This window comes from Euphorbia lathyris, chromosome 3, assembly GCF_963576675.1.
Source record: "Euphorbia lathyris chromosome 3, ddEupLath1.1, whole genome shotgun sequence".
NCBI classification, from domain to species: Eukaryota; Viridiplantae; Streptophyta; class Magnoliopsida; order Malpighiales; family Euphorbiaceae; genus Euphorbia; species Euphorbia lathyris.
Genome location: NC_088912.1, coordinates 32,973,451 through 33,095,043, shown reverse-complemented (window position 1 = coordinate 33,095,043; position 121,593 = coordinate 32,973,451). Strand labels below are relative to the sequence as shown.

The 121,593-nt window shown below is 36.2% G+C and overlaps 4 protein-coding genes, 3 long non-coding RNA genes and 2 other non-coding genes across 10 annotated transcripts; 2 read left to right on the top strand and 7 right to left on the bottom strand.

Moving 5' to 3' along the window:
• The first annotated feature begins 338 nt into the window (after window positions 1-338).
• On the top strand, window positions 339-3,854 carry LOC136221813 (monofunctional riboflavin biosynthesis protein RIBA 3, chloroplastic). Its single transcript, XM_066009245.1, has 5 exons — window positions 339-478; window positions 563-824; window positions 919-1,140; window positions 1,235-1,560; window positions 3,130-3,854. Exons 1-5 carry the CDS (start codon window positions 423-425, stop codon window positions 3,761-3,763), a joined length of 1,500 nt encoding a protein of 499 aa, XP_065865317.1. The 5' UTR covers window positions 339-422; the 3' UTR covers window positions 3,764-3,854.
• A 1,685-nt stretch (window positions 3,855-5,539) lies between these two features.
• LOC136222278 (uncharacterized) lies at window positions 5,540-6,255 on the bottom strand. Its single transcript, XR_010685583.1, has 3 exons — window positions 6,018-6,255; window positions 5,836-5,932; window positions 5,540-5,653 (listed from the first exon to the last, which is right to left on the bottom strand). It is a non-coding gene; the product is annotated as an uncharacterized lncRNA (long non-coding RNA).
• A 12,173-nt stretch (window positions 6,256-18,428) lies between these two features.
• Window positions 18,429-18,959, bottom strand: LOC136222437 (uncharacterized). Its single transcript, XR_010685643.1, has 3 exons — window positions 18,914-18,959; window positions 18,646-18,828; window positions 18,429-18,566 (listed from the first exon to the last, which is right to left on the bottom strand). It is a non-coding gene; the product is annotated as an uncharacterized lncRNA (long non-coding RNA).
• A 7,987-nt stretch (window positions 18,960-26,946) lies between these two features.
• On the bottom strand, window positions 26,947-30,996 carry LOC136224631 (uncharacterized). The gene is made up of 5 exons (XM_066013015.1): window positions 30,848-30,996; window positions 29,417-29,566; window positions 28,222-28,347; window positions 27,541-28,137; window positions 26,947-27,297 (listed from the first exon to the last, which is right to left on the bottom strand). Exons 4-5 carry the CDS (start codon window positions 28,056-28,058, stop codon window positions 27,273-27,275), a joined length of 543 nt encoding a protein of 180 aa, XP_065869087.1. The 5' UTR covers window positions 28,059-28,137; window positions 28,222-28,347; window positions 29,417-29,566; window positions 30,848-30,996; the 3' UTR covers window positions 26,947-27,272.
• Window positions 30,997-32,657: 1,661 nt separating this feature from the next.
• Window positions 32,658-33,343, bottom strand: LOC136222218 (uncharacterized). The gene is made up of 3 exons (XR_010685542.1): window positions 33,215-33,343; window positions 32,910-32,984; window positions 32,658-32,774 (listed from the first exon to the last, which is right to left on the bottom strand). It is a non-coding gene; the product is annotated as an uncharacterized lncRNA (long non-coding RNA).
• Window positions 33,344-39,580: 6,237 nt separating this feature from the next.
• LOC136224270 (large ribosomal subunit protein uL23) lies at window positions 39,581-42,372 on the top strand. 2 transcript variants are annotated; one of them, XM_066012548.1, is made up of 4 exons: window positions 39,581-39,667; window positions 39,776-39,843; window positions 41,434-41,797; window positions 42,125-42,372. In XM_066012548.1, exons 2-4 carry the CDS (start codon window positions 39,828-39,830, stop codon window positions 42,207-42,209), a joined length of 465 nt encoding a protein of 154 aa, XP_065868620.1. In that variant the 5' UTR covers window positions 39,581-39,667; window positions 39,776-39,827; the 3' UTR covers window positions 42,210-42,372. The 2 variants fall into 2 exon arrangements, with proteins under 2 accessions (XP_065868620.1, XP_065868621.1); XM_066012549.1 differs by having other exon boundaries at window positions 39,614-39,667; window positions 39,784-39,843.
• A 35,690-nt stretch (window positions 42,373-78,062) lies between these two features.
• Window positions 78,063-78,169, bottom strand: LOC136225104 (small nucleolar RNA R71). Its single transcript, XR_010686839.1, has one exon. It is a non-coding gene; the product is annotated as a small nucleolar RNA R71 (small nucleolar RNA).
• Window positions 78,170-90,302: 12,133 nt separating this feature from the next.
• LOC136225165 (small nucleolar RNA R71) lies at window positions 90,303-90,409 on the bottom strand. The gene has a single exon (XR_010686896.1). It is a non-coding gene; the product is annotated as a small nucleolar RNA R71 (small nucleolar RNA).
• Window positions 90,410-102,080: 11,671 nt separating this feature from the next.
• LOC136224165 (uncharacterized) lies at window positions 102,081-103,105 on the bottom strand. Its single transcript, XM_066012428.1, has 2 exons — window positions 102,968-103,105; window positions 102,081-102,895 (listed from the first exon to the last, which is right to left on the bottom strand). The coding sequence occupies exons 1-2, from the start codon at window positions 103,016-103,018 to the stop codon at window positions 102,275-102,277; spliced, it is 672 nt and encodes a 223-aa protein (XP_065868500.1). The 5' UTR covers window positions 103,019-103,105; the 3' UTR covers window positions 102,081-102,274.
• Between the last annotated feature and the right edge of the window lie 18,488 nt (window positions 103,106-121,593).

The following is a 121,593-nucleotide window of genomic DNA, read 5'->3' as shown; positions in this document are numbered from 1 at the left end:
GAGTCCGGATTTTAAAAGATATGGGTCAAATTGGACTTAGACAACATATTTTAATATGTAACCAGTTGAATCCGTCCGGTCCAATCCATGGACAGATCTACCTAAATATTATCAACACTAAAATGCTAACAAATTACTAAAACGATCGAACTTAAGAAAAATCTAACAATAAAGAACAAAACGAATGCCTTTCTCTCTTAGTTCAATTAATATTGCTTAACAAGTTAACAAAATAATTAAAATTTATTAATAACATAACAAAGACAAGGTAGTTGATAGTGAATGAGTTAAAATAAAAGTTATGGATAAAGTTTCCATTCATTAACATTACAGGAAAGAAAAAAACAAAAACAAAAACAAAATCTCTTACATAACACAATCCAAAACTAGAGGTGTGTTTTTCTTCAACCATTGTTCTTTCCATGGACTCTTGCTTGTTTCCTCACCTTTCTTCTTCCCATATCTTCATCAATTCAAGGTTTCATTTTTCATTTGTTCTTCACCATACGTAACACTGAATTTGATTTTGTGTTTCTAAAAGATAATTGTTTTTCTGTTTCAGATTTCACCGGGTTTTTACAGCTCCCCATGGTTCAGGAATTGGGTTATTGAGACAAAAGCTGTTGATTTCAAGTTCAACATGTTTGGCAATGAGAGTCACTGGAAATATGTTTGATCAAAATGGTTCATTTGGGAGTGTTGATGCTGAAATTAATAGTGAAACTATTGATTTCTTTGTTAGTGATGCTGAAGGTGATCCTGATTGCCCATCTCCTGGCTACTCTTCAATTGATCAGGCTCTCAGTACTCTACGCCAAGGAAAGGTTAATTAACACTTTCCAAATTCAACTTTGATCTTTTAATTTGGTGTATTTCAATTCAAAATTGTGTAATTAAATTGGGGATGAAATGGTACAGTTTGTGATAGTTGTAGATGATGAAAATGGAGAAATAGAAGGAAATCTAGTAATGGCAGCATCTCTAACAAGTACAAAGCATGTTGCATTTATGATTAAACATGGATCAGGCATTGTTTCTGTTGGAATGAAAGATGAACATCTTACAAGGCTAAAGCTTCCATTAATGTCACCAGAGACTGAAGATGAAGACTCTTCAGCCCCAACATTTACCATCACTGTGGTACTCAATTCTCAAACTAGTACTACTCTTTTAATCAGTCCATTCGATATACGCTCGATAATAGCTTTTATTATAATCTCTGACACGCAGTTAGGATGCGAAGAGTGGGACATCAACGGGAGTATCGGCAGCGGACAGGGCGAAGACTGTGGTTAGTCTGGCGAGTGGGGAAGCGAAGGCCGAAGATTTTAGAAGGCCAGGGCATGTTTTTCCACTGAAGTATCGGAAGGGTGGGGTTTTGAGGAGAGCTGGACATACTGAAGCTTCTGTTGATTTGGTAATGTTGGCTGGTTTGCCACCATTTTCTATGCTTTCTGCTGTGGTTGATCCGGAGGATGGTTCTATGGCTTCTCTTCCTGCTTTGAGAAAGTTGGGATTGGATCATACCATACCACTTGTCTCAATAACTGATTTGATCAGGTAAACATGTCCTTCAAGTTTAATTGAGTTGACATTTTTATTTTCTTCACAAATTGCAAATTCTGGTCATTTTCATTTGGCTCAATATGTCAATTTCATATCTAAACTTCAAGTATCTCACATTCAATCACTATAATAGGACGAAGAGCCGAGAAATTATACTGTACCCTCGGTGTATTACACTCGGCCAATCAAAATAGTTCACTTGTAGATGTTTATTTTTTTAACACCAATCATCTTCTATGAATTAATATTCATCTTTCTTTTGATTGGTCGAATGTATTACACCCGAACAGTAGAAGTTTTCTGAAGAGCTAATTTGGTGAACTTTAAATTTGGCACTTTTTTAACATTATATTTTGGAGAAATTTTAGGACAATGACGGGATAATATATCAAATCAATGAAAATTGTTTTACATACCACTATATGTGAGATGATAGGTGTAAAAAAAAAATTATACGTGTGGTATTAATTGATTGATCGGACGTATTTCTTCCAGACTACCCTAAATCTTTTTTATATTTTGACGTGTCTCAAAATCCACCAATCATAAATTGGCATGCATTACTTTCTTTTGATAAATTTGAAAAAAAAAACTAACTTGTAAACTAAATTAATAGCTGAAATTCATTTTAGACCAAATTAATCTTAAGAACAAAGTTTGCAAACAAAATTGATTTTTTTTATCAATTTAATTAGAGGACAAAGTTTAAATTTATCCATAATGTTTCGTAAGAAGTAAAAATATACTCTTAATGAAAAAAAAACAGTAAAGTTTTCTCTTTAACGTTTTCAATTTGGAGTAATTTTGGGTCCAAATAACGATATATTATACAATTTTAGACTCGTGTAATAAAACGCTTAAAACAAAACTCTTACTTCGACCTAGGGATGGAAGCATGAGGCACAAGGTTGGCAATGTACTTCTAATTGTCGGGACTATCTTTTATAGTTGTGGTTTCCGTCCTTGCCAAGTGCCCACTCTCCTGTCTTCATTTACGAGATACTAAATGTCCGTTTGTTTTCATTTTTTGAAACTAATTTTTGCCTTTTAATTCTAAACAGAAGATAAAAAAATGTTTGATAAAATTTTAAAACAGCTACATTTAGTAGAATCAACTAAATATCTACTATCTATCTATTATCAACAACAAACCATGAACAGTTAATACTAACAACAAACAGGACCTAATTGTACCAAAAAAAACATTTTTTTTTCTTTCTTTTTGTCCCAAGGGGAAAAATGGACTGTTTTGTTTTGGGTAGAGGAAATTTTTCTTCAGCCCAACCAATATATGTTTACTTTTTGAATTGGCTAACAAAAATATTCTAGAAACATAACCGGAAAATATTTTATATAATTTATCTTATTATTCATTTCAATGTTCATTAGCGTATTCTTTTCCAATTAAATTTTCTACCTACGCTAAGGCTCAAACATAAAAACTTTTAGTTTAAACGATCCAAGATTCTTAATCACTCAAGCTAACCATAATTAGTTCAGTTTTGTACATTTAGCTCTTATATTTGGTGCAGTTTATTAATTTGGTTGCATTGCACATTTAAGATACCGGAGAAAGAGGGAAACATTAGTAGAAAGAAGAGCAGTATCCCGTCTACCAACAACAAAATGGGGCGACTTCGAAGCATACTGCTACACTTCAAAACTGGACGGAACAGAGCACATAGCAGTAGTAAAGGGGGAAATCGGAGACGGAGAAGACGTACTAGTAAGAGTACATTCAGAATGTTTAACAGGAGACATATTCGGGTCAGGCCGATGCGATTGCGGCAACCAATTAGATCTAGCAATGGAATTGATAAATAAAAAAGGAAGAGGAGTAGTAGTTTATCTGAGAGGACATGAAGGAAGAGGAATAGGACTCGGACATAAACTTAGAGCATATAATTTACAGGATGAAGGTCATGATACTGTTGATGCTAATATTGAACTCGGTTTAGCTGTTGATGCTCGTGAGTATGGGATTGGTGCACAGATTTTGAGGGACATTGGGGTACGGACTATGAGGCTGATGACGAATAATCCGGCGAAGTTTACTGGGTTGAAAGGGTATGGATTGGCTGTGATTGGAAGAGTTCCGGTTTTGACAGCAATTACTGAAGAAAATAAGAGGTATTTGGAAACTAAACGTGTTAAAATGGGTCATATTTATGCTTCTGATATTCAGAAGAATCAATGACTTGTTGTTTCTTGTACATTTCAGGTCACAAATGTATATCGTATACCAAATGAACAGATATTAATACCCAATAAGTTATTTTTTATTTATTTATTCAAGATTTCAAGGTGTACATAGATTTGTACAAAATTAAGGAAAAAAGCCTTCCCCGTTCTCAATCAAAGATAATTGAAATAAAAACTTTAGATGAAACAACTAATAATAGAAGGAAAGCTAATATTTTAAAGTTTGCAAGGATAGTAAATTAGTAATGGTCTAATCCATAAAGCTTACATAACTTTAGATCAACAATAAAGAAAGAAATTAAAGTTGTAAACAACACATCCAACATATAACTTTATTTAGCCGCATGGAATGCTAGTGTCCTGGTGTAACCTATAAAGAGGAAAAAAAATAAAGTTAATATAGATACATTGTTATATGAAATGAAGGAAATTATATATTAAGATGAAAGGAACGAAAAATAAGTTACCGTTATAGTCGAGACACAAAAGGGAGGTCGGTTGTTGTTTAGGTTTGTTTGGATAAGGAAGAGGATGCTCTGCAAAAGTGGAGAAAACAAACATTTAAGAAGAAGTGCATGAGCAAAAGAAGAAAATGAGTATTGTGAGAAAAAACCCTACTTGGTGCGTTTCTTTTTCTTAGGTGGCTCGAGATCTGACTCGCTTTCCTTAGTTGCAGCTTCTTTAAACTCAATTACCCTACGAACAGGTTGTGAAGCAGAGCGCGAAGATATGGGTGACGTTAAATGTGTTGAAGATGCTGAAATGGGACTTATAGGCTCTTTTTTGGGAGTTAAGAAGCTATCTTTGAAAATGTAGACCACTTTAAATGTAATATTGGACGAGTCTTGGACCATGCTGCTGACTTGCACCTGAAAGATTCTTTCCATACCATAAAGCTTACTAATTGAAAGTGGGATTTCATGTCTTTCTTTAAAAGCGGCGGCCAAGGAACTTGCAGGTATGCCAATTAGATCAGCTGCCATGTGACCGAAGAGCACGAAAGATGCATTACCCGTAACGTCTTCAACAATTAGCCTGACCCTATACCTGAAAGGAAAAAAAACATATTTTTTTTCTTTCTCTAAACTATATATTTGTTTGCTAGGGTAAGAAGCGTGCCATGTCAATGGAAGTTCATTGATAAATCTACAATTCTTGCACCAAATTTTGTCTTCGAAATTTTATACGCTACTTTTGCACCGAGGATAGGCTCGGTACCACCAAACTTCAAAAGGGTCAATTTCTTTGATTGTTGCTTTGTAAGTAAATTTCATGTCCTATATAAACACCAAATAATATAAGTTGCTATATAACCCCTTCTGACTACTAATACAGTAAAATATTTGGGAAAAAACATTAGAATAGGAAGCAAACCCTATCAGTATAGATATCAACTTGCAAGAGTTCTGAAATGGTTTTCCTATTCACGTCTTTCTTTGTTTCAATATCAACAACTGCAAGGGATTTGTTTTCATGTTTCCTAAGTTGAGGAAAAGGCGCATGCAACCTGAGAAGTAAGACTTGCATGTGTTAGTGTACCCCTTAAGAAAATTGTACAGGTTTGTTTTACAAAAATAAAAACCCAGTAAAAATACCCTTGAGAAAAAGCTTCAATTTCTCGAATTTGCGGATTCACATAGAATTTGGTGCTGAAGTACTGTTATGTGTAAAAGCATCTACAAAGCATGATAATGTTAGTTTTAGTTATACTCTGCGAGCAACGGAATAATGTAAAGCCAAAGTACATTTAGTACCATCAAAAGGCTTGGAAATCATTGCGACAAAAGCTATAATAATGGGACCATCCTTGGCGAGTGAAATTAGCTCATCTTCAGGAAAATGTAAAGCTATTCCTTCCCAAAATGTGAGTTTCAGCTCTTGTCCACTAAGGAAAAAAACAAACAGCAAAAAAAAAATTATGGTGTAGTTGTTTGACTGTTGTTGAATAATAAACGTGATTTCAAGCGAGGAAAAAAATGAAATGAATTATCTATATCCAGGTGTGTATTTGTTTAACATGGTAATTATAGCTAACATGTAGATGGAAAGTAGAATATATATGCATACTTGCTATTTTGTAGAACCGCATCACGTTTCTTCTTTATTTGATCGAGAGCTCGAACTTGTTCAAGAGGTCCAACGTCGATAACCAGCCCAAAAGTGTCTGACAATTATGGAATTTGATAATTAGAATAAAGAAAAAAATCAACTTATAAAAAAATTATCTAGTCTAGAGCTAAGAAGAGTACCGCATAGATAGTCAATTAGACCAACTCGTTCCTCGATAGAATCAAAGGTTAAGAACTTAAACTTGTCATATGGAATTGTAGAGTCCTGGTCTTCTAATTTCTTAATGTACGTGTTGCATGGAAGTCTCAGACGAAAAGGATGGCCTGTGGGTTTGTAACTACTTTGAGCGGGGATCACACTAAATCCAGATATATGGTAGATAGTGCCTTCAACCAATAATTCACGAAACCTCGCAGATATTTCATTAGAAATTGTTCCTTGTATCATGTCGCCCTAAGAAAATTCTATAAATTAGTTTTATATGCATAAATAATTAGAAAGAAAAAATTATAGCAGAAAACCTGTGCATCGATGAGGAGTAGATCAAAGCTGAAAATTTGGCCACCCTTTCTTGGGTTGACAAAGTCCCAACATCTTGTGAGCCGCACCTTGATCCGAATGTTTTTGCTGTCTTTATTGATGCTTGAAATTGACGTGTAAGACATTGCCAAAGCTGGGGAAAAAACAACACGAAGAATTAGACTAACAACATATATGTAGTGGTTGCTCGAGTAAATATACGTTTAAAGAAAAGTGCAAGTACTATAAGAAGAGCAAGTTGAAGAAAGCAATTGAGGCTAAGACAAAAACTTAAACAACAGTTAATTATTAGAAAATTTCACGATAAATAACGTTTTTCATTAAGCCAAACAAACTTTCATTTTGTTTCGCGGAAGAATTTTCAATAACAACCCGAATTCCAGCTAAGTTTGTCACCCTAGATAAGGCGACGTACAACTGCCCATGTGTGAAGACAGGTTCATTTAAAAAGAGTCCAATCCGATGAAGAGTTTGTCCTTGGCTTTTATTAATAGTCATACAGTAGCATATTCTAACAGGGAACTGTCGGCGCTGCAAAGTAAAAGGAAATTTTTTCTCGATGTAGTTAAGTGTTATTCTAGGAATGAAGACTCTTTCACCAATAGAAGAACCTGCTAAAATTTGAGCTTCAATAATTCTACTCCTTAATTTTATTACGACCAACCTTGTCCCATTACAAAGACCATTTGATGGGTTAATATTGCGTAAAAGCATGATTAGAGTGTTAATTTTCAGACAGAGTTCATGCTTCGGAAAACCATATGGGTTAATAGAATTAAGAAAATCGACAGGGTATAATGTCTGCAACTCGTCGATATTTGCAGTTGTCTTGCATATTGAATCTCTAGCTACTATAGTAAGTTTGATTTGGACTAGGAACTAAATTAAGAATGAAATCATTTATTTTGTTTGCAATTTCATTTCTTGGAGTTACTATTGCTCTTTCTTTTAAGTAAGTAAAATCCTGTGGATATGTTTCTTCGATTATAGTTAACATAGGATCCTGGGTCGGCATAACTAATAGTTCATATGGGATGTCGATCCAATCAAGTTCATTGTCTATGGGTTCGTTTTTTTCCATTACTCTCGCCGTTGCCTAATGCAAATAGCCATTCTCCAAAGTTTGTATAACCGGCATAGGAAAAATTAGTCTGATTCCCTCGTAATCTCATATTAGTTTTCAATGTAAATATTTGAAAGATTTTCCAGAAATAAGAGTTTGTTATAGACGCATTTAAAATATCTTCTTTTGAACCGTTAGGTATCACCGGTAATATCTGCCTGAAATCACCGCCCAATATAATGGTTTCCCCCCCAAATAATAAGTCTTCTTTGGTTGCTGCATCAGTAGATAAAATGTCTTTCAATGATCTGTCCACAGCTTCGAAGCAAAATCGATGGTTCATTGGAGCCTCGTCCCAAATAATAAGTGAACATTGTTGAATTAGTTCAGCAAGCTTTGTTCCTTTTTTTTTATATTATATGTAGAGAAAGCTGTAAGTTCAAGTGGTATTTTGAACCTCGAATGGGCAGTTCTACCTCCTAGCAGGAATAATGCTGAAATACCCGAAGAAGCCACTACCAAAACAATCTTATACTCGGATCTAAGCTTTGCAATTATTATTTCGTATATGTATGTTTTTCCAGTTCCACCATGACCGTATAAGAAAATTTGCTATCCTTCTACTTTAGCAGCAGAGGCTACAACTATATCATAAACATGTTTTTGTTCGTTATTAAGGCTTGAGGCCATTTGTTCATGTTGTTCTTTCAATTGGTGCACGTCGTAGCTTAATTTTTCATGTAATAAGCGATTCTGGAGTGAATTGTCAGTTTCTGTAGAAGGCATAGGCAAATTATAATCTGACATCGAATATCCATTTCGATTAAATAGTTTCTCAAGCTCCAGTAAAACACAATTTTTCACATTTGAACTTGTTGGAAAAGAAGTTGGCAATTGGAGGCGTTGTCGAAGTTCATATTCTATGTCTTCGCTGAAGTTTTCAAGAAAGTGATCGAACAATTTAGTTGGATCGGCTACATCACAAAAAAGTACAATGACCACAAATAAACGACGCATTTGTTTTTAAGAGCTTGTAAAAGCACATTCGTTCAAAGCATCAAACCATTCTTGATCATTTCCTAATAAACCTGGTGCCTGACATGTAGATTGAAATGTGTCATATGTGACATCATTGAGAGTTCTAATTGCTTTAAAACTTGTAGGACCCCTAACAATATTAAGAAGCATCCTTAGGTAGTATAGTTCGCCTGAATTTGGATGCACGTAAGGCATTCTTCCCAACGACAAACCCTTTTTACGAATTCTCTAAACTTTACTTCTCGAATCCCATATCCATTTTGTAAGAAACTCAACATATGTAAGGGTACGTGCATGAATGTTGTTGTTGTTTGTAACCATCCATTCAGTAAGCATCATTTTGTGCACTTCAGAATAATGAAGTATCATGTCTAGTGTATTATACTCATTGTATAGTACAACATTATTATTAGGCAGATGAACAACCAAACGTTCTATAGATGGTTCTCTCTGATGTATAGGGAACTCAAATAATCGCCAACATGCTTCGCAAGAAGATATGTAATGACAATCTAAGTACGTTTTAATTTCGTTTCGAGAAGGAGCTTCAAAATTGGATTCACTGTTTACGTTTGTGTCAGTTTGTTCAACAGCAACACGGACTCTAGCAGTCCCTTTGTTAATGTATTTGAATAAATATTTAACCATAGTAGAGTAACAACATGATTCTACATTCAAGTGAGCCTGGTACCGAACAATCAAATCTCTATTATGCGGAACAACAAAACGATTATCTATACACATTCCATTCTTTTCAAAAGAACGTTGTCTCTTCGTTTGTAAGAAGCAAATCCATTCTCATCTATCACTGTAGTGGCCTGAAACTTTTTAGGGTAAAATTTTGAACATTTATTGTCACGCATGCAAGGGCTTCGAGTATTTAGCGCGCTGCATGGTCCGTTTATCATGAACTTTGAATCCTAAAGGATTGCTTCTTGGGCATGGTAATTCAGCACTAATGAAAGAATCAATTTCATTTGTTGTTAAATGCTTGTTTTTCCTCTCAAGCCATACCAAAAAATGTATATGAGGTAAACCTCTCTTTTGGAATTCGACTGTGTATAATAAAGCAATTGTTTTTCCAAAAAATTCCTTATTTCTAAGGTCTTCTATGAGGCTATCAACTTTCATTTTGAAGACTCGAACAACTATATCGGGTCTGTCTTCTGGCCGTTGGCTGTAGGAGAGGCGCAAGGTTTCAGTTATTTCTAACCATAATGGGTTGCAAGTAAAAGTTAGAAACAAATTTGGGTTGCCATAAAATTTACATATAGCCATAGTGTCGTGGTAATGTTCTAACATATATCTAGGGCCTCCTGTATATATAGGTTGAAGGTAATATAATATTTTTACACAAGTTTGAGCCGTCAGCATCACCCTTGAAAAAAGCATCGTGTAAATCTGAATATAATTCAGACCTAAGAGATGTCTGATTTCGACGTATAAAATCTAATCTTTCTTGTTCTACACATGTGTAAGAATCGACAACGAATTTTTGAAATAAACGACCGCCTCTAAATAAAGTTGAATTCTCTGCAGGTCGAGGATACAGGTGATCAGCATAATATTCATGCATGGTGACATGTTTTGTTTTCAGAGTTTTATTGCTTACAGATTCAACATAATTGATATCAGGAGTATAACCATCCTCACCATGTGGAAATAAGAGCGGGTATTGCATGGACATCAAACTTGGATGCAATATACTTATTCGTTTTAAAGAGTTATCTTATTGTTGGACAATTATATCTCTGCTCATGTCATAATAATCAAAACCACCAACAACTAAACTAGCTATTTCAGGTGCTTGAGGTGCCGCATATTGCTTGCTATCAGAAGGGCGTTTAGCAACCAAACGTAATTTTAAAGGTTGCATGTTTTCTTCATTGAATTTATCCCGAATCATCCTAAAGGCCTTAGTAAGTTGATTATGTTCATCAAACATCTCAATAAGTTTTTGAATGACGTCTTGATCGATAGTCTTTTCTGATGCATTATCAATAAAAGAAGATATTCTATTAAGAATTTCATTTGTGGTGTCGTAGACATAAAGCTGGGCAAATTTAGGCTTTTGAGTTGGGGGAGGTAATAATGAGCCAATCAGATGATGGTTTTGACCGGAAATTCTGAAAACATACGGGCCAGATGTTTTATTTATGCTATGATCAATTTTAGCACCGAGGGATGTGAAAGCAAACATCGAGTTATATATGCGGATGTTTTCCATGAATTTTATTTTTTTGTAGTTTCCATTTTGATGCAAAAGATCATCAAGAACTTTAGGTGTGGATCTTGATAAGTGGGTAATTTATAATGCCTTTTTTGCAGCAACGATTATATTTAGGATTTAGGTGACATGTTGTGGATTTAATATCTTCTTCCCTCTAAAACAATACTCCACGAAATGGGCAAGTGCATTTGGGGGAACCCATGTTTGATATTTCAACATCTGGTGTGTGAAGAAAGGTATATGTTAGAAAAGGTAAGATCAACAAATTTACAAAGGCTAAATGATGGCAAAAAAAATCAGGATATGAACACTAACTTCTCACACCGTTTGTAGCCATGTAATGATTTGATAACATCCGCTATGAAACATGAAGGACTAAGCTGGAGATATTCCCCAGCGAAGAGGGCTTAAAGGGAGAAAAAGTCCGCCTCCAAGATATATGGCGTACAGATAAAGATACGGTGTCGTCTTGAACATTCCTTCTTACGATCTGCCACATAGCACATAACATGAATACGATGTCATCTCGTAGAGCTCCACTTATGATCCGCCTTAGTTGGAAATACGGTGTCGTGCCAGGGATACTTACAAAGATCCGTCCAAGAGGGGCAAAAAGGGGATTCGCCTCATATGGCAATCCCCCTCTAGAAGAAGCAGAGGATTATACCGCGTAACTCACTATCATTTAACTAGCATTAATGATAGCTCAGAACCTGCCAAAACTCGGAGGTTAAAGGATGGAGTTAAACTACATTGAAAGAGCATTACTCTTCATTAAAGGGACATTAAAGAGAAGGTTATTACAGTTATCACTCAAACTTGTATAAATACCCTTCTAACATGACAACAGAGGTACACTTACACACTCTTCTTAGCTCTGCTTTGTCATTACAGTTTATTCTCTTAAGAAGTTTACTGACTTAGGCATCAGAGTGCCCCCGGCCGATCCCAACGGTGCCTCCCAAGGACGCTTTACGGTGCTGCTAAATCTACATAATATCAATTGGTGCGGTGATCGTGGAATCCTAATATTAATAGGGTTACATGACGAACATTCAAACATGTCTTCAAATAATCCCACTGGGAATGTCCCTACCAACGAGGACCTCAATGATAGTCCCCTGGAACAAATTGTACCACATCCTGACGGCACGGTGCAACCTTCACATGAATGGTCTCCCGAGTCATTTCTTGACCAGATGGTGGAATCTATTCGGTGGGAACTAGGCAACGAATCGGCTGATAAGGCGCGCGATATCCTCAATAGAAACGATGTAACAGAGTGGGCTAGAAGGGTGCTTGCGCAACAACAACCCTAAGGAGGCGCCGCTAATACAGGTCCAGCAATGAATAATTCTGAACCAAGGGATAAATTGAGATCACGTCACAAACGTTCGCCCAGACCACAAGAAAACAACAATAAGGGTCGAGATGGCGGATCCCTTTCTCCAGACAGGTTTACGACGGCGGTAGAGGCGCGATTCCAAGAGGAATCCCGAAAGCAAAAACAGAATGAAGAACGATATGCCCATCAAGTAAATAGGCATTCGCCTTTCACCACCTATATTATGGGATTCAAAACAGATGGACGCTACAAAACCTCCAACTTGCCACAGTACAAGAAAGCAGAAAACCCTAAAGCGCACGTAAGAAAATACAGGGAACTGATGGACCTAGGGGGAGCAAATGAAGGGATCCTTTGTAGAATGTTTTCTACAATATTGAGCGGATCAGCCTATGGATGGTTCGAATCCCTAGTGGCTGGATCCATAAATAGCTGGGAAGAATTAAGCCGAGAATTTTGTGCGAAATTTGCAGGTAGTATCCCCTGCAAGGTGTCTAGCAGAACACTATATGATCTAAAGCATAAGGAAGGCGAACCATTGAGAACCTACATCAATCGATTCAATGACTTGTGTACGGATATAACAGACGTTGGTGTAAATATGGCGGTAGAGGCCATAATAAAAAAACACGAGGTGTAAACGATTGCAGGAAAAATTGGTTATCCATAAACCAAAAACAATGGTGGAATTAGTTGAACGCTGCAAAAGATTTATGGAGATTGATGACATCAACAGAAACAATGAATCGTCAGGCCATAATTCACCAGAAAGGAGAGACCATGGCGGATCTAGCAGGTGCGAGAACAGATGGGCGGATGCCAGGCCCAGTAGACGTGATAACAGATGGGTTGATAGCAAGTGGATGGATCAAAGAAGCAAGCGTCCCTCCAAAGGTGGATCTTATTTCACGCCTCTTAACGCTCCTAAGAATGAGGTCTTATTATGGCTAGAGAAGAGTAGATTCAAAAGAGACATCACATACCCTGATTTCAAAGGCGAACAGCACATCTCGATGGGAAAAAACACAAAGGCATATTGCAAATTCCATAGGAGGCAGGGCCATGACACTAATAGATGCCTCGCGCTGGATAAAGAGATTGAGAAATTAATTGAATGAGGAGTGCTTGACAGGTTCGTTCAAAATGAACAAAATGAAGGAAAAGAAAAAGAAGGTGGCAAAGGCAAAGGCAAAGGCAAGGGAGTGATCAACGTTATTGCAGGTGGACTCGGATATCAACCACTTGCTAAAAAAGCAAGGATGCAGGATTCTGATAAGGTGGCTCTCAATAAACCTTTCACCGAAGTTGGATCCACTAATGGTCCTCACGTCGATGCATTAGTAATCATGATGAACATTGAAGGATGGGATACAAAGCGTGTCATGATTGACACCGGGAGCTCGTGCAATGTGATCACAAGAAGCGCATTCGCCAAGTTGAAAATAGATCCAATGCAGGTTGAAGCTACTATTGTGGACATCCTAGGGGTGACCGGGCACACTGTCCAAACCAAGGGACAGGTAATGCTGGAATGTGAGATCACGGACGGAAACCAGACTTGGAAGGGAGAGCAAGAATTCACCATCCTAGATGGCCGGCTGGCGTATAATGTTATCTTAGGAAGACCTTTCCTCTCAGAAGCTGCCGCCCTAATATCGGTACGCCATTTAACTATGTACGTGCCAACTGAAAAAGGCGGGATAATGGTCAAAGGGAGCCAAAAAACGGCTCAAGAAACCTATATGGCGTCTCTAACCATACGCCCACAAGAAGATAACGATGAACAAGAAGAAGAGGAGAATATGAACACAGCCGCTCTAGGAGAGACAGAGACATGCCTTATCTCCGAAGGAAAAAGAGTGAAAATTGCAAAGGGGCTGCACCTAGAGATCAAAGAGGCAATTATGCAAACACTCATTGAATGCCAGGAGGTTTTTGCCGGTGATAGTGAAATACTAAGAGGAGTAAGCCCAGACCTCATTACTCACAAACTCAATACAATGGATGAAGTTACACCGGTCACACAAAAAAGAAGAAATCATGGGCCAGAGAGACAGAAGGCGATAGAGGAAGAGATCGCAAAACTCAAAAAGGCGGATGCGATAGAAGAAGTAATTTATACTGAATGGCTGGCGAATGTGGTTCTAGTTAAGAAAGCTGGCAGAGCATACAGAATGTGTGTCGACTTCACGGACTTAAACAAGGCGTGCCCGAAGGACAATTATCCTCTACCATGTATTGACATCTTGGCGGATGGAACGGCAGGGCACGAGGTCTACTCTTTCACAGATGTGAAATGCAACTATCACCAAATACCTATACATCCTGAGGACAGAATCAAGACATCATTTATCACACATCAGGCGACATATTGTTTTAAGGTGATGCCTTTTGGCTTAAAAAATGCAGGGGCCACATATCAGCGCATGATGAACAAGATCTTCGAGGATAAGAAGGGTGATAACTTCTCCATATACATTGATGACATGATCATCAAAAGCAAAACCATGAAGGAACATGCGACGGACATCAAAGAGGTACTTGATGTATTAAAAATTCATAATATTAAGCTTAACCCGGAAAAATGTACGTTTGGTGCCACATCTGGCAAATTTCTGGGCTATATCATTAATCGCCAAGGAGTCACGGCCAACCCTGAAAAAGTAAAGGCGGTGTTAGAAGCCACCAAAGAACCTTCGAGAGGTGCAGCGCCTGAACGGGCGGATCATTGCTCTGGGAAGATTCATATCTTGCTCCGCTAGGCGATGCCTCCCCTTCTATGAAGTGATCAAGAAGCAAAAATCCTTCGAATGGAATGATGATCGCCAACAAGCCTTCAAAGGAATAAAGGAGTTCCTGTCTAAACCACCGCTGATGAGTAGACCAACTAAAGGTGAGGACCTTTATTTATACTCCTCGGTTACAGAGAAAGCGATATGTACGGTCATAATCAGGGAGGAAGAAGGACAACAATATCCTATATATTATGTGAGCAAGGTGTTGAAAGATGCTGAGACAAGATATTCAAAGCTAGACAAAATGGCATTGGCGGTAGTAGTCACTTCCATCCGCCTGCGTCCGTATTTTCAAGCACACACCATCATAGTACGAACAAGTATACCAATGAGGAAGGTGTTGCAGTGGCCAGAAACATCTGGCAGGTTGATGGAGTGGTCCATACGGCTAGGTGAGTTTGACATTCGGTACGAGGGAAGGGTAGCATTGAAAAGCCAGGTTTTGGCGGATTTTGTTAACGAATTCACCGAGGAATTCACAAGCTCGCCAAAAGTCAGAAAAGAGGAATGGACAATGCATACAGATGGAGCCTCTTCAGAAGAAGGAGCAGGAGCGGGAATAGTAATAAAGGGGTTAGAATATGTCTGAATCTGCTATGCAGCCAAATTAGATTTCACCACAACTAACAACGCGGCAGAGTACGAAGCCCTAATCCTCGGATTACAACTGTTGAAGGAAGTTGTGCCAGAGCATATAGTAATATACAGCGATTCAAAACTGATGGTGAACCAGGTAACAAAGAATTTCCATGTCAAAGATGAAACCTTGGTAAAATATGTGGAGGAAGCAAAGCGAATCCTATCTATACTGGAGGGCAAAGATGTAAAGTGGGAAATAGTACATATCCCGCAAGAATCAAATACGGAGGCGGATCACCTAGCCAAAGCAGCCTCCACCAAAAGTCAGTGGCAAGACCTCACATGTCTGTTTTCAATCAAAACGAGACCGGCATTTGATAAAGAAGAAGTGGCGATCATCCAGTTGGCTCAGAATGATTGGAGAACCGCCATAGTGAAATACCTGGAGGAAGGAATTCTGCCTGAAGACAAAAATCAAGCCAGGAAGGTGGTCAAGAAGGCCGCTTATCATGCTATTATGGAGGATCAGTTATACAAAAAATCCTTTAGCCAGCCTTGGTTAAAATGTATAACTACAGAAGAGGGACAAGATGTTCTCTGGGAATTGCACGAAGGAATATGTGGAGCACACGAGGCGTATGCTACGATCTTTAGAAAAACAAGGTTAGTAGGATATTATTGGCCCACATCGGAGAAAGATGCTAAGAAAATGGTGGAAGAATGCCACAATTGTCAAATTCCCGCAAATGAGACACATGTATACAAGGCGCTTCAAAGACCAATCGTAGAAGGCTGGCCATTCGCCACCTAGGGCATTGATATAGTAGGACCCTTCCCGCCTACTAAGAGACAATACAAGTTCGTGATAGTAGTGGTAGATCATTTCACCAAATGGGCGGAGCCCGAACCCGTTTCAATTATCACTGTCAGACGAATGATAGATTTCCTCCATGACAACATTATTGGAAGATTTGGCGTAACTCATACAATTGTCACAGATAATGGGACGCAGTTCAATTGTGAAGAATTCAAGAAATACTGCTCAGATTGGGGAATCACCAACAACTTCACCTCCGTTTATTATCCGCAATCAAACGGGATGACCGAGGTTGCAAATCATACGCTTGTCAATGGGATTAAGAAAAGATTAGGAGAAAAGAATAAATGATGGGTGGATGAGTTAATGTCAGTCTTATGGGCGTACCGTACAACCCCCAGGGTGGCGACCAGAGAAACTCCGTTCTCCCTTACTTATAGAGTCGAGGCAGTTCTCCCCATTGAAATAAAAAATCCTAGTGGGCGAGTCTCCTTTTATTGCGAGCAACAGAATGAAGAAAGGCTTAGACAAAGCCTGGATGATCTTGAAATGAAGAGGGATAAATCTTCTACTAGAATTTCTGCCTATAAACAGCGAATCGCCTTCTACCACAACAAAAACGCTCGCCTAATGGAGCTAAATAAAGGGGATTTAGTCTTGAAGAAGGCGGATAAAATCCAGTCGGCAGATAGAAAAGGCAAGCTAGGCGTAACCTGGATGGGACCGTACCATGTAGCGGTTAAAATTGGAGCCGCCACCTTCAAGCTTGAGGAGATGGATGGAATAGAGATACCAAGAACTTGGAACATCCAGAATCTCCGCAAATACTTTCAGAAGTAGAAGGAAAAGGGCCTTGAGTACTCTTTTTCCTTAGAATAAGATTTTTTCCCAATGGGTTTTTTCTTGTTATAAGGTTTTAATGAGGCTCATAAGAGAGGCTATTCATCATTGTAATAAAGGCAAGCCATTTCTTGCTCAATAAATGAATTGTTATTGAAATTGATTTTTTTTTTTTGCTCGTACGTTTCTTTTTAGCACATAATACATAAATGTCTTCTAACTAAGAGGGAAGGCATAGATTCTCCACTTATGATCACCATTGTATCTCTTGTGAAGAGACTTTTTAGGCAAGTTCTCCCTTCGCAACGGGGCAGATTCTCCATTGTTTCTCCCGTGAGGAGATTTTTACAAAGTCCCTCCATATCAGGGCAGATTCTCTTCCCCGTGAAAGAATCTTTTAAAAGTCCCTTCATAGTGCGGATCCAAAATTATAAATGTCCCGCAACGGATAGACACTTTTGTTAAAGTGGTCATTTAGATATCCTATTAATGGGCGGATTCATCTTGCACAAAGGAAATCCTTAAAAGCTTATCGCAAGCTTACTAGGGGACGGCTGACCACCTACCCCGGAATATGGTGGAAAAGTTTAAGTACTTGAAAGATTGATATGGTGAAACAAGTTTGAAATACTTAAAGAAGCAGTTCAGAGAATAAGTCTAGACACTTATGTCTCTCCCGAAAAGCATATAACTAAGTGAATGCTTAAAGTAAAAGGCATGCATCCAAAGGCAAAAAACTCCTTAGAGAGGAGCAAAATAAATATTGAGAAATGTGCAAAATGATATTGTAGCATTTTTACATCAAAAAAAAGACCTTAAACAGTAAGGTCATCAACATTTTCATCAGGAGGAGAGGCGCCCAGGTTAGCTTCAATGGGCTTCGGCGTAAGTTCAGGACCAAGGGTATGTGGACCTTCCACTGATTCACCCGCCTTAGGGAGATCCTCACCAGGTGCAGCATCACCATCCTCCAAGGCATCCTCCGTGTCCTGAACAACGTCTTCCAGGTCGATGATCTCTCCACTCTTCTTTGGTATGGTGGGAGGGGCAAAAGCTTCTTTAAAAATGACCGCCCTGGCATCCTCTAAAGAAGCATAGTAAACTGCTTCATTCTCGGAAGGCACTTCCACTTGGGGATCGTCGATGCCAGCGTCTGGAAAATCTTTCAGAAGAGCCGCCAGGATACGTTCGCCATAATAGTAGGCACGGAGTCCGCAAGCTCCCTCTAGCCGATCCCAATCCTTCTCTCGCCTCTCTTGCTCCGCCTTCAACTCCTTAGACAAATTGGTAGCCTCTAAGGTCTTCACCTCTAGCTTCTTCTCCAGATCAGCAAGCTTCTCCTTTAAGCCATTCGCTAAAGCATTTGCCACCTGAGCATTAGACTTGGCAAAGGAGACTTCATCTTCCAGCTCCTAAAGACAGGCTTCCTTCACTGCGTTCCTAGCGATGTCCGCCTCCACAGCATTACAGTGATCAATGGTCTAAAACAAATAGTAAAAAAAAGGGAGTGAGTTAGGGAAGGAAAGTATGAAAGATACCAGGAGCAAAAATGTCACATACCGCTAAAGATCGCCGCTTGATCATCTTAAGGTGGGTTAGGGTCTTGTACTTGGCCCTCGTCTCCAAAACAACAGGAAGCTTGCCGATAGCTTCCTCAATGTCATGCATTATATGCTCCGAAGCCAAGACCAACCCAAGACCATGCTTGGATAACCAGTAACCCCTAAGGTCGGGCTTTGAAGACTGAAAATTTGAACGAAAAGCAAAGCTAAGACAAAGGTAAATCCTAAATATTCTTTACAAAAACACATCAAAAATAAAGGCATACCTGAGAAAAGGAAGAGGAGAATAAGGAGACCTTAGAAGTCTTCGCCGGAATCATTTGTTGATCCGATTTGCCGGCTTGTGAAACTTGCTCCTGAGGAGGACCGTCCGCCCTAGCCTTTTTCGAAGAAAGAGGGGTTTGGGCACCAGAGGTCGCAGGATGCTTCCCGTCCTTCTTGCTAAGCATAGCGTTCACCTTCTCCTAGGCGACCAGAGCTGCCTGAAGTTTCCGCCTCTCTGCAATAACATCCTTGGCATTAATTTTCCCCCTGCAAGAAGGGGCGAAGGACAAAAACAGGTTAATAAGGTGAATCAGAAAAAAGGCAAAAGATACCTTCAAAAGCGTAGAAATTATTGTATCGGATCTCTCCGTCCCGTATCGTCGCCAGGGGTTCGCCAGACTTCATAATGGTCAAAGCTTGGTCATACGTCCAAAAGTCGTGCTTGAGAGACTGAAGAATCCGTAGAGTATTCTTCTCCTCCTGGGTAAGGTAAAACTTCTGATTCGCCTTCTCTTTTGGTTTATAGTTCCATCTGGCAGGAAACCCGAGAGGTACGCCTTCCACTATCTTCACAAAGAAAAATCTTTGCTCCCAACGATGGACGTTCGACATCTTACTATAAAAAGATGAATACCCTTTCAATTTGGAAAAGGTAATGTGTCTTTCCACCCCACGCTTGGACATGGTGTGAAGAGTTCGGAAAATGCGAGGGCTCAGAATTAAGCCCAGATTTGCCGCCAAGTAAGTATCTAATATTAAGTCTAACCAACCGTTTGGATGCAATTGGCAAATAGGGATATAGAAAAATTCAAGAATATCCCCAACCATCTTGGGAACCGGATAACTAAAGCCCCTTTCAACGTGGCTTTGATAGACTGCGAAATAACCCCTAGGAGGGGACGCAGGTCTCTGATAAGGTGTAGGAACCAAGCAAGAAGCTGCTCGGAGCCAAGGATATAGAAATTGAAGAGTTATCAGGAGGGTAAAGCTAAAACTAGAAGAGGTCACCTCCATTTTAGGGGGGTTTTCCCCTTTCTTTTTAGGGGCAGAAGAACTTGCTTCTTCTCCAGAGGTAGGGTTTTGGGCCTTCATGGTCGCAATAGGAATACGAAATGAAGAAGGCACCAAGGAAGAGTTTAAGTTCAAACTCGAAGTTCTCTCGGAAGAAGAAGTAGAAGATGAAAGAAGCATTCAATAAACAAAAACTCAGGAAAGAATGGAAAGATTACAGTAGAAAGATGAACTTACATAAAAAAATCGAAAGGTAGAGAGAGATCAAACTTTTGTAGATAATTGAAGAAAATCGTAGAGAGCAAAAACGAAGATGAAAGAAGTTGAAAGGAAAGCCTTTTCTATTTAGTGAAATGATTAAATAGTTTCGAAATCCGTGTCGAGAACTGCCACCTGTAAAAACGTCATTGGCCTAGATAAAGGTGCCTGTCAGGTGCAATAAATGCTAATAGCATGCGAGGAAGCTGAGAAGTCCTAAAGAACTTAAAAGACCATTTAGGGGAGGCTTCTGATAACATCCGCTATGAAACATGAAGGACTAAGCTGGAGATATTCCCCAGTGAAGAGGGCTTAAAGGGAGAAAAAGCCCGCCTCCAAGATATATGGCGTATAGATAAAGATACGGTGTCGTCTTGAACATTCCTTCTTACGATCCGCCACATAGCACATAACAGGAATACGATGTTGTCTCGTAGAGCTCCACTTATGATCCGCCTTAGTTGGAAATACGGTGTCGTACCAGGGATACTTACAAAGATCCGTCCAAGAGGGGCAAAAAGGGGATTCGCCTCATATAGCAATCCCCCTCTAGAAGAAGCAGAGGATTATACGGCGTAACTCAATATCATTTAACTAGCATTAATGATAGCTCAGAACCTGCCAAAACTCGGAGGTTAAAGGATGGAGTTAAACTACATTGAAAGAGCATTACTCTTCATTAAAGGGACATTAAAGAGAAGGTTATTACATTTATCACTCAAACTTGTATAAATGCCCTTGTAACATGACAACAGAGATACTCTTACACACTCTTCTTAGCTCTGCTTTGTCATTACAGTTTATTCTCTTAAGAAGTTTACTGACTTAGGCATCGGAGTGCCCCCGGCCGATCCCAACGGCGCCTTCCAGGGACGCTTTACGGTGCTGCTAAATCTACACAATATCATGATTATAGACTGTATAATCTATGCCAATTGGAGTTTTGATGAATGTGCCTATAAGGGGTTCATTATTTTTATTGGTAGGAGAAAAAGAAGAGGCATCTGGGAATGAGGCCGGAGCTGGCCGGGCAGTATTTTTTATTGGACTGTATGAGGAACATGATTTTTTGCTTGTTTTTCCATTGCAAAATAGTAAATGTGATATCAGGGCTTCTTCAGTGTTTTCTGAACAACAAAAGGAATTAGCATACTATGCAATAAAAATGAACTGGAACATATATTAAGGAAATCGATAGGTCCTGTATGCATTACCGAAATCAAGTTGGATAGGAATGTCAACTAAATAAGCGTCATTGTTGGCCGAATCGGAAGGGGAAGCCATTAAGAGAATAACTAATAGCACGCTAAACAAAAGCAGAAAAAGCAGTAAAAAATCATACGGCAATGAGAAAACTGTAAAAGATATTATAAGCAATTGTCTAAAGTGCTGACTGCAATTCTAAGGAAAGATACATTTGAGTACAAAAAACACAGGGATACCATATCTGAATTAACTACACACGGTTGAGAAGTTTATTGATTTTAGGAACAATGCCTTGAAGACGGGTCTATAAGCGAACAACTATATTGAATCGTTTTTTTAAAGACTGATAATCAGAAAGCAACTTTTCTTGTAGATCCACTATGGTGTTCTTATAATTTTGTAGCTGTTTAAGATATGATTTTTGAAGGGAGGCAGCCTTTTCGTAGTTGAAATCAGCAATTTCGAAATGGTATAAAATCTGGAGCGATTTAAGAACACTAAAGCATGCTTTTTGTTATGCTTCAAAGATACTGTCAGAACTAGAGCCAAGATAATCAAATGGATGCTCATGGTTACATGCATCCCTGTATATGTAGGAAACATGACAGACATAATTCCCATGTTCAGATGAGTCCATTTCAATGTTTGGAGGAGGTAGATTAAGTTGAGTGAGTGTGTAACGGAGTATCGCCTCGAAAGAGAGTACGAACGTATGAATCTGAGGCAAAAGAAAACGAATTAAACATCTAAGCAATAGTAAGAAATTTTCGAGTGCACTAACTATGGGCCAATACAGAATGGAAGTGAATTTTTAGGAAAAGTCAGGAGGAAGCACCCATTGAGTAATAGGAACAAAGGAGTTTGACAATAATGGTTAAACTTATTTGAAAGTACAACATGAGGCTGTGGATATATGTCTTAGTAAAAAAGCTGAACCTTTAACAAATACTTGTTTTTTTTTTTTTTAATGACCTTTGTCTTCCTTTATATGGATACCTTAATTTTTTATTTTCATTGATTTATTATTTATTATTATGGCCCAATTTTTTTCTTTTGCTATAAAACAAAATATATTATTTTTTTGTTACAATGGCTCAAATATTATGTTATCAGGTGTATACTTTTATGTTGTTGGATATAAGAAGAACTAAAATCTATTTTATATTGTATATTAAATAAAATTAATTATTTTTATACTTAATTAATTGGACTGTGAGCATAATTTAATTAATTAAGGAATATATATAAGACATTTTGACTCCCGCCACAGTTTATATTAGTAAGGTTCAAACAACAACAAAACTAAGACCCATTTATAAGGTCTGTGAAATCAAAAGTGCTAAACACATTACTAACACTTTGGAGAGCGCTTGTAACAGAAGCGTACATTTGTTTTAGGTGGTTATGTTTGCATATTAAACTTGTAAATGATTCTGAACCAGCAGACTATGCCACTGACATCAGCTGCAAATTTGAAGCGATTTCAGTTATGTCCTCAGAGCTGAAATCAGAAACTTCAAGGTCGTAATAAGGTTTAAGGTATTCAAACATCCTAAATGTGGCCAAGTTTCTAACAGTTTCGTAATCGTCCGGACTATAGCCATATATATCAATTGGAGGAAAGATACTGCCACGAAATGTTCGGCTGGGCAGCGAAAGACAGCAATAAAATAAGCCGGTTTCTTCAGCCCGAGTTATTTTTTCATTATATGGAAATATTTCCAGGTGTGCCAGAAATTCAGAAAGTTATAACAATCATTTGTAAGGTATGTAGGTAAATTAAGAAGCCAGTGGCTAATAAGTTTAACTCGTGGTCGAAAAAAACACTAACTTACAGTATGAAGCTTGAATGAGTTGGAAGATTTCTGTTCAAGCAACAAAAAAATGTATCAGTCATATTAGTAAAGTAGAAAATAGTGAAAAGAACAAATGGAAGTGTATACTAATAAATATAGGGGCTGCAAGATCAAATGATATTTTTAAAGAGATGGAAAATCATTAGTTGTATACCTAGACTCTAGCAAGATGTGATTGTAACCGAAAAGAATAAGGAAAAAAATGTGTTATTAAAAGTGCAAAAAGAGCATAAATGTTTAAAAACAAAACTGCATATTGTGAAAAACTCACCACGGACTCAAGACCGATGGATGGTGTCTGGTTTTTGAGCTATGTATTTATAGAATGATTTTGATAGTTGGAATTGCTAAATGGGAATGTTCAAGAGCAGATATGAAGTTATTGCATGTGAGCATGGAAGAAATGGAAATGTAGAAAAAAGAATCTTTAAGATTTGGTGAGTTGTTGATTTCGAGGCTCAATTCCAATATGTGAGAATTTGTGAGGTACAAATGTGGAACTTGAATTCATGGAGGCACCATTTTCTAGGAAAGAAATTGTTTGAGGTTCTATTTTTTGTTTAGAAAGCACACTTTTCAAGAAAATAAGTGTGGGAGCTGTAAGCTCAATTTTATGTAATGAAAGTGAATTTTTTGTTTTTGTTTTGTATTTTGAGAGACTGCACATAAGTTATTTACTGGTTTGAGAGAGACAGAAAAATTAAGAGCAATAAATGTAGTAGATTCAGTGGAGAGCTTTGAGATACCATGAACTTGAACATTCAATTACTTAGGATAAAGAGCCAAGTAGTTTATATGAAGTTTATGAAAATTTGTCAGAAAAGATATAAGAATGGTAAATTCTCAGGAGCAAATAAATGTCTTGGAATAGGTGCAAAGTTTAGGGATAGTATTTTTATTGGTGGTTTTGAGATGCAGGAGAAAAAAATTTACTGCTGATTTTTTTTTTTGTATTTGTGGGCTTAGGAGTGAAAAAAAATAGACAACTCTGTTAACTGTTTTTTATAAGTTCTTTTAACATTTACACTGAAAATAGTAAATAGTGGGTTTTAATTTTAAGCATTAAAAAATTTAATTTATATGAAATGTCTGCTCTTGAAAGAGAATTACATCTACATTATAAAAGAAAAAAATAAAAATAAAAAAGAGAAGCATATCTACCATTAAAATAAGGGATATGGTACCTATCGTTTTTGGGAAAGTATCAATTTAGACTCCACGTACAAAATAGCACTAATATGAGCTTAACAATTAAAAAAGGCAAAACGCATCCTGAGGTCCCTGATCTGTCATTGTTTGGTGCATTAAGCCCTCGGTCTTTCATTTAGACACATTGAGCCCTTGATCTTTCATATATGGGTGTACTAGGCCCTTCCATAAATCAATTCATATATGGGTGTATTAAAGGCCTGTTTGATTCAACATTTAGCTAATAGATGTTGCTGTTGATGTTAGTTGTTTGCGGTTGTAGTAAACTGTATGTTGTTGTTGTTGAATGTTTGTTATTAGCTGTTTAATTATTAGTGTTTGCTAAAATTATATTGAAATGTTGCTATTAGTATTTAAAATTATATTGAAATGTTGCTGTTAGTATCTAATATGGACATGTTTTAAATTAATCAACAAATAAATTATAAAATGAAAAATGTATTATACAAATCAGTAAAAATAATTTAAATAAAAAATAAAAAATTTATTAAACGCAAAAAAACCTTGTTTTTCGATAATTATGTTCTAAAAATAAAAATAATGTTAAAAGAGAAACACATTTTGTGGAAATAAGAATGATAATTTTGTCAATAACAAGTAACTACAAACAGATGTTTATGGAAAGCTCTAAAAAAGAGCTTTTCGTGAAAAGCTCCAAAATGCTGCAGTGTCCAAAGAAAATGCTAAACGCTGCGATTATATAAACCTAACCAAACAGGCCTTTAATACACCTATATATGAATTGATTTACAGAAGGGCCTAATACACCCATATATGAAAGATCAAGGGCTCAATGTGTCTAAATGAAAGATCGATGGCTTAATGCACCAAACAATGAAAGATCAGGGGCTCAATGTGTCTAAACGAAAGATCGAGGGCTTAATGCACCAAGCAATGAAAGATCAGGGGTCTCAGGATGCTTTTTGCCTTTAAAAAATGGTACCAATTAAGGCTTCCACAACGGAACGTGACACGTAATTCATATTATAAGTTCTGTTAATTGTATATAGAGAGAGAACTCAGAACCTAACATAGTAATATGAATTACATCTTGTATTCTGTTATCGAGGCCTAAATAGATACTTTTTTAAAACGTTAAGCCTATATTGGTGCTATTTTGTATATAGAGCCTAAATTGATACTTCCATGAAAACCATAGTCCTATTTTGGTACCTTATCCTTGAAATAAACTTGCAATGTCCCTTTTAAAAATGTTGAGCATGACAAAGAATAAACATGAGAAGAGAAAATTATTGATATTTTTAGAATAAAGAAATTTTTACCATGCAGTTTGTATAAAGAAATTATTGATATTAATGGTTGACACGCCTAGAGATCAGATGTCATGTAAAGCAAGAGTTGAATGGTTAGCAGCATGAAAGCAGACGAAAGTTATGTAGAATTAGTAAAGATTTTCAAACCTCATTTGCCGCATTCATCATTTGAATGAAAGTCTTCTCTTCAAATTCAATATCATCTGATAGCCTAAGCCTAGGAACACCCTCCAAAATCTATTCAGACTTGAGAAGATCAGCACCAACTGTTGCTAACCAACAGCATAATAGAACATACAAAGGATCCCCTGCCTAACCACAAACATAAGATGTAATCATGTGCCAAATCAAGTCAACATTAAAGAAAGAAATAAAAAAGGAAACCACAGATTTAAGACATAGAATTATTTGAGGTATTTGGAATGAGAAGGTAGAGGCATAATCTACAAAGAAGGACGAAAATGAAAATGATAGAATGAAATTATGTGATAGTAAACAGCTAAAAAATATTAGATTTAAATAAGAAAACTTCAAACCTTCAAAATTTGAAGCACACTTAATCATCATATTAGTTATGAATATTTGGAGTTCATGTTAAGAACAACTAAAATTAAGAATAATAAAAAATACAATGATTCTTGCAAGCCTGGATCTGTATTGTCTGTCAGCTTGGTCATTTCTTAGCTGGGCATTCTAAATTTCACTCTTCAATTAATCAGGTTATTTTTTTAGTGCATTTCACAGTCTTTATATATGTGCTTGGTAAAACAATTTCACTGTTTTTGTTTCTGATGATTGCAGAAACGAAAAAGAAAACAACCTTTCAAGTGTTTTAATTTTTTTTAAGTTTTGTTAAAAGGTGCAATGCAAATAGAAAATAAGTGGACATTAACTCCAAAGATAACAATTAATTATAGGAAGGCCTAGTCTTTAAAAGATAATAGCATAGAATTGCATCTTGTAAAAACACTTTTAAATGTTTAAGAAAAAGCATCCTGGAAACTATACTTTTTTTAAGGCAAAAGAAGAAAATCCACATGCTTTTGATATGTGTACAACGATTTATTTGAAGCAATATTAACGCTTTGCTTATCTGCAACTGAAACAAAATTTCAAGGAACTGCTTTTAATATGTGGACAACAATTCATTTGAAGCAGATATTAATGCTTCCTTGCCTGCAACTCAAACAATTTCTACTTAATCATACACAGCTTGGAAAATTTTCAGAGAACTTCTGCTTTATATATAATATAATATTTCTACAGTAGCCAAACCGGAGTGCTTACAAAAAACGACATTATTTGTGGATGCCAACAAAAGGGCCCTAAAGCAACAATTTATATCATAAATGTCATACATACATACATACACAATTACATCCACAACTGCTTCGTTGCAGTGCGACACCTATTTACATATTTAGCAACCACAAAGCACAAAAAAACTAATCATATAGCCACCAAACACAAAACACCTGCACGAACTGCCCAGTTTCAACAGCACCTACGCTAGGGGACCTTTTTCCCGGTTCAAGGCACAACATTAATCACGTGAGAGCTGATGTTGGAGAACTGAAAAGCGCAAATGAGCATATATGTGATTACCAACAAACCAATAACTGAAATACGAATCAAAGAAAAAAAACCTTTCCTAGCAGTAAGTGTTTTGAATCTTTTTTTCGGCTCAGCCTGCTACTCAAGAAATCTCTTAGGCACAGAGGGACTATAGCAAAGTTGAAATTAAATTGAATGTCAACGCAAATAAGGCAATTAACTACCTGTAATAAAAATAAACAAAAAGAAGATTCGGCATACCCAGGCTCGGAAATCGCATCAAATGCAGTTATTTTTTTCAAGGACATTGAGAATTCTGTTGTTGCTTTTTTCAAGTCATCTCTCTCTTCTTGAGATGCGTGCAATTCAGATTCAGCTTGAAGAATCCTTGAACTGAGATCCTTCAACTGTCCTTCAAGTTCTTTCACCCTGGCCTGTGAAGCTCCATAAAGAGGCAAGTTTTTTTCAGAGCCAGACTCTATAGGAGGGAATGAAAGTAGGTCGTCACTAAAGGCAAAGAGGGAGTCAAGATCTAGACCATCACTTTCAGGTAGAGGGCATCCAAGGTTCTGTTCAAATAGGGGTTTATAGTTCACATTTATAACTGTGAACTTGTGAACTGCTTTGAGGTGATGCAGGAGAGCTAGTGAAGCATAATGCCTAGCTTCCTTCAGTGCTTGTTCCCATAAAAACACGCAGATCATGGACCCCATCATCATCCAAATATGGTAGGGAAAGATGGCAGCCATACTTTTTGGTGTCAGGGTGAATGAAATCATGAAACTTTAGGGAGGGCAAGCTGAGACGTGATAGAAAGTCGGGTAGGATATTTGTGAATGGTACAACCAAGGTAAACATCTGCAAAAAGAAAGTGGAAAAAGTTAGGGGACTTTAGTAAAGACAAAGAAGGAAAGAAAGCTGCATAAGGACCAAAGGAAGTACCAAGTTATGTGGAATATACTCCTAGGTGGAAGAAGAATGCAGGAAAAGGAAAGTGGGTGAAAAAGAACTTTAAGGGGACCATATAAAGAGCTGTTGGGTGGAGGGGAAAGCAAGGGCCTGCATTAACTGTCCAGAAAAGTAGGGGGGTTAGTTGGTTTTTATAGTAAGTATAGGAATAAGGGATAAACTATCAGGAATAAAGGATAAACAATTAAGTAGGTCAGGTGATAGTTCATGGTCAGCACACAAAGCATTTAATGTGTGCCATTAATGAGGCCAACCACTAATTTACAGCATCAACAATTACCAATGTAGTGAGGGGTAATTGTTGATGCAGGGCCAAAACAAAAGAAAAAAGGAATTGCTTCTTGTAGTAAAAAAGTAAAAAATAAAAAATATTGAGCAGGTTAAAAAAACTAAGTGGCTTCATAATGCATACATTAAAGAAAGATGCTATCTTTATTTAATATGGGCCATGATCTGTGTTACACTGTAGGGAGCAACAATGACAAACACCTAAGCAGTGGATTAACATCAACAAACATAGACTGTAGACTTAAACTCTCAAAGATTACACTATAAATTAAGGGAGATCTCAAAAGATTTGCCACAAATCTAAATCATTGTATATAATAGAAATTAAGTTAATATTTTTTAGGCACAATAAAAGAGGCAAGGAAAAAATTTGCAGGCCCAAATTAAAAAAAAATCAAAGCAATGCACTCAACATGATTATAAAAAAACCTTGACATGATCTAGAAAATACCCAAATGGTTGCAGAATATAAGCCCACAATACAGTAAGCTGAGTTAACGATAAAAAACAACACATTTAAAGATTCTAAAAGGAAAACAGGGTTTCAATAAAGCAGGTTGTCTAAATCTTCCATTTAGAATTTAACATTTGTATATTTCATGGAGAAAAGGAACAGACAAATTACAAACGACGTAGTATGCTGAAAGCAAGATCATGTCCGTACGTAAATAAGAATGTATAGCTTTGAACCCACATCAAGAGCGAACCTGATAAGGTATGAATAAAGGAGCATATGCATCATGTAGCCCTTATAGACTAATAGTAAACACGATCCTATCCTCAGTTTTTTTTAGAACCCCTAGAGAACGGGAAAAAAACAAAAAACTAAAGAAGTACCCACAAAGCAGGAAATGATAAAGGATGGAAAGCAAAAAATTACCTGGTAAGAGAAACGTGAGGAAGTAATATCTGAATTACGGGTTTTCCACGTAGAGCTGCAGTCTACTAAGAATTCACATTAATTTTATTACGATATTGATGAACTTCCATCTTCTTAATCTACTACATTGACTCGCATCATAACAGGTACCTACATTAGAAACCAAAATTAAAGTAATGAGTAAAGTTACTTTAAATTAAACAGAGTATGGTGAAGTCCTGCAGATGCCCAATTAAATTTAAGACCAATATGAAAATAGACATACAACTGGTTATCAAAAAAATGATAACAAATCTCATGCATCAACTTTGTGAAAACGAACACAAAATTATCTATATATATCAACTTTGTACATGACACATTGATCAAATCTCATGCAAGGCAATTGGTAAAAAATGCAATAAATAAAAACCAAAATGAGATTGCAAATAACTTCCAAGTAACTCCTTATACAGATAGTCTAGTTTCAAGCTACTAAGGTTCAAAAAATAATAAGAAATGAAAACACAGCTAATTTAAATGGTTAATGAAGATCCACCAACAGTTACAATGATGTAAACATAAAACGTGCACATCATTGTAAAACCACAATTCTTTTATTGTCAATGACTCGAAGGTTTAAAAAAATTATCTTCTACAAAAACGCAGTGGTTGTTGTACATGGCCCTATGTAACGGCTTCAAAAGGAAAATATTGATGAAACTGAACTAAATATTGATGAAAATGAACTAAACATACGTTTGCATATAATTCCACAATCCAACATAAGCATATGATGGCAGCCTCATAAACAATAGATAGCTTTTCTAGCAATCAAGTACATGTAATTAGAAGGGGATTTAACATTGATGAATAACATACAATAAAAATGCATGAAGAAAATAGCAAATGAGACCTCTAAGCTCAGTGGCGGATCCAGGATTTCAGAATCGGGGGGGCTAATTTTATCCCAAGGTTAAAAAAAAAAATCTTGCATATGTTAAAAAGTAAAATCAAATTATACAAAATGTTAATTGTATTGATAAATAAATGCTAAAAAGTACTTGTTACATATACTATATTACTGGAAAATGTATCTATTTTTTGACAACGAGCACGCTCTCGATAGATGGCAAATCTATTCTTCGAGATCCAGAATTTTGAAAATATTGTAAAATGGCTTCATCTTCAACACTGTTAAAAGAAATATTCTCAATGTAGCACAACAAGCAATTTGTGAGAAGTTCATCTCCCATCCGGTTGCGTAAATTCCCTAAACTAACAAAACCCTAAATTAATTCAACAAATTAAACTATCAAAACCCTACAAATTCCCTAAACTATCAAAACCCTAAAATAATTTAACAAAGCACCAAATTAATTCAACAAATTATAAATTAAAAACCATAAATGAAAATTAACCTAATTTTATGGAATGGAAGAAATTACATACCTTAAGAAATGTAGAGGCTAGCTTGTGTAATTAGAAGAAGAAATGAAATTAAAATGAAAAGAAAGGGAGGAGAGGAGGAGGAAAGATGAGCTGAAAGAATGGTGGAAAGGAAAGGGGGGGAGGAGGAGAGCGTCGGGGAAATTGCAAAGTGGCTGCGTAATCCCCAATCGCTAATTTTTTTTTAATTTGGCCCCCCAAAACGACGTCGTTTTGGGTTGGGGCCAAATTAAAAAAAATAGAAGAGGTCCTCGATCTCTTTTATTTTTTTTACGTTGGCCCCAACCCAAAACGGCGTCGTTTTGGGCGGGCCAACTTAAAAAAAATTAAACAGCCCAGCCCGTTTGGGCTGGGCTGTATCTTCTCAAACATCTCCTTCTCTGGAGAAGGAGATGTTCTTCGCCCTAGAGAGGGCGGCGGCCGGCTGAACTGGGGGTGCTAATTTTTAGCACCCCTAAATTACTCCATGGCAGCGCCGGCGCCATGGGGGCTAGAGCCTCCCCGGGCGCCGGGCTGCCTCCGCCTCTGTCTAAGCTAACAAATATATTACACTTTTTACATGATAGTTTCAATAAAATGAAAAATAAAGCTCATCAATGGAAGTTCAAGCAACAAACAGCAAAAAAACAACAACAACTAAAATTAGAGAAACGAAGTCTGGAAGCTACAATTGATTAGTGCTACATCGGAGATTAGAAAGTAAGATTTCATAACAAAGTTAAAAAAATAAAAACATGGAATAAAAAGCATTACATTATTGTGTTTCATACATAAAAATCATTTGGTGGTTTAAAACATTTTATAAATAGGAACCAATTATATAAGATACTCAGTTTTGTGCTTTTATTAAAGAAAGTAAATATGCAACTGTCTGAATTAGAAAGAAATGTTAAAGTAAACATGCAACCACATTAGAATGAGATGTATATGTTATCTAAGCATATCCAGCTATAATGCATAAACTTAACAAATATTTGAGTTATCTCTACATGTCAATAGAAAAATAACAATTTTAAGTAAATGTAGTAGAACTTTAGTTTTAAACCAAGAATTTTTGAAAAAGATAATACAAAAAAAAAAAATGGAATCTGAATTGCAGCAGAGCACTAAAAAATGCAACACACTAATAAATTCTTTTAATTACATGAAAAATATATTCAAATGATATGAATCACTATTGTAAATTGCAAATTGGGTTTCAATGAATTTTGTAACATGTTGAAAACCTCTGCTTCTCATTAGAACAATTTAAAAAAATCACCAACTTAAACATTAAGAAACAAAATTGACAAAAGAGGAAGAAAACCTAAAATCGGCTATGATCATGTTCCGAGGAAGCAAAAACTTCGCATACCGAGTATAACCAAAAAGAGAAAAACAAACGGTAAATAGAATCCTAAAAAGAAACAAATTGAAGTAATACCTATTATATGTCAAGAGGAATGCTAATGGTTAGCCTGTTAATAACATTATAACTAAAATCCATGTAACATGTTGAAGAAAAAAGATAATAAAGAGCGCATGCCTTGAAACACAAATTGACGGCTTCTTTAATCCTGGAATTTTCATTTAGGAGATTGATTCAATCCTTTCAGTTGATCAAGGTTTTCAGATATAAGACTTAAATATCCTAACCTTTTCTATGACATGAACTTTCCTCTATTCCTTTTTTAGACTTTTGCTAAAGCAATTATTTAGTGTGGTGTTGTTAAACTACGACAATGCACTAAAGAATGACAAATATAACTTTAATAATTTCTAATTTGCATATTGATGTTCTGTTCCAGTCACATCAAATGTTAATTTGCATATTGCATAGTGTTAACAGGTTTAACTTCTTTAATTGTTCCAAACACTTCATGTACAAATATTTCAGTTAGGATCAACAACTGACCTCTCCAAATAATACATAGCTATTCAGAGCTTCAACCTGAAAACAGAGAAACTAGTATAGTTAATGAAGAGAAAAATGTATAACAGAACCAAATTGCAAGGTGAAAAATAGAGAAACTAAATATAGGTAATGAAAAGAAATGTATAACAGAATCAAATTGAAAGCTCAGACCTCTTTCATGAAATCTTAAAATATACACAACTACTGCTTCAAGAAGATCCATTGAAGAAGTTCGGGATGCCTGCGCTAAAAAAAAGTAAAAAAACAAAAACAGGAATACATAAAGAAACCCATTCAATCTGTCACCAGGCTAAACCGTGGAAAAGTAAGAAAGGAAAAAAATAGCAATCAGATTTCATACGGATCTAAGAACCCAACATAAAAAAAAACCAACCTAAAGCGTGAAATTGTAAGAAAGGAAAAAAATAGCAATCAAATTAAACATGGATCTAAGAACCCAACAGTAAAAAACCAACCTTAATGTTAAGTAACGCAAGCGGAAATGCATATGGTGGTCGGCAGAGTAGCGCATGTTGAACAATCTGGAACCTCTCAGGCTCGGACTTGTTTTTTCGGTGATGGTTTAACAGAGATGAAGAGAGAGAGAGAGAAGGAAAGAGAAGGTGCCATGAAGAGAGAGTGGAAAATAGAAGGTGCTATGAAGAGAGAGACAGAAACTCGCAAGGAACGAAGGGGGAGAGAAGGAACGACGACGTTTTGCAATGAGTTTGTAGGACAAAATCTTGAAAATGTTGTAGGGGTAGAATTGGAATAAATGGTTACAAATTCAATAAGGGTAACATTGGAAAAAATTTGGCACAAAATTGTCAATTTTACTGTTGCAATGTTTCACTTTTATAGTTATATATAATTAGAAGAAGGGAAGAAATTAAAGTAAGCTTAATACCCTTTTGACAAGGTTTGGTTATTGCTAAACTTTTTAAATAATTTATCACATAGTAAACGCTTAAAAACCTATTAAACATCTATAGTTGGTTTTAAAAACCTATCACACACCTAAAGTTTTGCATACAAAATCGTTGATCTGTCATCTTTGACATACGAGGTCGTTGTGCGTGCTATAGAGAAAAGAAAAGCATATTAGTTCGTTCTGTATGTCACCTCGTATGTCAAAGATGACAGATCAACAATTTTATACGCAGAAGGTCCAAATGAGCCAACTTTAGGTGTGTGATAGGTTTTTAATATCAACTATAGGTGTGTGATAGGTTTTTAAAGCCAACTATAAATGTGTGATAAGTTATTTAAAAAAGTTCAAGGTGCCAATAAGCAAAACTTGCCAAGTTTATGTTGGGGCCAAACAAACAAACACACACCCACATAAAGAAATAATAGAGAAAAGCAATAAAGGCACACAATAATTTTAGCGTGGAAACCTCTTCAACAAAAGATAAAAACCACGGGACCCGTAGGCCTCTTAAATCTCCACTATCAAAGGATTACAATTTTTGGACAGAAAAAACTGTAACAAAAAACTCTCGCTCTCTCACACAAATTCAAAGCCTAAGTTACACCTCCTAGTTAACTAGCATTGAGAATGTGGAATACATCAACTAAAGGCCTAAAGCCTATTTATAAGGGAACTCCTCATTGACTTCCTTATTTCTAAGCAATGTGGGATTCACACATCCCTTTACAACACTTTTAACCAATGTGGGATTTGAGGAGATATCCCAACAAATCCTCCCTCAACCCAAATCCCCACATATCTCAACATCTTCAGAAAACTGAATCCTCCTTGCAGTCTCCTTTTTCTTCATTCTGCTAAAGGAACATCCATCCAGATAATAAATCTGTTTCCTTCTTTTCATTCCTTGCAATATCAAGCTTCCACCTTTGAACACTTTGTAAACCTTGCCGGCTCCAACATATTTGTACCCACATGAAGCCAACTCTCCCAACGAAATTATATTGGCTCTAGCACTAGGCACAAACTTCACATCAGCAAGGGTTTTGACAACACCATTGTGGAGCTTCAGGCGGACTCTTCTGACACCTTCAATCTTCATCTTCGAATTGCTCCCACTCCGAATGTAGCCAAAATCTCCATCAACCTGTAAAGTGTCAAAACAAGCTCGATCTCTACAAATATTAATATCAGCAGCAGAATCTAACACCTAATCAGAATGATCTTCAACAAGATCATCCGCAGTAGTCAATAAAAAATCACGATCTTCAACCACATTAGCAGATGATTCACCATTTTTACCATTACCCTTCCGTAGACTCTTCAAGTCCTCCCTAAACTGTGGGCAACGGGATTGCATGTGACCGAATTCACCACAATAAAAGCACTCAACAGTACTCATATCCTTTTGTCGAGATCTTGATCTCCCGCCACGGTCACTCTTCATATGGTTCCTCCCCCTTTCTCCACTCTCTCCAGCTATGAGTATCTTAGGACAACTGTCATCTTCTTGCATCATCTTCTCATTCTCTTTCAAAGCCTCCATCACATCATTTAGCTGCAACGTGTTCTTCCCCACTAACATTGTTTGCACTAACGACTTGAAAGATCTAGGTAAAGAAGCTAACAGGAGTAACGACTGCTCTTCATCCTCAATCTTCTCTCCAATACTCAATAACTGACACACCAATTGATTACAATTATTAATGTGGTCAAGAATGTTACCTCCATGTTCCATTCTGAGTGTGTACAGATCCATCTTCAGACACAACCGGCTAGCCAATGACTTCGACAAATAAGTGCTCTCCAACTTCTTCCATAACTCTTTCGGAGATGTCTCTGTCAACACAGTCATCTTAATTCTGGGAGGGGGGCTAACCTAATAGTGCTGACAGCCTTCCTCTGAATCATACTCCATTCAGTATCTTTCATACCGTCGGGCTTCTTCTCTAACGCGATGTCAAGACCCTGCTGCACCAAATAGTCTTGAATCGTACTTTGCCACAACGTGAAATTACTCTTTCTATCAAAGAGCGGAATCTCATACTTGAACATTGTAGACGACATCTTCTCTACAGCTCGACTTATGCTCTTCCTCTATTATGTACCCTCCCTGGGCCGAACCTCGGCTCTGATACCACTTTGTTGGGGCCAAACAAACAAACACATACCCACACAAAGAAATAATAGAGAAAAACAATAAAGGCACACAATAAATTTAGCATGGAAACCTCTTCAACAAAAGATAAAACAAAAGATAAAAACCACGGGACTCGTAGGCCTCTTAAATCTCCATTATCAAAGGATTACAATTTTGGGACGGACAAAACTGTAACAAAAAACCCTCGCTCTCTCACACAAACTCAAAGCCTAAGTTACACCTCCTAGTTAACTAGCCTTGAGAATGTGGAATACATCAACTAAATGCCTAAAGCCTATTTATAAAGGAACTCCCCCTTGACTTCCTTATTTATGAGCAATGTGGGATTCACACATCCCTTTACAATACTTTTAACCAATGTGGGATTTGGGGAGATATCCCAACAATTTAAGGGGTGTAAATATGCATTAAGCCAATTTAAGTATTTCAGATAGAAGATAAGAGAGTAAATTTAAGGTTATAGAATTTCTGATCATGATGTAACAGGAGAGAATGCGAGCAAGTCGGTTTGGTTCCATTATTTTTTTTGAGCTACTCTATGAGCCAGTTTGATATTGGTGTGCCTGATAAAATCTACTCTGAGCTAAGTTGCTCTTGAGAAAAGTGTCGTGCAAAAAGATTAATAAGAGCATCTCCTATACAAGCACCTTTTAAAGTTGTTAAAACTTAACACTATCATTTAAAAATATATTATTTTATTTTCTCTCTCATCCCATTACTTTTAGCAACTTTTTTTTTTATAAAAAAGGTCCTAATGTTAAGTAACTTTAAAAGTTGTCACCATGATCCCACGAAATCATTATTTTATATATAATTTATTTTAACAATAAACATTAAAATTCCACCAATAGTACGTAACTAAATCATTTTTTATATTAAAAAAAGAAAAAGTAAGTGTACCAAATTGATGCCAAAAATTGGCAATATTACAATAATCATTTAAGCAACATTTGTTACTTCAATGCAATGCATTCTTTCAAGCACCCTATGTGTCATCAGGTACCTTGCATTGGAGATGCTCTAAGTTTTTGGTAAATACACAATAAAAGTTAAGTTAATTATGATTATTTTTGTCCAAAAACAAATTCAATATCAGGACTAGGAGTGCAAACGAGCCGAACCGAGACCGAACAAGGACAGGTTCTGCTCGAGAATTGTGGAGACCAGGCTCGGTTTAAGTTCGAATCTAGCTGAGCCTAGAATTTTAGAAATCGGCTTGAGCTCGAAGCTCATCGAGCGGCTTGTTTTGAATATAACATACAATCTACAATAAATTTAAATAAAGTAATAAGATTAAACAAAATTATATAAACTAAACTAATAAAAAATTACAAAATTAACATGTATTTAAAATAAAAAATAAAAATCAATAATATATATATATATAATTAATAAAAAATCTCTCGAGCTTGCTCACGAGCTTTCGAGCCGAACCCAAGGAAATTCAGACTCGGAGTCATTAATGCTCGAGCCGAGCTCAATAGATCCAAGTTTTGACCGAGTCGAACTCGAACAGTTTGCGAACTAGGCAAGCTTATTTGCGCTCCTAGTTGTGACAGCTACTTTCCCTAAAAGCTGCAATTTTTAGATTTTCTTGAAAGCAATTTTCTTAGCTTTTACAGTTTGTAAGGAAAGCAGGTTTGCATTTACCAAACACTGTTTTTAGCTGAAAATTTTGAGAAAACTGCTTTTAGAACTTAGGAAACCAATGTCAAGCATGCTATGCCTTCTAATTCCAAATATGAGATAAAAAAAAGTCCGAAAAAATTGGAATGAACTGCTTTTAGCAAAAAAAAAAAAAAAATCAACTATCTAATATTTTATATCCACAATCACTCAATATATACATCACATCAACAATACTTTTTTTTTTGAAAGAATTAGGAATTTATTTATTGATCATCACAAATTAAATTACACAAAAAATCAGGGGGTGGACTAGCCCACACACCCGGACCAGACATAGAGTCAGCCGCCTTTGCTAATGCGTGGGCACACTGATTCGCTGATCGCCGAACAAAACTGAAACAACAGTTGTCAAGGCTTAACAACATTGCCTTACAATCTTCAATAATAACACCCGAATAAGAGGTATGGACTTCTCTGTTGTTAACAGCTGTGATGAGGAGTTGTGAATCGGACTCGAAGAACACCCCCGACCATTCGAACTGTTTAGCCCAGGTAAACGCTTCTCGACAAGAAAAAGCTGCCACCAACAAAGGTTCTTGTAAACTTGCAAGCATTCCACAGCTTCCCGCTATGAATTCACCTTCATTATTGGAAGACACACTCAATAAACTCTATTTCATTAAACTATCCATTATAATCACTCAATCATATAAGACTGACTAATTAATTAGACTCAAACATATTATTTAAAATAAAACAAAAATAAAAATGCGAACTCTATATCATTTTTTATAGCTAAAAAACTTAATCAACCGCTCAATATCTATTGAGTGGTTGATGAAGAGTTTAATTTATTAAACTCTCTTCGACGAAAGAGATTTTAGTAAAGGGATGTAATGAGTGATTCATTATATCTCACTGTGAATGCTATAACAACAACAACAACTGAATTAAACGGGCCAAAAAATTATTCTCACACCAATTAAAATTGGTTTAAGTGGTTAAAACTATCACATATTATAGTAAAATTATCATTAGACCTTAACTGCAAGATTGACCTTTTGATTCAAACATTTCATTTATATGGTATGAAATTCTCTTAGACCTTAAGAGCAAGCTTAACCTTTTGGTTCACAACTTCGATTTATTAAAAAGAATTTCAACACATGGTAAGATGAACATGTGCTGTACACATTTCAAACTCAAGGGTTTTATAGTGTCAATTTAAACTTTTGGTTTAATTGGTTTCTTTACATGATATGAGAATCATGATTCAGTATTGGGTCATTGCTAATATTAGCTTCATATTCCCATCGAGCATTATCCCCATTATTGGATCATTAGAGAGTGTCGCGAGTTCAAGTGACTGGAGTGAGATTTGGTATTTAATCACTCTCTTAGGGAAGAGAATCAGATGGCCGACCGGTTGACGAATTCCGCATGATCTTATGGGTTGGGCTTCCACGAGTGTGAGAGCCCCTTGCAGACCTCCAGGGTATTCTTCAAGATGATCGGTTGGGCATCCCTGTACCGCGACGGTTCTCCTTGCAATCTTTAGATTTTTTCTGTTTTTTGTTCCATTATTTTGTTTTTGGGCGTTTAGCCTTCTCATGTAATTTTTTTTTTTTGATGTACTTGAAGAAAAACAACTTTACAAAAGCATAACAAAACCAGTATTATGATTGTAGAAATATATATCTATATTTTTTAAATTTATGGTATCTACGATTAACAAGAATATTCACATGGACCTTAATGACCAAGTAAATTTGGTCATTCACCGTTAGATGTAGGTCTATTAAATCAAAGCCGCATGATGTTTCGAATCCGTACCTTAGGATTCTAATAAACCTAGATCTAACGGTGAATGACCAAATATTGCATGGTCATTAAGGTCCATGTGATCAAAACCGATACAATTAATTGCATCCGGTTTTCATTGGATTACAAAATTAAATGAGGGTATTCTAAGCATTTTTCAAATAAAACTAAGTGAAATATGTTAGGTGGCTGAGCCCAATATCTTCCGCCCATAAGGGTTTGTATCATAGCCCAATGCCCCAATCCATCTGAGTCGGCTCCATATTCATTCATAAATATAAAAATAAAAACGAGGATATTATGGTAAATTTATCTCCCCTCTCTTTATAAACCCCTCTCTGCTGGAAATTCCCAAACCCTAATTACGGCTCAGCTGCTGTTCGACCTCAGGTCTATACTTCTTACCTCTCGTCGCCGTCCGTCGTATTCTTCTTTATCTCTACGTTCATTTGAGTATAATGGATGATGTTTATGAAATGTTTGCTTATGTCCTTGTAGGGTTTCAGGTAAGATCGAAAAAGGTGAAGTTAAAGCTTGAGAATTAGCAGTAATGGCACCAGCTAAAGGTAACATGCCTCTCTTTTTAGCTGATATCTTGTCGATTACATGCTGCTCCTTTATTCAATAATCTATTTTCTGTTTTTCTCATAGTTTTAGAAATTCGGTGACAATGTTTGCTTACTTTACTTCATCTGACTCTGCTCAGATCGATTGGTGTTGGTAACCGTTGTATCCTTGTAGCCGAATAATATAGAAATCAGAATATAAAAAATATTTATGGATTGAAATGGCTCTTCATGGTTTCATTGAAAAATGATATTATAAGTTTACTTGAGCTATGCTTTATATTGTTTTCTGTTTGGTCTCTTGACAATTTCGTTTCATTTTTACGATTTATTACTTGTTACTGCAAGTGTGAGTCTAGTGTGTACTGTACTTGTTTAATTACTTTTCTTAATGTATTTATTACAACTTCCTTTTGCAAATAGTTTGTAGGGGAAAAAATGTGCACAGAGTAGAGCTAAATGGTAACCCACATTATATTGGTGTTCATATATGAACGATTTCATTCAAAAAGAACAATAAAACCAATCAGTCCATTATGGATTCATATGCTGTCTTGAAAGAAAATTGTTGTCAATTGTAGAAAAGAATGTATGACTTCTAGTAGGCTTCAAGATTTTTCATTTTTCATTTGTGGTGACCTATGTTACATGGAAACCCTTCTTCATTATCGTTTTTAGGTTCGTGTCTGTTTCCGTTTCTGTTTCTTTACTGTTTCCTAACTATATTTTCTAGAAACAGCTTTTCTCGGTGTCTGTTTCAGTTTCTGTGCAACGTAGGTGACACCTTATGTTGCATGGACACGGAAATAGACACCGGGAAACATTATTTCTAAAAAACATAGAAATCGAAATATGGGCGAAACGTGAAATAATGTACTTGAGATTTTTTAATATTATATTTTAAATAAAGATTAAAATTGATATTTTATGTAGTGCATACTACCATCACGAATATTAGACATACCTATAGAAGCTACGCTTATCCTAAACATAACTATAATGAAAAGACAATATAATTATTGATAAAACAATGAAAGTGAATAATAAAAAAAATTGGTATTTACATTCTATAGATGATTACAACAGTGCAGAGAATAGGACTAATTAGCAATTGTGGAATAGGAATTATCATCAATTAAGAAATTCTAGCTAAAGAGTAAGTTTACCTAAGAAGGAAATGCTCCTATGTTCAATATTTACAAAAAAGCGTGTGGAAACGTGCATTTGCTAGTTTCTGGGTATTACAGTTTCCAAAGAGGACACGAAATGCTGAAATGCTACTGTATGCAACATAGGTGGCAACTTTGAAGATCAGTTTTGAATATGCTGAACTGAAGTAGCAAAGTAACTTTGATGATAAATTGCTGTGTAGTTTTGTCTTTATTGCTTTCTTTGTTCGTGATTGTATACGCTGTGCTTCTGCAAGTTGTCCTAGAAATTAATCCTAAATTTTGTGTGTAAAGTTGATCTTGCCAAGAAGAAGTATCACCTAGGTTTGTAGGTTATGATCATAATCTAGGAGGTTTATGTTTTTGTTCGTTCCTGATTTAGGTTTCTAGCTTCTAATCATATTATATATGTTTCCTGCAGCTGATGGTTCAAAAAAGCCTGATGCAAAGGCTCAGGCAGTTAAGGCTGCCAAAGCAGTGAAATCTGGGCCAACCTTCAAGAAGAAGGCCAAGAAGATCAGAACCAAGGTTACATTTCATCGTCCAAGGACATTAAAGAAGGAGAGGAATCCCAAGTACCCTCGCATTAGTGCTCCTCCAAGAAACAAGCTTGACCAGTATCAGATTTTGAAATATCCACTCACTACTGAGTCTGCAATGAAAAAGATCGAGGATAACAATACCTTGGTGTTCATTGTTGATATTCGTGCTGACAAGAAAAAGATCAAGGATGCTGTCAAGAAGATGTATGATATCCAGGCCAAGAAAGTGAACACCTTGATCAGGTACTTGTTAAACTCTTATCTCTTCGTAGTTAATAAACGAGGCTTAAACTTTAATTTGTGAGTTTGTGGTTGTTAGTTTCTATTAAGGTAAGACAGGACCAGATCTGATGATAATGTTTCTCATATGAGACCCTCTTGTAAAGATTGTTTATATATTAGACTATGCACACTAAAATATTGCGACGCCGCATTTCTTGTAATGGAATTCAAATGTGCATTATGTTGCTCCATTAGTATCAGACTTTTTTGCTTGTTATTGTTCTTTGCCGTTTTGCATATCCCAGAAATGATAAACTAATTTAAACCTGAATAAATTTTATTTTCCAGGCCTGATGGAACGAAGAAAGCATATGTCAGGTTGACACCAGACTTTGATGCTTTGGACGTTGCAAACAAGATCGGGATCATTTAAATTAGTTAATGGCAAACATTCTAGTAGTTATAATTTTGTTTTATTCCAGATTAAAGTGTTTTTGTTGTGAAATGAAGCAGGGAGATTTGATACTTTATTTTAAGGTTGTAAACTTGTTGAACTGCTGTCTGATTATTTTATTTTCTATCCCCTTTTAGTATTATTGGAGACCTAGCAGGCTTGAGTTTCAATTTGCTTAGTATGCATTGTTTCGGTTACCGACATCTTTTATGATCTAATCGTCCTCAATTCACAATCTTGTGCCCTTAAATAAGCCTTCATACCTAAGTTGGTTTACCGAAGGCCCTGGTTGTCTCATTGGAGACTTTGTTTTTCATATTTAGTTTGCTACTTGTTATTTTAGCTGGGGTTTTTTTTGTTATTTTAGCCGGATTTTTTTTTTCTGGTGATTAGGAAGTTTGACAATAAAAAGAATGCGTTTCTGTAAATTTTTCTCGATATGTTTCAGTTAAATGCCCAATTGGCCCTAAAATAAAATGCGTATGAAAGGCACTGTTTATACAGATATGATTATGTTATTTATATATGATATAAATTCATGAAAAATGATTTGTATGTATTGGTGCTGACGCTAGGTCCTCCGTCTAGGAACTCCAAGAGTTGGGGCCTCCAATCCAAAGTTTCTTTGAAGTACAATAAGCATTGAGATGTCAATAATATTTATAAATACTTATCCTCATCTCAATTTAGCAGTATATATATATATATAGAAAATACGAATGTATTCAACTAAAATATTATTGAAAACCGTCATTTATAATTAAGGTTGTAAAAAACGTTAGGCGCTAGTCGGGCGGACATAGTTTTCAAGAATTAATCGGGGATTAGTCAGAATTAATTGGGGATTAATCGGATTTGTATTTTTGTACTTTTTATTTTTTAATCAACAAATTATTATATAAATTTAATTAAAATATATATTATACTATCTATAAATAATAATATAAAATTATTATATATAGAAAATACGAATGTATTCAATTAAGAAATAATATATATGTAGAAAATATGAATGTATTCAACTAAAATATTATTGAAAATAGTCATTCATAATCAAGGTTGTAAAAACGCTAGGCGCTAGTCGAACGACAGAGCCCTCAAGGATTAATCGGGGATTAGTCGGAATTAATTAGAGATTATTCAGATTTGTATTTTTGTACTTTTTATTTCTTAATCAACAAATTATTATATAAATTCAATTAAAATATATATTATACTATCTAAAAATAATAATATAAAATTATTTGATATAGAAAAACATATATATTTGTAACATATACATTTAAAAATGTGCAAACATCGACATTTCAACAACAATATTATTGAAACAACTTAAATTTGAATTATAATAAACCAAAAAAATAAATTCACAATAAAAAATGCTTTTATTCATTGTCGCTTAGTCAGTAATTAAGAGGTCTAGGCGACGTCGAGGCGGAGGCAAGACGGTTAAAAATCACCAAGGAGTCAATAAAACGCATAGAGTGACTAATTGGAGAAAATCGCGGCGAATTCTCAATTTCGAACGCTTAAGCGGTCCAGACAGCATTCGTTTCGAACGATGTTCATAATGCACTGATCTATTTTTCAATTATCTAATTATCCTCTATCTACAATAATGAAACAATATGGAGCCTCTAAAAGTTAATTGACCTCTTCTATTTTAATTGACATCTTCTCTTTTAATAATAAGAGTAAGTTAAAGATTTTCTTTTAATTTTTTTTTATAATTGTTCGATTTGTAAATACAATTTTGCTATTTAAAAACTTGTAAACATGAGTTTTTAGTTTGTGCAATTTGCAATTAAATATTGTGAATTCTTTGGTCAAAAAAATACTCTGGTCAGTTAATTTGCAACGTTCTATTTCTTAATTTTTTTCAAATCGCTCCTTTCTAAAGTAAATAGTCACGATAATTTTTTTTGACAAAATACTTGATTTTACAAATTGCACAAACCATATATTTTTGTTTGCAAGTTTTTAAATAACGGAACTGTGTTTACAAAAAGGTCAAAATCCATGGTCTTTTTTATACTCTACGCTAATCATACATAATGTAGCTGCTAACTGTTTCGTGTTCTGAAAAATTGTTCCAAAGTCGGCCCTAGGTCGCCCCAAGGGTGGTGGGGACCCAAAAGTTTTTAAATAAGTCTATATATGTAAATGGAGTAAAAAAAATTATACATATATTAATGTTAGAATTTACATGGCACAAAAAAAAGGGTATTTTAGACTTAAAAGAGGTCTGATTGCTTTTTATTTTATTTTATATAGATTGAGGGTTAATTTGAAGAAATTGTGAAACATCTTTTTTTATTATTATTATTTTAGATAAACAAAAGTATTTCGTGAATGTAATAATACGTATCATACAATTACTAATGATATAGTTTTTTAATCATTTATTGGAATATATTTTAAGATTTTAGGTACAATTTTTTTTTTATTATTAAAAGGGCTTTATTTTTTATTTGGCATAGGATCCATAAATTGTCAAGACCGACCATGGTTTGATCTTTATTTGTTTTTTTTATCTAGTCTCCAGGACCTCTAAAATGTTGGAGTCGCTCCTGGTATATATGATTAAGACCTCTTGCCGGTAGAATTATGGCAATATGATCTATGATACGCACCTCTTGCTGGTTGACAATATGATCTCTCAGTATAAAAACCTTTAAATGTTTTGATGAGAAGTTGGGATCCGAATGGTTCCTTACATATGCCTATGGTACTTTGATGATCAAGTTAGTATATAGATAGTGCAAAGAAGAAAGTAACAGTATAAAGAGAATAAGAGAGAGAAGGAGAGAGAGAGAGAGAGTAAAAAGATCCTTTACTATGGGGTGAGATCCCATACTTATAAGCTTCACCCTTGGGATGACTAAAAGGTTTTTATTGCCCTAGCTTGGGTTAGGATGCAATCGCCAGTCCTGGTCATACGTGACTACGAGGGGTAGGTAGACTTGGATGGTGGACCTAATTTATTCATGTGGTGTTGTTCATGGGCCTTTATGGCCCAGATGCTTTATCAGAAGTCCCTATTTTTATGGTTGAGGTGATGTACTAGGTTCGATCCAGTTTGAGGGAGATGAATTCTCTCGCGTCAGATACCTTTGTGTTTTTCGGCGGAAGTTGGCTGTTAGGTGTTTCTATTTGAATCATGCAATTGTTTTATGTGTGCATGTTTTAATGGAAAAAATGGCCGCTCTTAACGATGCTTTTTGGATATGTGTCATTTGCGTTCTTGAGGTAATGATGACTCTTTATCTATTGTCCGTGCAATAAAGTCCAACGGCGATCGGACTCCCACAACCAATTTATAAATAGGTCCATTCATTTTAAATTCAGTAGGTACTTCTTTACTCTTCTTTGTATCTCCATTGTTCTCATTTCCTTTGGCTTTCTGTATTCCGCCCTTGGGGTTGGTGCAATTTTAGCTTTTTCGACGGGTTTTAGAGAGATACTATTATAGTCCTCTTCAAAGGTGGAATTTTACCGGTGGTCTTGAGGTCAGTCCTTTTTGCCTCTTTCTCCATTTTGTTTGTTGTATGTTTTCCTTTTTTTCTTCCTTTTTGCTATGTTGGGTGCTTGCTTCTTCCGTCGTCCAAGTCTTTTGAGGGTTTGATTGTTGGCTTGGTATGTTTGTTGGAGAACCGTCTAATTCAAAGAGTCCTTGAGCTGAGGTGGAAGTAGAGTCACAAGGTGAGGGGGAGCTGGAAGGACATGCTGGTTTTTGGGCTTGAAATAGACTCTCCTTCGACTTCCGAGGTGGCTAGAAAAAAGAAGAAAGTGGAGCCAAAACCATCACCTACCGTTCCTAGATCTGGTGGGGGATGGTTCATGATAACAGACTTGTTGTAACATTCAGTGGTTAGCATCAGGGAAATATATAGAGGATTGTGAGAAAATATGTGGCCGCGAGGCCATGGGTGGAACATTCAATCTGATGTGGTCCCTTTGCGAGACCTTTTGCATCGAAGTCGAAGAGGATGGAGAATTCTTATAGCATTATTATAAATAAAAATCTTAGAGTGATTACGACCATTTATAGGTCGGGAGGGCCTTTGATCCCGACTGTGATGTCGAGGTCAAAGCAGGCCAATGATCACTGTGCCCCAAATGAGATGGTGGTATATGAAGATGGGTTAGACGCTAGAATGAAACGTCCCTTACTTCCGTTCTTTGTGGGAATGGGTGGTGCCTGATGGTGGGGATGTACTCGTTGTGTAGGCAAGCCGGATTGTGTTTAACTAAGTTGGGTTTTCATCAATTTTTCTGGCCTACGGCATCGAAGCAATCACAATATGTCAGTTGGATGCATCTTCATTTTAAACCCATTATGGGGTTACATCCTAAACCTCCTGAGTGGCGACATCGTTACTTCAAGCTTAAGACTAAAGACTTCACATTCCCTTTTATTGTGAATTAGAATCCAAACAAAGCTTATCGTAGAACCTGGATGGTCCCAAAAGATATGATTGTGCGTGATTTAGAGACAATCAGGTGGCTGAGTGAGCTTTCGTCGAAGCTAAAGTGGGATTATGAGGGGCTGATAAAGGATTACTTGAATAACGGGTGGTTCATGTACTTGGCTTGGAAGGTGGGCCACTTCGAGGGGTGGATGAACAATGGTCTGTGGAAGTATTTTTAAGGGCTAGGCTAGACGAGGCAAGATCTAGTCAATATGGAAATGATCAAAGTTACCATTGCTAAATGCGCTCTGACTGGAAGTATGGTATTGATAGAGACTCTTTGAGGTTAGGAGGGGTTTGGCGCTTGCTCATTCATTCCTTTTAACTTTATCTTTAATTTTGTCTAATGTATGGTGCAGTTTCTGACAAGTCGATGGATTTGGACCAGCTTAAGTTCAACCTTGAGTTCGAGCCGATGACAGATGACTACCAAAAGGTGGAAGTACTTCCACTAGCCTCAAATAATGGTTTCTTAGAGCCTGGTTCTACTGAGGTCTTGAGGTTGGGAGCATCATCGATGAATGTGGGGGCTGCGACTGAGGGTATGATGGCTTATGATGAAGAGCCTTTGGTAGGAATTGAAAGGGCTATTGTTCCATAGGATCCACTAGTGGCTTCACTGCCTATGAGTGAGACTACTAAAAAAAGAGTGGGTATGAGGGCAAAATTTGATACTGGAAGCCTTTTTAAGGAAGTGGATAAGGTGGACAAGGTTGGGGAAGATAACTGATTGCCTTTTACTTGTTGCGAGAATGCAGACGTTTCTTTTGCTGAACTGGCTCTATGGTAGGGCATACATTGAGGAAGTGAGCGGTGTGATCTAGGACTACTATGATGTTAGAAGTAGTTCATGTGAAGATGTTAGCATGCTCAGTTAGAGTGCCTTTGATATTATCAGTCAACTCTTGAGACATCTAGGAACCTAGTTTGAGTGTATGGTCCTCTCCTAAATTAAAATCTTATAGTGGTTCGAGGGGTTGAGGAGTGTATCCTCTTAGATCTTCTGGTTTTCCTACTGTGTTGATGACTAGTTCTGTTCGTGGGGGTTCGGTTGATGTCCAATGTATCTCTCTGGCTAGCTGCCTGTTCCCCTCGATGGCTAGGCTTCCTAGTGCACTGGGAATGGTGAATGTGAGGTCACAGATGCTGATAATGTCATGAGGTATGTCGACCACTACCCAGTCGACATATGTCTCTGCCAGCTTCTCCTTTTCTTTGAAGACCACGAGAAGGGAGATGATGCCTAGTTCTGGCACTTTGATGTATGATAATCCCACTACTGGGAAGGTTCTCTCATTCAATCTTTTCTTATTTAGCCTAATTTATTTGAGTGCTCTTCATGAGAGAAGGTTCACCGAGCTTCTAGTGTCTACCACGATGCAATGGAATTTGAAATTGTTAGGAAATAGACTATAAGGGCCTCATTGTGAGGGGTGTTTAGTGGTGGGTTGACTAGAGGGATTGTGCTATGTGGCCCTTTAACTTCTTTTTAGACGGTCTTCTCTATGGGTAAGGGCCCTTTCGTGGATTACTTGTATCTCCTATTGGCATCTTGGGCGTTTGGGGTCCTTTCTGTCAGGAGTTGTGTCTCTCGAATGTTGGGGACCTTTCCTTAGTTGCCCGCCTCTAGGGCTTGGACCCTAGAGCAGTAGCTTTTTGCATTCCTTAGAGTAATGCTTACATTCGTCAATATTATGCCCACTTCAATTATGAAATTTGTAGAATTTGTCTCTTCCTTGTGTGGATATGGGATAAGGGTCCGATGGCACGCTAGGCTCATCCTTTTTCTGCCTCGTTGTCCTGCCTTGAGGGATATGGTTTGTCCGTATAGTGGACCTCCCGACCTGTGCTCCTCGTTGTCCCTATGTCTTCTTAGGCTTCTGATGTGCATTTTATGTATACGTGCATGTGAAGGCAAGTGTACCTTAGTCGTGTATCAAATAATAAAGTGAAAGTAGAGTATCGTTCCCACGAGGATGGTGATTATAAGTACTAATCTCTTTGCTTACTATCTATTATTTAAACAATCAAAAGGTGGAGTTTGTTGGACAACCAAGCTAAGACTTAAGCAAGAAATGAAATGAAAATTATACAAATTTGATGAGAAACTAAGGCTTCTAGTTTCACTTAACCTCTTTGCTTGGTAATAACACTTAAACCCTTTTAAGTTGTTTTATCCTTTTTAAGATGATGGTTTTTCTTATTAACTAATAGATTCTCAAGATTGACTCTAAACTATCGATTAATTACTTTCCCTTGGTCCAACTCAAGTAATTAATCCAGAGAAGCATTAAGTTTTATTAATCTAAACCTTTTTAACCTACTTTACCTTGGTCCGACTAAAGTGATTACTTAAGATTCAAGAAAAACCGCTCGAGTAATTAGTTCTAAACTTTCGATTAATTACTTTCCCTTGGCCCGACTCAAGTAATAAATCTAAGATTTGTAATAAGATTCATGAAAAACCTTGGAAAACCAATAAGCCACACTAAATGGTCATTAGGTCTAACTTATGAATTTTGATTAATCAATTTAATCACGGTCAATATAAACGGTTAATTATATTCAAGTAGGAATCGGGCCCATCACATACAAGCATTAAGAATCATAAGTTAGTTCTAAAAAAGGATAAACATAGTTTAAATAGGTTAAACGTAATTACCATATAATTAAGGTTAAGATCCGCTTTTAGCCTTAGTTAATAGGGTTTTAGCCCATAATTAGATTAAAACACACCTTAGAAAGATAGATAATGGAGTTCATAGTAATAAAAGAGATTGAAGTTTAGAAGAAACCGTAATGATGATTGCCGAACAAACTTCTTCGGTAACTTAAAACTTACTTTTATTGGATGAACTTTTGCACAAACAACAACTTGAGCACAATAACAACAATTACAACAATAAATACAATTGAACTTTGAAGAGAAAAATAAGCAAAATAACATTATAGAGGGAGGAATTAAGCCTAAGCTTGGTGTCTTCAAATGGCTCTCAATGTCTCCTTTTATAGTAAAATGGCACAAATGTTTCCAAAGACCAAGTCTCCTTATGTCCCATAACTCCTTAATCTTCCATACTCAGCTTTAAAGAGGGTGGTGGAAGACTTTGACAATTTAGGAGTTGATATGAGTAAAGGTGGGAAAGGAATCATAGGCTTTAATATGTTCATCAACTTGGGATAATTTTCTGGGCCTGTTACGCTTCGAATTTGGAGATAATTATTATTAATCATTTGTACATATTTCTCTTAGCTTTCCAACGCATTTTGAATCGCCTCAATCCGAGTCCGTATAAGGGAGATACGATGAAAATACAAAAATGTGTCAAATCTGTCATAGTGTGAACAAAGAGACTTTATTTCTGCCAGCTCCATCTCGACGAGAAGCATACAAGAAATCACTAAAAACTCATTTTTTCACTCCATTCCATTTTACTCCCAAGTTCTCACCTTAAGCCCCGACTTTGGTTATTTGTGTCGAACACCTTGCGAAAGTGTCTGAAAAACACACAAAATGACTTAGATACATAAAATGAAGAAAATATATAAAAACCATTATTAAAACTTATCAAAATATCACTAAAAACATATTAATTAAGTACAGAAAATGCTACAAATCACGACAATAATAGCTTCTCTTCACGGTTCTTCCCTGTGGGGGCGGTAGGGGATGTGAGCTTTGTTGGTCCCGTGTAATTAGTTCCAAGGGGGGGTTAGGAACTAATGTAACTTTTTCACTTAATTATGCTGACTAAATCAATTCTTTAAATTACTTAACTCAGTTTTGGTCAGCACGGCCGAGAGAGATGTAAGACAGCTTTAGTTAGAGGCTGACTAGAACCGTTTTACTTGCGAGTTGGGAATTAACACTTAGGTCAGCTTCCAACTCAGCACTCTAATTACTCAGTGTCAGCTTATACAATTTATATCCTGAGTAATTCAAGCAAGCAACACATACATATATATATTGAGAGAAAGAGTTAGAGATTACTCAGCAGATTTATCCTGGTTCGGCCTCACCGCCTACGTCCAGTCCCCAGAATACTTTCAGGCTTTTTCAATCCAATACTGAGCTCTTTAAAGGTAGAGCACAAACCATTTACAAAGTAGTTGAGTATGCAAGAGTACTGTCCTCTATTCGTCTACTCAACCCCACTAAGCGCTATAACCAAACACTTAGATTTTCTCTACCGCTGAGTACTAAAACCGAGTACTCAGCACCACTCTCTCAACTTTTACAATTGATACAAACTTGTTCTTTCTAGATGAAGAATACTTTAGATGAATACAAATTCAATCTAGACTTTTACACAGAGATAAGAATTTGGTGTAAGATTTTCTTTTCTTGTTTGAATGTGCTTTGTATGTATGCTCTTTTCTTTTTGTACTTCGGCAAAGGATCCAAGAGTTGGGCTTGTCCTTTTATAGTGAATTTCTGATGCCTCAATCATTTGAATTCAGATGTATCCATTGAATTCAAACGGCTCCTTTCGTCATTCACTGGTCAGCATACAGATATTGCAGGCCAATCCTATCGTCTGAAATTAGCAGGCGTCAGGCTTGTCTTCTTCCGCCAGGTTCATCTTCTAGCGCCAGTTTCGTCTTTTAGCCAACGACCAGTTGACCCATGCGTCTCAAAACTGTCTCCTTGCGTAATTCCAAAGCTTCTGAATTGGCGCAGATCTCTGTCGGATCTTGTCTTTTAGCAAACGGATCATTGGCGCTGTCCTGATGAATACTCAGCTTGACTCTAATAGACGTTGCCTTCGATCTTTGTTTTATACGATGCTGAGTTGCATTCTACTCAGCTTCCATGGCCAGCTTCGTCTGCAAGCTTTAGTTTAGAGGAAGACTTCTCTTCTTTGATACTGAGTTGTGTTCTACTCAGCTTGCTTGGCTCATGCTGACTTCTTTCTGTCGTACTTTTTATTTCTGTTCTCATTTATAATTATACTCAACATTGAACAAACACATTAGTACAATTAAATCAAAGCACTTAAATTTAATTGCCCCTTAATCATGGATTAACTTAAATAATTTTGTCAAATCAAAATCATGTGGAAAGGTGTTTCAACAAGCTTCACCTCTCCGACTCTAATATTCCCCTTTTCCCTTACTACTTTTCATTTTTCTTTTTTTCCCTGGCTTTGTTTTCTTCCATTTCTTCGTAAGCTGTCGGTCTCGTGTTGTCGTCGTAGTGGATGAAGCTTTGCCCGACGACCATTAGTTCTTGGAATGATAGAGGGGGATTAGTATAACATTTTTGTCGAAGGACTTGTAGGTCATCCAATTTGCTAGGCATTGATGGCTATCTCTAGGTTCGTGGATTTGACTTGGGATGACATATGGTGGAATCAAGCCAACTATCCATATAAGGGCTCAATCGATCGTTGCTTTACATCGTTTAAGTCTGAGCTTATTATTTTAGTGTCGACTGCCCCAATAAAACGAACAATGAATAAGTCTTATAGAAGGTTGGTATAATCGACGAATTCAGCTTCCAAGCCTCTACCACTCTTAGGCCACATCACGAGGGTGGTGGTAAAGACTTTGCACATGACATGATCCTCCTTGAAGTAAAGGTTCATCATGCTCATAAAGGTGGAGTGTTCTCTCAAGGTCTTCAATCCTTGTATAGGCTAGGATCTGCGAGGTTTTCCAGTTTTTAGGGAATTAGCTTTGATAATATAATAGACCAATGGGTTTTGCTAGATGTGACCTTCCCCCTGATGGGGCCGCGTATGGCATTTTTTTGAGGAATATTTAAAAGTTGACTTTCCAGCCTTCTCCTTGCTCGAAGGGGGATTTGTTAGCCATTTGGGATGTTTAAGGAACTTCTGGTGTTAGAACGAGGGACTGCTCTCCCATAGGGAGGACATCATTGCCTTCTATTGTTTCGCCCATTTTTATGGGGATAGCCTTCAATAGGGGAGGTTTTTTAGCTTGCAGGAGTTCATATAACTTTCTATTATCCTCTTGCATGGCCTTTTGAGTCACCATCCTTTTTTGATGTGCTTCCACTTACTAGGCTTGTGCATCCTAGCAATCTCGAAGTATTTTCATCAGCCGTTCAGTAGGATCGGTGGGTCTTGTCTTCAAACTCTGTCACTATGTCTTTGAAGTTGAGTTTGCTCTTCGTTACTTCAGTTTCCTTCAATTTCGTTTATTGGCAAGTACATATGACCTCTTTAGTGGGAGTTGGCTCTCTCGATAGGGGAGTTCCAACCATCTTGTCATGCTCTTTCAAATGAATCTGTAGGATTTAAATATTGTTCGGTCCACGCTCACCACACCAAATGATGAGAAGTTGAGATTCGAATGGTTCCTTATGTCTGCTTGTGGTCTCTACACTGGGAGTGGTCCCTAGGACACACTTTGATGATCAAGTTATATGTAGGTAGTGCAAAGATGAAAGTAATAATATAAGGGGGGAGAGAGAGAGAGAGAGAGTGTGTGTGTGTGTGTGTCAAAAGATCCTTTACCATAGGGTGAGATCTCTTTAGGCTTGACTTTCGAACGGCTAAAAGGTCTTTACTTCCCTTGGCTTGGGTTGTCACAATCGTCAGCCTTAGTTGTACGTGGCTACAAGGGGTGGCCAAACCTGGCTGGTGGGCTTAATTTATTCCTGTGGTGCTGCTCGTGGGCATCTGCGGCCCAGATGCTTCATCATATTTTATGGTAGTCTATTAAGTGCGTTTAACATTTTTTTTTCTAAATTTCAAAATCAATTTTTTTTAGCTTTCCTAGCTAAAAGCATTAAAATTAATAAATTGATAATATGTTTTGTTCAAATTAAATTAAAAGTATATGTTTTGTTCAAATTAAATTAGAAGTAACACGTGTCAACATATCTTTTGTAATTGTTTTGATACGTATCAATATTTTATGTCGATCTATATCGTTTTAATATAAGCATATCTATTTATAAAGACACGAAAACATTTCAGAACAATAAAATAAAAGCAACCACAGCAAGATATTTTTTTTCAACAAACCGACAAACTCAAAAAGATATAACATTTTATTTTGGATTCTCTATATTCCCAAAAAAATTGTTCATATTGCTACGTTGATTCGTCCCAAATTATTATAATTCACTTTTCATATTTTTATCCGATAATTAGCATTTTTTCAAACTAATTTGAAAGTAACACGTGCCAATACATCATTTGTGATTCTTGTAATACCTATCACTATTTTATACCGATTTACATCATTTTATATTTCTATTTACGAAGACAAAAAAGCACTCAAAATGAGGAGATAATAAAACAAACAAAGCAATCACGACAAGATTTTAATGCAGCATACCGACAAATCCAATCCGAGATAACGTCCCTTATTTTAGGTTCTCTTTATTCCGAAAAGATAGTTTATGTTGCTACGTTGATTCGCCGCAAATTATAATTCATTTTAGGTTATAAATATTTTTATTTATTTATTTATTTTTTATTTTTTGTGGTTTGACAATAAAAAGAAGAGTGTCTATGTAAACTTTCCAAAGCTGTTTTCAGGTGAAGTTCCCAATTGAAAACGTTAAGTTTATGCAGGAGGGATTCATACATAACACAATATTTTATTACCATAACTATATAATACAAAAGAAGGGTCTGTGAGAACAATGACATGACTGAAATCACACCCCTATATAACATAAGCGACTCAAACGAAAAAATAAAATAAATGGAATTATCTACAATGTACGATGTTTAATTATTCTTTCTTAATACTAATACTTATATATATATGTTACCCAGATGTAACAACATATGTTTTACGAACCACCGGTTGCGATTTCCTCAGATGGAACTGCACTGCTGGTCTGAGGAATCTCGGTATCCTCATGGAAGAAATCTTCCCTCGTGAGATTCTCAATCAGAGTTTCCATAGAAATGGAATAACCCTCACCGACAGAAGATCTGCAAATAGGACAGGTAGAATGAGTCTGAAACCAAGTATCAATACAACCAACATGGAAAACATGAGAACAAACAGGTAAATGTTTGATCCATTCATCATCCTCAAACTCCGCTAAACAGACAGCACATTCACTCGGGTCATCCTCGGGGTTCTTCTTCTTAAATTGCGAAATCGGAAGTGATTCCATGACGGCAGTCTCCAGTCCCTTGCTCTGAAACTGCGCCGACAGCGACTGATCATTCTGTCCGACCGCAGTCACATCCACATGCACCTGATTATCATCATGTCCGAAGATCATGTCAAGGAGGCGTTTTGCGACCCTGAAGTAGCTGAGAACCAGGATAGTAATGCACATAACGAAGAGCGCTGAGATGACGTATGGATTCCATCCGTAGGAGTCATCGTCGGAGGAGGAGTGACGCGGTGGCTCCGGTGGAGAAGGTGCCGGAGTTGAGAGTGTAGGCATTGATATATTCAGGTAGGTATGGATTGGATGTGTGGAAATGAAATGCGTAGGAAGAGCTTGTTATAGGAGAGACAAAACAGCTTAGGTTGTTTGTTTTGTAAGAGAGATAGGATCAATGTGGAAAGATGTAATAGAAGTGGTAAATGTTGATTGGATAGTGGAGATTGTGTTTGATGAGTTGCCAGAGGTTTAAGGTACATTTGTCATGGGTTTAGGTCTAAACGAAATCTCAGAATTTAATAAAAATGGTACGTTTTAGCATATTTCTTACTTTACAGTAATGTAGCTGATTGTATTCCAAAACAGGATACAAAAAGAGACCTATATTTAACAACTTCATCTCCTCAAGAAAGTAAAAGCAAAACAATAAAAAGTCCATGACATTTTTTGTTGGTAAATTACACCCATGACCCTCTCAACTTTACTTATTTTTTAAGCTATTACCATCTCATTTCAAAAAGTAATCTAAAAGTCACTTAACTTTACAATTTAGGAATATTCCGGTTACTAAACTTCAATGAACGTTTCACAATAGCCATTGACAACGTCAAAATAAAAAATTCCTAGGATTGATGATATCCTGAGTAACTTTAATTCTTTGATTTTTTTTTTTTTTATTTTGAGGTCATTTAGGTGTTGTTTAGGAGAGAGAAAATGAATTTTTAAAGAGAGAATGATCCAGAAATGGTGATTTTGGAAAGTAATATAATGGTAAATGTCTTTATAAATAACTTTAATCTTGAACATTTTCATTTTGAGGCGTTAGTTAGGGTTTAATGATAATAATATTAGAAAATGTAAAGTTGAGTGACTTTTATGTTACGTTTTGAAGTTTAGTGACTATACTGTGGAAATGAGTAAAGTTCAGTGGTCATGGGTCATGGGTGTAATTTACCCAATTATTTTGTTCAAATTAAATTAAAAGTATAACGTTATAATATATCGTTTGTATACGTGTTACTATTTGATATTGGTGTACGTTATTAAATATTTCTATTTATGAACTCAAGACTTCTCGGAACAATAAATTAAACTGACAAAGCAATCATTACAAAGTCTTAAATTAAGAAACCGAAAAATCTAATAAGAGATAACATGCTTTATTTTGGATTCCGAAAAGATAGTTCATATTGCAACTTTGATTCGCCACAAATTACAATTCGTTTTTTTTTTCCAATTATAATTAACACTTTTTTTTATCAAATTTATTTAAAAGTAACACGTGTCGATGCATTATTCGTAATTATTTTCGTACATGGGATATTTGATAAATATTTCTATTTAAAAGACATGGAAGCATTTAAGACTAGTTCGGAACAATAAAACAAAAACAACTATAATAAGATTTTAAAACAACAAGCTGACAAATCCAGAAAGATATGACGTGCGGTCTTTTGGATTTTCCATATCCCAAAAAAATAGTTCATATTGCGACATGATTCGTCCTAAATTATAGTTCATTTTTCACTTTTTAGGTTATAATTAACATTTTTTTGTTCAAATTAATTTAAAAGTAACACGTGCCAATACATGGTCTAGAATTCTTTTGACACGTCTTAATATTTGATGTCGTTCTACGTCTTTTTATATTTTTATTTATGAAGACAGAGAAGCACTCGAAACTAATGAATAATAAAACAAATAAAGCAATCGTGACAATATTTTAAGACAATAAACTGACAAACCCAAAGTGTTGGGGGATAACATGCCTTATTTTGGACTGTCTTTATCTTAAAAAGATCATCTTGCTACCTTCATTCATCCCATATTTTAATTCATTTTCTTTTTTTTAAAGATATAATTAGCATTTTTTTCAAATGAATTTTAAAGTAATATGTGCTAGTACATCGTTCGTAATCCATTGTAGGAATAGACGATGGAAAAAGGAAAAGCATTATGTGGGAACCCCTTGTATTACAGAAAATGCCACCGAACCCTGCATCGACCGGAGCCCCAAGAGTAGAGACCTTAGGGCTCACCTTCATTTAGCTGGGAAAAAGGAGGTTGCCATCGAAATTCACTCACACGATGTGCTCTAGGAAGTCATTTTATCTTAATTAGACGCTCACTTATATATAAAAGGGTCCTGAAGGAAATAGGCAAACGTTTGGCAGCGGAAATATAAAAATTTTAACCTATTTCCTTTAACCAAGATCCGTTAATCGTTATTTCATATAAAGAGGGATAGAAGGAAATACCTTTTGATGAACTATCTACTGTTGCAAGCGTAGTGCCCTCAACTCTTATTCCGAGTTCACGAGCACAAAACAAAAACACAATTCAAACGAAGTTAGAACTCAACCGTATAATAGCAATCAAGATAGATTGCCTCTAATTAATCAACACAAGATCAAGGAGTAAAAGGAAAGAGATGAAATCAATTGAATCGGAAGCAAGCGGTGAAAGATGATCCACTACATTAGGGGTCGAAATTCTCTCTCTTCGGGATAAGCAGGGGTGGCCGAAATTTACCACTAAGGGGAGTTTATATAGCATCTTCCATCTAAACCCTAGTCAGATAGAATTAGGTTACTGAATAAGAATTTAATTCAGAATAAAACTCTTATTGTTATTATCTATAATTATATCTAAATATAAAGATAATAATAACTTATTAATAGGATAATAATTAGAAGCAATTTAGTCTGAATAAACCTCCTAACTTATTTATCCTATAATTAATTTAATCCATAATCATAATCTAATTATATAATTGTTTAAATTAAATTAATTCCTTTATGTGACATAGCACATAAAATTGCCCCCTTGTTACTGGGCCTTAGTGGACTCAGTTGGGCTTCTGTCAATTAATTAACATCTGTTTCTCTTTTGGGTTCCAAGTCTTATGTGTGACCCATTAGGTTCTTATTGCTTCGAGCCGTATACAACTATTAAATTAATTTCTCAAAATTATATTCAATCTTTGTATAACGGAATGAGTACGCGAACTGTGATTGGCAGATCCGAAACATTCCCCCAGAGCTATAAGAAGACAGGTTGATTCCGTCGTTGACCTTTCCGTATTAGTTATAGTATAATTCGACCCTTCATCAACTACATCCTTAAACAGAATCTTATGACTATGGATAATGTCAAGTCATATATAGCGAGACGTTGTTTTACTTGTACAGGCAGAGTTAACTCCAATTAGATAAGTTAAGTGAAATCTGCATTTCAAGTCTTAAGCTATCACCTTACAAGGATTTAGAGTTAAGTCTTCCACAAGCGATCATTGGACGTATCTCCAATTTATCAGGAGTGACAAATGCTCAATCCAATGTTAACTATCCTGCAATTACTTCCTGTGATATCCAACGTCTGCCGTACACACCCCAGAGTCATCCATGTTATGGATCGTGTTACAACATGATCAAAGCATCACATTCCATAATCCAGAATCACTAATTAACATTCCTTTGAGTCTTAGGATTACTTATACCTATTAATACCAATGAGATGAACATGTGACAAGGATAAATCTACCCATCCTGTTATCTCAAGTCGGGCCCCCAATCCTAATGAACCCCTTTTATTGGATCCATGTAACTGTCCAGATATCTGCATATCTGAAGCTTGTGAGATCAGCTCTCTGTCTCGACAGAAAACATTGTTACGTGCAAGTCTCAACAGTGTTATGTCAATCCCTATTCAAAACATATCACTTGACTTGGGGTGGTTTTAAGTTTATTAGTTTATTATAATGTTTCGTCTCACTTTATGCTTGTATGAACACTTTATAATCACTTTAAATAAACTTAGGGATTTCCTTTTATTAGACTTATTTAGTTCTTTAAAAGATGTTGCCTTTATACAATTATGAAACCATATCTTATTAAAACAAATGACATAAAGAACAATTCATTTACATTAGGTTTATATCCTGGAACAATTGTCTATAGGACACTAAACCCCAATAGGTCCAACTCCCTTCATAAAAGTTCCAATATTCTTCAGAATTTCTGTCTTTACGTTCTTTATTTTTACTCTCTCTAAGACTAGAACTGAATTAGGCGTCAGATTATCTAGCTAAGCCTTTTCCTTTTCCTTGCATGTGTTAGCTCGCATACATCATTCTAGACTATATACTTCTGAATCCTTTGCCCAACATGCCCATATCTCTTTCAAAGGCAGATTCTATAGTTTGTTATCATTGGTGCACTGAGTGCGAAGCTCAGATAGTTGAAAACATAACCCTTTCATCTCTAAACACTGATGTAGTAAACATGAACATAATTAACACAAGTGCAAGAACTTGGGGATTTCCTTCAAACTCAGATAATATAGTTCTTCTTCCCTACCTGGGGTTGATGATATCACCAACACCAAAAGTAGATCTAGGTAGAATGGTGCATCTTCCTCACAAGGAGTTTTGGGAAACATCCTCTGAAATTGATGCTCAAATATTCGTGAGACTCGCAAACGCCATGGCGCCGAAATAGGTTATGTCTTGTCAAGAATGACTTCAGGGATGAGTGGGAGAAATAGAAACCCTCAAACAACCACTCCTTTTGCAAACATTAGATCAACAATCCATTCCAACATCTAGTACCGAACCTTAATAAATAACTCTACTCCATTTGGAGCAATCAAAATCTCACCTAAGCTAATTAGAGAGCTATTTCCAACTGATTCGCCTATTGAGAATCAAAGGAATGGTGTTATTTTTCCCATTTACCATTGAACAAACTACTTGCTTTGTAGGACTAATTAAAGAACCCTAACCCGACTTGCTAACATATGCATCTCATTGTGTACATACAATATGGCTACAAAACTTCAAAATGTAACATAAAAGTCACTCAATTTTACATTTTCTAACATTATACCCACTAAATTTCAATGAACGCCTCACAACGAGTTTCCAGAGGTTTAAGGTACATTTGTCATAGGTTTAGGTGTAAACGAAATCCTGAGAAATTAATGAACATGGTACTTTTAAGCATATTTCTCACTTTACAATGATATAGTTGATTTTGTATTCCAAAACCAGATATTAAAAGCTAGCTAAAATGAAAAAAGTTCATTTCACCAAAAAAGCAAAAGAAAAAGAAAAAGTTCATAACATTTTTTATGGGTAAATTACACCAATGGCCATTGACTTTACTCATTTTTCATGGTATGACCACTAAACTTATAAATGTAACATAAAAGCCACTCAACTTTGCACTTTCTAATATAACCACTAAACTTCAATGAACGCCTCACAATGACAATTGATGATGTCAAAATAAAATTTTTCAAGAATTGATAATATTTTAAGCAACTTTAATTCTACAAAAGTTTGTTTTTAGGTCATTTTAGGTGTTGTTAGGTTAGAAGAGAGAAAATGAATTTTTAGAGAGAGAAATCTCCAAAAAGGCGATTTTGGAAAATAAAAAGAGTAGAGCCATTAGTGTTCACCTTCATCCAGCTAGGAAAAAAGGAGGTTGCCATCGAAATTCGATCACATGATGTGCTCTAGGAAGTCATTTTCTCTTAATTAGATGCTCACTCATATATAAAAAGGTCTAACTCCCTTCATAAAAGTTTCAATATTCTTCAGAACTTCTCTCTCCAAGTTCTCTATTTTTACTCTCTTTAAGACTAGAACTGAATTAGGCATCAAATGATCCCTTATAAGGGATCTAGCTAAGCCTTTTCCTCTTCCTTTTATGTGTTAGCTTGCGTACATCATTCTAGACCATACTTCTGAATCCTTCGCCCAACATGCCCATATCTCTTTCAAAGGTAGATTCTACACTCTGTTCTCATTAGTGCACTGAGTGTCAAGCTGGTAGGGACGTTTTATCCCTACCTTTTGGGATAATTTACAGTTTATTCTTGAGCTAAATAATTAAGTTTAGTGTTTAGTTTTATGCATATTTCAATAAATCAATGAGAAGTAATATAAATAAAATAACTAAATAAATCAAGTAATCTCGAGTTTCACTGGTTGTATTTGTAGGCTCAAGGAATACACGTAAGATGCAATGGACATACAAAAATCACAGAAGTGACGCATCACACGACATGTGAAAGGAATAAAATACTCTTCCACAGTCCCACACGGCGTGCGAGAAGTCAACACGATGTGTGGGTGTGAAGGGGAAAAGAATGACAGTCAAACGAAGACATTTTAGAGCTATTTCATAGTCAACAGGCATTTCACAAGCCGTGTGACTGTCCCACATAGTGTGTGGATGGTCCAAACGGTGTGTGGGGGAGCCTAAAACAGCATTTCGACCGTCGAATTTCACCCAATTTTGACTAGAAGCAAGCCCACACGTCGTGTGGGACCATTTTTCAGCATTTTGAAGTGTGAAACGATCGACACTAGTTGTATTTACAAGCTCAAAGAACGCATATAAGATGCAACAGACAGACAAAAATCATAGAAGTGACGTATAACACGACATGTGAAAGGTAGAAAATCCTCTTCCAGAGTCCCACACAACGTGTGGGAAGTCAAGACGGCGTGTGGGTGTAAAGGGGACAAGAACGACAGTCAAACAAAGACATTTTGGAGCTGTTTCATAGTCAATAGGCATCCCACACGTCGTGTGACTGTCCCACACGGTGTGTGGATGGTCCACATAGCGTGTGGGGAGCCTAAAACAACTTTTCAAACGTCGAATTTCAGCCAGTTTTGACTAGAAGCAAGCCCACACGCCGTGTGGGACCATTTTTCAGCATTTTGAAGTGTGAAATGACCGAAGAAAAATGTAATTATGATTGCGCTCGAGCTTGATTTCTGTATAAATAGGAGTGCTTGGCACTCAATTAGACATTCAATTCATTAGGTATAGTTTACATTCTAGTTTGAGAGAGTTTTGATTCAATTCATATGTAATAAAGTTCCTTACACCTTGAGATCTTGTTGTAATTCTCCTATTCCCTCGATGAAGTTACGTACCATCCTCTTTCCCCAAGCTTGAGGGTTCCACCTCTGAATCCAAAACGATGGGCTTGAGTACGGTTAGCGAGTTCTAATGGCTGATTCTTCTTCCCTTTTTCCTTGTTAACTAGTTTGTACTCTTCTTACGTGCTAAATTCGGTTGTATTCCGTATTTACGCTTTTCATATCAATATTATAGGATTTATGGTTTTCAGTTTCACTATACTTGTTGATGTTTATTCCTTGCTTTGATTCTCATAATTGATTATTGTGTAGGTTGCTTACAAACTCCGAAATCCATTAGGATTCACATAGGTGTTGCCTTACTAGAATTGACAACTCGGAAGCCGTAGGAATTGACAAGCGACGGAGCTTACATGCCCTATTTTCTGAACCTAAGAATTAGAGTCGCCTTAAGAGGGAACCATGACCTAAGAAATGCATGGAGTTGGTCGTTTTGCAAGAGTAAATTGTCACTAGTATATATTCTAAAATATTGTTTATCACGTGTTGTAACTTAACGCAATCTATATCATCCCAAAGGGCTTGAAATGCATGAAAATTGTCTCAGCTAAAGTTTAGGAGTAGTTTATAACTGTTACCAAAACCAACCTAAAGTATTCATCGCCTAGATAACGTATAGAACCGAGTAGTTTAATACTTGTGGGTATAAATCCCGTGGATTCGATACCTAGACTTAACCAGATTTATTACTTGATAACAACGGGGTACACTTATCCCTTAGTTTACGTCGTAGTAGGGATCACCTCGAGTGCAGCACTACTCTTTGACTCATCAGAAGCTCAGATAGTTGAAAACATGACTCTTTCGTCTCTACACATTGACGTAGTAAACATGAACATAATTAACTTAATTCGAAGGATATTCACAATTCCTTTAGTGAGCTAGAATCCTAACTCTTGAAATTTCACCTTGAGTTTACTCAACAAGCTAGTTTCATTCATTAGGTAGATTCATGTAATCAATCACATCAAAACATGTGATTTCTAGGTTGTTGGGTTACTAACCACATTAGTAACTGATATTTGTCGTCTATCAATCCCAACCATATTGCCCATTAGGTTAGAACAACATGAGTTTACTCATCCAATTATTCTATCCTAATTTAAGCATTACCCCATATTCGTGAAAAATAATTTTTCGATAATTCAGGTGTTACCATAAGACCCCGAGCTTGAGTTTACTCAACAACCCAAAGGCCCCCAGTACTGCCGGCTGAATTATAATATTAGGGAGGGGCAACCGATTTTAATAACTTGCTTATTTACTTAACTTTTGATTAGTGAGGGATTTTATTTAAGTCTCATAATCTAACCTAGTCTTGATTTGCTTTAGCACATATCAAACATTCATACATTCAACATTGACAATTATGGACATATCTCTAAGTTTATTCCGTTGAGCCAGAAACGGAATAAAAGGCCACCCTAGGGAAATACTAACTATTACATATTTCTCTTTGGGTCCTCCGTCTTCTCCTTGGCGCCTTGAATTACAACAATATTCAATTTCTAAGAAACTTCAATTTACTTGAAGGGATTTGGATGAGAAGAGAAATACAATAGAGAGTAAGAGAAGGCAGGACACGCAGGTCCTATTTAAAATACCAAAAGACTAAATAACTATTATAGAGGGTCTAATATGTCCATAACGCCAAACATGCAAAAACTCAATTAAATTAAATTTAATTGGTTGATTACATAAACTATTTATGTAATATTTGAGTTAATCAAATTAACAACTTGAATTAATTTACATCCAATTTTAATTATGCATACCTTAATTAATTCGTACAATTCATTTAATGATTTGAATTACTTATATCAAATATTTATGTAAAACAAACTTTTAAATAAATTGGTTTTGATAATCAAAACAAATTATTATATTCTGAAACATATACATATATATATATATATTTAAAACCTGGGCCTGTTTTAAAACAATTTTAAAAACCCGTATCAGTGACTGGGTCGGGCCGATTTAATCGTCCCGACCCAAACGTTAAGGCCGTTGCCCTAGGGCAACAGCCGGCACCGTGGTGTTGCCGCCTTAATGGCAGCAACGTCGCACTGCCGCTGGCAGCAACCAGCAACAGTGGCGCGGGGTGGCTGCCTCGCGGCAGCGACCCCGACGCTACTGTTTTATATTTTTTTTATTTAAAATTATATATATACATATAATTGTTTCAAAACGATTTCAAAACAATTTTTCAGAATATCAGTTTTTATCTTTGAGATTTAATAAAACAAAACGTTTTAATTATCCAACCATAAAACCTTTAATGTTTTGTTTAAACGATTATCAACCGAAACAATTAGGAACTATGCATAATCAGTTTTAATTATCAAGTAATCAAAACTTATTTATCTTTAGATTAATTAAACTAACCGATTAATTAATTAACCTAACAATAAATCTATTCAATCTGATTGAAAAACCATTTTATTTACATATATGAAATAACAGATTAACATAGGCTCTGACACCAATGAAGGAAAATAGACAAGCCTAGGCGCAACGGAATTATAAAATTTTATCTATTTTATCTATTTCCCTTTTCCAAGATCTGTTAATTATTATTTCATATAAAGAGAGATAGAACGAAATACCTTTATGACGATCTATTTACCGTTGCAAACGAAGTGCCCACAACTTCAAAAGAATAGAATCTGTCAACGAATCTGCCCCCTACCCGAACAGACCTTCCAGACCTCCGAATGAAAATCCCAATGGTGAAAAAAATGAAGAATATGTCTAGAAGCTCCTGTCCAAAAATCGTGACGATCCGACAGTTCAATCTTCGGGAATCCGTGAAAATGTGAACTGACCTGATGTAGGAGGAGCAAAACGAATTTCTCCTTTTGTTTGTCTTTTCTTCTTTCATGAGAACAACAAAACAAACAATACAGAAAAGAATAACTAATCAGTAATCAACCTTAATAATAACAATCGCAATGATTGCCTCTAACAGAAATTGATACGAGATCAAAGAGAGAGTAAGAAAGATTGTAATTAGTCGAGATGGTTTCGGAATGGTTCCTCTTGTCTCCTTATTGTGTTGGGCGAAATATGTAGGCTAGGGAGTCTATTTATAGACTTCTCAAAACCCTAATCCTAGTTGTGTTAGGTAATTAATTAATTAGAATCTTATTCGGAATAGGATTCCTAATTAGATAATTAAATAAACACTTTACTATTATCTAAATAATAACTAATTATATCTAGATAATTATTATTAATCAAATTAATAATTAATTAATGTTATGGATAATTAATTAGAGTTTCAATCACATAAAAACTTCTAATTAATATTATCAGATAATCTTTTAATTTAATTCATAATCATAATCAAATTATAATTATTAATCAAATTAATTTATCTCTAATTAATATGTAAATTTCGGCCCATATATAGTGTCTCACTAATTACATTTTCGTCCTCCGATTCCAAGTCCCATATGCGACCCATTAGGTTCTTTATTGCCACTAGCCGTATATATCCTTTGAAATTATTCATCACGATTAATTCCAACATATATATAACGGAATACCGTCGCGATCTGTTACTAGCAGAACCTATGATATTCCCCCAGAGCAATTAAGAAGTCAGGTTGATAACTGACGTTAACCTTTCTGTATTAGGTACAGTATAATACGATCCTTCATCAACTATATCCTGTCGGTCAATTCCTTATAACCATGGAACGTGTCAAGGTTACATATAACGAAGAGTCCGGTTTACTTGTACAGGTTGAATTCACTCTGAAAGATAAGTTAAGTGAAATGTTCATTTCTACTCTTAACTCTATCACCTTGCAAGGATTTCAGTCAATTCACCACAAGCGGCCATTTGGATATATCTCCCACTTATCGGGAGTGACGAATGCTCAATCTGACATTAACTATTCTGCAATTACTTTGTGTGATACCCAACCCTGCTCTCACACACCCCAGGCTCTCACCTGTTGGATCATGCTCGCACAGAATCAAAGTATCAGACTCCATAATCCAGAATCACTAATTAACGAATGTTTGAGTCTGAGGATTAGTTATACCTACTAATACCAATGAGATGAACAGTTGACACATTAGATAAATCAATCCATTCTTTTATCTCAAGTCGGGTCCCAATCCTAATGAACTCCTTCACCGGATCCATGTAACTGTCTAGATATCTGAATATCTAAAGCTTGTGAGATCAGCTTTCTGTCTCGACAGAAAACACTGTTACATGCAAGTCTCAACAGTAATATGCCAACCCCTATAAAATATTACTTGAATTTGGTTTACTTTAAGTCTATTGGTCTATTATAAAGTACAGTCTCACTTTATGCTTGTATGAACACTTTATAACTACTTAAATAAACTTAGGGTTACTTTCTTTATGAAAGATTTGTGCCTTTATATATATAGTTACATTTTAATGCTATATATCTGATTAAACAAATGATTAAATAAACAATTTATTCATTAATATTTATATCCTAAAACAATTGTCTATAGGACATAAACCCCAACAGTAACTCCTTTCTAAACAACTTTAGTTCTTAAACATTTTTATTTTGAGGTCGTTAATAGCCATTTTAAGGTGTTAGCTAGGGTTTAGTGGCCATAATATTAGAAAGTGTAAATCAGAGTGACTTTTATGTTACTTTTGAAGTCTAATAGACATACCATGAAAATGAGTAAAGTTGAATGGCATTCGGTGTAATTTACCCAATTGTTTGTTCAAATTAACTTCAAAGTAAAACGTTGGAATACATCATTCATAATTATTTTGATATGTGTTAATAATTATTTTGATATGTGTTACTATTTGATGACGATCTACGCCATTAAATATTTCTATTTATGAACTTAAGACTCCTCAGAACAATAAATTAAACACACAAAGCAATTCCTACAAAAAAAAAACACACACACACAAAGCAATCACGTCAAAGTTTTAAACTATTAAATCGAAAAATCTAATAAGAGATGATGTGCTTTATTTTGGACTCCAAAAAGATAGTTGATATTGCTATTTTGATCCACTGCAAATGACAACTCATTTTCCTTCATAATTAACACTTTCTGATCAAATTAATTTAAAAGTAACACGTGTCAATGCATCAGTCGTACTTCTTTTCATGCATATGTCTATTTGATGCTGATCTATATTATTTTATAAGTATTTTTATTTATAAAAATATGGAAGCATTTAAGACTAGTTCAGAACAATAAAACAAAAATAACCATGGCAAGATTTTAAGGCTACAAACTGACAATCCAAAAAGATAAAAATGCCTTATTTTGGACTCTCTATATCCCCATAAAATAGTTCATATTGCTACATTGATTCGTCCAAAATTATAGTTTATTTTTCCCTTTTTAGGTTATAATTAACATTTTTGTTCAAATTAATTTAAAAGTAACGTGTGCCTATATATCATAAGAAATTACTTTGATATGTGTCACTATTTGAGATGATCTGTCTTTTATATTTCTATTTATAAAGATAGAGATGAAATAGAGACTAAGGAATAATAAAACAAACAAAGCAATCATGACAATATTTTACAACAAACTAACAAATTCAACAAGAGTGTTAGAGATAACGTGCCTTATTTTGGACCCTCTTTATCCTAAAAAGATCGTATCACTACTGTGAGCATGAATTTTTTTGATCCTTATGATGAGATTATGTTGCCTGTGCACAGTTATTATAGATAGACGTCATATTACATTGTACGGGATCACGAGCTAGAATCTGAGCCACAACACGGGTTGAAAAATCATCTTTCCTCCAAGATGTCACTGATCAGCTACGCACCGTCACTAATTGGCTACGCCTGTTACCGATCGGCAACAAGTCCTTAACTTCCAAAAGCTTAGAACGATTGAAAATACCTCATGTGCCACATTAGTAGTCGACAAATACAAGTGTTGAGGATTGGTGATGAGGACAGTTTTCCAGCAGTTCTTATTTTTAATTTGGGTTTTTTTTTGCCTAAAATCAAAATATAATGGCACAAAACTGCCAGACACAAGGGTTGGAACCTTTTACAAAAGAAGAGAAGTAAGAAAAGAAAGGAAAGGGGAAGAAAAGACATAATTTTGAGTGATTTAGAGTGAACCACATCAAGAAAAAAAACGAAAAACACCGTTTATCATTGAAAATCAAAGAAACATGCATCTCTGTTCTTCTTATTTCTCATTTTGGTATTCTAAAAACTTCAAATATCAAGTTTTAGGTTATGTTCTTGTAATAAACGGATTACAAGTCATTCAAAATACATTAAGAATTGTTTATATTGATTTCTGTCATTGTTCAACTCACTGTACTCGAGTTCAGATTCCAATTTGAGGTGTTGCTCATCTGTGTTCATGAGTCTGCTAATACAACAAACTGGATAACAACCCTAAAGGTAACTTCTGAAGGGTTTAAAAGCCTAATTGTCGAAATTGCAATTTGTTTACTGTATTTGGTTTTATTTTTCTGCCATTGCTAAAGTTTCGAAGCAGAAAACTTGGTTTTTACATAGGGTCACTAATCAGTGACACCCTATAACGGATCGGTGACCACCCGTAGCCGACCATGTTTGGTAAGCTACATATGCAGAAACACATATTTCTGCCTATTCTAAAATTTGGGTTTAGTTCTGTAGCTGTTCATTTTTGGTAAATTTACGTTTTTCTGCTAACATTATATGATATCAAACTTCTTGCAAATGCCACTTTTGATGACACTCCGATGACCTGAGATCACAAAAGATGTCAGAAAAGGGGGTCGTAGTTCCGATGATACAAGTGTTGCTGATTGGTGATGAGGACGGTTTTCCAGCAATTCTTTTTTTTTTTTAATTTGGGTGTTTTTTTTTGCCTAAAATCAAAATATAATGGCACAAAACTGCCAGACACAGGGGTTGGAACCTTTTACAAAAGAAGAGAAGTAAGAAAATAAAGGAAAGGGGAAGAAAAGACATAATTTTGAGTGATTTAGTGTGAACCACATCAAGAAAAAAACGAAAAACACCGTTTATCATTGAAAATCAAAGAAACATGCATCTCTGTTCTTCTGATTTCTCATTTTGGTATTCTAAAAACTTCAAATATCAAGTTTTAGGTTCTGTTCTTGTAATAAACCGATTACAAGTTGTTCAAATTACATTAAGAATTGTTTATATTGATTTCTGTCATTGTTCAACTCACTGTACTCGAGTTCAGATTCCAATTTGAGGTGTTGCTCATCTATGTTCATGAGTCTGCTAATACAACAAACTGGATAACAAACCTAAAGGTAACTTCTGAAGGGTTTAAAAGCCTACATATCGAAATTGCAATTTGTTTACTGTATTTGATTTTATTTTTCTGCAATTACTGAAGTTTCAAAGCAGAAAACTTGGTTTTTGCATAGGGTCACTGATCAGTGACACCCTGTGACGGATCGGTGAACACCCGTAGCCGACCATGTTTGGTCGGCTACATATGCAGAAACACATATTTCTACCCATTTTAAAATTTGGGTTTAGTTCTCTAGCTGTTCATTTTTTATAAATTTACTTTTTTCTGCTAACATTATATGATATCACACTTCTTGCAAATGCCACTTCTGATGACACTCCGATGACCTGAGATCACAAAAGATGTCAGAAAACGGGGTTGTAGTTCTGATGATACAAGGTTTGCTGATTGGTGATGAGGACGGTTTTCCATCAGTTCTTTTTTTTTAATTTGGGTGTTTTTTTTTCCTAAAATCAAAATATAATGGCACAAAACTGCCAGACACAGGGGTTGGAACCTTTTACAAAAGAAAAGAAGTAAGAAAAGAAAGGAAAGGGGAAGAAAAGACACAATTTTGAGTGATTTAGAGTGAACCACATCAAGAAAAAAACGAAAAAACACCGTTTATCATTGAAAATCAAAGAAACATGCATCTCTGTTCTTCTGATTTCTCATTTTGGTATTCTAAAAACTTCAAATATCAAGTTTTAGGTTCTGTTCTTATAATAAACCGATTACAAGTCATTCAAAATACATTAAGAATTATTTTTATTGATTTCTGTCATTGTTCAACTCACTGTACTCGAGTTCAGATTCTAATTTGAGGTGTTGCTCATCTGTGTTCATGAGTCTGCTAATACAACAAACTGGATAACAACCCTAAAGGTAACTTCTGAAGGGTTTAAAAGCATACATATCGAAATTGCAATTTGTTTACTGTATTTGATTTTATTTTTCTGCCATTGCTGAAGTTTCGAAGCAGAAAACTTGGTTTTTGCATAGGGTCCCTGATCAGTGACACCCTGTGACGGATCGGTGTCCACCCGTATCCGACCATGTTTGGTCGGCTACATATGCAGAAACACATATTTCTGCCTATTTTAAAATTTGGGTTTAGTTCTGTAGCTGTTCATTTTTGGTAAATTTACGTTTTTCTGCTAACATTATATGATATCATACTTCTTGCAAACGCCACTTCTGATGACACTCCGATGACCTGAGATCACAAAAGATGTCAGAAAAGGGGGTCGTAGTTCCAATGATACAAGTTTTGCTGATTGGTGATGAGGACGGTTTTCCAGTAGTTTTTTTTTTTAATTTGGGTGTTTTTTTTGCCTAAAATCAAAATATAATGGCACAAAACTGCCAGACACAGGGGTTGGAACCTTTTACAAAAGAAAAGAAGTAAGAAAAGAAAGGAAAGGGGAAGAAAAGACATAATTTTGAGTGATTTAGAGTGAACCACATCAAGAAAAAAACGAAAAACGCCGTTTATCATTGAAAATCAAAGAAACATGCATCTTTGTTCTTCTGATTTCTCATTTCGGTATTCTAAAAACTTCAAATATCAAGTTTTAGGTTCTGTTCTTGTAATAAACCGATTACAAGTTGTTCAAATTACATTAAGAATTGTTTATATTGATTTCTGTCATTGTTCAACTCACTGTACTCGAGTTCAGATTCCAATTTGAGGTGTTGCTCATCTATGTTCATGAGTCTGCTAATACAACAAACTGGATAACAACCCTAAAGGTAACTTCTGAAGGGTTTAAAAGCCTACTTATCGAAATTGCAATTTGTTTACTGTATTTGATTTTATTTTTCTGCAATTACTGAAGTTTCAAAGCAGAAAACTTGGTTTTTGCATAGGGTCACTGATCAGTGACACCCTGTGACGGATCGGTGAACACCCGTAGCCGACCATGTTTGGTCGGCTACATATGCAGAAACACATATTTCTGCCCATTTTAAAATTTGGGTTTAGTTCTCTAGCTGTTCATTTTTTATAAATTTACGTTTTTCTGCTAACATTATATGATATCACACTTCTTGCAAACGCCACTTCTGATGACACTCCGATGACCTGAGATCACAAAAGATGTCAGAAAACGGGGTTGTAGTTCTGATGATACAAGCTTTGCTGATTGGTGATGCGGACGGTTTTCCATCAGTTCTTTTTTTTTAATTTGGGTATTTTTTTTTTGCCTAAAATCAAAATATAATGGCACAAAACTGCCAGACAGAGGGGTTGGAACCTTTTACAAAAGAAAAGAAGTAAGAAAAGAAAGGAAAGGGGAAGAAAAGACATAATTTTGTGTGATTTAGAGTGAACCACATCAAGAAAAAAACAAAAAACGCCGTTTATCATTGAAAATCAAAGAAACATGCATCTTTGTTCTTCTGATTTCTCATTTTGGTATTCTAAAAACTTCAAATATCAAGTTTTAGGTTCTGTTCTTGTAATAAACCGATTACAAGTTGTTCAAATTACATTAAGAATTGTTTATATTGATTTCTGTCATTGTTCAACTCACTGTACTCGAGTTCAGATTCCAATTTGAGGTGTTGCTCATCTATGTTCATGAGTCTGCTAATACAACAAACTGGATAACAACCCTAAAGGTAACTTCTGAAGGGTTTAAAAGCCTACTTATCGAAATTGCAATTTGTTTACTGTATTTGATTTTATTTTTCTGCAATTACTGAAGTTTCAAAGCAGAAAACTTGGTTTTTGCATAGGGTCACTGATCAGTGACACCCTGTGACGGATCGGTGAACACCCGTAGCCGACCATGTTTGGTCGGCTACATATGCAGAAACACATATTTCTACCCATTTTAAAATTTGGGTTTAGTTCTCTAGCTGTTCATTTTTGATAAATTTACGTTTTTCTGCTAACATTATATGATATCACACTTCTTGCAAATGCCACTTCTGATGACACTCCGATGACCTGAGATCACAAAAGATGTCAGAAAACGGGGTTGTAGTTCTGATGATACAAGGTTTGCTGATTGGTGATGAGGACGGTTTTCCATCAGTTCTTTTTTTTAATTTGGGTGTTTTTTTTTCCTAAAATCAAAATATAATGGCACAAAACTGCCAGACACAGGGGTTGGAACCTTTTACAAAAGAAAAGAAGTAAGAAAAGAAAGGAAAGGGGAAGAAAAGACACAATTTTGAGTGATTTAGAGTGAACCACATCAAGAAAAAAACGAAAAAAACACCGTTTATCATTGAAAATCAAAGAAACATGCATCTCTGTTCTTCTGATTTCTCATTTTGGTATTCTAAAAACTTCAAATATCAAGTTTTAGGTTCTGTTCTTGTAATAAACTGATTACATGTCATTCAAAATACATTAAGAATTGTTTATATTGATTTCTGTCATTGTTCAACTCATTGTACTCGAGTTCAAATTCCAATTTGAGGTGTTGCTCATCTATGTTCATGAGTCTGCTAATACAACAAAGTGGATAACAACCCTAAAGGTAACTTCTGAAGGGTTTAAAAGCCTACTTATCGAAATTGCAATTTGTTTACTGTATTTGATTTTATTTTTCTGCCATTACTGAAGTTTCCAAGCAGAAAACTTGGTTTTGCGTAGGGTCACTGATCAGTGACACCCTGTGACGGATCGGTGAACACCCGTAGCCGACCATGTTTGGTCGGCTACATATGCAGAAACACATATTTCTGCCTATTTTAAAATTTGGGTTTAGTTCTGTAGCTGTTCATTTTTGGTAAATTTACGTTTTTCTGCTAACATTATATGATATCACACTTCTTGCAAACGCCACTTATGATGACACTCCGATGACCTGAGATCACAAAAGATGTCAGAAAAGGGGGTCGTAGTTCCGATGAACCCTCTCGGATGCTAAAGTCAGGAGATATTAGAGATAATATCTAGCTAACAAGTAATAAAGAATGAAGTATGGAATATAGTTGAAGTAAGATACATAAGCTTGTAGATGTCTTTGCTATTTATAGATAAAAATAAAGTGTACCTAGACACGTGGCAACACCTGATAGGTCTTTAGACCCTATCTTTCTGTGCCATAGTATATCTGAATATGAGGAGCATGTTTTTGCAATCCAACATGCTCATTGGTCCATGTGTTTCTATAAGCAGCTCCTGAACATAATCTTTGGACGTGAGGTGGCTGAAGCCGTGACTTTGGCCAAGAATAACGCAGTAATGAGCTTTGGTGGAATTGGGCCCATTTGATGACTTCGGATTATACCAGGGCATGACTTCCAAAAGCCCAATTGACTTAGTACCGTATCAAATGTCCCCCCATAGTGCAGTAATGAAATTCTTTTAGGTTTTCATCGATCAGAATGTTAAAGGATATGTCTGGCACTAATGACATCACCTGAAATAATTGCTCAGCTGCCTTCTTTATAAAGTCTTAATGATGGCAGACACGCTTCATTTATCCTAAGATAAATAAACGTTTGGTATGTCTCCTTTCCACCCTCTATAAGTTGAATTTCTTTACTCCAGAACTCATCTTCTTCATCTTATGCACAATCTGCCATTACTGAAAGCTGTAAGTTTCTGGTTTTTTTCCCTTTTCTTCATCTTAAACCTTTTGTTTTCTTTATCGTGTTTGATATGTCTTCCTCCCCAAAGCACGAAACTAAGAAAGTTCAAAGATCACTCCAAACAAATACCTACGTCATTCCTGATGAAATACTAAAAATCTCTAATGATATTACTGAAACCTTAGAAAGCCCCAACGAGACTGCTATTGCTGAGAAAATGGCTAAACCTCAGAAAGTTAACCTTAAAGCCTTCAACCAGCCATCAACTTTATCTGCCTTTCTCATAAACACCTGATGCGAGTAAAAAGAGCAAATTTATGAGGACGATCATTCATGGAAAAGAGCTCCAAAGTCCTAGTTTTCAACCAGAAATGGAAGAAACAGCCAGAAATTACAGCTCAAGCAGGAATCCTCACGAACAACCTTTCAGTAGAACAAAACAGCTTAAAAAACAGCATTTAATGGGTCATTTGGAAGGAGACCGGATAAACGCGCGGGTCGAGCAAGTTACATGAGAGAGAAAGAGAGAAAAACGTGGAAAGCAAGACAGCTTTCCATCTTGCGCCAAGTGTAGGGAGATTGTTTAATTGTCCTTATTTTTACCTTTTTGTGACTTTTTGCCCTTGTAATTAGGGTTGATGTAAGGGGAGTATAAATAGGAGAAGGATGATTGTAATTAGACCTCGGTATGGGCCGGGCTGGGCCTGTCGGGCCTGTGATAAAACCTGATAAGCCCAAGCCTAGCCCAAGCCCACACTAATTAGATTCGGGCTCGGGCCGGGCCAGGCTCGGGCCTAAACAAGGAATCCTAACCCCGCCCACCCAAGCCCATATCTATATTAAAAAAATCAATTAAAATAAAATACTAACTTTTTTTTTAATAAAAAATAATAAACATAATAGTTAATAAGTCTTAGAAAAATATAACAAACTAATAGTCAAGTTTAAAATAAAATTATAACATAACAATAAAAAATAACTATCTAAAATTACAACATAACAATAAAATATAGCTATCTAAAATTTATATAATTAAATTTATAAATATATAAATATAACGGGTCGGGCCGGGCCAGGCCCGCCGGGTATTTACATAGCCCAGGACCGCCCATTTACTAGGCGGGCTTCATCAGGCTTGGGCCGGGCCGGGCCTGGGCTCGGGCCGAGCGGACGGGCTCATCGGCCCATGGCAAGGTCTAATTGTAATAGGTATCTCGGCATTACCGCCACCTCTAGTTTTTATATTCTGTTTTTATTTTCCGTTGTAAAGATGCTTTTGGGAAGAACAAGCTGTTCACTCATGTCAATGAGTGAGTAGTCATTCTGCAGGCCTAGCCAGCCATTTAAACGACGACTATAAGTATCTTTTATTAATGAATGAAGTATGTTTATCCATGATTGAGTGTTATTAGCATGCTTAAAGAATAGATTAAGATCGAGTCTATTTGATAGTTACCGAGGATGACACGACAGTGCTCCGACGTAATGGAAACAGCTAATCGACATATGTCGTAGTGGACGGATATGAAAACTACCACATATTGGGGTTTCTTTATGAATGCTCTCTGTTGCTTAATGCTTGTTCGTATGTTAGCGCAAGGACACTTGGTTAATACTACTTACTTATTATCTTTGGAAAAGGGACACCGGACCTTAGTGACCATAGAGAGAGAGACCCAACTCATGAATATAGATTTATATCATTCAACGATAAAAGTTAGGCACAGTTGTTCGTTAGGCGTATGGCTAGATCTGTACTTGTTTATCTTGGATTCCTTTAGTTTATTTTTCACTAGTTTTTGTTTATGTTAAGATCCCACACATTATTCATCCAAGTTAAGAATCTAACACTTAAGGTAACCTATTCTTCTCACTAAAGACCAATCCCTGTGGAATACGACACTTGGTCTTATCGAATACTACATACGGCCTAGTACACTTGCTAGCGTCCCTATTTCACACACTAAGTTTTTAGCGCCGTTGCCGGGGATTGTTTAAACTTAAGTTTTGAAGAATACGTATGCTTATTGTTAAGCCCAAAATATACTTAATATATCATCAATAATTACATTAGTATTGTTACGAATTTGTGCTAATTATATCTATTTTGAGTACTTTTACTTTCGAATATGTTTCTTTCTTGTAAGGTACCTAAATATTTGGTAAAATCCAAATAGGAACGAAAGAGGTTAAAAACAGAATAAAAACCCTACAAAAGGAATCAAAAACGACAAAGATCAATTACACCAAAACGAGGACAAAAACTTAGTCAGAAACAGAAGAAAATGCCAAATTCTCGGTTGAGGAAACCAAATTCTCGGTAGAGAATTTATGAAGCCGCGACCGAGAATCTCAAATTCTCGGTCGCGACACGCATTTTCCAGTGCCACTTCCTTTCGTCCGAAGACCAATTAATTGCTCCCCCATTCTCGGCCGAGAATTAATTATTCTCGGTAAGTTCAGGAAAACCTGGAGAGCCATTCGCACACTTTCGTTTTCGACAAAACGCGTTCGTTCGGGTGGATAAAGACATATCTTCGCAGAGGATATGTCCCTTCACAACGGACACGGCACTTCAACCACGACTCTTCAACATCTATAAATAAAGAGTTGGTGGAGAGTTGGAGAGATATAGAAGAAAGAGATTAGTATAGATTTAATGCAAAAATTCCGAGTCAAGTGATTCAGAATTTAGATTTCATTTCTGTAAAAAGCAATATGATGTACACACATTGTTTATTCAATAATTACAAACACAGTAGCGTTTAGATTTGTTCATATTAGTTTACATTTTGGTAGAGGCCGACCGCATCCCTATTACGAAGTTACATCGAGAAGATTGAGTAGAGAATCCGCCCCTGAGTCTGACAAACTCTAACGAAACCCAAGGAAAGGATTGACAACCCGTTCACTTGCATGCCGTCGAATGTTTTCATGCTCCTTGTTCTCTATAAACTTGTATCAAATTTATATTTCATCTAATAAAGTCTGTTCCATTCGATAGATTTTTATGCAGCACTTTGGTAAAGGATCCGAAGTGGATGCTAGTGTTTCCATTAAAACGTAGTTAAATTCAAATCTTTACAAGGAAACTTTGTTGAACACTTAGGCAAATTGATATCATCAGTAGAGTATCAATTTGGTTAAGGTAGCGATCTAACCCAACCGTAGGAGGATTGACTGCAGTTCAAAGCCCTAAAATTAGAAGAACCGTCATTTATTTCATTGTTTTAATTTATGCAAAGTTTAAAGTTGTTTTCTTTGCTTAATGCAAACGAATACATTTGTTTACTTTTCTAAAAGAACTGAACGTTCCTGTTTTGTAAATTTATCCCTAAATCAGAAGTATTTTCTAACATTTGTTATACTCTAATCTAATTCTTATTCTAGCAATTTCAAAACCAAATCCAATTTAACGATTTTACATATTATAAACCTTAAAAGTAAATCTAACTGATTCAAAATAAGTTTTTGTTAAAAAGCGTTCCCTGTGGGATCGATATCTTTTATTACTACAAGCATATACCGTGCACTTGCGGAAATCGCTCAACAAGTTGTTGGCGCCGTTGCCGGGGATCGCCAAAATTTTTGACAAAAATTTAGATTTTTCGTATTTTATTTCGAATCTAGGTTTATTTATACTTATTCAAAATTTTATATTTTATTTATTTTAAGTTACTAACATATTTATTTTTCAAATTTTGTTTCGAAGGTAGTTTCTGTTCGTGCAAAATTTCAAGTTCATGCGCAGTTCTCGAAGTTCGGGCACGCCACCAGACCCTATTGACCCAGAAATCAAAAGGACTCTTAAAAAGAACAAGAAAGAAAAGAAAAACAAAAACAAAAACAAAAACAAGACTCCAATAAAAACCAGAGTTACCGAGCCAGATATTATGGCTACACTCATGGATTACGCTAGGCCAGGAGTGGCCGGTGTAACAAACAACATAGTTAGACCCCAAATAAATGCAAATCAATTTGAGATTAAGCCAGCATTGCTTAATATGTTACAAAATAACGTAACATTTTACGGGTTACCTAACGAAAATCCTAACACCCATTTGACAAATTTCTTAGAAATTTGTGACACTTTTAAAATACCAAATGTGACTGCGGAAGCAATCAACCTTCGCCTTTTTCCTTTTACTTTGAAGGATCGAGCCAAAGAGTGGTAAACTGCTATGCCAGCCGCAACATTTGAAACTTGGGAGCAATTAGCCCAAGCATTTTTATCAAAATTTTTTCCTTTAGCAAAAACCGCAAGAGTCATAAAAGAGTTAACATCTTTTTCTCAAAATGATAATGAAACTCTTTATGAGGCTTGGGAACATTTTAAAGAACTTCAACGTTTATGCCCACACCACCAATTGCCCGCTGAACTTTTAATGCAAACATTTTATAATGGATTAAATCCTACAACTAGAGGTTCATTGGATGCTATGTCTGGAGGGTTATTCATGAAGAAAACATCGGCCCAAGCAAGAGAACTTTTGGAGGAAATGGCAATCAACAGCAGTATGTGGCCCACGGAATGTGGACACGTACCAGTGGCGAAACCATCATCCTCAACTACGTCATCAGTTAAAGGTATAGTGAATCTTGATCCAGTTGCGATGTTGCAAGCCCAATTTTCTGCCTTATCGCACAAAATTGATAGGTTTATGGCACCGTGCGATCCTAATGGTAAGCCAATCCAAACTGATGTAGATTATGAAGGGATGAGCGAAATTGAATAGGTAAATTTTGTCCAAGGGCATAATCAAACTAATAACCCTTATTCCAGTACATATAATCCTGGATGGAGAAATCATCCTAACTTTAACTGGAGAGATAATAATAATGCCAATGCTAATCAAAATCGTACCACCAATTATCAAAATCAATCAAGAGATACAATTAGCACTTTATCTTCTAAGATCGACAAATTTATTGATGCTATGAGCGGAAAAATAAGTAATCACGACGATGGTTTTAAACGGATCGAGAATAAATTCGACCAGCTTATTAAAAACCAATCATCTAGCATCCATAATTTGGAGGTTCAAATTGGACAACTCGCTAAATCAATTCCATCCCGCAAAGAGGGAAGCCTTCCCAGCCATACGGAAGAAAATCCGAAAGAGCATGTAAAGGCTATCACTCTTCGTTCAGGGAAAAATTACTTAGGTCTGGAAATGCCCGAAAATTCAACTTTACTAGGAACTGATTTACCAAAATCCAAAGAAGATACATTAAACCAAAAAGATACACCAATTGACTCGAGTACAAAAACTTTTGTACCCAAACCACCTTTTCCACACAAAGTCCGAAATAAGGACTATGACAAACAACTTTTAACATTTTTAGACAAACTTAAAAATTTGCATATTAATTTGACGTTTATGGATGCGATTACGCAAATTCCGAATTATGGTAAATTCCTAAAAGATTTAATTTCAAAGAAAATTAGTTGGGAAGGAATTTCATCCATTTCACTAACTGAAGATTGTAGTTCAATTGTGTCAAGTAATTTGCCTACTAAACTCAAAGATCCCGGATGTTTTACTATTCCGTGTAAGTTGGGAGATATTGAATTCCCAAGTTGTCTTTGTGATTTAGGAGCTAGCATAAACTTGATGCCATTATCAATTTTTAATAAGTTAGGCTTAGAAGAAGATATCAAACGTACCAATATGGTTTTGCAATTAGCATATCAAACCACTAAAAGACCATATGGTATTATCGAGGATGTTTTAGTTAAAGTTGACAGATTTATTTTTCCTACCGATTTCGTTATATTAGATTTTGCTTATGACGTTAATTGTCCGCTAATCTTTGGTAGACCGTTCATGAACACGGGACGTGCTCTAGTTGATGTGTCGGAAGGGAAAGTAGTTTTAAGAATAGGAGACGATAAGATCGAGTTTGATATGAATCAAGCAATGAAGTATCCTATGGAGGATTTCGCTTGTATGAAACTTGATTTAGTTGAAGAATGTGTAAATGACGTTGTTCAAAAAGAAGAAATAATAGAACCTATAATGAGTGAAGAATTAGAAGATAAGGACCCAGAGCCTTTGATTCGAGAAGATGGACCAGTTCCGCCTTCAATTATAGTTCCACCTAAATTAGAACTTAAAGAATTACCAAACCATTTGAGGTACGCTTTCTTAGGCGAAGGCGATTCTCTACCTATAATTATCTCTAACAAACTAACACTGGTTCAAGAAGAAAAATTAAAGGATGTTGTTAGAAATAGAATAGGAAGTATGGGATGGCAAATTTCGGATTTAAAAGGAATTAATCCTAGTATTGTAATGCACAGAATTCACTTAGAAGAAGATAAGCCACCTAAAGCGGATAGGCAAAGACGTCTCAATCCGAATATGAAAGAAGTGGTCAAAAATGAGATTACTAAACTTCTAGACAATGGAATCATTTATCCTATTTCGGATAGTGAATGGGTTAGTCCAATCCATTGTGTACCCAAAAAGGGAGGTATCAATGTTGTAAGGAATGACGAAGGTGAATTAATACCTACATGAACCACCACCGGTTGGAGGGTTTGTATAGATTACAGGAACCTTAATAAAGCAACTAGGAAAGATCATTTTCCTCTTCCTTTCATTGATCAAATGATCGAAAGGATAGCTGGTCATGCTTTTTATTGTTTTCTAGACGGTTACTCCGGATTCTTTCAAATATATATTTACCCGGATGACCAAGACAAAACAACCTTCACATGTCCTTATGGAAGATTTGCATATATGAGAATGCCCTTTGGTCTATGTAACGCACCAACAACATTTCAACGCTGTATGACTGCAATTTTTAATGATTTCATTGAAGATATCATGGAAGTTTTTATGGATGATTTTTCCGTTTATGGAGATTCTTTTGATTCATGCTTACAAAATTTGGATAAAGTTTTGTCTAGGTGTGAAGAAACAAATTTAGTATTAAACTGGGAAAAATATCATTTCATGGTTGACGAGGGAATTGTTTTAGGTCAGAAAATATCTGAAAAATGATTAGAAGTGGATAGAGCAAAAACTTCAGTAATAGAAAAATTACCCCCTCCAACTACTGTTAAGGGAGTAAGGTCGTTTTTAGGACATGCAGGTTTTTACAGAAGATTTATTAAAAATTTCTCTGTAATTTCCAAACCACTTACTAATTTACTCATGAAAGATTCAACCTTTGATTTTAATGAAGATTGCGTTAAAGCTTTCGAAACATTGAAAACAACTTTAGTCAGTGCACCTATTATTGCTAAACCCGATTGGGATTTACCTTTTGAAATTATGTGTGATGCAAGTGACTTAGCTGTCGGATGTGTTTTAGGTCAAAGAAAGGATAAGAAACTTCATGTCATTTATTATGCAAGTCACACACTGTCCGGTGCACAATTAAACTACACCACAACCGAGAAGGAAATGTTAGCTGTAGTTTTTGCATATGATAAGTTTAGGTCATACTTGTTAGGTTCGAAAGTTATTATTTATACTGATCACGCAGCTTTAAGATATTTATTTGCTAAGAAAGATGCAAAACCATGTCTAATTAGATGGGTTTTATTGTTACAAGAATTTGATATAGAAATTAAAGACAAAAAGGGAGTAGAAAACCTTATCGCCGATCATCTATCAAGACTCGAAGATGAAAACGGTCCTATAGGTGAAACTATCGGTATACGAGATGATTTCCCCGATGAATATCTCTATCAAATAAAATGTGTCATGTCGCCATGGTATGAAGATATTGCAAATTATCTTGCAGCCAACATTGTTTCGGAAGGATTAACTTTCCAACAAAAGAAGAAATTTTTCTTTGACATTAAACAGTATTTTTGGGAAGACCCTTTTTTGTTCAGAACTTGTGGTGACGGGATAAGTAGGAGATGCGTTACTGAAAATGAATATGAGTCTATAATGTCGGAATGCCATTCTAGCTCTTATGGGGGACATAATGGCGTTAGTAAGACAGTAGCCAGAATATTTGAATGTGGATTCTTTTGGCCAACATTGTTTAAAGACGTCTGTTCATTTATTACTCATTGTGACAAATGCCAAAGAACGGGAAATTTAGGCAGAAAAGATGAGATGCCCCTCAAAAACATATTAGAAGTTGAAGTCTTCGACATGTGGGGAATAGATTTCATGGGACCTTTTCCCCCTTCTAATGGTAAAACTTACATATTAGTCGCCGTAGATTATGTTTCAAAGTGGGTTGAAGCAATTGCAACCCCGACGAACGATTCTAAAATTGTTGTTAATTTTCTTGACGATATATTTTGTAGATTTGGTTGTCCTAGAGTCATTGTTAGTGATGGCGGTAACCATTTTATAAACCGAAGTTTTGATATACTTATGAAAAAATATGGAGTACGCCACTGCGTGTCAACGCCATACCATCCTCAATCGAATGGTCAGGCAGAGATATCAAATAGGGAACTCAAATGGATTCTAGAAAAAACTGTTTCATCTTCAAGAAAAGATTGGTCTTATAAACTAAACAATGCGTTATGGGCATACCGTACTGCATTTAAAACACCAATAGGAAGGACTCCATACCGATTAGTGTATGGGAAGGCATGTCATTTGCCAGTCGAATTAGAACACAAAGCCTATTGGGCTATTAGAGAACTTAACTTTAATTTGCAACAAGCAGGTAAGAAACGTTTGCTCAACTTAAATGAGTTAGACGAGTTACGTCATCTATCTTACGAAAATGCGAAAATATATAAAGAAAAAGTGAAAAAATGGCACGATGCCAAGATTAAAGTCAAAAGCTTTAAAATAGGGGGATAATGTGCTATTATTTAATTCACGACTCCGTTTATTTCCAGGTAAACTTAAGTCCAGATGGACATGACCATATCTAGTCCTTAATGTATTCGATTATGGCTCCTTAGAACTTGAAGGACCTGACGGAGTTCGTTTTAAAGTTAACGGTGATAGATGTAAAATCTATTACGAAAATATTTCAAATGAAGAAATTGCGTTCGTGACGCATTTTTCTGACAATTAAATTCATTTAGATTTAATGTACTTTATTTTTATTTATTTTAGTTTCGTTTTGTTAGTTTTAATATGTTTTAATGATTTTTAATTTAGTTTAAATTTTTACACATGCCAATTTTATGATTTTTAATTATTGATAGACTTTATATTAAGGTTTAGATACATAAAAATATGTTTAAGTCATGCTTTTATTTTATTTTTAGGTGTTTAGCATGAATTAGGAGCAAATTGGTGATTCTCAGCCGAGAATTTGGAATTCTCAGTTGAGAATTCACATTTTCAGAATTGTCCAAACAGGTAAGGTTTTTTCTGAACTTACCGAGAATATTTAATTCTCGGCCGAGAATCAGAAACATAGGTTTCGACGCCTGATTTCCGCAAGGAAATCAGCGTGTCGCAACCGAGAATTGGGATTCTCGGTCGCGACACGGGAATTTTTCTGCCCATCAGACCTGTATCTTCTTCTACCTGCAGACACAACTTTTCAAAAACGAAAAATTGAGTTTCTTCAACTTTCAGAGGTATGATTTTATGCCTTTTCGCATCAAAACAACACCTCATTTCGTCCTAAATTCCTATAAATAAGTCCTCCAGGATCAAAGTTCTGTTACATTTTTTTCCTCACTATCAGAACAAAAATTCTGATTTTTCTCAAAACACCATTGTTAACTCTAAGTTACAGAATTTTTCTTCCTTTTTACAAAACCATGACTACTAAACACAAAACCTCTAAGAAAATTGCTGCTTCAGGCACTAAACGTCCTGACCTATCCAAGCGATACGGTGCGCCCTTTCCTATCTTCAATCATGATGAGGGCAGGCGCTACTGGAGGCTTCGTTATAAGTTCTTCGTCGGAATGTTATATATGGATGAATTTTTTTAATGCACAACTCGGCATAAGCGATGACATGAGTCGCTATTTGGAACGCTTAGGGTGGAAAAAATTTACCAACATGCGATTTCCTATCATTGGCGACTGGATCCTCGAGTTTTTCTATACCGTTCGGTTCGTTAACAAACGACGGGTGCGTCTCAGTTTTCGTCGAGATGGCGAACTATTTACTTTCGGATATCCCGAGTTGCATGCCTGGTTTGGTTTTCCCCCGAGGGATACAATCAAACGTCATCCTGGCAAATATATGACATCCACTGATATTTGGAGAATGCTCACTGGATTCTGGCGATTCAATCCTAAACTCGCCTACAATCAATCCTTTCACTCCAATTTGATGTTGTATCTACACAAGTTCCTGTGTCACAGTCTGTTCGGTCGTACATTTAGCAGTGTGGTCCGTGACACCGATTTATATGTCCTTGGCGATATATTCCAAGGAAATACCGTTGATACTTCAAAAATTCTGATGGAGGGTCTTGTTGCCGCTTCTCGATCCAAGGATAAAAAGATTGGATTTGGGAATATAATTTGAGGAATAATTCTCGGTACCAAGGGTACTATTACTATTCCTTGGAGTGAGGATGAATCTTTTCCGACCCTAGATTATGAGTTTCTAGAGTATGAAGGTCTTGTGAAATGTGTCTTTCGAGCAGGCCCGTATTTTCTTTCTGCACCAGAACGTCAAGCTTTCGTGCAATTGAAAATTGACCGTTATAGGGCTAGAGAAATCCTGATTGATAGGGATGAGTATATAGAATAGTTTAGGTTTATAAGTTTTATTTTGTACATATTTTCGAATTTGTGTTATTTAATTAAATTCTTTGTTTTTATGTTTTGTACATATATGTTTAATAACAATTTCTATTCATTTTAGTTCATTTATTGATTTTACCATTGTTATTATATATTTGTTCCATTTCCTATGTGATCATGGATAACTCTATACTAAGTCCATATAATATTGACCAATTCTAATTATTCCTGCTCAAATGGAGATTCAAACAAATGCCTTAAATGAACTAGTATGGTTTTTCTTAATAAACACATATATTCACACTTAATCCAAATTCATTGTGTTCAATACATTAAAATTTAATTCAATTACTTAATCCATGAATTTGTATTTATTTGCACTTAATTCATTTAACTTATATACATAAATGTGCATTAATGTTTCATTAATTCTTAATATGCCATTTATTTCTCTTTATTTTTACAATTAATAAGGATAAACCTTTGGGTTTCCTTGCATTTAATGTTTTTCAATTAAGTTCTTAAGTGCAGGTACAATTTACATTAAGTTCAGGACACAATTAATCAACAAAATTGCACATACCATGTCAAAATACACAAAATCAGCCACTTTTGACCGATTCTCGGCCGAGAATTTATAATTCTCGGTAAGTCCAGCAAACACAGGCCGAAATCAGAGCAAAAAATTCTCTGAATTTCGCGTGCCGCGACCGCGGATCGGAATTCTCGGTCGCGACACGCGACCTGTAGGGCGAATCTCTCCGGATTTTTGACCTATTTTTAGCCTATTATTATTCCTATTCCACCTCTACATCTTCCTATTTCACCCTATATAAACCTACTCCTTACACAAACCTCACATCACCTCAGTTTTTACCCAATCACCTACTCTAAACTCTTCCCCATACATTACTTTTACTCTTCCCTATTTATTCTTTACCCCCTCTAATCACTTATCACTTCAATTCCTCATTTACAATTCTCACCTCATCTTCAAGCTTTGATTTTTCTCTCTTTTCATCTCTTCTTCTTCTTCTTTGCAAACCCTAAACACCATTACCATGCCTAGAACAATGCATGTTGGTCACAAGCCAGCAGTTACGGAAGCTAATCGCCTTCGTATACGTTGCGGAGCCTATTTTGACATTGAAACGGAGGAGGAAGCCGCTCGGTTCATTCACTTTTCCCATGCTAACAGGCAGTTTGTGGATATGCACTTCCTTGACTTCGATTCGGTAAGAGCATTGAATTTCTCTACTAGAATTAATGCTTTCATTGAAGCTTTGGGTTGGCAAGAGTTTGTTTCTATGCGTTTTCCCCGTATTACGGAATATGTGGTCGAGTTTTTGGTCACTTTGACCATGAATAAGAAGAAGACATCAATTTCCTTTCAGAATAATGGTGTAACTTATACCATAGATTATGAGGCTATGGGAAATATGTTTGGTTTCGCTACTAGTGATTTTTATGACAAGCCTAAGGATTTTGATAACGACTCTATTTGGCAAACTCTTTCGGATCAAGATTATTTTAACTCAAAGAATACCTCAAGCAAGTTGATTAAGGACAATTGTGTGTTCTTCTTTCACAAGTTTCTGAGTTTTTCATTGTTTGGTCATGTTGAGAGTTCGAAGATTCAAGTTCGGGATTTGTTTGTTTTGGATTGTTTATTTAAGGGTTTGAGGGTTGATAGCATCGGTATGCTATTTGATAATTTGTTTCGTGCTTCGCGGGCTTCCACAATTCAAGTCCCTCTCGGTAATTTTATCACAGCGATTGTTTTGGAGCACGGGGTAAATTGGCTGATTATGACATGTCCACCTACCATGGGTATGTTCCGATTTTGGACATTTCGGCTCTTGAGCGGGCTCACTTATTGCTTACTTCGATTCCTCCTGTTTTTATTTCATATGCTTCCCGTATTGCCCATCTTCGTGGCACTATGGGTGGAGGCGCTTCAAGTTCACAATTTGTAGGTACCGAAGAAGGAGGCGAGGCGGAAGGCGAAGAAGATGCACTGCCGGCTCAACCACAACCCCAAGCACCTCAAGATGATGATCCGGTGGATTTAAGGCGGATTTTGAACCAAATCAACTCCAATAATCGCCAAATGAATTTACGAATTGATGATTTGGTGGAGAATAATATGCTGATGAATGACAACCTCAATACTTTGAGGCGCAAGCATAGGTCAACTTGGCATCGGATGCTTTCTTTCTTCCGTCGCCGCAATGTGGAGACTTCACCAACACCTTCTGATTCCCCGCCTCAAGCTTAGGTTTTATCTTTTCTTTTTTATCTTGTTATGTTGTTTTTAAATTTCCGTTTGGCACAATATTTCTATTTATTTTGTTTCATACAATTTTCATTTTATGTTGAATGCTTTTAATTTGCTAAATTTCTATTTTTATTTCGTATGCTTTATTTCGTGCTTATTTTTCATGTTATATCCATATTTGCACCAATGAGGACATGGTCCAATTTAAGTGTGGGAGGAGATATACATATATCATTTTAATTTTTAGTACAAATAATAAATGCAACGAATAAATTCTTAAGCAACATTTATAAAGCAACACTTGTTTTATACATATGTAACACAATTTATTTTAATTTTTCATATTTTCATATGTTTAAAAATATATTTAACTTATGATTATTCTTAGGTTATCATTTTCGTTAGAAATAATATTTCTATACGGGCACTATTTTTCAAAACATTTTCACAAATCTCTGATACGATTTTAAGTAAAAAACGTCTCGAGTGAATGTATTTAAGTAAAAAAAATTCTTTATTTTTATCTCTATTTTATATCATGCAATTCATGATACAATAAATCTTATTTTAAATTTTCAATTAGGTTTATAGGCATTAAATTGAACTAACAATTTTAGCTCGGTTTGATTTCGTCTTACATTAACACCAATTGAAGTGTTTAAGGAAACTTTAGCCATAATACATGTTGAATTTTAAGTCAATATAGGATGAATGTGTTGTCTTTCTTTTTCCCAAGTTACAATTTTATAATTCATATTAATTAATCAATTAGTTGAATTCTTAACTTTTGGCCACGATTGAGACCAACCTTATCACAATCGAGGTATGAAAGGGAAGAAAATTAAGTACCGTTTACTTTTGGCCACGATTGCGACCACCCTTATCACAATCGAGGTATGGAAGGAACGTTTAAAAATAAAAAATAAGCGTGTTTAAGTTTAAAGTAACGATTGCGTCCACCCATGGAATGGTCGGTACCTCTTAAGCAAACACTAAGCAATAAAATACGTATAAAGTTACGGTTGAGACCACCCTTATCTCGGGCGTAACTAAGCAAAACAAATTAACCTAAGTACTTATTTAAATTTAATATATCTCATATACTAGTTTAGGTTTGGGAAAGGAAATTTTGTGCTTTGAAATGCCTTGAGACGAAAGACTCAATAATATACGTGCTTATATCGTCCCGAATACTTCAAATCAAAAATTGAAAATACAAGACGAATGATATATCGCCTTTATACTAAGTTAGTTTGATATTTTGCGTATAAATTTGCCATGCGAAGTTAATTTTTTTTCGGCTTAACTAATTTAAAAGGTAATACAGAGATATATGTTTTATTTTCATAAAGAGATTAGTTAAAGAATAAATTCAGTGAAATTTTGCTCAGGACTAGCAAAAGATTAAGTGTGGAGATTTGTTAAGCCCAAAATATACCTAATATATCATCAATAATTACATCAGTATTGTTACGAATTTATGCTAATTATATCTATTTTGAGTACTTTTACTTCCGAATATGTTTCTTTCTTGTAAGGTACCTAAATATTTGGTAAAATCCAAATAGGAACGAAAGAGGTTAAAAACAGAATAAAAACCCTACAAAAGGAATCAAAAACGACAAAGATCAATTACACCAAAACGAGGACAAAGAAGAAGTCAGAAACAGAAGAAAATGCCAAATTCTCGGTTGAGGAAACCAAATTCTCGGTAGAGAATTTGTGAAGCCGCGACCGAGAATCTCAAATTCTCGGTCGCGACACGCGTTTTCCAGCGCCCCTTCCTTTCATCCGAAGACCAATTAATTTCTCCCCCATTCTCGGTCGAGAATTAATTATTCTCGGTAAGTTCAGCAAAACCTGGAGAGCCATTCGCACACTTTCGTTTTCGACAAAACGCGTTCGTTCGGGTGGATAAAGACATCTCTTCGCAGAGGATACGTCCCTTCACAACGGACACGACACTTCAACCAAGACTCTTCAACATCTATAAATAAAGAGTTGGTGGAGAGTTGGAGAGATATAGAAGAAAGAGATTAGTATAGAATTAATGCAGAAATTCCGAGTCAAGTGATTCAGAATTTAGATTTCATTTCTGTAAAAAGCAATATGATGTACACACATTGTTTATTCAATAATTACAAACACAGTAGCGTTTAGATTTGTTCATATTAGTTTACATTTTGGTAGAGGCCGACCGCATCCCTATTACGAAGTTACAGCGAGAAGATTGAGTAGAGAATCCGCCCCTGAGTCTGACAAACTCTAACGAAACCCAAGGAAAGGATTGACAACCCGTTCACTTGCACGCCGTCGAATGTTTTCATGCTCCTTGTTCTCTGTAAACTTGTATCAAATTTATATTTCATCTAATAAAGTCTGTTCCATTCGATAGATTTTTATGCAGCACTTTGGTAAAGGATCCGAAGTGGATGCTAGTGTTTTCATTAAAACGTAGTTAAATTCAAATCTTTACAAGGATACTTTGTTGAACACTTAGGCAAATTGATATCATGAGTAGAGTATTAATTTGGTTAAGGTAGCGATCTAACCCGACCGTAGGAGGATTGACTGTAGTTCAAAGCCCTAAAATTAGAAGAACCGTCATTTATTTCATTGTTTTAATTTATGCAAAGTTTAAAGTTGTTTTCTTTGCTTAATGCAAACGAATACATTTGTTTACTTTTCTAAAAGAACTGAACGTTCCTATTTTGTAAATTTATCCCTAAATCAGAAGTATTTTCTAACATTTGTTATACTCTAATCTAATTCTTATTCTAGCAATTTCAAAACCAAATCCAATTTAACGATTTTACATATTATAAACCTTAAAAGTAAATCTAACTGATTCAAAATAAGTTTTTGTTAAAAAGCATTCCCTGTGGGATCGATATCTTTTATTACTACAAGCGTATACCGTGCACTTGCGGAAATCGCTCAACACTTATTTCGTTACCTGTTAACCATTTGTTGTTTAGTCTTTGGTTTTTCGATTTCTAGTTTTGTATGCGTAGAGCAGGTGTTCCTATCCTTCATATAGACGTTGAAATAGAGAGAACGTACAGAAGAAGGAGATGAATACTTAGGCAAGCTAGACGCATCAGGATGGATCGCGAGGTCGAAATGCCAAACGACGAGAGACATAATGAGAACCATGAGGAGGGTCATGGTGAAAACGATAATAATAATAATGGTAACCAGAGATTGCGGATGAAGGATTACTCCAGGCCATCTACTGAGGGCCATTCGTCATGCATCATCCTACCGGAAGAGGGCAATCGAATGTTCGAAGTAAAAGCGTCAATGGTTCAGATGCTTCAAACAGCTGTGCAATTCGGAGGATACCCAAATGAAGATCCAAATGCGCACATTCAAGACTTTGTCACCATGTGCAATACATTTCGTACTCACAGAAATGATAGTGATGAGGTTATCCGACTCAAACTGTTTCCCTTTTCCTTGAAGGATAAGGCGAGGAATTGGTTGAAGAATCTACAACCAGGATCTATCACGAACTGGGAGGAGATGGCTACCATGTTCTTAATGAAATATATTCCGCCCAGACAAGCAATCAAGTTAAGGAATGAAGTTTCTCATTTTTTTCAAGAGGAGGATGAATCTTTATCTGAAGCATGGGAAAGATACAAAGAATTATTGAGAAGAGTACCGAATCATGGCATACCCATGTGGATGCAAGTGCAAAATTTTTATAATGGAGTGACCAACACGTACAAGATACAAATTGAATCAGTTGCCAATGGAAATCCGGAGGAACTTGAACCTCAAGCATTGTATGAGCTAATAGAGAGAGTGGTCAACACTAGTTACAACTGGCACTCAGTGAGAGCTGATGGTAAGAGAGTTACGAATACCACAAACAGTGAGGCAATCAGCAAGTTATCATCACAAATGGAACAACTGGTCAAAACGATGGGAAAGATGAACGTCTTAGCAATCAACACACAGCTTTCCGCACCAATGGAGATCTTATCACCCGATGGTTGTGATTTCTGCAGTGGACCTCATCGACCTATAGATTGCCCAGGAACCAAACCAGGTGCATCAATGCAGGAATAGTGTGATTTCATTGCTTGCCAACCACCGAATCCCTATTCGAACACATATAACCCAGGGTGGAGAAGCCATCCTAATTTCTCTTGGCAAGATAATTAGAGGCAACCAGCTATGCAGCAACCTTATAGACGAGAGCACCCACGGCCAGCATATCAACCACAACAAGGCAGCTCATCTAACCAACAGTATCAGCATCAATCAAATGTTCAACAAGAAGGAAAGCCTGATCTAGAGGCTATGATGATGCAGTTTATGAAACAGACACAATCCTCCATAAAGAATCTCGAGACTCAAATTCAGCAATTTGCCACAGCCATATCTTCTAAGGAAAAAGGCGCTCTCCCAAGCAACACTGTGACCAACCCAAAAGAAGAAGTCAATGCCATCATACTAAGGGGAGGTAAAGAAATAAGGAACAGTGGTGAAAAATCTATTACAGAGAAAGCAGATGAAGCAAAGTCCAATGAGCAACCACCTGTGCCTCAATACAAGAAAGATAAATAGTTGATTGAAGATGAACCAGGCACGCCTTGTTACAAACCAAAGGTTCCTTACCCTGAACGACTGAAGCAACAGAATTGTGAGAAGAGACATAAGAGCTTTCTAGAACAATTGACAAAGCTACACATCAATATACCGTTCATCGAAGCCTTGTCTGAAATGCCCATGTATGTCAAATTCTTGAAGGATTTGCTGACCAACAAAAAGAAGCTGGAAAGTGTAGCCATGGTGCAACTGAACAGGGACAGCTCATCAATCTTACAAGCCAAGCAGCAAATTCTAAAGAAGCTCAAAGATCCAGGGAGTTTTTCTATACATTTTTCAATAGGAACACTTACTATTCAGAATGCTTTATGTGATCTAGGAGCCATCATTAATCTTATGCCATACTCAATCTATATGCAATTAGGATTAGGAGAACCAAGACCAACAAAGGTCACGGTCCAATTAGCAGACTGATCAATTCGATACCCTAAGGGTATAATTGAAGATGTTTTGGTTAAAGTCGGAAATTTCATATTGCCTGTCGACTTTGTTATAATGGATATTGTGGAAGATTTGGAAGTCCTAATAATCTTGGGACGACCTTTTCTAGCCACAGGAAGAGTTGTCATTGATGTGCACAAAGGACAACTTGTTCTAAAAATCAATAATGAAGAGATAGTGTTTAAGATGCATGAAGCAGTTCGTTACGCTTCAGTTTCTGATGATTCATGTTACTTTCTCGATACACAAGATAATGATTTATTCTTGCAGGAGCAAGTGGATAAGGAAAGACATCAAGAGGAGGAACAATTGTTTGATCTAGACCAAGAAGGGAGTAATAACGAAGGCACTGACAATGAAGAAGAACATGATAGTCTTCCTAACATAGATCCAGAAAAGGGGAATGAGGAGAGATGTCCCGAACTGAAACAGTTGCCTGACCACCTGGAATACGCATTTCCAGATCCACCAAATAGTAGACCAGTAATCATTTTGGCAACATTGACAAAAGACCAGAAGGAACAATTGCTTACCATTCTAAGGAGGCACAAGACGACTCTAGCATGGAAAATCGAAGATATAAAAGGAATCAGCCCGACCATCTGCATGCACAAGATTTTAATGGAAGAAGGTCACCGACCAACTTTGCAACCACAAAGACGACTAAATCCACACATGAATGACGTTGTGAAAGCTGAAGTGATCAAACTCATTGAGGCAGGAATCATCTACTCCATTTCCGATAGTATGTGGACCAACCCAGTCCAAGTTGTTCCTAAGAAGGGAGGGACCACCGTGGTCTATGCATTTGATAAATTTCGTCCCTATCTCATGCTCTCTAGAGTGACTATCTACACCGACCATTCTTCATTGAAATACCTGTTCGCCAAGAAGGATGCCAAACCACGGCTAATACGATGGTTGTTAGTCCTACAAGAGTTCGACTTAGAAATCCAGGACGAAAAGGGATCAGAAAATCTAGCAGCTGATCACTTATCCAGAATACAAGCGACCACAGAAATCGAACAACCCGAAATCATCGATCACTTTCCTGATGAACAACTGTTTGCTATTTCCACGCTTCCCTGGTTTGCTGACATTGCGAATTTCTTAGCCTGCAAAATAAAACTGTTTCGATATTCCACTAATAAGAAACGAAAGTTTTACTCTGATCTTAAATATTACATTTGGGAGGAACCTTATTTATTTAAATTATGTGCAGACCAGCTCCTACGAAGATGTGTGACCAGGGAGGAAGGCATGGAAATCTTGCACAAATGCCACGCTACGGAATCGGGTGGTCACTTTGGGGCCAATCGAACAGCTGCAAAGGTTTTTCAAGAAGGTTTCTTCTGGCCCACCATATACAAGGATGCGCAACAGTTCGTTCAACGATGTGATGAATGCCAACGAACATGCAACATCTCTGCCCGAAACGCCATGCCTCTAAACAACATCGTTGTTTGCAAGATTTTTGATGTATGGGGTATCGACTTTATGGGACCATTTCCCATCTCTTTTGGGAATCAGTATATCCTGGTTGATGTGGACTATGTGAGTAAATGGGTAGAAGCATGCGCGTGTCCCTCGAATGATGCCAAGGTAGTGATAAAATTTTTGAAACAATTGTTTGCCAGATTTGGAGTACCAAGGGCAATCATAAGTGATCAAGGTACTCATTTCTATAACCAATTACTTGAGAAACTACTTCAGAAATATGGTGTTACACATCGTATAGCTACACCATATCACCCCCAAACGAGTGGACAGGTGGAATTATTCAATAGGGAGCTGAAGCGAATTTTAGAGAAAACAGTCAATTCTTCACGAAAGGACTGGTCTCTAAAACTCGATAATGCAATGTGGGCTTACCGAACAGCCTATAAAACACCCATAGGGATGTCCCCTTTTCAGCTCTTGTTCGAAAAAGCATGACACCTCCCTATTGAATTAGAACATAAGGTTTATTGGGCATTAACATTTCTAAATTTTGATGATCAGGATGTTAAGCTAAACAGGTGTGCTCAGTTGAATGAAATGGATGAATTCAGACTATTCGCCTGTGAAAACAGGATCAAATACAAGGAAAGGACCAAACAGTGGCACGATCAACGTATCCAGGCCAAGCATTTTAAAGAGGGTGATCCTGTGCTCCTGTATAACTCACACCTGCGCCTGTTCCCTGGTAAACTTCGCTCACGATGGTCTGGCCCATTCACCATCCACCATATATTCCCTCATGGGGCGCTAGAAATTCAGAACACCAATGGTGATACATTCAAAGTTAATGGACAACGCCTGAAGCCTTACTTGGCCCATGAACCCCCCGGAACTGTGGGCATTACCCATCGCCTAACCAACCCATGACAAATCAAAAGTTGGGGGCACATAAATTTCATTTTTCTACTTTTGTTTTACATTTTTTTTATTTTTTTTATTTTCCGCAATTTAGTTAATTTTCAATTTCTCTCTCACCTCCCCTATTTTAGTCTCCTTTTGAATAAATTTGTGTATAAGTACGTAGGGAAGTATGAAGAATCATCCCTTTCACCAACCCGCACCACACACGAGACAATCACCACCCCTACCGTCTTATCCTTTAATGCCACATTGTCAGACGGCAGACCTTGTGCCTCAACGGTCACAAGAATTGATGTGGCTACCCCTCTTTTCAAACAATGCAATTTCATTCCCTATTCTTACGGTGGAATAAGGAAACTGATTGGTTCCAACGGTTGCAACCATCCTTGACGGTACACCTTTCTTCTCCATCTTATATAAAGGGTTTCCCTTTTTGCTAAACACACACGTTTCTGCATCTCCAAACCCCACTAACCACTTTTGACGCTCCGCCATGGCACGAAAGAATACAAGGTCCGCCACTGCCACCAAGGGTAAAGAAAAGAAACCCGATGTGAGTTCTAGTACTCAAACCTCTCTTGTCCTCTCCAAGCAACTTCTTACCTTCTCCGATGAAACTGAGCAAAATAACTATGAAACTTTCCAAAACACGGAGCTTTGCACCACCAGACAAATCTGCTGGGAAAGTTTGCGAGAGGTTGGTCTTGATGTGGAGGTTAAGCAAATGGTCGAAGGCGCTAATCTGGCTAAATTTCTAGCCATTGACGAGTTCATGTACCACGAACTCACAATGGAGTTCATTTCCATATTTCAACGGGATGCCAAGTACACTGACCCTAATCATCACAAGCGCTACCAATTTCGACTCATGGGGAACCACATGAACTGCTCCATCAACAAAATGAACACTTTTCTTGGCCTGGTCGACCAAACCAAACTCGAAAAAGAACCCTACCTATCGGCGTACCGCGAGATTCCGAAGGAATTTGATGCTAGTGCCTTCTGGCATGCAATTACTGGTCACTCTGAGTATAATCCCAGTTCCTCCAAGGCCTCAGGTACCGAGAGCTATTCACTGAAATATTTACACCGTATTCTTGCTGGTTCACTTTTTGGTAGGGTCCATCAAGCCACAGTACCATCCGCTGACCTATTCGCACTAGCATGTTTGCGTGGCCGAAAGCCGCTGAATGTTGGGTACTATTTTGCTGAGTACATTGCCTCATTACAACAAAAGAAGAATGTCACTGGCCTGTTCTATGGACCATTCATCACCACCATTGCTCAGAATTTGGGATTTTTCGATCCCAAATTCACTACACTAACCCTTGGTCCAGTTATGGAACCCTTAAACTTGCAGGTGATGAAGTGAATTGAAATCTGTTGCGATATCAAAGGAGTCTGGTACCTATGGCGCGAGGCTGAACAACTCAAGAAAAAGGACAAAGACCCAGCTGGTCCCTCCAAGAGATGCAGATCCGAGGAGTAAATGCCAGAACTTGCTAATGTCACCCCATACGCTCTGTTCCAGAATACCCACCATCCGGTGATGATGACAAAATCTACCGCATTGCCGCTAGAATGAGCATGGAGACCATCCTTATTAATATGCGTATGATGAAGCAGCGAATCAATGCCTACGAGCAAGAAGTGGAGATCTTACGAGCCAGAATAGCCATTCTAGAAGGGAACACCCAGTCCGCACCAAAGCCCCATGTTTCCGATGAATCACAGAAGAGCCCCATCAAAAATGAACCAGTTGACCAAGGCACCACACCATCTATTCCACATTCCAATGCCGATGAGGAGGCGGAGTCCTCCCAGTGTAAATGTCTCATTCTCTTTCTCTCTATCCTTTGTTCGACTTGCTGCTGCTGTTGTTTTCGTGCGATCTGTTTGCGCCTGTCTCTTGCCCAATTGTCTTACATTGAGGACAATGTGTTTGTTAAGTTGGGGGTAGGAGACTAGCGTCTTAGCAACTGTTTGGCTGTTTAAATTTTCCATAATGTTTGCCATGCTTGTTTATTTTATTTCCACTTTTGAGTTTTGTTTGGTCCTCGTTTCACATCAACACCACCCCACAAAAAGAAAAACAAAGCACAAACACCATAATCACCCTGTGCGTTTCACCCGCCACTCAACCATCCATAATCACTTTGGGATGATTTTACCAAACTTAGTTTAGTTAAGTTACCATGCATTTTCTGTTTTCTTTGTGATGAGGTGATCATTTGTTGATAAGTAGTTTAGGCTGATTAATTAATTTGTGAAGTCCCTGATCAGATCAAGTATTGACCAAGTACAAACAACCAGTGAGGCTTGTGCCTAAATCTTGCATATTGTATGCAAATACAATTTTTTTAGAGTGGGCTTTGCATATATTAGGTAAGTTAGATTTTGCCTTGTTTGCCCTTCAGTAGAAAGAAATGAACCTTGGAACGTTAGGATCAACATCCAATCATTCAATCGTTCACCATCAAACAACCATAGCTGGGAGCTGGTAACCAAAGAAAAAGGCCCTGTTTCCCTAAATATAGAAAAAGGGGACCCTGTCAAATAAACAGTAGAAAACCTTTTCCCCTCAAAGCATTCAAAAAAAAACGAAACAGGAAAGCCTACAAACAGAAAAAGACAAGCTCTTCAAAGCTAAAACTTATCCGCTAAACACAAAACATCCACTCCGACCATAAATTTCAACCAATTCACCAGTCAAACCACCCCTCACCTTTGTAAGGATTCTGAGGTGCCAAGAGTAGTTTCAAGTATTTGTTGGGCAAGAAGTCAGATCAAAATTTTTTCTTTTTATGCATAGCTGTCGAGTGACTTAAACACCCTACAAACAGAGAGCAAACACGGTGAAAGATGAGCGAGTTCCCAGAAGTACTGGGAAAATAATTGATATTTGATTAGGGGATTCATTAACTAGTTATATCAGCCCAACTACTCATCAATTGAAATCATCACAAGAAACCTTAAATGCATTGACTTAACTGTTCTTTTGTTTATGCAATTTCATCCTGTTCTTCCATTTATTTTGATCTGTTGCTTGAGGACAAGCAAAAGCTTAAGTTGGGGGTAACTTGATGCGAGTAAAAAGAGCAAATTTATGAGGACGATCATTCATGGAAAAGAGCTTCAAAGTCCTAGTTTTCAACCAGAAATGGAAGAAACAGCCAGAAATTACAGTTTAAGCAGGAATCCTCACGAACAGCCTTTCAGTAGAACAGAATAGCTTAAACAACAGCATTTAATGGGTCATTTGGAAGGAAAACGGATAAACTTGCGGGTCGAGCAAGTTATAGGAGAGAGAGAGAGAGAGAAATGTAGAAAGCAAGACATCTTTCCATCTTGCGCCAAGTGTAGGGAGATTGTTTAATTGTCCTTATTTTTACCTTTTTGTGACTTTTTGCCCTTGTAATTAGGGTTGATGTAAGGGGAGTATAAATAGGAGAAGGATGATTGTAATATGTATCTCGACATTACCGCCACCTCTAGTTTTTATATTCTGTTTTTATTTTCCGTTGTAAAGATGCTTTTGGGAAGAACAAGTTGTTCACTCATGTCAATGAGTGAGTAGTCATTCTGCAGGCCTAGCCAGCCATTTAAACGGCGACTGTAAGTATCTTTTATTAATGAATGAAGTATGTTTATCCATGATTGAGTGTTATTAGCATGCTTAAAGAATAGATTAAGATCGAGTCTATTTGATAGTTACCGAGGATGACATGACAGTGCTCCGACGTAATGGAAACAGCTGATCGGCATATGTCGTAGTGGACAGATACGAAAACTACCACATATTGGGGTTTCTTTATGAATGTTCTCTGTTGCTTAATGCTTGTTCGTATGTTAGCGCAAGGACACTTGGTTAAATACTACTTACTTAGTATCTTTGGAAATGGGACACCGGACCTTAGTGACCATAGAGAGAGAGAGACCCAACTCATGAATATAGATTTATATCATTCAGCGGTAAAAGTTAGGCACAGTTGTTCGTTAGGCGTATGGCTAGATCTGTACTTGTTTATCTTGGATTCCTTTAGTTTATTTTTCACTAGTTTTTGTTTATGTTAAGATCCCACACATTATTCATCCAAGTTAAGAATCTAACACTTAAGGTAACCTATTCTTCTCACTAAAGACCAATCCCTGTGGAATACGACACTTGGTCTTATCGAATACTACAGACGACCTAGTACACTTGTTAGCGTCCCTATTTCACACACCAACACCCTTCCATAAATTTATCCATGGCTCCGGTAGATGACGATTTCTTTCCCTAAAGAAGATGAAATGGCTTATTTCCCCCCCTCCTCTCCACCAAAATAGGTATGTTCACCCAATACTTGTAGAGAGAAATGAATTTTCCTCTTCCTCGAGGCATAAAAGCCGTTCTGGAAAAATTTAACATTTCACCTTGCCAAATAACCCACAATGCCTGGCTGGAGTTACTCAGCTTTGACAAGATTTGCACGGACCTTAGCATTAAATTAACTGGAGCCTTGTTTCGGCACTTCTAGCATCCAACGAAGAAACTCGAAGAAGACATGATTTACTAGAGTCTTTGCAATAAAAGATGCGATTTTCAGAAGAAAAAGGTGAAAAGCATCAAGGACTTAAAACCAAAGTGGTTTTGGATAGAACCAAATGGCGCAGACCCAAACAACCCCTACATCTAGGGATTCCCCTTCATCAATACTATGAATGATAAGCCGAAGGAATCCAACAGATGGAAACCCATAAGGTCATTGACCATTAAAGAAAAAATTTATGCTGAACGAATCAGCTCTTATAACCTCTAGTGGGAATTCCCAACGATGATGAGAGTCATCTGAAGAGGAGAATACACCGAATTCTTCAACAGAAAACATGGGATTGTCTACCCTGATTCAAAAGGCTTTGAAGTTGTAGTAGGTATATTTTTCTTCGTTCTTAAATTTATACGCTTCTTTTTCTTATCGCATGAGATTCTGATCGTGTTTGAAATTCGTGAAAACATGATAGCTCACCTGAAGAAGCTGCAGCAAGAGAGGATGGCTGCAAAGGCTGCGAAACAGAATCCCACCATCCAGATTGACGTGAAGATTCTACTCCAAAACAGCCCTCATTCGAAGTCTCACCTTCATCAGAAGCTCCTCCTTCCTCCAAAGCTCAGCCTTCACAAGAAGAAACCCCAAGTCCTGAAGTTGAACTTCCAGCTTCCTTCCCAAAGAAAACACCGGAGACCACCACACAAAACAAAGGAATACCCTTCCACTCAACAACCCCAATGGTGGTAATAGACGTGTCTATTGATGGTGATCTTTCATCACCTGTTGGATTCGGCGAGAATCCTAAAAACTTCTTTGAAGATCATTCAGTTCAATCCCTTTTTTCATCTCTTAAAGTCCAGTTAAAAACACGTGTTTTAGCCAAGAACATTGGTGAAAGCTCAAGATCTGCTCAACAAACTGCACCGAAAAAAACCACAGAAGAAAATTCCTGATGCCGTGGACACCGAGTATTCAGATTCTGGCATCTTCAATGTTGAACATGAGGGATGGAAGAGATGAGTCAACAATTGACTAGGAATTCTCATCTAAAGATTATTCATATACCAGTAGCCGAAGACTATTACTTCGCGAGGAAGAGACAAAGAGTAATGAAAAAATTACTTGATAATTCAAGTTTGAATATTATTTTACAGTTATATAAATTGTTTTTGGGTTTTTATCAATAAAACACAAGAAATTCATCTATTATTAAATAAGCAGTTTTTTATTTTGTTTTTATCATAAAAACAGTTAGGATTAAAATACTTAAAATATATATTTTGTAGAGATATGACAAAATAAAAATTAATTTTACAAGTTATAGAAACTTGTATTTATTTATTAAAAAGTGAATATTTATGTAACTATCCCAATTAGTTTCCCTAATCAGGCCCGGGATCATAAGCAAATAGTACAGGCTGGACTGGGATTCAGCCCAACCCAACCCATAAATAATACTATTCATTATTTATATTATTACATATACAGTGGAATGAAGAACAAGAATTTTCCATTTATTGCCATAAATAGTCAAGAACCATGCAGATCACACACACTCAAGTCAAAAAGAATGACCAAATGAGCTTTCCATTAATTTTTTTTATTAATAATAATAATAAAACTTGATAAGCAAAAAGAAAAACAATAAGTCCAAAAAAGCCAAATTCATCCATTTGTGTTTTGTTGGGAGCAAAGAAGAAAAATGAGTAGTGAGTCATTTTATAGAGAAAATGAGATTCACATAATAATTAAATTAAGAAAAAAACACTTTCCAAATTATAAGACAGAAAGAAAGAAAACTTGCAAAAAAGTCCACACACTTTAAGGACTCTTGTATATTGTTTATTACCATTTTCATTCTCTGTTTTACATTATATAATTTAATAAAATATTAAAGTAAAAAGAATTAACTAGTTTTCTACTTTGACATTTTACACTTTGAAGATTGTGATTATTTTTTACACAATCTTAATTGTTGTTTTCAATATTAAATTTTTTTTTTATTTGTAACACCCTTATTGTTGACGATTATTTGTTGACGATTATTATATGGGTAAAGAGATTTTTGTCCAGCGATTTTCATATGTAAATTTTTCAATAAAAATAACAACTTGAGGTAGCATAGAAATTCATTAAATGATTGCAGCGAAAGAATGGAAACCACAACCTTCATATTATCAGTCACAAATCAATTATGCTGAAGTTAATTGGATGAAGACACTATGGATCCGTGAACTAAGAAATCATTGAGACTGAGGGAGGGAGAGGGAGGCAATGGAAGGAGGAGAAAGAAGGCTATAGAGCTCTCTATCTAATCTTGTCCATTATGGTTAGATTATGGGTATAACTATCTATTCTAACATTAATTACCCATTTAACCCATATCCGTACCATTTTTTTAGGGCAAATTATATTTGACCCATATCAAATATTTCCAACATCTCTTACTCGCACATAATGAAGCATATTTCATTATATCTTACAATTCTCATTCATTATTCTAAATAGTTCGTGCGACCAACATATATTCGAGAACTCTAACGTTATAAACTCATCGATTATATATAGATGCTCAATGAGTATGTATCAAATCTATAACTATAACTTGTTGGAGGTTTATAGCGTTTTGATTGAATATGAATCATTACATGTTGTATGCTATATCCCAAATTTCATCTAACAACCATATATAATATATTGATCTCATTACAATTTTCTATTTACATAAGTAGGCAAACATCCATAAATATCATATGCACAACTAAAATATTACGACGATGATAGACGTAGAAAATTTTAAAAGGAGAAATCTTAAGGAAAATTGAATAATAAAATTAGAATATAACAAACACCAATAAAAAAAACTATAAAATTACATATTTCTCTTCCGTTCTCTTAAAATATGTTAAACAAACGCTTCCTAATTATTATTTTGATATACAGTATTCATTATATATATTATTAAATACATTATTTTCACTTTATCAATTTCCTTCAACGTTGTAACAGTGTCTCCTCTACTAAGCTTTTTATTTAATGTCATAAAATTGAGCATTGTAAAATGGATTTGCAAAATTAGCTAAATATCAATTAAAATTGATGTAAATGGTTAAAGTTTATTACAGTTTTGATCACATGCACTTTAATGAGCATATAGAATTTACACATTCATCATTAGATGTAGGCTTATTAGAATCTTAAAGTGGAGATACAAAGCATCATGAATCTTACATTTAATAAGCCTAGATCTAACGATGTTAGAACAAATTCACATGATCATTAAGGTGCATGTAAAAATTCCTGAAGTCCATTGGGTTAAGCTATAAATCTAAAGTTCCAGTCATAAAAAAAAAAACTCTAATTTGGAAAAAATGAATGGTAAATGTCGAATCGAGCAATCGAAAAATTTACTAAAATAAATTTTCATATTGCCTGTCAAACAAATTTAGGACAAATAAAAACTTATTTCCACAAAAAAAAAAAAAAAAAAATACCACTGTTTCCTAACAAAAACCATTGAAAGAAAAGCTATCCATGAACTGAAAATATGTCATTTACACAGTTTCTGAAACTTGATTTCCAAATAAGCTATCAATGTGATCTATGCCGCTTGGTAAAATTTAATACCGAAGAAGATGAAGACGGTTGAGAAGAATCAAAATTAGATCGTCTCGGAGCACCGGCATTATTCAGAGACGACGTCTCACCACCACTAATTGAAACCGGCGGCATGCTAAACGTTTGCATCGGCGGAGGATTTCTCCACTGGGGAAGTGGCGCTGCTACAAGCAGTGTTTGAAGAAGAGGACCTGCCTCTGTTATAGCATCCAACAATTTCCCCTTCTTAGGCAAAGCTCTCCCCCTCGCAATACATTCAATCGGATCCATAATCACATTCGAAATCGGCTGAAACTCACTGAAATTAGAATCCGGGGATGAAGCAGCATCGAAGAACGAATCAACCGGGGAGGAATTGTGGGAATTGTGGCTGTTTGATTCAGTAATGCTTGAATTGATTGGAAGAAGAACATTAGGGGTTTCATGAGGAATTAATTTGGTAAGAATGAATTTCAATTCATCTCTTTCTTTGTTTGATACATTTATGAGCTCAATTAAATGTTTGACATCGTCCCTGTGTTTTCGCAGCTGTTCCTGTGATTCAATTTTGAGAGTCTCTAACTCAGTTGTGGTGTCTAAAAGCTTCTGCCATACCTGAACCAGACCACATTCATAAGTCCAAAAAGGAAGAGAAGAAGAGATTTAGAGTAAATGTGAAAAACGCACCTGTTGATAAGTCCAAAAAGGGGGAGGAGGAAAAGAGTCAATTCCGTCCATTTTGAAGCAACAGAGAAACCAGAAAATAAAATAGAAGAAAAATCAGAGTGGAAATCTAAGGAAATGTGAGTTATTTATAGAGAGAAGAAGGAGATTCGTATAAAGACAAAGAAATAGATGGCTTTCTCATTTAATTCACAATCCAGGTCAACAATTTTTACCATTTTTAAGAAATAAATAAATTTTGCAAAAAGACCATGTACCACCCTTTAAGGATTTTGTCTATTGACTAAATTAATCTTTACCATTCTTATTTTCTGTTTTACATTCTATACTTTTGTTAAATATTAAAGTCAAAAGTAAAAACAAATTTATGATTGTGATTATTTTTTTTCTTTTACAAAATAGTACTTGTCTGTGTTTTTTGTTTTGTGTTTTCTAAATCATTCATGTGCACAATTTTTTTTTTGGAACTGTTAAAGTTTAAAGGTTTGATAGTATTATTGAAGTTAATGACGTAAAATAAGACATTCTTAGTTAGGAGTCATTTGGTTTATACATTGTTTGTTGTTATTTAGGAGTTTGCTAAATCTACTTTTTATTAAGGGCATGTTTGGTTCAGCTGTTAACTAATAGCTGTTGCGATTGCTATTAGCTGTTTGCAGTTGCAGTTGCAGTTGCAGTAAGCTGTTAGTTGTTTGTTATTAGTTGTTTAATTACTAGTGTTTGGTAAAATTATATTAAGCTGTTGTTGTTCGGATTTAAAATGTCTAAAATGAACATGTTTTAAATTAATCAACGATGAAATTATAAAAGGAAAAATGTGAAAAAATGCCCATAACGTTTACAACTAGGAATAATTTTACTCTTAATGTCTAAAATGGTGCAATTTTACCTATAACGCTGGCAGCTAAGAGCAATTTACCCCTAACATTAGTAAGTTGAGTCGATTTCAGATATTATTAGAAAACATAGATATTTTATTTCTTATTATACACCAATTGCACATACCAGTAGTTCTAAAAAAGATATTTTATAATTTATTTTGATTTAATAACAAAATTGAAAATTAATATTTATAAATTCAATGAAATATTGGAAATTTTTTTGTCCAACTCGTATAAAAGGCAATATGTTATTTTTATTTTCTTAAAAAAAATCACGTCTAATCATATGTTTGTGATCTGTTACCAATGATGATAAAATGGTGCACATGTGAAGTGTTGATGACAATATTCATGACCAAGAAGACATTTTGATAAATTATTTCTCAAATTGACCAAACTTGTCAATGTTACGGGTAAAATTGCTTTTGGCTGCCAAAATTAAGGGTATAAGTGTACCATTTTAGACGTTAAGGGTAAAATTGTTCATAGCTATAAATATTGGGGGTATTTTTGCACATTATCCTATTATAAAATAAATAATGTGTTACACAAATTAATAAAAATAATCTATATAAAAAATAAAAACTTTATTGAACGCAATAAAACCTTGTTCTTCCGGTAATTTTGTTGTAGAAATATAAATAATGTCAAAGAATAAACATATTTTGTGTAAATAAGAAGGATAATTATGTCAATAACAACTAACTACAAATAGTTGTTTATGAAAAGCTCCAAATAGGAGCTTTTCGTGAAACGCTCCAAAACGCTGCAGTTTCCAGAGAAAATGCTAAACGCTGCGGTTATATAAACCTAACCAAACGCTATATTTCCTGCGGTTTGGAGTGAAACGCTAAACGCTCCTCCGAAAAGCTCAAACAAACACTCTCTAAATCTATTTTTCATATATAAAAGATAAACAACAATTTCTAACTTTTTTTTTTGTAGGAACAGGAAAGAAAAACAAAGACAAAAGATTAACCCGGGATTAGCCTAGGGAAGCTAACCCCCACTACATCTTCCAAAAGAAGAGGAGATAAATAATCAGGAGGAGAAGATAAGGTTGTAATGCCCAACATCCTCTCGTGCCCAGCAGTTGCCAAACGATCCGCTACCTGATTTTGTTCTCTGAAGATATGGCTGAAACTGATGAGGTCAAAGGAAGAACAAAGTCTTCTAATACCTTTGATTAAATTTTGGCTATTTAAACAAATAGCATTTTCCTCGGAGATCATTTTGATTGTCTCGAGGTTATCAGATTCAACAAACAACTTTTTCAACCCCAGACTCTTGGCCAGTCTAAGGCCAGAAAAAATCTTCCAAAGCTCAGCTGAAAAGGACGAGCCCAAGCCCATATTCTGAACAAACCCAGACAGCCAAGCACCCTCATCATCCCTTAGAGCACCTCCTGCTGAAATTCTACCATCTTTAAGGCAAGAACCATCCGTATTTAATTTCACCACCCCTTCCCTCGGCCTACACCAACCAAGGAGGTGAAAACTCTTCTTTTGGATAGATCTAGCAAGAACATCTCCTTTGAAACTATCAACAATATTAGATAATTTTCCCGAAAAGAACTCTCTCAAATTAGGAAGAAAAACAGTCTTCTTATCAAAAATCACAATTTCTAACTAAATACTTTAAATTCTACTTTTTAATATGAAAAAGTAAATAGAAAATGAAAATAGAATAAACAAACACCCTTTAATCAACTTTTTCCGTCTGAAATGAGAAATTTTAAAATAATAATTAAGATAAAATTTATCTTTTTTTTTTTTTGTTGTCAATCTATAATTAAAATTAATAAGATGTGGTTTGAGTAAGGTGTTGTTTGATAAAACTTAAAATTAAGTGCTGAAAAAATAAGTACTGAATTTTAAGTGATGAATATTATAAGTGCTAAAAGTATTAATGATGTAGCTGTTTGATAAATACTAAAAATAAGTGTGGAATATAAAAATATTAGTTATAATATTTAACTTAAAATGTTAAGTTAAATATTTTGACTTATAAAAATAAGTGATTTTTAACTTAATTGACTAATTTAAGTGGTGGCGAAATAACTTTTGGCCCTGTTTGGGAATTAGCTGTTAGCTGATTACATTAGCTGTTAGCTGTTAGCTGATTACATTAGCTGATTTGACTAGCTGTTTGTGTAGACCTGTTTGGTAAAAATTAGCTGATTGATAATAGCGGTTTGTGCAAAAAGACGAATAAGGGCATTAATTTTGGCGCAGGAGAAGAGTGAGTCTATCTATTAGGGTTAAAGAAGTCCATTAATTTTGATATTGCAAAACGCTAATTGAAAAAGCTTCTTTTAAGATCTTTTTCTAAATTAGCGTTTTCATCCCAAAACTCTCTCCCAAACCTCTCTCTACCAAACACTCTAATTAGCGGTTTCAGTGGTCAAACCTCTAAAGTTGGTCAAAACCGCTCTTTTTATCCCAAAACGCTCTTTACCAAACTGAGCCTTTATCAAACACACTTAAATTAAATAAGTGCTTAACATTTTAATTTAAGTGATAAATGGTACTCCCTCTGTTCCATATTATTTGTCTTTTAAGGTTAATGCACAAGGATTAAGAAATGCAATTAATGTTAACTAAAAGTCTTTGTTGCCCTTGCATTAATTGCATGCATTAATTAATTTTTATCTATTCCTAAAATAAAAAGGTAACTTAAATAGGGGTATATTTGGTAAAACATCAATTAATGTACATTGATTGAATCAAAACGTCAAACATTATGAAACAAAAAAATTTCTCTAGAACGACAAATATTATGAAACGGAGGGAGTATTATCGAATAAGGGGTATGCAAAAACAACAAAATAGAATATGGAGGCATATAAAGAGATTGAAGAAAATTCCCTCTGATTTTAACGCTCTTTGCTTTTTAAAAAAAAAAAAAAGATATAGAGTACCATTTTGTCAAATTTTTCCCGATTTTCAAGCTGTCAAAATTAAAAAAAAAATAATCACAAGATTTGTTTTCTTTTCAATACTTTCCTACATATTTGGGTGGACGAATAGATTTCTTGTATATAATATAACCCATAAATTAATAATGCAAATATGGAAGGTAAACAGTTAATTATAATTACGCGGTTTTGTATTTGAAAGATGCTTAATTTCCATACTTTTTATTTTTTATTTTCTTTCTACCAATTTAACAAAATTATGTTTTTTTTAATCACTTATAGGTATTTATAATACCATGAATTAATGATTGAACCAAAACTATAATGAGTATAAGGATATAGAAATAGATCAGACCGGCTTCCAGGTCTAAGTTAGGAAAAGTCCATAGACAAAAAAATTGAGAAGTTTCGGTATGAGTGATGCTAAGAAAAGTCTCTTGCTGATACGACACAACCTAACTTTGAGTAAGGCAAAGAGCACATGAGCAAGATACAATATGCTTTAACTATTGGTTCTATCATGGACACGATGCTATATACTAGACCTGATGTCGCACATGAGCTAAGCATGACTATTCGATTCGAACAAGATCTTAGTGAAAACCATTAGAGTGTAGTCAATCCTATCTTTAAGTACTTGATAAGGACTAAGGAAAGCCTTTTAGGGTACGGCCAGTAAGAGCTTGTTGTAACTGGTTACACCGATCTTGGTTTCGAATCTTAAGCCAATGACTTGAGATCACAGTCAGGATACATGTTCAGTTTGAACGGAGGTGCCGTCAGTTAGAAAAGCTCAAACCAAGATATCATTGCAGATTCTACTATATAATCTAAGTATATTGCTCGGTCAGATGCTTGAAAATAGGTTGTTTGGATCAAAAAGTTTGTTACTAAGTTAGGATTAGTTATGTCTATCCTAGACACAATAGGTGAAGGAGTCTCAATCACACAAAAAAGCCAAACACATAATAAGGAGATTCCATCTCATTTGGAAAATAGTCGAACGAAGGGATGTGAAAATTAGCAGGTTGGATATGAAGATAATGTCGTAGATCCATTGATGAAACAGTTGGCTCACACTAAATATAAGGGTCATATTAGGTCTATATGGATTAGGCCCATGCCTATCTCGGGTTAGTGCAAGTGGGAGATTGTTAGTGTATGTCCTAGTCTCGAAACATTGTTTTGACGTTTGATCAATTAATACAAGGCAATAATTTATTCTGTTTATTTACTTATGCAAATTAACTTAAAATATAGTATCCATGAATAGGTGTTTTGCTCACGATTCTTAGATGCGTGATTTGGATAGTAAAATCTTAAGCACATGAAAACACAATTCTATATATCTTTAGTTTGTTATCATCGTGGGAACGAGGATAAACTAAAGACTGGTATGTACCTAGAGAGATGGTGGTGTTTTACCAATCAGAGACATATGATGTTAATCAAAGGAATGTACTTATAAGGTTATAGAGTACTAGATTGATCTGCTAATAAGAACAATACATGGTCGTGAATCATAAGTGTGTCTAATGTAACTCATGTATATGAATCCTTGGGTCCGAAATTACTATAGATCATGGATGAAACATAATATACTTTGACATACAACTAACGGGCTCATAACTAGGTGCTAAGTATGAGTATGGTTGGGTGTTGCCTTTAATCATGTGAGGACCATAAAGTAAGGGAAGTGATATTCTCTTTAAAGGAGAATAAATATCATTGACCACTTGATCAATGAGAATGAGTAGTGTGTGCCCACACCGAAATAAGGTAATAAGATTTATTACTTATTTGATCTAATCAGTTCACTTAGGGTGAATGTACCATTCATGTTGGATTTGATATTGAGAAACAAATGATCATATAAGATTATAATTAGGCACATGTTGACGTATATATGACATTAATCTATTTTGGGTAATCGTAATGGCTTACTAGAGTTCGCTTACAACTTATGAACCAAAATCCCGTTTAGAACCTATTGTCAACATTAGATGAACCTATAGGATCTCACATAGAGAAACTCTAGCTAAAGCCCATTTCGGACCCATTAACAACAATTGATTAACCTTCAGGATCGTACATAAAAAAAGTCGGGTTAACTTAATTCAGATTTATTAAACTTTAAGGTATATATATATATATATATATAATTTAAGCCCAATAGTGATGGATTTCAGCTAGTACACAGGGGCGTAGACAGTGGGCCCGGGGGTCCGGGCCACTCCGGCCACCGGAATCACCTTGACTCCGAGTAGTTTCGGCCCCCCTGTCTCAAAAAGAATTTATCTGGATGTTGAGTTGAATTAGCTTCCTAAGATGGCTCATTAAGTATTAGGTTTGTCCAAAATTTAAAATTTTAATATTTTAGGCCTATTAGGTATTCACTAAACCCAAATTTCTATTTTTTTTGGGCATAATACGTCTATCTAAATCCAAATTTCTAACTTTTTTTGGCCTGTTAGGCCTCCCTAAATCCAAATTTTTAATTTTTTTTGGCATATTAAATCAACTTAGATCCATATTATTATTTTTTTTAGCTGTTCGGTCCTCCCTAAATGCAATTTTTTTACATGTTAGGAATTTTAAACAAAATCTAACTTAATTTTGAGAAATTATACATTAATACTTAAAAATTGGTTCTTGACCACTCAAATTATAACACACATATATATATAAAAAAAAAAGAACAAGTTCATTTTAGCAAAAATAAATAAATTTTGACGAACGCACATGTAAAATTATCCCCCAACCGAGTAATCCTGTATTCATCACTGCTCGTCCATGTTTGATAGGTAGGCAATTTATTTTAATAGTTACAAGAAAATTTCAAATGTAGACTATAATTGTATTGGATATAATTATATAAAGGATAATATATATATATATATATATATATATATATATACACGACGTATAATTGCCTTGCAAACACAACCTTGTGATTGTAAAAATTTACATTTTTTTACTTTGGAAAATTTGACCGATAAAGACTTCAAAAATCAAAAATTTCAAGAATTAAAGTTGTTTAGTATCATATTTTTAATTTTTCAAAATTAGCATTTTTGGAGTTTTTTCTCTCTAAAATTATCTTTCTCTCTCATAAAAAAAACAATACATAAATGACATTAAACCTAAAAAGTTGAAGAATTAAAGTTACTTAAAATATCATTTAACTCTTGAAAATTTTCATTTCGATGTCGTTATCGACCAAAATTTGACAAAATGAACTCAAATGCAAAATTTTGCAAACCACAAGGTTGCGTTTATAAAAAAATACCACAGATATCGGTCTGCAAATCGGCAAAACTACAGAATAATTATTTATAATTAACCCATCAAAATATGCTGAGGCCATAGCTATTTTGATATATAAAATATTGAGTTATGGATATAGATTTGTAGTTAAATAATAGATGGAAGTAGTTTGTTGCTTATAAAATCTTCCTAGGGATGTACTAGATTGCTCAATGAACTCACTGCTCGAGAAAACTGAAAATCAACCATATTTTAGCTAGTTGACTTATTAACTTATTATCTATTTCTTCTTCTATTTGTTTGCTTTTACCACACTTTCTCGTGACTCCATATTATTATATACATCGGATGCGAAGATTGTGGTGGATAGTGTATACTCTTTTCAAGACAACTTGTCGGAGTTTGGTTCATTAGTTCTTAATATCAGAGAACTTATTGATTCTAGATCAGATTTTTCTGTCTCTTTTGTTCCTAGATTAGCGAATATAGTTGCTCATGCTATTGCTAGGCAAGCTATTTCCAATACTAGTCCGTTTAGTTCTTCTGTAATTCCCTCTTGGCTCGAACTTGAGTTAAGTAAGGATAATTCGTTGATTCGTTAATAAAGTTCTTTTTCTTCAAAAAAAAAAAAAATAAATAAAAATAAATACTAATAATTTGTAATTTCATTGATTTGTAGATGCAGGAATGTTACACGTAGGATGGCAATGGTCTATAGTTGAGGGTATCCAACACTATCCGATTTTAGTGTGATTACCAGTATTCTATATAAGGGAGTGTTTGGTTAGCTACATTTAAACTACGGAATGGGAATAGGAATGAGGTATTCCCTTTATTAGTGTTTGGTTAAACAAATTTTACTTGGAAATGATAATCTTATTCTCCAAATATAGGAGTTATTGATTCCCTTCTCTCTCCACATCAATCCTATTCCATTCCCGTTGAAATATTAAAAAGAAAAGAAAAACAATCCATGTCCATGAAAAAACCCACGATTTGTACAATTGAAATAATGGTTATTTTTTTATTTTTTTAAAATGATTATTTATTTGTTGGTAAGTTAGATGGTGGTTACATTATTTTATATTTTATTTTATATACTAATATATCTATATTATAAACCATTTTTGTTGTTCTTTCAATTCATAATACCATTGTGTTTATTTATAATAATAAAACAAATTATCAGTAAAAAACTATTAATTTTATTTTAATATACTATTATTTACTAAATTATTTTAAACAAATATTGGTATTCATTCCGATTCCGATCATTAAAAAACCAAACAGCTTCAAAAAGAATATCATTCCGATTCCAGATTGAACCAAACATAATAAATAAATAGTCATTCCGATTCTGATTCCGGCACATTCCGATTCCGATTCCGTTTCCGATTCCGAAGTTCAAACCAAACGGCTCCTAAAAGGATATAAAACGGGTATGAGTTATAAAAATTTACTCGTGACGGGAATGGGATGTGTATGAAAATATCATTCCAAGTACCGGTTACCCAGTACCCGCCATATATTTGATTTTCATCCATTGATTTTAACCACTAATCTAATTTATTTTTAGTGATTTGGAATATTTGTAAATTGCAGACGAATTATATATTCTTTAAAAGTCCAATAGGGGATTTCTTAGAATTCTTATAACGCAACGCTTCCATACAACGAAAAAAAAGAGGGAAAAAAGGCAACATATGCTCTTACCAAATTCCGTAGAAAAAACTTGAAGAAGGCTTGAAAAAAGCAAAGAGTACATGAAAAAATATCTTCAAGTACTCCATCCTTTCAGAGGCTCCAAAAAGTAGATACTTTATGGACGGATTTAAGAAGCAGTTAATAATCATTATATGGTTTTCAAAAGACTCTAGAATTGAAACAATAGTTAAAACAAGCTTATTAATTATATCGATTAAAGAGAAAAAGGCATGCAAATTGACATATGGCGGGAATTTAGGATGTCATCAAAATAGCAGGGTAACGTCACAGCTCAATCTCACGAGGCGTGTCAGCATCGAAAATCACTCCATCACGTTTCCATTATTTTCCCTATATACTTTAAATGAGAAGTAAAACCCAAACATTGGCACAGTAATCAAAATCACAAAGACGACCCAACATAAGGATTGTTGCGTCTCATGCATTGACTGAAGCATTGCTTCATCCCTTGCAGAGACCGAAGCTTAAAATAGAAATTTCTCCTTCGATCATTCACACTAATGAAGCCCTAAAGCACTTCGGCTCATCAACTTTCAAGAGGGACATGTGATACCAGGATACACATGGTCTAATAAAGATAATCTCTTCTAAAGAAGTAACATCAAGTGCCACATGGACCAATTAAGGAAGACTGTTGGGTTGCGCACATTCATCCATGGTCTTGCGTCTTGAATTGCAAATAACGGTTAATAAGATTTACAGAAGATGAATCCAGGTTTTTGAAGGTTTTTTTAACAAAGAAAGAAAGAAGAAGATACAGAGAAGATGGCCGATGTCTTTGGCTTCCCAAACGTCAAAGTACATCAACTCTAAATCATCAAGTCTTATTGAAGACGTTTCACTGCCCAAGGATAACTTGGTCATTTTACCAAAAGCAGGTTCTAGAATAACACACAAGTAGTATTTCTATACCACCAAACAGCCAAGCAAAACCCTTTCTATCACAACTGTTCATCGCCATCAGCTTTGATCAACGTATATGATTGCTCCACTTGTCTTTGTCCTTTTATGCCTTTGTCCTTTATGTGTGTCCTTTATTCTTGATCAACAAGCCTATGATAATTATATATCATGGATAAGTATTATGTAAGTTTTTTTAATGAGAATCATAGTAAGAAATTAATTATCTTACCTCATTCTTTTCATGGTATCAGAGCATACACTCTGTCTCTATCAAGCTTCATCATAAGCTTTCTTCACAATCATGGCTGGCCCCGTTATCACCTCGAGCAACCCTTATCACCTCCCTCAAAATGAAACCCCAGCTTTGGCCCTTGTCTCACAGGTCCTTACTGGACCAAACTACCATCAGTGATCTAGGTCGGTGAAAGTCGCCTTGATGTCCAAAAACAAATATGGCTTTGTAGATGGGACTCTAACAGCGCCACCTGCAATAGACAACATGTATAGCCAGTGGGAGAGATGCAACAATACGGTCATGTCGTGGATATATCACGCACTTTCCCCGTCCATAGCTAGAAGCATCATGTGGCTGGACAAAGCTCACCAAATCTGGGCCGATTTGAGAGAAAGGTTTGCACAAACGGATTCCCTGAGGATCCTCGAGCTTCGGAGGGAGATTCAGAACCTGAAACAGGGCAATGGCAACGTTACAGACTACTACACATGCCTTAAAATCTTGTATGATGAACTCTCTAACCTCAGACCTATGCCTGTGTGCTCGTGTGTGCCGGCATGCCGCTATAATGCCTTCCGGGTGCTACGCGATCAACAGAATGCCAAACAAGTGATGACTTTTCTCCAGGGCCTTAATGAAGCCTACTCCACCATTTGCTCTCAGATTCTCCTGATGGAGCCACTTCCTTCACTTAACAAGGTCTATGCCTTGTCAATACAACACAAACGATAGATCGGGCTGTCACCTGCAAAACAGAATGAAGGGAGTGAGAACAGCCCTTTTGCTGGTTTCACCAATATGCAAAATAAGCAGGGAAATCGCAACAATACCAGGTTCCCCAGTCGTAAGGGCAACAACAACAGAAACTCGTCCCTTTGCACCTTCTGCGGTAACACAGGACATACCGAGGACATTTGCTTCAAAAAGCACGGTTATCCTCCGAGCTATGGAAACATAGGCAGGAACAGCGGTTACAAAACGCCACAAGCCAAAGCAAATGTCACTACTAACCAAGGAAAGGAAGGGAAAGAAGATTCAGGCGAGGAAGATGACTCACAAAACAATGGAGATAACTTCACTCTCACAAAGGACCAATACCAGAAGCTCGTTGCGCTGCTGCCTCTGAAATCACACGGGAAGGCCATAGCTTCAACAAGCAGTGCCAATACCTTTGTGAAAGGGGACATTTCTGGTAACATTTTTAACACATCTCTTGATAAAACTGCGAATTCATGCTGGATAATAGATACTGGGGCCACCGATCACATTATTTGTAGTGTTGAATTTTTCAGCTCATACAAAAGAATAGAAAAATGTTGGGTTAGTTTACCAAATGGAGAGAAGGTGAAAGCAAATTATATAGGCACAGTCATCTTAAGTCCTAAAATCATCCTATATCATGTGTTGTGCATTCCCAAATTTGATTATAATTTGATATCAACTAGCAAGTTGTTAGACACGGGTGCAATAAGAATTGTTATAACTGGTTCGACATGTGTGCTACAGGACACCACGAACTGGAAGAGGATTGGCCGGGCTAAGGAACAGGGAGGCCTATATCACCTAGAGTATCCAGTACCTAGTATAGCTAAAGACAATTCTGTTTTTTCTTATTCAATCAAAGGAAATGTATGGCATTCACACTTTGGGCATCCCTCTTATGAGCGTCTGAAGAGCCTAAAATTACCATGTAATGATTATCATAAATTAAAAGGAATGCCATGTGACATTTGCTAAAGGGCCAAGCAAAAGAAGAGACCTTTTTCGCTAAGTAACAGTATAGCAACACAAGTTTTTGAATTAATACATGTGGATATATGGGGTCCTGTAAAAGAATCCCATCTTGACAAACACTGTTTTTTTACTATACTCGATGACTATAGCAGATACACATGGGTTGCTTTGTTACAGAACAAAGGGGAGGCTGGACAGACACTGAAGCATTTTTGCACTCACATAGCTAGACAATTCAATAGACAAGTAAAGAAGGTTAGGTCAGACAATGGCCCTGAGTTCACTATGCAGGATTTTTATCTCAACGAGGGAATCATGCATCAAACTTCGTGTCCTGAAACACCGCAACAAAACGGACGAGTGGAGAGAAAGCACTTGGACATAATGAACACGACGAGGGCATTAATGATGCAGAGTTCCATGCCAAAGGCTTACTGGGGAGAAGCAGTCAGTCACACAGTCTACTTGATTAATAGACTGCCATCCACACCAATACAACAACAGACACCATATGAACGCATCTATGGAACAAAGAGCAATGTGACAGATCTCGGGACTTCTGGGTGTTTGGCTTATGCCTCAACACTAGACAGACACAAAAACAAATTCACAGATAGAGCTGTAAAATGTGTCTTCATGGGATACAAAAAAGACACCAAAGGATACAAATTACTGAGCCTAACCACTAATGTCATTTTCTTTTCCAGGCATGTCAAATTTTTCGAAGATCATTTTCCATTCTCAGATCAAAATGACAAGGTGGACACATCATGCTGCACAGAAAAGGAACTAGACACCCTTCACATGACACTAATGGAAGATGATGAAAACACAGAGGATGATGCAGAACCAATGCAAGAAGCATACATACAGGAAGAACCACACACAAATAATCATGCAATAGAGGAGGCCACAAACCCCATTCAACAACAGGCAACCACAAGACCAATCAGAACAAGGCGAGATCCAACTTACCTTCAGGACTATCACCTTACCCTGTTGCGAGGCACCAAGATACCGGACTTCGTCAACTCTCCGCACACTTTAAGCAAGCATTTGTCCTATGACAAATTGTCTTAGAAAAAGCAAGCTTTTGCTCTCAGTATTACCTGCAACGTCGAACCTGCAACATATAAGCAAACCTGTTTAGACCATAATTGGCAACGAGCCATGACCGAGGAGCTCACAGCCTTAGAAGCTAACCAGACATGGAAGCTCACAGATTTACCTGAGGGGAAGAAAGCAATTGGCTATAGATGGGTCTACAAACTTAAGCACAGAGCAGATGGCAGTATTGCACGCTACAAAGCGCGGTTAGTAGCCAAGGGCTACAATCAACAAGCAGGCGTCGACTTCACAGACACCTTCGCACCTGTATCAAAAATCACCACTATTAGAACCCTGTTGACGGTGGCTACCTCAAAGAGATGGCATATCCAACAGTTAGACATTGACAATGCTTACCTTCACGGCGAGCTACACGAAGACGTCTACATGAGACTCCCTCCATGGGTCCAGGGATCTTCTTCAAAGCAAGTCTGTAAGCTCAATAAATCGCTCTATGGCCTTCGACAGGCGGGGAGACAATGGAACGCCAAACTCACAGCTACGATCAAATCCATGGGTTTTTTACAGTCCAGCATCGATCCATCCCTCTTCACCATGCAGGCGAATGAATCCATCACAATGTTACTGGTCTACATTGACGATGTTATTATTTCAGGAAATGACGCACATGCCATTTCTCGAGCAAAAGATTCCTTGCATGTCTCCTTTAGCATCAAGGACCTTGGTCCTATCCACTATTTTCTCGGCTTCGAGTTCGCTCGTAACTCCAAAGGGCTGCATATGTCACAGAGAAAATACACGTTAGAATTACTCCAAGAAGCAAACCTCCTTGACTGTAAGCCAGCTTCCTCACTAGCCCTACCCAACCACAAACCAAGTTCCATGATCACCCCACTACCAGACATCACAAGTTACAGACAAATAATAGGCAAATTGCTTTACATTACACACACCAGACCCGACATTACATACATAGTCAACCAATTATCTCAACACTTAACTCAACCAAACACAGATGACCAACAAAGGGTTACTAGAGTCTTGTGTTACCTCAAGGGCACCATCGGCCTCAGACTCTTCTTTCCGGCCTCTAACCACCTTCAGCTTCAAGCCTTCTCGGCACATGTAGTGAAACTAGAAAATCGATCACCGGATATGTTATTTTTCTGGGCTCTTCCATCATCTCCTAGCGATCGAAGAAGCAGAATACAGTATCCCGCTCCTCCTTGGAATCAGAATATCGAGCCATGGCGTCCACCTCATGCGAACTTCACTGGTTAACCTTCTTACTCACCGATTTGGCCATTCCGCAGGTCACCTCCACCTTACTCTTTTGCGATAATGTTTCGGCTATGCACATCGCACAGAATCCGGTGTTCCACGAACGCACGAAGCACATCGAGATCGATTGCCACGTGATTCGGGAACGGGTTCAGTCGGGTTTGATCCGCCTCATGCCTATCTCCTCCGCCATGCAACTCGCGGACCTCTTCACGAAGGCTCAACACGCCCCACAACTTCAGTTTCTCCTTAGCAAACTAGGCTTGCGTAATCTCTGCCAAGTTTAGTTTGAGGAAGGGTAATAAGATTTACAGAAGATGAATCCAGGTTTTTGAAGGTTTTTTTAATAAAGAAAGAAAGAAGAAGATACAGAGAAGATGGCCGATGTCTTTGGCTTCCCAAAAAGTACATCAACTCTAAATCATCAAGTTTTCAACAGTTACGACTTGTACAACTGTTTCAGATTGATATTAAATATCTTCTATTAAGCAGTTCATATGTGGAATCCAACTCATCTAGGGTGTACATTTTATCACTTTATAAATTGAAAGGCACATAATGAAAAAAAAAAAAAAGTCTGTTTATATACTTTTTTTAATATCATTTTTCTTCTAATTTTACTGAGTTAAATATTAGAGTGGAGTGGACGCTTAATAATTTATTTTTTGTATTATTTCAAACATTAATTAAAATGAAATTGAAAAACCTCACCTCAAATGATAAACTCAATATATATTTAGAATTGCAGGAGGAAGTATTGTTCCCAATTGCACATGGTTAGACGTCACGATGCTACAAACAAAAGTTGATGACTTTTAATTGGTCAAAATAAAATAAAATAAAATATTGATTTAAAGCGGAAAACAAAACAACCTGAAAAAACCTGGTTCTGACAGAGACAATGAACATGGATGACATGTTATCCTTTGAAATCTAAATACTATTTTAAATCCCCGACATGCGGTTTCGGCACTCTTTCACAACATTATCCTCTATATATATATTATAATTTCTTTTTAAATAGCTTTGTTAAAAAAAAAAAAAAAAAAAAATCGGTTGAATATATTATCAAGAGAAAATACATATTTTAAAAGTTGGGTATCAGTTTACACTCTCATCAATCCCTTTCTATGGAGATAGGGCTGAACCATTCAGGGTGAGGTTGCTGGAGCATGAGCACCCCGGCTTATTCCTCTTTCCGTCTTTGCGTATCAGTGGTTATTGAATTTAGCTGGAAGTATTAATATGCATCTCTTAAATATCTCACATTTTATAACTGGAAAGTTATACTAATATATATATGAATGAAGTATCTTTTGGAATGAGTTAGAGCTTTGTTTGGAGTCTCTTATTTTTTTAAGAATTTTTCATTAGATTTCTGAATATGCTTATTAGATTTCCGAATTTATCTAATGTGATATGATTAACCATAGTAATATGATCATATAAATGAGAGATTTGGACAAATTGAAATGTATATCACTTTAATCAAGTTCAGAAGGAGGGTTTGTCATTATAAACAAGTTTAAAGAGCCAATAACCATTTGTTAGCGATATTTTCGGAATATGCTAATTTCAACCTTGTCACGTGTGGTTAGGGTGCGGGCGTGCCAGAGAATATTACTTCTCAATTAAAATGGTTAAGTTTATGGAATTTGCGCGCCAAAACTTGAAATCTAATCGAAGCGATTGGCGAGGGACGCAAGGATTGAAAAAGTCCCTCTTAGGTCTCTAGCGCCGTTATAGAAACTTTGCTAGATAAATTGTTTTATTTAAGCTAATGTGAATAAATCGAAGACGTGAAAAATAAAGAAATTGAAAGATGCGAAATTGACACAAGATTTGGTGAAAATTGGTATTTTATTGATTGAATAAGTGTTTGAAACATGAAACTGGAAATGAATTACAATTGAAGAACTTCTATACTAAACATATAGCTAATTCAATTGAATTGGAAGGACAAATCAAATACAAGGAATTGAAGTGTAATTAAATTAAATTGGAATTCAACAAAAAAACTCGGAGCCACAATAGCTATCTCGGATTGATGTTGAATTTTGGTGTTGGTGCAAGGTCCTCGGAGAGCTGCAGCCGGTCGGGCCCGTACGGTATATGATCTTGGCAATGGCAAAACGTTAGTAGGCAAATGGGGCAGATTTAACCCTAAACTTCGGGAGGCTCGTTTGGATGCTTAAGAACACGGAATTGGACGAGTAAATAGGCTAAATTTAACTTCAGGAGGTCAGGAACAAACTTCTATAAGGGATCGAAAGCTAAAACGGATGCTAAGTAGAAGAAATTGGGAGTTGAAAATAACTGGACTAATATGGAAAATTCTGGAAACAGAATGTCTAAAAGAATTTGGGCTGGAAAGATCGGCTTGTAACTAGAGTTTCTGGGCACGGAATTGGGCAAATAAATACACTAAATCGAACTTCAGGACGTTAGGAACAACGTTGTCGAAGGGATTGAAAGCAAAAAATGACTTTAAACAGACGGAATCGGGCTTTGAAAGTAGTTGGATGAATCTGGAAAATTGATTTGAAAACAGAATTATAGCTAGGAATTGAGCAAATTGAAGGCTTGGAATGCTAAATTGAATTGGAAAGGACTTGGAAAGAGGCTATTGAAACTTGGATTAAAGCTGAAAAAGAGCTAAAAGAGGGATTGAAACTAAGAAAAATGAAGAACGAAAGGAAGAACTTTGAAGAACTTGAAGAGCTAGGAGCTAAGAACTAAGAACTAAAAAGAGAGCATTGAGAGTAACCTTTAGAGAGGGGTTTGTATGTGTGTTGAGTGTGATTTTTAATGAAGGGGAGGGGGTCTATTTATAGTATTTTGGAGTGGCATTTTGGTAATTATTCAGTGGCATTTTGGTAATTATTCACCAACTAACTCCAACTAACTCTAACCAACTAACTTAACTTCCTCAACTTCCTCCAACTACCACTAACCACCAATGCCACATCATCCCACTACCTCAACTTCCACAAACTGCTGTTGACTCCTTCCAACTGCTGCCGGAAGAGACGATACGCCCCGCGTATTCTTGGTTACGCCTCGCGTAATGTTGATTATGCCCCGCGTAGTGCAGCTTCTAGAGTTGGCGCGTTTTGTTGATGGTGCATACGCGTGGCGTACTTAGCATTACGTCCCGCGTAAGGAAGTATGTCATGTGTATGAGAATGGACGCCCCGCGTGTTGGAGCTTCTGATCTCGAAACGCCTTGTTGCCAAGTTTTACGCGTGGCGTCTCTGAGGTTACGTCCCGCGTATTGGAGCCTTGATAGGGGTCAAAAACCCCTATCTTTGGGTACGGTTTTAGGACGGTTTTTAGAGTTATTTGGCTAATAAGCGAGCAATTCTCGCATTTAAATGCTTTTGTGTGAGTTAGTTAGGAATTGAAAACATTCTATTTACTTTTCATCGTTTAGGCTCGTTTTGTAATCAATTTAGGCAAATATGGCCGAAATATCATGCGTATTAGAATTCCGTTATCTTTTGAAGCTAATTGGTCCGTCAAAAGTCGCACCAAATGAAGCGTTTGCTCAAAATAAGCGATTGACGGATCAAATTGGCCTTTGGACTAATGTTTTCCGGAGTTTTTATGCGTGTGCAGGTGTGAAGTCGGACGAAAAAGTTCACAGAACTCATCGAGCTTGGATCGAGCACGCTTCGGGTGAAAACGCTCGGCGAGCAGGGCCCCATGGGCCATTTCTGCTCGGCGAGCAGGGCCCCATGGGCCATTTCTGCTCGGCGAGCAGGCCACCAGACGCCTGCTCGGCGAGCAAGGGGCTGCTCGGCGCGAGCAGCCCTGCTCGCCGAGCAGCCTTCCCTGCTCGGCGAGCAGCCCTGCGGGAATTGGTCAAAAAGACCAATTCCGCCCCCACGAAGCCACGTTCGGCCCCACGTCTTCCTACACCAACAAGGACACGAAAATAGGTCAAAACGAGGCCCGAGACGCGTCTATAAATAGGAATTTTCAATTGTACATTAGACATCTTTCGTTTTTGTAAATTATTTTAGCTTTCCCCTTGTAATGCCTCTTCATCTTCTCCATCTTCCTCAACCTCCATTGAAGCTCCTTCAAAGCTTTCTACCGAGGAATTATCAAGGTCCGTCCTTAAGATCAAGTCGCCGGCTGCAGAGAAAACAGGTTCCCTGAAAGGGATTTTTGTATCTCCTTTTATCTTTCCATGTTTGTACTCTTTGATACAGTTGACGAACTTGACTTATTGTATCTTGTGACAATTATCTTCGCCTTTAATAATAATTTAGCTCTTGTTTTGTTCTATGTTTATTGTTTAATCTTTGTCTTACGCTTTATTCAATTGGTTTAACTCATTCAAAAGCCCCAAAATCTAGTAGGCACATATTGCGAGCTGAATCTGACCTAGTCAGAGCCTAGGAGATTGACAACCTCTTAGTTGATTAAGCACCAATTTACTGAGCCTTAGACCTAGTTTCGGCCTTAGGGAATCACGCGCTAGGAACCTCAGGAGGGTAAGTAGGGTTAATCGCCTTGAACATAAGTGACTCAGATTAGGTCTTTATTCAATAGACTTGATAATCTATCTTTATTATTATCGTTCATACCATGTTCCTTCGAATAGTTTCAT

Excerpts from the sequence above, each read along its gene's own strand:
- LOC136221813 (XM_066009245.1), top strand. The coding sequence starts at position 423 with ATGGACTCTTGCTTGTTTCCTCACCTTTCTTCTTCCCATATCTTCATC. Across the intron at positions 479-562 it reads CATATCTTCATCAATTCAAG|ATTTCACCGGGTTTTTACAG; the intron begins GTTTCATTTTTC and ends TTTCTGTTTCAG. Across the intron at positions 1,561-3,129 it reads TCAATAACTGATTTGATCAG|ATACCGGAGAAAGAGGGAAA; the intron begins GTAAACATGTCC and ends TGCACATTTAAG.
- LOC136224631 (XM_066013015.1), bottom strand. The coding sequence starts at position 28,058 with ATGATTTCATTCACCCTGACACCAAAAAGTATGGCTGCCATCTTTCCC. Across the intron at positions 27,298-27,540 it reads GATGCGATTTCCGAGCCTGG|TTCTCCAACATCAGCTCTCA; the intron begins GTATGCCGAATC and ends TGCGCTTTTCAG.
- LOC136224270 (XM_066012548.1), top strand. Across the intron at positions 41,798-42,124 it reads AAAGTGAACACCTTGATCAG|GCCTGATGGAACGAAGAAAG; the intron begins GTACTTGTTAAA and ends TTTATTTTCCAG.
- LOC136224165 (XM_066012428.1), bottom strand. The coding sequence starts at position 103,018 with ATGGACGGAATTGACTCTTTTCCTCCTCCCCCTTTTTGGACTTATCAA. Across the intron at positions 102,896-102,967 it reads CTTTTTGGACTTATCAACAG|GTATGGCAGAAGCTTTTAGA; the intron begins GTGCGTTTTTCA and ends GGTCTGGTTCAG.